Source organism: Antennarius striatus, chromosome 13 (assembly GCF_040054535.1).
Source record: "Antennarius striatus isolate MH-2024 chromosome 13, ASM4005453v1, whole genome shotgun sequence".
Taxonomy (NCBI): Eukaryota; Metazoa; Chordata; class Actinopteri; order Lophiiformes; family Antennariidae; genus Antennarius; species Antennarius striatus.
In genome coordinates, this window is record NC_090788.1 from 17,138,893 (window position 1) to 17,260,788 (window position 121,896).

At 40.3% G+C, this 121,896-nt stretch overlaps 2 protein-coding genes and 2 non-coding genes across 9 annotated transcripts in view; 2 read left to right on the plus strand and 2 right to left on the minus strand.

Annotated features, from left to right (window-relative positions):
• Window positions 1-14,790, minus strand: part of arfip2b (ADP-ribosylation factor interacting protein 2b) — a 15,424-nt gene extending 634 nt beyond the window's left edge. Inside the window, exons 1-10 of one of the 6 annotated variants that reach the window (XM_068331910.1) lie at window positions 14,538-14,790; window positions 12,025-12,135; window positions 9,062-9,118; window positions 6,312-6,420; window positions 5,895-5,951; window positions 4,268-4,383; window positions 3,938-4,159; window positions 3,677-3,834; window positions 2,574-2,748; window positions 1-2,483 (exon numbers count right to left, since the gene is read on the minus strand). The exon at window positions 1-2,483 is cut by the window's left edge and continues 634 nt beyond it. In XM_068331910.1, coding sequence (XP_068188011.1) covers window positions 2,328-2,483; window positions 2,574-2,748; window positions 3,677-3,834; window positions 3,938-4,159; window positions 4,268-4,383; window positions 5,895-5,951; window positions 6,312-6,420; window positions 9,062-9,118; window positions 12,025-12,123 — 1,149 coding nt within the window. In that variant the 5' untranslated portion in view covers window positions 12,124-12,135; window positions 14,538-14,790 and the 3' untranslated portion in view covers window positions 1-2,327. Of the gene's footprint in view, window positions 2,484-2,573; window positions 2,749-3,676; window positions 3,835-3,937; window positions 4,160-4,267; window positions 4,384-5,894; window positions 5,952-6,311; window positions 6,421-9,061; window positions 9,119-12,024; window positions 12,139-14,537 lie in introns of all 6 variants that reach the window. The other 5 variants (XM_068331909.1, XM_068331913.1, XM_068331912.1 and 2 more) reach the window with 5 other exon arrangements.
• A 27,605-nt stretch (window positions 14,791-42,395) lies between these two features.
• On the minus strand, window positions 42,396-121,586 carry dchs1b (dachsous cadherin-related 1b). Its single transcript, XM_068331267.1, has 29 exons — window positions 120,920-121,586; window positions 106,494-107,339; window positions 106,175-106,372; window positions 105,056-105,829; window positions 63,628-63,816; window positions 62,081-62,312; window positions 61,737-61,973; window positions 60,520-61,575; window positions 60,224-60,411; window positions 59,988-60,084; window positions 59,731-59,888; window positions 57,299-57,739; window positions 56,647-56,942; window positions 56,409-56,524; window positions 54,368-54,607; window positions 53,478-53,603; window positions 53,159-53,368; window positions 52,393-52,649; window positions 52,073-52,279; window positions 51,567-51,963; window positions 51,325-51,438; window positions 50,950-51,161; window positions 50,666-50,817; window positions 50,284-50,414; window positions 49,804-50,090; window positions 49,382-49,523; window positions 49,078-49,249; window positions 48,587-48,996; window positions 42,396-48,495 (listed from the first exon to the last, which is right to left on the minus strand). Exons 2-29 carry the CDS (start codon window positions 107,319-107,321, stop codon window positions 46,448-46,450), a joined length of 9,915 nt encoding a protein of 3,304 aa, XP_068187368.1. The 5' UTR covers window positions 107,322-107,339; window positions 120,920-121,586; the 3' UTR covers window positions 42,396-46,447.
• On the plus strand, window positions 69,357-69,438 carry trnas-gcu (transfer RNA serine (anticodon GCU)). Its single transcript has one exon. It is a non-coding gene; the product is annotated as a tRNA-Ser (tRNA).
• On the plus strand, window positions 71,782-71,863 carry trnas-gcu (transfer RNA serine (anticodon GCU)). The gene has a single exon. It is a non-coding gene; the product is annotated as a tRNA-Ser (tRNA).
• Window positions 121,587-121,896: the final 310 nt, after the last annotated feature.

Below are 121,896 nucleotides of genomic sequence, written 5' to 3' on the forward strand. Positions count from 1 at the left end.
GTGCTTGTCACACCTTTTCTCAATTTACTGATGGTTTCTTACTAAAATAAAACCCTTCTGTTGCTGATCTTTGTGTAACTTTAAGAGGGGCAGGGCTGGAAAAGAGAAGTCATATTTAGTTGGTATTGCTGTGTGGTGATCAAACAGGAGAGGTCCAGGGAAAACCAGAATTTTACCAATAAGTGAGGTCAAAGTCTTAGATTAATTTTCAACTAAAAAACCCCAAAAACGACCATAAAAATGTATTACAACCAAGTCCATAAAGTTATGTTCAAGTCCACCTTGTCATAAATGCCCTGAAGGGTGCAGCAGTAAAAGCAGAGCCAACATTTGGATTCGGCTTCATCCAGTTTGAAAACTGAAATAGAAAGCATGACATTATGGCAGTCCAACACTAGCTGGCATGCATAAGGCCATATCAGCACGAACACTTTGGATTGCTGCCTGCCATGCAAATAGAGGTGAGAGGCTAGAGGATCATCAGCTGAGTGCTCGCTCTTCTGTAGCTAGAGCCTTGGGATAAATTCAGCATGGTCAGACATTCATTGTTCTGAATTACCTTCATTTACCAGAGATGAATGATAAAGAGAAAGTAAAGCAACTTGTATTATTTTGAAGGAATATCATCTATACATATGATGATCCTGTGGCATGTTTTATGCAATTATTGTATAACGTCTGCAAAAGACTACAGAAATTCATCCAAACTTCTCACAAACCAGAGACATCAAATGAGTAAGAATTCAACAGAATAATACACACAATTAACATAAATACAGTGATGATGAACAGTTCATTGTTACATGTGTAGTTTGATGTGGATATCTGGTGGTAACACGTTCTCTTCATTGTCAAAAGAACGGTTGTTTGCCACCGTGATCCGAGTTATACAAATCTACATCTTTGTAATCATTCCAAGTTGTTCCACTCCTCTAAAAGTGTTTTACAAAATCTTAAAGAGTATATCAGAATGTCACTAGCTGCTATTCCTTAATATTAGACAGCTACAGTAATGTTCAGTGTGAAGACAGGTAGCCATAGTTCAATTTATTCTGTTTCAGGAAGGCAGGTAATATGACTAAATGTTCATTATCTGTTCTTTTCAACTTTAAAACACAACCATGTCAATACATCAGGTGTCATTCCTGTCTGATAAAATCCATCTAAACACTGACTAAAGAAATCAATCTTTCAAACAGGTTGGCTTTTAACTGACTGACAAATCAACTGCCCTTTGAAGCCTCTACAGTCCACAAAGAGACTGAATCAGCCGATGGTCCCCAAACCCCACATGGAAATCTTGCAAAGGTCAACGTTTACGTTTAATCATCCTTGGGTAAACATGATACTGTATATTCGATAAGACCCGAATCAGTCATCAGTATAACTTTGGAAGATGTGGCAGCTACCACAATATGACAGTTGCATACAAGTGTTGCAGTCAAACATTGACCAGTACACGACTGAAATCTGGTGCACTTCTAATAATTCCAGACTAACATAGCTGTCATCTAACATTATCTCACAAAACAGCAGCCTGTCCTTCACTCTGAAGCAAAGAACATCTGACTAGAACTAAAAATAATTTCAAATAACTGACAAGTCAACTGAGTAGAAATCTAACACAACGTTGTTGTTTTTAAAAAAAACCAAACGACAACTACAAAATCATATTCACTTATTTTAAATTTGCATTGACATGAAATCAGTGTACTTTAAAAATTACCATCATGTCTTGGTTTGTAACAGATTTTTGAACTCTTCTTCTTCTCATCCTGGCTGCACCTTCTTTTAGAATATTAACTTGTATGTGTGGAAGCACGCCGGGAGAGGGGTGACGTCTGGAAGTTTTCATGTAGTGTTTGGTCACTTCTGAGTTTTAATGACTTTTTTAAACTGGCTGTGTCAACAGGATGGCATGAGTTTGAATTGGAACTCAGCACTGAGATCAAAATTATTCCACTTGACTACAAGAATGGCTGTGATTAACACAGGCTCACACAGCGTAAGAGTGTCGACATAGAATAATAGTTTAAGACAACTAGAGGAGAGGGAAGGCGAGATGATGGGTTTCTCTAGGAACAAAGCACAAGGTGAAGGTAAGATTGAGAAAAAGAAAGCTGGCAAGAGGCACTGAAAAGCCCCCATACTGTTCAGGAAACTGGCCACTTGGTTTCCTGCATATAACCCATTCATCAACAACAACCACACGTTCATCTGGCGCCTTCATCCACCCAGGAATCTGTCATGGTCCTCTGTACACAGGGGGTTTCAACAGGTAGCAGATGGAGGTGTTCAAGGAGGCCGTGGTAGGTCCAGCAGACTCCTCACTGTTCCTCCAACCAGGAGGGCTTGTCGGCTCCTGGCGGCCTCAACTTGACGTTGAACTGCTTCAGCGTTTGCTCCAGCTGCTGCTGGTTGCCGGCAAAGTATGCTGAGATGGCATTATGGAAGAGGAGGAGCTGCTTATGCATCACCTTTACCTGAGAGACAAAAACAAGGGAGGTCATGTCTAAATGGATGACTTTTGATTTTGATGGCTGATAATGATGCAGGCCTGCCCTTATTCTCACCTTATTCTCCTCCAGGAACTTGAGCTTGATGGTAACATCTGAACGTAGGCGCTCATACTTGTCCTTCTGGATCTGGTATTGCTGTTGAGCAGCATCTATGCGAGCCATGGCGACAGCGTCCCTTGGACCCAAACTCAGTTCCTCCAGGTCTGACCGATAGGCGTCAAACTCCAGTCTGCTCAAAAGATGTAAACAGAACTGATTTTAATTCCCCGGGAACCTTGGAATTAAAATGGGACCCACTTGAACCTGTTTTCAGTCAAAATGTTACAACAAAATGAGACAGCATTTGTATTGTTTGTGTGTGTGATGTGTTTCTGTGCACTGATCATGATTCTTCTTCTTTTCCTTTCGACTTTTCCCTTCACACTTCCTTTTCCATTTACAGCGAATCAGTTGACTTCATTTAACCCTGATCATTTCGAATAAATAAAACTAAATGTGATGAAAATAGTGGGTTGATTAAATGAGATTTAAAATTTCTGTTATTGTTAGTGTATTTGTTATTATTATCATTATTATTATTACTATTATTATTATTATTATTATAGAAACTGTCTCATATTTGTTATTTCATTCATTCATTTTCTGAACCACTTTTTCGCTTTCATGGGTCACAGGGGTTGCTGGAGCCTATCCCAGAGGACTTTGGACATGGAGCGGGAAGCTGTCCTGGATATGGTGCCAACGCATATTGGAACCACACAAAAAACAACAACCACTCACACCTATGGGAAATATGGAGCCTAACAATCCACCTGAAGGAGAGGGGTTTTTTTTTAGGTTGGAGGAAACCGGAAAACCCAGAAAAACCCATGAAGACACGGCAAGCACATACAAACACCACACTGAAAGGATTCAAATTTATTAAAAATTCATTATTATCCGCACTGGTATCATTCTCAGAGTATACCCTGTGTCATGTCCCAAGTCTGCTGGGCTCTGATAGGCTCCAGCAACCCCACGACCCACGACAGTGGAAAAAGCAGGGATTGAAGATGAATGAATTTATTTTTTCCAGAACTATTTAACAAGTATAAAGTCAACTTATCAAGGTCATGTTAAGATTCAGTGTTGCCTGTTTTTTTTCTTCGTATCCTTACCTTGCATTTTCATACAGTTTGATCGTCATCAGGGTGTCCTCCATGGTCTTATTGACCAGTGTGTTGATGCTGGACACAAAGAAGTTAATGGCACCAAGTAGAGTCTCCCCATTCTTACACAGCAACTTCTGCGTCTCTGCATTGTAGCCAAACTCATCCTGTAAAAGGCAAAAGGATTCAAGTCTGTGATGGTTTCTATATGAGCCTTATCAACTGACTGAGCTACAGAAAAACTACATAAAATGATTTTTCAGATCTCACCCGAAGCTCTGGAGATTTCTGACTGAGGTCAGCAAAGGTGTCGCCCAGTGCATGCTGTGTCTGCACCATGTTGTAGAAGTGGTTGGTCAGCGCTCTGGCCAGTCGCAGCACATTCTCATATTTTCTTTTCGTGTCTCTCAGCACCTCAATCTGGGCCTCCAACTCCAGATCCACAGTCCGGGAACCTCGACCGAAACGCTCCGAGATCATTTGCTTTGTGCACTGAAACATTGGAGGAAGAAGCACAGAGACATTCACAATCAGCCTCCTTTCAGTGATCGTACCAGACTGTTGAAAAACACAGGAATTGATCATTTGATCATTGGATACCTTGTAAGTGTTGATACCCCACTTCTTCACTGTTTCTAGCTTTTCCACAGCCACGCCATGCGTAGTTTCCTCTGCTGTCACCGATGAGCTGCTGCTGCTGTGGTGCATGTTAGAACCTGAGAGATAGGACAAAAATGTTAAAAATTAGAAACATACAAACGAGCACCCCAGGTAGAATAACATTAAAACCAACAATGAGAGGACTAAATGAAACGGATTAACTATGAAAGGACAATGAATAGAGACTGTTTCCATGATCTATTTACTGTCTTTGAAAGAATTTCCATCACCATTTTCCTTGAGCCAGTATAAAACAGGAAAATAAGTGAGACAGAATTAATACGTGAGTAAACAGCAGGAAAATAGAGAATAAAAGAAGACATACTTTTTTTAAATGCAAACACCAGCAGAATTGTTCTATTGAGCAGCTTTATATGAAAATGCTGTAAACAGGAGGGGATAATTTGGGTTGTTGCTCTTATGTACATCAGACTGACCAACAGAGCCTGTTGGAGCATGACATAGCATAACCCCTCTCTCCTCATTACCTGTGTACTCATTTGATTGGCTGGCTAAGTGGCAGACGTAAGAACTGCTTGGGGGGACGCTACCTCGCCAGTGCTTCGAGCGCAGGTCTGGGACAGTTGATGGGTGGTTGTATATAGAGGGAGAAACGGTTCAGGGTGGGTGGGTTTGGTGAAGGAAAAGGGATTTGCAACATTTTTTTGGGTAGAATGATTTAAAATCATAATTTGATATTGCAGATTGATACGGGAATAATCAAGGTTGAACAAGCATGCCCACAAATTTTTAATGTAGGACGATTATTAGAAAGTGCAGGGAAATACAGAAAATGAGGCCAACAAAAGAGAAGAGGAGGATGAGGAGCATGTGGGAGGCAATGATGAAAAGGAGGAGGAGGACAAAAACAGACAAGATGAAAAGACAACTTTTAGTGTATGACACTTTTTGAACAATGCAGACAAATGAATGATGAAGATGAGGCAGTTTGAAATGCAGCAGTACAAAACAGTTTGATGATAAATTAGACCTTTTTTAATAATACTGAATAATCATTGTTAAAGTGAGGAATCAGGATTTCTAAAATCCAGATTTTACTCAGGATAGTCCAAAAATATCCTACTTAGTTCATATGGAGCAAATTGATTTGCCACAAAATTGAAGAAATCAGTTTAATGAGAAATTCTATTGTAAAAGCAAAAATGACGGACCTCTTCCCTATAAAAAGTCCAGAAAGTAGAGGAAAAATATGTAGCGTACTTTGATAGAAAGAGCCAAAATGAGCCCCAAAAGAAGAGCAGATGGCAGAAAGTAGTGCACTGCCCATCACACCACTAAACAGAAAAAATCTGAGACTAGAAAGAGAGCATCTTTCCAAAATGAGACACCCTTCATGTGAGAATTGTCCATTAAAAACAGAAAAAGAAAAAAACCTATATAATTTCCTCTACCGCAATTCAAACAATATTGTTTCTCTATTCTGTAGATACAACAGTATCTACAGACTGGAACTTCAAGTTTAAATAGAAATTTCCCTAGCCTAAAAACTGTCACATTTTGGAATTAGGTTCTCAGTTATGGAAAATAATTAGGTCTAAAAATCCACCTAATCCTGTAACTGGGATCCTTTTGTTAAACTCTGCATTGTAGCGAACAGCAGGGCCTGAGAGAGAGAGAGTGAGACAAAGATGCAGAAATATTATCAACCAATAAGTCAGAAAGAGTGTGTTATTTTCCTTTGACAATGTTAGCAAAGAATGAAGTTGACACCATCAACCAGAAAGTGTGCTCTTGGTGGATCCTCAGCATCAACACAAGGATTAAAAGACATGCTACAAAAAGAGATAATTGACTGACCCTAAGCCCCATTATACCATTTATCACCACTGCTGAGAAATTGATCTTAATGGAGGAATTGTCAAAGGTCACAGTAAGCAAACACTCCAGAGAGGACAGCAGCGGTGCAGCTGACAAGACTGACAAGATGTCACAGATGAAAGATAAGGTTGAAGTCAGACTATACCTTTGATTGAACTTGTGGAGATGATACCCTCTGCTGTTCCTCCATAACCTCCAGATACAATACTAGTCTCATTGAGATTGGGACCTGACACCATCACCTGCTGTAGGTCCTGCAAAGTGAGTAAAAAAAACCCACACAAAACAAAGGGAAAGATAGAGGGTTTTGGGTAGGGGTATGTACAACACACAAAAGGTTAGAATGTCAGTGTTAAATGAAGACACTGGACAGTGAAGGTTAGAGGACTATTCACTAGAGGGAGACAAACACCACTATGTTAGGAAGGTTAGTCCAGACCGGAGCTGATTCAATGAATCAAGCCTCAAATAAACAGGCTAAGGTCTGTTACTCTCAATCTCATAAGTTATACTGAGAGACAAACCTGGTGGAGGGCAGGCTGACTGAAAAGATTAAGCATTTGCTAATTGTTATTAATCATATAGTATGTGACAAACTTTAAAGCTTTTATACTTTAGAGGTATTATTTTAACAGAAATACTTTAATAACTGATATATTCTCTTTTCAGAATGCTGAATCCACTTGCCCAAGATTTTTATTAAATCAAATATACTTTATAATATGTTAAACAACTTAATTGGAGAGAAAAACAATGAGAGGAGAATTTCTTTTTTTCATCTTTGCAGGTGATTAGCATGCAAATTACTCTTTTTCTAGCACCCTTCGTGAAAAAGGCTCCTGGAAGCCCACAGGGAAAAAGAGTGCAGCAGACAGAAAACACACCACTGAAGTTCCTAGTCAATTATCAACTTGACTAATGACTTGAACTCAATATCCCCCACTTATGGGTGCAGGCCAGGGGACTGCACCAGCACAGCTGTGTTAGAACTTAAGTTCAACCCCAACTCAAGTGACTCAATGATCTACACTGCAGGAAATGCTCAAGTAAACTATTTTCTCCTTCCAAAATAATCAAATCCCTTCAGTAAAGTTACGTTACAAGGCCAACGACTCTTCTTATGTATGGTTCCCTTAATTAAGCTTGCCATTTTCTGTTTGTCTTTCTGCTCGAGTATCAGCTCGCAAGGAAATAAAAAATTTATTTGTAACGGATTTATGGAAAAGGGATATCTGGACTGAAACAGGTCTGGCAAACCATGTGAACCTTAGCTCCTGCAACAGACGGAAATTTTAATATGACTCTCATCTGCAGTGAGCAACCCTTTCATTCCATTCTCTTCAAACACAGCTTGTTGACTGAACCACAGGCAAAGATCCATATCATCCATCGTAAAATGCAAACTGGAGACATAAAGGAGACTCCCTGAAACCCCGTCCACACGATGCCGGAACTTTTTGAAAATGCAACTTTTTTGTTGTGTTTACGCCTTTCGTCCACAGGACAACGCAGATATCCGGAACGAAAATGCAACTTTTTGAAAACGCTAGCCTAGGTGGATTTTTTTTTAAACACTGGGTCTGCGTTGTCGTGTGGACCGTGTATCCGCAACTTTTTAAAAACGCTGACGTCTTGCCTGCGACGGAAACCGCTGTGACGTCATATTTATGGGCACGTGTGTACAAACATGATGGATGTACGAACCTTGTTGATGGCAGCATTCTTGAAGGCGTTTTGTGACAACAAAACACAGAGGATTCCCATTGGATAAAATTTGACTCAATACTGCCACCACATGGTTTGTCATGCTTACAGCCGTCTTCGAAAATGCAGTGATGCGTTTACATGTGGACGGAGATTTTTTTGAAAACGTTGTTGTGTGGACGCGAATCATTTTCGATGCGTTTTCAAAAAGTTGCGTTTTCAAAAAAATACGTCATCGTATGGACGGGGCCTTAGATGCTCTGGTAAATCTGTAACTCTTTCCTTTCAGTAAATAAACCCAAGGAGTGAGCTTGATGCCACTAAAATTCAATAAGGTAAGACTTGTCACTAGTTGATAATCGACATAATTGACATAATAGTGGAATCGACAGACTTGTACGGAACTATAATACTTTCATTTTTACTGTCATTGTACAATTTGAGCCGAAAAGAAAATGTGCTCCAAATCTTTTGAGGGACTGACAGGCCTGACTGTTGTGTTTGTTTGCCCATTTATAAACGTCTGTGATCATTATCTTAATGGAACTTATCAACTTCACAAGTAGTGTCCCATTTCCTAGATCTAGATTTCAACCACTTCCCCTCCTTACTCTGTGTTGAAAGTTGGGTGGATGGGGGTCTACTCAGAATTAGGGGTTAGGGTTAAAAGTTACAAGCGGTGCTCAGCTCTCAACACATTTGTCAAGACAGAAAACAGAACAGCAGCAAATTCAGGTCTGCAGCTTCAACAGTCTGTGTAGGACATGACAGTTACTGTGTGTGACACCATGTTTGTGTTGTCAGCTCACACCAGATAAACTAAGACATCACACCAGAACATCACCCAGGTGCACACACAAAAGCTATGCTACATGAGCTCCAAACAGGCAAGGTGAACAATCAAATAAAACCATAGTGTAATGTGGCATGTGTTAGCTGGTTACTAGTTTTGTTAACACTACACAACTTGACGAATCTTTTAAATCAGGACAGAGATTCTTTCTAGCTAGGGTTAGTCTGAGACGTAATGGTATGCACAACTGCACAATGGTTTGCGCTATAAATTAAATATCTGACATTTGAGATAAACAAATGCAGCGATGGATGGCAATTTCATGCCCCACAAACTCAAACCACTGAGCAGGATTACACACCAATACAAACACACAAACACACAAATGGCCTGCTCACCCTGGCGCCTCTGGAGCTCCCTAACTTGTCATCTAAGCTCCACTGCAGTTTTGCAGCCTGCACAGAGATGGAAGGAGGGAAAATCGACAAACAACAAATACGAAACAAATATCATGACAGAAATAATGAAACAAAACAGAATAAGGTAAAAGAAATAACTTTTCAGACAGCAGGACTGTAGGGTGGAGAGACTGATATGATTGATATCACGTCTGTGTAGGTTCTCATTTATTCAGGTCATACTTAACCAAAGTTGTTTAAAAAGTCACCAGGAAAGTCACCAGAACTATAGAAGCCTCTTGGATGAGAGGTCAAACATCTTCAAGAAACTTTCAGTGGATTGATTTAAACAACTTTGGATAGATATCATGGCAGATTGGGAATAGTCATTGAGCTTGTTTAATGGTGAAGTTGTTCATCTTGTAAATTCTGTAAAGATGTGTTGCTGATGTGTTGTAGTTTCTCTCTCCATCTGTTTACCCATCTGTTACCAGTAATTAATCTCCTAACGTCACGATGTTACATGCAATAAAAAAAAACCATCCCTAAGACCAGAGATCAACAAACTTGGACTCAATGTGTAAAACAAGTCATCACCAAACACATCTTGCTGTTGTGTACGTCATACCCCCTACTGTAAGACAAAAGTTTTGAGGCCTCTGGGTCACTGATTTTGCCTAAACGAACAGACAAAAAAGTCCTGCTACACATACAGTATAAAACACCACTAACACACAAATGAAATTGTGGTTATGACTGTTAAGAACTTAACTTTGTGCAGGACATCAAATGACAGTGGTTTTTGCATTATTGTGGTTATTGACAAAGACCTAGAACCAAAACCTACTCTCTAACCAAAAACCCATTGTCAGCCTTAACCTCTTGCAAACATGGATATCTTAACCACAAACAATAGAAACCCTGGCTGAATGATGGGCATTTTTTCCACTGCATTTTCTCCATTCACTGCTTGTTTCCTTTAGGAGTTCCACAACGTCATGGTGTCAGTCACTGATGTTTTCATGCAAGCAGCAGAAGTAACCCACATCAGAGAATTTATAAGTAACAAAATTATTTTGAAAATCTGCTGATTATCTAAGTTTGTTGCTGGCAGTCAGACCCTCTCTGCCACTCGCCATCCCTGTTCTGGCTCAATCACAATGTTTTAAGATCCAAAACAAGACTCCTACTTTTCCTTATTCCATTATTTTTGAATGTTTTTATGAGGAGAATAATTATATACAGTGTATCTATAATTGCAGTAAATAGCTGACACCATTCCCCGTTTGCAGAAACAGCAGTACCCCCCTATGAGGACAAGCAATGTTCTGCTGCGGAGTTAGTAAAACACAACGGAGCAAAGAAAAATCAAACTATTTAAGGAACACTATATTTAGAATATTTTCAGCCAATCACTGTTATTAGAACTCCCTTTTCGGTCAGAAACTAAACCCCTTTCATTGCTCTGCAAAGCATCCAGAATGCTTTGATGAAATCAAATCAAACAATTTAACATCCAAGAATAAAACTAGTTTCTGATCAACCGCTGAATTGATTGGGTAATTTGTGTCACTCAGGGTCATGCAATAACATATAGGAATCTATCAATTAAGCAGTTAAAAAAACAACTCAGTTTAGTTGTGAAATAAAAGTTATATATGTTGCCAAACTATTCTGGCAGCGTTAAAAGAGCATAGATGGATAAAACAGCTTTAGCTTCCACTCAGAGGGGGCTGACTGACAGCAATATAAAGCAGTGAACATATTTAAATCTATATGATTGATTGTTTTTGGATGACTAAAATATATTTTGGTGCTGATCCCATTTTCAGCGGTACAGTTCTTCCAGTGCCTTCCCAAACCCTAATCTTGTAGCTTTTCCACTCTGGCCACGTCGACTGTAGGCAATGCACAGACTAACTTAAAAATAAACTCTTTCTTTAACACATCAGTCTTTGTCCATCTGCAAGGTCAACACAGTTGGTTGCAGCTTGAATTTAAAGTGCTCTGCAGTAGGTATCAATCTGATTCCACTGAGCTTTCACCCAAGGACAGCGTACTGCGAGCTTTGGATTAACTGCCGGTCACAGTCAGGTAATAATAGACACTAAACATTGCAGGGAATCCCTTCTAGTAATACACTAAAATAAGGTGACCATACCAAACGGTTTAATACTTGTACGTTAGTGCAAGCATGGTGAAAAGTTAAAACTTTGTTTTACTACATAAGTGGAGGTACACCTAGTTTGGTTAGCAAATAAAACTCAGTGCTTCCTCCAGGATCTTCAGTCTGTTTGTCCAACAAGGTGTGCCGTTTGACACAGTCAACTGCACATTCCCTTACCCTGAAACCATCATCAAGACTTGCGATGTCAGGAAATCAAATATTCTGGCTCAACTTGCTGTGCAGAGGAATAAAGTGTTTCTTCAAGTAAGCAGTCCCAACAACTCTACTAGAGTTCTTAACTTATATTAGTTAAATGTTTAGTGCTGATGTTAAACAAATACAGCAGAGTCATGCATAACCCTGAATGAGGTAACAAACAGTAGGCAGCTGGTCTCCAATGCTGATTCACCTGTACAATTTCTCTTGTTGTACCTAATGAAGACCTCACACTAATGGTTTTTAGCGCTGATTTTACACTACTGAAAGTTTTATGCCAACAAAAGCTTCCAGACCCAAAACAAAGAAGCATTTGTTCAGCATTTCTAAGTCAGTGCTTAATAGCAGTTTGTGTGACGTGGTCAAAAACTCAAGAGTTCGGAGGCACCTGGAAGACATCAAACAGGGAACTATCTGGCCACAATGGGGAAGGTTTGTTAGCCATGAAACAACCGACAGCCAATGAGAGCAGGCAAAGGCACCGTCCGAAGTTACACGTCATACATAACAACAATGTCAGCTTAAACAGTTGGTGAAAAAACATTGCGGACAGTCAACTAGGACACTAGCCATGACTCACCTGCTCAAGGCTGTCATCCTCTGGTAGCGTCCCCGTGTCTCCATTACTGTTGATAGGAATCTCCATTGTCGCCGCTTTACTCAGAATGTTGTCTGTCATGTTGCACAGTGTCTGCTAAAAAAATACAGAAAGCATGGATTTAACAGAGAAATGCGTAAATAAAGTGAAAAAGGGGGGTCTGTAAACTCCTTTGATGGTGAGACCAGAGCTTAGTCAAAACAGTAGAATTATTAGGTAGATGGGAATATAATTGCCACAAACAACCATAGAACTGGTTTTCAAAGAGCAAGGCTACCACTCAGCATAAAAGCACCTAATAAATGCCCCATGTCCAAGAGCCGCCACAACAATGAGCTTCCTTGTTGAAGTGGCCACTCTATTGTACGTTTTAGCGCCCCCTCCTTGAAAATCCAGACAGAAAGAGAGACGGTAATATGTTTAAAACATTCTTCAGTTATTCTATTAGATCTCAGTGATTTAGAAACCTACAGTATATAAACAGCGGTGTGAAATAGTGTTTGCCCTCATCCTTCCCCAATCACTTTTTCACACAGGGCCACGTAAGTTTGGATTTCGTGTTCCCTTACTAAAAATCTTAATTTAAAAACTGTTGGGCTATCTCAGAACAATATTTAAATTTGATGATGTGAAATATTAAAGTATGAAAAACATGCAAAAAAAAATTAATCAGGGACACTTTTTTCACATCACGTTCATGTTTTTAAGAGCAAAAAAAATTAATTAATAATGCTGCAGAATAATGAGTCAGGACAGGGAAATTAAGGGACGATGAGTGATGTGTACTCCTTGAGGGTTCCGAACCACCTTTTCCACTAGTGACACACAATTCTCATTTTTACCTGTCATGTGTGTTGTGTACAAGGTGAAGATGACAGATGGTGAAACAAATGACGACTGAGGGGTTGTCAGTAAGACAGAAACACTCTGCATGTTTAAAATGTTTCCCTGCCCCAGAAAAACCCAGGGGCTCTTTCTTAAAGCAAGTCTAACAAATATGGCAAGCTTATTCTGGTTAGTCTGGCTTATTTTAAATTAAACTCCACATGGCAAACATGCTTGACAGTAATATGGTTCTTATATCTGACAATCACAGGAAACAAATTCACAGCTCAACTCTTTCACTTCCATCAACATGTATTGCAAAGACACAGCCATAGATGCTGCTCCCAAAATAAGGCTAATGTGAAGTCTAGAAATGAAGAGTTATCACAGCTTTTATTCTAGAGCAGAGTGTCATTCCAACAGGCAAACGTACACCTGATCTCATTGCAGCAAGTTGTGCAATGTGGAGGTAAATGAACATTAACAATACAATCAGTACGTCATTACACACTAGGCTTTTTGTTCTCTTAGTCAATGCAGACCGCAATTTACGTTGCTTTTATTCAAATAGAGAACCATTGCAGATTCTATAACTGGGGATGATGCTAAAGGCTTGTGAGTTTCTGCTGAAGACTTTAATGATTTAATCCCAATATAATTACAAACACTGAACATAACTAATACATGATAAGCTTAGAAACCTTTTTAAGGTTTCTAAACACAGTTTCTTTTTAAAAAAAATATTACTGATCTGATCCCCGCAGGGAAATTTGTCTTTTACATATTGCACAAAATCAACCGATGTGTGTTCACATTTGATCTGACTCAACTCAGTACTGTATTGGCCTACATCACAAACACACCACTGACCATCCCAGTCCGTTTCCCAAGGCTTTACACGAGTGTTGACTTAAGATACTCACACTGAGCTTCCTTCACCCAACACCACGACAGCTGACCAACTTTATCAGAGTTGGGGGGGAAAATATCTGGACGTGGTTTGACAAGAGAGGGGTTTTTTTTGTGTGCGTATTTTAAACTGACTAGGAACGTTCGGCATTTCGAACCACAATACACCTGGAGACACCTACATCTACATCTGAAATCCCACGTTCAGCTCCTTAACCCACCCCGTGTCTCTCCCAAGTCAAATAAATGACATGGCAAAAGAGTAAATACCAGGTACTCACATGGTTTTAAGCGTATACTGTATTCCACAATAACACAACTCCGCTTGGTTAGTGAAATTAGACAATCATGGTTTTCATTTTTATAATAAAGGGACCAAAACTTCAATTAAGAAGAGCTTAAAAAAAAGAAAACGTCATCGTTAACAGGTGCACCTGCACAAGTCCGCCGCAGGTTAACGCGAACTGTCCCCGACAGGACAGTCCATCCAGCAGTTTTCTCCCAAGGCAGAACAAATGACAGATCATGGTTTTTATTTCTTGAAAGTAGTAAACATATATAAGCCTCTCTTCTAGCTGGTGATCATTTGTTTCTACTAAAGGCCTGCCTCTAGTTCACACAAGCAGCTGTTAAGAGGAAACAGGTTGATAATAGAAAACAACACAATGAGGTTCATATACAAAGCTGGCTTTTTATCGATGGTAGAAAAGCAAACTTTGGAACCAAGATAAAGAGAAATATTTTCGAACGGTTTGACTTACGGTGAGCTCGGTCCGTCGTAAAAGCTAACGAGCAAGCTAATAACAAGCTAACGGCGGTGCATCTCAGTTCATGCGCGGCTATGAGACTGGCAAGTCTTTTGTCAGCCCAGGGGGGGGAAAAAAAACGTCCCTGCAGCTTTTTTTTGTTTGAGATTAATTTAATGACACAGTGAGGTAACGTCTTCCACCAACTGTGTTTGTCCTCTGACTCTACGTAAGTATTCCTCTATCTTCTTTTAATGAAGCCAGGAGAAACGCTTTACGGAACTGACGACACGGTTAGACAGACACGCTCCAATTTAAAGAAGGTGTATTTAAATGAGGATGGCTCACTCGTTATAAATTCATGTTGTGGTATTTGTACGTGGAATATCGAGTAGTTTATATACGAGTACTGCCTAATGATATAAGAATTTTTGGTCAAAACCATTCTGAGAAAAACAGAGGCAAAGGTTTCCTAGATATCCATTGGTTTGTCACCCTTCCGGATTGTATTTGAAAATCGGAACAGAGTGAGAATCTGTTTTTTACCTCCACCCGGATGCTGACTATCTTTGGTTGTCTGCTGCGGATGATGTGTTCAGGTTTTAGACAGGTGTGAAAAGTACCTGTACGTTATCTAGGAAAATATCTACAGTATATGTTCTTTTTAAGTTACTATTGTTAGCGATAATAAAGACAAAACAGGTGAACACAAAGGTTTATTACAAGTTCAAATATTCCTAGAAACTCTGGACCCAGTTACAGTAAGTATAAGTGGATTTTATTGGGATGAACTAACCTCCTCAGTGCTGCGAATCGAGCCTCTGAAGGACAATTCCTCAATTTTGCAATGTTTAAGGTCTGGCATTTGGTTTTGCTGGAAAAAGTTCCAAATAAAAGTTGAAACAAAGATCCCTCCTGACAGACAAAGGATGTTGGGTTGAATTCGGTGTTTGGGGACAAATGTGAAAACGCCCCTTCACGCCCAAAAGACATACAACCGAACAACCACAACAATGGAGGTTTAAAGGGTTAAACGTGTTTGCAGATTATCTCTGGTATTCTTCTTGGAAAATACACCACAGTGACGTTTTAAACCATTGCCAAGGCTGATTCTAAACTGACTGTACTTTATAAATTTTCAAGTGATTTTTCAAGATGCTCATCACTGGTATAGAGGTGTTCCTGAGGGACGAACAGCATCACCACATTACTGCCCTCTGTAGGTCCATAGTAGGATCTAACCCACACCCAGTGCATGAGGTCAATGAGAAACGACAACTAATCTGATCATAATTGTTAAAAGAAAACACAAATATTAATCTTGAATCACATGAAATTGTAGTAAAAATTTGCATAATCTGTGATTGAAGTGTGTGTGTACCATATACATCATCTATATAGTTTACTTCTCATGTCATCCATCTATTGAAACATCACTTTACACTCAGTCTTTATCGTCACCATTAGCAGATGCCTTTAAGTCTCAATCTGTATGAAGTGCCTGTGCACATTCACACGCACAACACATGTCTTCTTTAATAAACAGTAATGTTTTCATAATTCACTTTTCTCTCCTGATCCTCCTTAGTTACACAGATGACAAGGAAATTTTTAAAAAAATTAAAAACCAAAACAATATACAAATACACAATAAACAAATTATATGGCTTTACGCCAAGGAACAAAGTATTAAGTGCCAAAACTAAAAGATAAACCACTCATAATAAGTGTGAATAGTGCATACAATACAATTGATTATAAAGTCCATGGACAGGTAATTGTCACTTCGTAGTGTAGCCTTTAGGTGACATATTCATAAAAGAACCACACTGAACATATGAGTCACCAGTCTCAGAGGGCAAAAGACAGCACGACAGCCAGTTTAGAAATTGCTGCTTAATAAAAAGTATATATATAGACTACACTTGGCTGGCTTCCACCTCAACTAAAGAACACGCAGCTAATGTTCACACATTAACTTAAAATTTACAAGCACATAATAAAAGGAGCAGACCAATGTTACATTATTTTATGTACAACATCTCTGCACACCCTTAGAGAGAAAAAAGGAAACTGTGTGGCATTAAATAACACATGGGTGGAGGAAGCACATTCAAACGCTCCTCCCTGCAATCTGCACCCCAATCAAAGTTTTTAGCTCAGAAAAAAAACATGCGTTCCATGCATCACACACACACACACACACGCACACACACACACACACACACACACACACACACACACACACACACACACACACACACACATGCACACACTCGACCACTATAAAGGTGAGTTAGTGTGATGATAGAGGTCCACCCTGTAACAACCAACTGCTTGCATGTATGAATAAAGCTCTATGAACAATGTTAACTGTGCTGGATGAGTTCCTAGAAACACTGTCGGATTGAGGGGATTCAAATGGGTTCTGCAATCAATCAGAGTCTTAGTGGTGGGAAGTTAAAGTGAGGGGAAAAGGGAGCAATTTATTAATCAATGAATTTGATGCAGAAAGAGGTGTGGAGCCAAAAGAAACCCTCGTGGTATTTTTACACAGCGGGTTTGAAATGCCACATGGGATTGTTTTGTTAGCGGAAGTGTGCTTGGATACGGTATGAATTTTCCAGCTGTCTGTGTGTTTTTGGTACCAGTCTGACTCACTACCTGTCGTAGTGAACAGGGTATGGTGTTCCTTCTATACTAAATAACTGGAAAAGAAATTTATAGCTTGAAAGCTAGCAAAGACATTAAAAATATAAAAATCGGCAACCTAATTGTGTACAGCTGCTACTGCAGATGTGTGTGTGCACTACTATCCCTGCGGAATACATCATAGAAGGCACAGTTATCACTGTTTTTTATTATCTTTCTTCTTGGTTAAATGTTGTTTTCAGTGTGTTCTTTTTTTCATGTAATTTTCACGTATGTTTTTCAAGTTTTCCTGTCGTACATTTTATTGTAATTACGAGACTGTTTATCAGGGAAAAATTGAGAAGTCGTGAACAGGGTTTGCAAAGCAAACACAACTTTGTGTGGAAGCAATTGAATTACAGTCATATTGTCCCAATTTCAAGTAGCTCTTCACTAAAATGATAAATAGTGAAGACAAGTCCTGCATATTTTTGTTATTTTAGTTGGTTTTCAGGCCGTTGCATTGGTGAGCACTGTTGCCTCACATCAAGAAGGCTCTGGGGTCAATTCCTTTTGTGCAGAGTTTGTGTGTTCTCCCTTTGCCTGTGTGAGTTCTCTTTGGGTTCTCCAGCTTCCTGTCACCTCCATAAACAAGTATCTGTAGGTGTGAGTCTGTGTGTGTTTGGTTGTCTTTCGTGTTGCCCAACGATGACATTGCGTCATATCTGGGGTTTGCCCCATCATTCTCCTTTAGACAAGTCGGATCGGCTCCAGCAGACCCGTGAACCCAGCTGTAGATGAGAAAATTACAATAGTTTATTCTACAAGAATATGACTGATGACAGCCTCTCTTCAGTGTGAGGATTGGTTGACGTTGGTCAAAGATTGAGAAAGTATTGTTTTAAAATTGCATTCATGTATTTCATTCAATTGAATTATTTTTTTCTCACACTATTTCTTAATCTGTTTTTAGTTAACAGTAATATCTGTGAACCACACTAGTCACACTCATCCTCCAGATTAGCCAATTTCTTCTGGTTATGATTGTGATTAAATTTTATTGTGTGGCAAATCTGAAATAGTATTGATTAGATTTATTGGGGCTTCCTTTGGACATATTAGTCCCATGTGCGTTATACATGACAGGGCCAGGGAAGATCACAATTAATGGCGGGGTTATAAACAAGCAAGGCCGTCTCCTTTTGCTTTTGGGTCTAAAGGTGAAATTGAAATGAAGTGTTGTTTATTTTCATGAAATTGTTAAGAAGTTATCCAAAAAATTCAAATGCACACAGCTGCAGTGTGCTTAGTCAGTTTAAAAGCAACTTTAAAAAAGAGACATGCAGTGAAACAGCAAAGTAAGACCTGCAGAAGAGACTTGCTACGACAGACAACTTTGTTTGAAACACTTGAAAAGTTTTACTATCAAAACCAAATTATCGTAATTCTAATCCTAATTTGAACCTGTTTTGTTTTGTTTTTTACCTCTTGTGATCTTTTCAGGGTTTTGCTTTTGACAAGGAGGAATTTCATGCTGTAAATATATCTTTACATTCTCACTTCCTGTTGAACAACAGAAAATGGTAACAAACATGTAAATTATCACTTGAATAGACATATTCAAGAATGGCATGGATTTCTTTGTTAACCACACACATTCCTAATCGTGTCACGACCATTCATTTCATTATAAATCCGTAGATAGTCATGTGACGCAGCAAAGAGACTAGTAGTTATCTGTCTGGTAAATATCATGGTTTCAGTAAGTGGTGGTGAAAGTTTTGGTGTCTCAGTTAGTCAGTGACCACAGGAAGAGTGATTGAGACTGGAGAATAATGAGTTACTGGAATCAGGGTTTTTTTTATTCCTTACTCAGTCGATAGCGTGCAGACTGACCCGCTGAATCATATAGAGACTCACACAAAGGTAATCAAAGTCTCATAGGTGCACATTCATGACACAAACAGACACTTTCTTAGCTAATCCTTGGTGAAAATCAGAAATTAATGCATTTCACATGTTCAGCTCTGTCTTTGTAGGTTCTCAGTTATCCAGGTCATGGTTATTCAAAGTTGTTTAAATCAATCCACTGGACTTTAATGAAGTTTTTTGAAAACATTTCACCTCTCATCCAAGAGGCTTTTTCAGTTCTGATGGATGCTGGTGTTGTCCCAGCTTATTAACCCTGTGGGGTGTGGTCGTTGCTAATCACATTCCAACAACCATTGTGGAACCGGTCTGGCTCCTCAACAATGGTTGATGGAGGTGGCAGGGGGTGTCAAAGGGAAGGGTCGTTGGAATGCGAGTTTCACCTTTGTATACTAATGAGATTCATCAGCATGAGACACATCACCTGAGTTAATCTGCTGAGACCTTCTTTTTGGGATTTTCGTAAGGACATCATTGTAAATGGGCGAAAGGTGATGTCGCAGACCACCCCCCTGTTCAGTGATGGCCTCTCCATTTCGATGATGGATGGCTTCTTTCACTCCTCTCTCCAACCATCTGTCGCCCTCGTCCAAGATATGAACACTGGTATCTTGAAATGAATTCCATCTTCCTTGAGGTGAAGGAAGACTGCTGAGTCCTGTCCTGATGAGTTCCCTCAATGATCAGCAATTTCGGTCCATTTCATTCCTGATATCACCTCATGGTGGCACCAAATCCCTAAATAAACACAGCCGAATGAGCATTGGGTCTGCTGTACGAAGCATAAATACACTAAGATCCAGCTTCACATAAGCTCCTTCAGTCTAACTTGCTGTATATAATGCTGTAGCTGACTTCATCAAAGATACACCTCAGTTACAGTTGAAGTGTGGATGAAGGAAAGTAGCTTGGATAGCTCCCTGTGAGGAAAAATGATGTGGCTGTGCGACAGTGACTCCAGCAGCTTTTACAATCATCGACTGGATGAGTAAGGGCCTTTCAGAGCCATTTGGAACCCTTCTCTAAATCCACATATGAGTGTCTCGCTTCTTGTAAACAGAACACTTAATGAATTTGTCAGTCAGTCAGGTGCTTTATTGTCCCCATGGGGAAGCTCAATCAGAGAAATATACATGGTGTTACTTAATATGCTCAAAGGATAACAAGATAAAAGACATGTCGCAAATTCCAACAAATCATAATCTTACACAATTCTTAATGTAGAGTAATACATCTATTACAGTATAATTCCCTTGTTAAATACTAATTGAACCATATATTTGTCCATGAGTACTGCTCAGTCAGAGTAAATTGCAGAAAATTGTACATTTTACAGTGTTTTTAGTCGTGTATTTGTGTCTCAGCGTTTAGTCAAGTTACTGTGTTTTTTGCAATATAAATACCCGGTAGCCTGGACCTCTTGGTAAAATGTAGTAGTACGTCTGATCAGTAATCACAATTGAGAATTAAACATATTTACTTCAGGAAATAATCATTCTTTATGTATGTTTTGACATATTTCTTAAGAAGAACGTCGACAGGATCTGAAAGTTTGACCAAATGGCATCGATCTTTCAGGTCAGCGCTATTGATAACATATATCATCCAATCAGATGCTGGTTTTAAACTGCTGCTCATTTTTTGAAGTGTTTACCTTGTGAAAAATCACGTCACCCTCTTGTGTTTGACCTCACAGTTGTCATCTGATTCTGGAGCTGTTTGCACTACACTAACATATTGTGCTCATGTTGATAAATTCCTGTGACGCAGCCACACATAAACACAAACACACTCTTCTCTCTTGGATGCTAAGGTCGTATCGCTGTTTAAATATTTTGACTGACTGTGAAGCTACTGAAGGCTGTGTGTTCAATCTTCAATAGAAACCAAAAAATGTCCAAGAAGTCCTTCTCATCTGTTCTGCATCAAGAGCAACAAAAACATGGGTCTTTGCCCTGAGGTTTGCGGGGCCCTCTATGGCTATGAGTGAGCCATTCAGGAGTCACTCTGGGTAAATATTACAGGTCATTGCCGATGGAGGTTTTTCTTTTTCCTTGCTGGATGTCGTGCTGCTGTTTTTGTAAAGCGTGTGTGTAGTCAAGCTATAGTATTAGCAGAGGAGTTCTCTGGGCTCAGTAGCATAAATCCTTTCCTTCCGTTTCCATAAATAAGCGACTTACTATTCAAACAGTAAATGAAACACATTTTCAGAAGATTTTTTAAACATAATTTGTAATTTTCTGTATATTAAATTCTAGGTAATTAGAAGTACATTTGATTTATATTTTTCAAGGCCTTGAGTGGTATTTACTCTGCAGTGCACAACCTTTGACCTATGTAGCCAAGAACCCTTGAGGAACAAATGTTGCAGTAGCTCAGTTATCATCACATGACCTCACCAAGTCATCACCATGACGACTGGAGCTTGCTCCATCAATTGAGGGATTTTCATGCGATGTAGCTGAAAACTCTCATAAAGGTTGTATGCAGCCCTCGTGTTGAGAAATTTATTGTTAAAATAAATTATTGCTAAATGAGCTGAGATTTAAATAATACCTTGATGTTCCTACTGTTAATGGACATTAATAATCGCTGGTGCTCAACTTTAACAGGCAGCTTCACCAGTGTTCAAAGCTAATGCTAATGTTATTATTCAATGCTACTAATCAAAATTTATTATTTACTTTTAACCCTTAAAGTAATTGTGCAGAAATGTTTTTTAGCATTAATTTTGAAGCATGTTGAACATGATAAACCTGTAGTTCATCTCTCTTACACACACACACACACACACACACACACACACACACACACACACACACACACACACACACACACACACACACACACACACACACACACACACACACACACACACACCTAATAAGCCAGCTGTGATCAGCGGTGTTTGTGTTAGTTGCCAACACTGGTGTTTTACAGCTGTGTGCGTTCCTGATTCTGCAGGTTTATGGAAGACTGTAGGTCACGCACTGCGTCTAAACACTGCCAGACTAAAAAGGGGGCTGGCATGTCCCCCTTCGCCTCAATAACCACCACACACACACAGGAGTACGAGTCCTTCCCACACACATTACACAGGGCACAAACCCACATCAAAGGAAACACACTAATCCCACCAGGAAACGGGATCCACGGTCCCAATCATGAAAGGAGAGAAAATCCATATAGAATAAAAATAAATAAGAACTATCTTCTAAAGGTTTGCACCAGCTGCACGTAATCAGAAGTTATTGAGAGGAAAGATTCTTCGCCGAGAGTTTGTTTTTCCCGAGGTGACGTTTTAAGAGATTGTTGAAATGATCAGTCTTAAAACAAAATTGTCCTCTATTCATACTTATAGGATTAGTGAGGTCATGCTGGCTTCATCTCCAAAGAGAGTAAACAGAAAAATAATTTTATTTACGAGGAAAATATATTTTAGAGTCAAAGAAACCACATGATGAGCAATAACAAACTAGATCATATCCATTTGTAATCAAGTTTATATTAAGGAAAGGAAACATATGGAAATAAACTTTTGTAAATGCTTGCATGAATTTCAATTCAAGGACAATCACATATGTGTTCTGTATTTTGAGGGCTCTTTTTCTCAAATAGAGGAGCTTGTATGCATCACTTTGAACTTATCGTATGCCTCAGAATTTGTTGTAACCCCTCTGGCAAACCCATAATTTCTGTCGTGAGCCCAGAAGCCCCTTCACTAACCTCATTGCCTTCAGGAGGTTTGAGCGCTGCTGGATCTCTGTGGCCTTTAGTCACTGTGGGCAACCACCTGGTGGGGCTGTGGGAGAGGAGAAATGTACTGTAATAAAACATCAAGCATTTAGTTTTTAGCTGGTGAGGCACTCACAACCAGTCAAACCTTTTACACTGACCATCTGTGCAGTTCTATGTTTTATATGTGGAAAATTAAGATGCTATATGATAAATTCACTGTTCATACCAGAGTAGTAGTAAGCTGAATTGTTTTTTTTTGTGAGGAGAAGGCATTAAATATTATATAGCTGATCATGACACTGGTTCATCGCTCATACTCCAGTATTTCTATGACATACACATGAGAACAGCCCACTAATCAGCCCTGCTGTAATGTAATCCTTTCACACACTCAGACATTGACACAGTCTTGGTTCTTGTCTGCGCTCCTTGGTGACATTTATGTTATTTAGTCTTATGAGAACCATCCGGCTTCCCGTCCAGTCGGATTTGGTGTGAAGCGTCCTGTTACACCGATTAGAACAAGCTGGGAAACACTTATTAAAAAAGAAATGAGATCAGATGAACAAAACTAATGCTTGTGACTGTGACATGCGAGGTACAGGAGTTTGATGGATGTGTCTGAATGTTTTTGAGTGTTGGACTCATCCCAATAAAGTGAATGCATGATGTCAACAACAGGAGGAGTAGATCTGATGCTTATATCACCAAGATGATTAATGAAACGCATACAGGGAATTATTTGGCAAGGGCTTGGGGTGGCAACCTTAACTCCACATTTACCCTTGTGCAACCAGTCAAAAGACATATACTCCTTTGTGTTTTGTAGCCATATTGCATGATGTTGCATTAAGTAATGCACCCAGATGCCAAGAATCTGTCTTTTTACCAGGCAATGATATGATATAAGCCTCACAGGAACATTTATCTTTAAGAATAATGTACAAAAGTGTGTCAAAGAGACCACTGGTAGGCCCAATGTGATTACAGGCACTACAGATATCAGATATTATAAATATAAAATAATGATTTACAAAGGTTTAAGAAAATCTGCAGAGAAAATAAGCAGGAAACCACTGACCAGCTGCGGGGCTCGAATGGTTTAAGGCCTCATCTCTTGCCCCGAGAACACACCACCTTTGCCCTCCTCTTACCTCTGCTACCCTCTGTGTACCTCTAGCCGTAACAGTGGTACAGCCGGCCAGATGTGCAGACACAGAGGTGCAGAAGGATCCTTTCCAGTCCCCCTAGAGAGCCCCAGGTGCTCTTCATCCACACGTTTCAGACCAGTCTGTTGACCCCAGGCTGGTCACTGGTCACTGGTCAGCCTCAGCTGCAGCCTGTCTAAAAGATTTAGAGGCATATTTATGTGCGTCTGCACATCTGTGTGGATGCACATGCTATAACTTTACTTTTAATTTGTATTTCTAGCTCCAGAATTTTTTCCCTATTTTTTCTTTCGCCAGACAGCATTTCTTTCATTCTTTCCTGCACACACTCTCACAATACATGCACATTGACATGGAATACATGTTGCTCCAGAGACATATTGTTCTTTTTCGACAACTACGTTATCCCTTAAATATGTATTTTAGGCACACATTCACATATACACAAAATCACAAGAGATGAATGGGGAGCATCAAGCTATACAGTTTATACCCTCTAACACACTCAGTCCGCTTTCTTGCAGCATCATTCACTTACAAGTATTTCCAGAGACTTCATGCACAATACTGTTTTGTTAGGTTGCCATTAAAAACTCACAGAATCCTGTCCTGAACCTCGTGGGTTTCCTGGGATTTTGATAATATGAAATATGTCTTCCTTTGATGGAAATTCCTCTTAGATATTTATTTTAACAGTTTTTTCATGCTTGCCGGGGCATATCTGTTGGAGCTTTTGCAATCAGTCACAGGGCAGATTAAGCCCATTCCTCTTTGCGTCCTTGCCCTCAGAATGCACAGTGAGAAAGATAGATGTTTCCAGTCCATTTAAGCCATTAAGAGGGTGAGCAAACAGCCCCTTGAACCCCCTTTAAGTGACAGCACTGTCTCCCTCCTCTAGAAAACAAAAAAGAACCAAATGAAGGAAGGACTTTTGTAACTCCAGTGTGGCAACAATAGGGAAAGTTGGGAATGTTCACTCAGGTTTTTAAATGCAGCAACAGGTTTAAATTATTGAGGGCTTTAAGGATCTAGGTACACTGAAGTCCACGACCACCCAAACATTCACATGCAGTGGATGAGACTCATCAACAATTACTTATCTGTCAAATCTATTAAAAAAGGAGTCATCCTGATTGCAGAGATCCTCCACATCGAAAATATTGACCTTTCTGTTTACCGCACTGCCATTCCTGGATGAATTTCAAAGTGAGCACATTTGTGACCCTCCTCATCGTCAACATCAAGTTGAATGAAGTCAGATTTGGCACAACAGGCTGCTGTTAACCTGAAGTGAGTCTAACAGGTCAGATGTGAGTGCTCAGCCCACCTGCTTTGTTTCCCTCTTGCAGATTTTACATGTTCTCAATTTTCCCCTCCTCTTATTCTTGTATTCAATCCAAACCCATTCCATATGTTAAATTTTGGAAACATTGTGCAGAAAACCTCCTGAAGAGGTTTTTGTGGTTGGATATTGTTGTATTTTTGGATCATTACTGCAGTATTCTGCCATGTCTGAGGTTGAAAGGACTTCACGTGTCATGGTAAAAGAGGGAACTTATATCACAATGAGTTTACATTGATTCCTTTTTGAGCACTCAGGCAGCGATGGAGGATTTCCTCAGATGTTCTTAGGAATGCATGGCAGTTTTTCAAGTAGTGTGTAAATGGCATATGTCAAATAAGCTATATGAATTTCATTGTACATTATGAGGTATATTGTATGGTTGATGCAAATGTGAAAAAAATAGCAGGTCCTTAAATGCGTTGTATTATTTACTGTTCACACACAAGTGTGGTTACTCTCTTTGTTAATCACACTCAGAAATCTGTGACTTGGACAGCAGTGTCAGAATATTAACCAACTTTTGTCATCCAAAATGAACACACCAATCACATCACAAAACATCTCTTCATAAATGTTTTAATGCTACTTGCTGTGGACCAACACACACAGTGGTTTTAATGCAGGCCTGGTGAGCCATTATTATGTTCAACACTCTGTTTGATCGTAATGAAGGTGTGATGTCTGTTCCATTTTTGTGACGGCAGCAGAGAGCAAACAGCATTGAAATGCTGGAAAGGCCTGATGGGGCAGAAAGGTTTTCCTGATAAATTTTACGCGCACCTCCAGCAGCCTGTAGCCACTTAGCAGCTAACTCAAAGAAGAGGGAAATCAGTCGAAGATGTCTTCGTATTGTGGAGACAGCATGAAAAACGTATGTCTGTACTTGGTTTTTTATAACTTTAATCCTTCATAACAATGTTTTAACTCAACTGATGAGGTGTGACCATAACCATTGTACTGTAGGACTACTGTGAAATGGTGTAGCGTCATTGTGACCTCAAAGGAATTTAAGCTTTTGTACGACCCTCCAGTCAAGTGAGAGCTGAGGCGTCTTCAAAATTAGAAACAGTAGTGCAGTTGGTCCAGATTCAAGGGTTACCATGACCTGATGCATGAAAATCTGCATCAACTCACAACTTTAAAAAATAATTTTCTGAGACTGAAGCATTTTTCTATTTCTCCCATTCACCCTCAAGCCTTGTCTAAATCCTTAAACTGCCCTTTAAAGAAGTGAATAAGTACAAAAAAAAGTGTCCTCTCTCTCCAAAAATGTCCTATCTTCATGGTATAAGACTCCAACTGGTTCTCATTTCTCACCTCTCTCTCTCCCTGTTTCACACACATGCACGCACGCACACACACACACACACACACACACACACTCACACACACACACACACACACACACACACACAGATACGCAGATTGGGAGACATTATGTCCTTATATGGTCGTTGTGTTATTCCTGCCTCAGAGGTCCCAGCTGGACAAAAACTCAGTGAGTTAAGTTCATGAAAACCTGTGAACTAAGACTCGGAGAGGAAAAGCAAAACAGAGAGCGGAGCAGCTCTCCCAGGTGAACTGCTGCAGCCACTGTTGCAGGAGTGGTGTGAGTCCTTTTGGGCATACAGAGTCAAAGCTGATGTAAACCTCCACTGAATTCTAGCTTAACTTCAGATTGCGTTGGAGAACACGAGTCTGAACCATCCACTTCCACCTGCCACAAAGGTTTCAGTGTTCTCTGACTGACGGTCGTTTGAGTTGAACTTTTCTGGCAGAGTCTTGCGACAAGTGAGTGGCTTTACTTTCTTCTTGGCAATTTCCTATGAGCGCAGTTTGTCTCCCATCGTCTGAGACGCGCTCACCGGATCATCTGTGAAGAACAAATCAATCAAAACTAGCTGTGAAACCAGAGTGACTCTCACATTCTCTTACAAATCCCCATCCCTTGAAAAAAAGTCAAAGAAAACAACCTCAGCCTCATTCTGGTGAGTGCAGCTTATGACGCTGCTTATCGGAGCCTTTCATTTTGGCTTAGGGGGAAAGCTGCTTGTCTTAGCCATGGGACTGCTGCTCACATTTTTGAGACAGGTGTCCTTCATAGTGCCCCCCCCACACACACACACACTCCGCAGCACAAACCGAGTCACAACCACCTCATTTCTAAGCACACTACGGTGATCTTATTTATTTCAGAAGCTAATCTCTACCATTCTGTATTCATCAGTGGAAGCTTAAGAGCTAATATAAAATCTTTGACTGGCGGCATTAACAGACAGTCAAGAGTAGGATTTTTTTTAGCTTAAGTTATAACCAGGATATAAGTTTATGAGGATTTTAAGTTTTCCTCAAAGAACTTTGTCTCTCTTCTTACTTTCACTCTCAAAAATTGGCCAAAAGTGAAACGACTGAACCTACGTGATCATCAGGCGTCAGAAAGGTTTAACAGCTGAGGAACTTGTTGACTGCTGCGTCTGAAAGGATGCACGTTTCTTGGTGCTCACTTTTTGTTCTTGCACATCATTATCCATCAACAGGAACTTTGGACTGACCCTTCAAACAGTTTTCTGTGTCCTTTTTTTTTTTTAGTCCGACAAGCTTCACAAGCACACACTCAAAGTGATGTATTTGTTATTGACAGCCTCGGCATTTGTGATGTACGAGTAACAGCCAATGTAAGAATCCCTTTTCCAACTGAATGACATAAATATGACAAACAGCTTGTGTTGCGTTGAGCCTTTTGAGTCACACTTGGCAAAAACATTTGCACCAAAAAAAGGTTCCACATGTTGCCCGATGCGTCGTATTTTTGCTTTGAATGCATCTCAAGACGGATTTATGACCAGCACAGGGTTTGTGTTTACACATTAATGTAAATGCATCCACACCAGGGACCAGAAGTACATTATGAGTTATATTCTATGCCTTATTATTGTTGTCTTGTCTTTCTGACAAGCTTTTTGTTTTTGCCTGTTACATTTAATTTTGAATGAAATCGCACCTTGTTGCTTGTCAATTTTCACCAATGTTGACAGAATGCTGGCACACATTTAGAAAATAAGATCACATAGCAAGTGACTGTAATATAGCATAAAGGGATGACAAAATTGAAAACAATTTTCTCCTTATTTTCTATTCTGGACTGAGTTTTAACTTTGTCTCAGTTAATACATTTATGTTGTGTTCAACCAAAGAGGATGCAGATGTTGGTAAACTTACAAGTTCGTTGTTGGTCTATGGCCAAAAACCTTTGCTTGATACAGGATGTGTGTTCAGATATTAATGTGAATGTGTGTATGTTTTGTGTTTGTCAAAATGACACATGACTTCACAAATAAAACCAAAAACAATTCTAATTTAACAACTTCTTCCAAGTCACCATTGATGTGCTGGGATTTTGAGTGAAGGTCTACCTACTAACTAATCTTCTTTTCCAGCCACTCTGAACTCTGACCTCTCCGGTATTTAATATTTCTTTTGACTCTGTGAATTTTATCCGCGTTAGCTCCAAGAGGTGTCAGGTTACCATTTGAGTTTGTTTTCTTTTCTCTCATAGTCAATCATCCTTGAAGTCTCTCTCACCCCTCTTGAGCACTTTGTATTTTGACCTTTGACCTCAGTACCCTAATCATGCAGACCCCACTCTCTGGGGGAATAACCACGATCTGGATTTAGATAGTAAAGAGAGAACAAACAGGATTAAATTCTTTCACATAAACAAGTAGAACAAAAAGGGACAAACAAGACATGAATCTTGCGGTTCTCCTATAATTATTTATTTGCATTTGCAGTCATTCTGAGGGTCTCTTTGTTTTTTCAGCCGCATTCTGGATCTGGGTTAACTGTAACCCCATAATCCCCATAGAGAAATCCTCCTTGGTCGTGAGGCTGACACATAAACAAGTAAATCAATAGATGCATAAAGTAGCTCCATCTACCACAAGAGGACCCAAAGGAGAAATGGAGGAGAGGGAAGGAGGAGGAGAAGTGTGGCGCTCCTGACAGAACACTGGACCAAAACCAAAGATGCTAGTTTTGCTCTAATGAATAGAGGGTCCCTTTCTGCATTTAAATTAGCCCGAAAGAAACAAAAGGTCAGCAATCACAAAATGGAGCGTCACTTCCCTTCATGACTTATTCATGCACCTTGTGTGGCTGGTTAGGGTCCCATGGGGAGAATTAGAACGGAGGCAGTGGACCGTCGATGTCTGCAGCACCATGAGGTCATGTGTGGCTCAGCTGGAATGAGAGGCTCTCTGACAGCAGGTCTGAGCTCCCGGTCCTGTAACACACAGCACATTAGTAAACTGATTACTCTGCAGTAAATATGGAGACGTCTCCCTGGGGTATGGGGTCGGCCAAATTCATCATCATCTCACTTTCACGTCCAAGTCGATTTAAGGAGGGCTTCATTCATTTTATGAGTTATTTGCATGGATGAAAAATTCATTGCTTAATGCCCAACAGCTTTAGGAACCCTTTTGCATTTTACTTAAGATAAAAATAAAAACAACATTAAAAAAATGGACAGTGTGTATTTGTGCTTTCAAAAAATTCATCAAATTATGATCTTCAAGGCCCTTAAATTAAAAGACGGTAATTAATCTCTCTGTTGAAGGGACAAAGTCATTCCTTGTGACTGAAGCATCCCAACAACATCTTTTTAAAGACATCCCTTTATCACCCCCTCTCTCCTCACATACCACGGTTTAATGTACTTCTAGAGCACAAGTGGCCACCAGTGAGCTGATATAAACACCTGCACAAATACTACCAACTGCATGAGCACATAGATGTAAGCAATAAATAGTATTAATTTATTGAGCATAGAGTACCAGAAAACATGTCAGAAGAATAAAATGATGTTTTAAAAAATGTGATAAAAAGTGAATCTTTTTTACAGCCATTGTGGCACATATTAATCTTCAAGAATTAAGGCTGTTTCGCTGACCTGGTCCATGTCCAACTCAAAAAGGTTTGTGGGATTGGTTTGGTAGTTCTTGCGTCATTATGGAAACATCAAATTTAATTCTGATTCCAACTCTTTCCTGGCTTGCACAAAATATTTCTGTGTCTCATCTGTATTTTTGATAATACTGTATCATTTTGTCAAAACATATCTTTTACAATCCCGTCTTTGAATTGAATTCATTTTGGAATCAACCTATGTTTCATGGAAAACAGGAAACTACTGCAACAGGAAACACAGATACCAGACATCACATGTACAATAACATGGAAATCAGATACAGTATAGAAAGGCAAAAAATTTATAATTCTCAAAAAAAAAAAAATCAATCCACATGTTGCATATGATGCATCAGGAACCTTTAATGGTGATGACTTAAGCCCTACCATGATGGGTTAATGCGCTGTAATCTGCTCACATTCAAGTCGATTCTACGAGGCTACCACAAAGTAATAATAAAGGGAACCTAAGCGAGGGATACGACAGGCAAAGGGAGGACTCGGAGGAGAAAAAGGGATGGAGAGAGAGAGAGCAGGAGAGAGAGAGAGAGAGAGAGACAGAGAGAGAGAGAGAGAAAATACCAATAAAAGTGTTCAGGAGAGATCTTTATTTAGTTTAGGACTCAGACTCAAAGTGAAAGCAGATGGCACTCTAGTCTGGAATATTTTCCACTTGAAGTCTTGGACTCATGTTCACTCTACTCGTTGTTTCTGAGCTCATTTGTTTTCTCCAACCTGTGTGTCTAGGCCTTCTACTCAGGTTTTTGAACCACAGATATGAAGGTACACACAAATCCACGCCTGTGCATAAATATGCATACTTGTGCTGACATTTACACAATGCATAATGCGTCACAACAAAGCCTGGGTTCACTGTGCTATAGCCAGCTGAGCGGTATTAGAATGACCCGTTGCTGTGACAGAATGAGAGATTCCCTGGGAACAAAAAAAAAAGTTGTGTGACTCAACAGCGAAGCTAAACAATGCCGAGAGGTTCACATGAGGTCAGGTCATAACTTACAGTAACAGCTTACAATGATGAGGTAGATATTTGTTTCCCCATGAAGATGACATGAATGATGTTTGCAACATGCACATCTGCAAAGTGACCTACAGAGGAAAAGCAGAACTGGTATTTATCTTCATATGATTTGGGCTGCGCGCTTTGGCTTCAGTGGTGTGTGATCTCAGCGAGGCTACGTCCTCCGTCTGACAGTAAAGCTGCACTCCCAGCCCGAGCGCCGAAAGTGAAGAGTGTGCCGAGGTCTCAAAGCTCACCTTTGGTCCTGAATTGACTTCAAATGTCCAAATCCACATACTTATTTATAGCTGCTGTAAATAAGATACAGCCAACACCTTGTGGGTTCACAAGTGACCTGCAGGATGAGCCACAGTCCACATGCATGCACAGGAACAGCCATACACACATGCATTCATTGTAGAGATTGATTTGCTTGCTGTACTCTCTTGAGACTCACGGTTTCAGTGACCTACTGCATCACTGAGATTTGTAGAGTACGACTGAATGATGGCACAAGCTATTCTTTCGTGAGAAGCCTCCCACATACCCATTATTCAGAGAAAAATAAGAACGCAAGCAAAGTAATTTTACTCCTGTGTGCCCATATTCAGATGCAATGATGCACTTATGTGTGTTTTTCACAAATCCTGGAGTTTGCTGACCTGATTTTAACATTATTCTCCATCCTCAGTTTTTGTATACATTTCAAGGGCCATAAATCCCATGTGGGATGCCATCTTTGGCGTTTTTTGCTTCTGTACCATTTGAAATAACACAGTTAAATAATTACATCATTGAGCAGAGGTGATGACTTGTTGGCGGGTATTAGCATTTAACCCAAATAAAGAATACTAATGTTTCAAGTTGTATTTAGGATTTAAAAAAAACAACACATTAGAATATTAGTTTTTTTAAGTCCCTGGAACAAAAATCACATTTGGTCTTTTTAAAACGTGTACTCAAATAAACTCACATCTAATTGGTACTTACTCCCAATTCCAAGAGGGTTGAGACACTGTGTAAAATGCAAATAAAACAGAATCATTATCAATTAAGCTGTTTACTTGCGGAATGCTCCAAACAGATGTTTTTGAGTAGACTTTTCCAGCCTTTATTATTCAAACTCAAAATGAACAAATCCAGAGTAAACGCATTTTTACAAAAATAAATGAGGTATAGTTAATAAATGAGGTGAAACATTAAATATATTGTCCGTGCATGTTTTCATTTGTAAAGCATTAGAAAAACTTTCACATTTCATTTGCGTTTTACGGCGTCCACAACACTTCAGTATATTTGCTACTTGTATATACTTGTATATGATAGTATGCCTGATGACTGAATCAACTTGTAATTATAAGTAGATAGATAGATAGATAGATAGATAGATAGATAGATAGCACTTTCCTCTTATTCTTATGCATTGGTAAAAATATACACTCTATGCTTTGTAAACTTATTTAATACTGACAGTATGAAAACAGGATATTTCAATAGTCACGTTTATGTGATAAAACCTGCTCAAAATACATCCAACTAAAGTAAAACAAATTCCTCGTACCTCAAAAACATTTAGATGGATTGGTCACTCCAAACTGTCTTCAGGACAGGAAATGGATGAAGTTTTCCAGTCCTCACAGATTCATGACCTTCATCATTTCATCAGATTCATCATTTTCAGCAAACACATCAGCCACCACCACCAGCAGCAGCAGCAGGGTCTGGACCTCATGTGGGATTTTTCATCCTGCTAATTAGCTAAAATGTCTTTCCACCACAATCTAAAAGATCTGAAAGCTAAATACTTTCTGCCAAACTAACAATCCCATAATATCAGTTTAACTGAACAGAGGTCTTTATTTAATTTACAAGGCTCACCTACTTGAGGTGCAGTGATCACAAATATCAGCAGTGGACCCTATGAGGAACACAAAACACACGCACAGACACACACACACACACACACACACACACACACACACACACACACACACACACACACACACACACACACACACACACACACACACACACACACACACACACACACATACACACACACACACACACACTACTATCATATGCAGGAAAAAGTACATAGTAAAGCACAAGAGAGGGTAAGTGTTTTCCTCTGAACAGCCTCTGTAAAGAAATGAAATTTTTACCTCATTAATCTCATTTCATTAATCTTATTTCACTACACGATCTCTTGAGCAAATGTGTTTCCTTCTCTCTTCCACATCTTTCAAGGCTCACTGGCCATGACATCTTACTCTTCCTTAGAGTGACATGCCATGCTGCCAGGAATTTAGTTCATCTGAGCTATGTACAACCACAAACCATATCCTTTACAACCTGGACTTCTGACACAGTGGGGAGCAGGAGAGCACAAGAAAGGCAAGAATTGAGTTTTAGTGCCAAGAAGGGAGTGAAAGAGCAAAAGCAAAACCTGCCCTCTGTCAAAAATCCCCCCTGCAGTTTCTCTTAAATGTGTGGGGAGATATTATTTTGTATTTACTCGTATTTCTACAAATAACAGCTGTCAGAAACAGCTGGAGAGAATGTCATGAAACAGATAGAGAAAAAGATGTTCTAAAGCTGAGAACAGAGAGCTGTACAAAAGACAAATGGTGCCCTGACTCAGCCATGACAATGGATTTTCAAGTTCACGCTGTTTTTTCGGTGGGAGGGTCACCGTGAAGGATGGTAAATGTTACGCTCCCGTTCACAGGGGTCTTAACATATCAACATTCTACCTGTCAGAACATTTGTGGTCGGTTGTCACCGTTTGACCATCACATCTTCAGACTTGTCATCTTTTAAATCTTTCAAATAAACATAAATCTATTCAGTTTTATTCAATGTGATTTTATGTATTTATCATTCTACAACTGCAACTAGCAAGTTGATGAAAATGTCATTAGAGCAGTGGGATTAGAGCAGTGTGGTGATGGTCTGCCATGTTGAGGACAAGAAAACAAATATATAATTTAATTGGAGAAAGTTCCTAATTATTATTATCCTCCTTATTTGTCGTCAACTAAATGTTGATACAAGCCTGCTCGATCGCATCAAAGCCACATGAAATCTGATCTGACTGTTCACACCGCTCTCACCACAGCAGGAATCAGATACAAATCTGATTTATGGGTCACTCTCATAGGTTTTCTGAATCAGAATAAAACACATCACATTTTGTGGTACATGAAATCTGACTTGCCCTTAGGCAAAAAAGAAACCTCATTTGGACCAATTTTTGTCTGAAGTGTGAACATAAATTGTACATGAAACCTGCATCCAAGTGTGTAATTCTGTAAACCTTAATTATGGATGAGAAGAAACCAACCAGTGGTTTGGGGCTACGATGAAATAAGAATGGATCGAAATATTGCCAGCAGCACATTTACCTACAGCACGCCTCAATATTTCTTGCTACCTTTTCCTTCCTCTCCTGTTCTCAAACACTTTTTTTCATCAGTAAGTCTTTCAGCCTATGATTTTCCACACGATAAATGTATATATGTACTGTATACATATATCAAATTGACAGCACACTGTAAATATGATAGAAAGGGTCTTTGGGAAGGTGCAATACCCTGATGCATCTATCAAAATCTCTGTAACTATCAGTGTTTAGGGAGATGGGAGGTAAAGGGAGTTAGCATTAGAGGACACAATAGGGGAGGTTGTAGGATGAAAGTGAACTCTCCAGCTGAGGTTACAGAGGGAGTCCACATTCTGGACATGTCAGGAAATGTGGGAGACGTGGGGAACACCTCGAAGATCTCCACAGCGCCATTGTAAATCACTCACAGCTCAATATGGCTGATATCCCTACTTAGGGATTGTGTGTATGCGGTCTGTGGCTGTCACTGGTTAAGAAGCCAAACCGATTCTCCCAGACAAAAACCATTCGTTATAAAGCAAAAACAAAGAGCAGCCTTGTTTAAATGTGACTCTTTGTGTCTGCAGCTATGCCACCCACCGTGACCTGGACAATCCATTAACATCTTGTGACCTCTTTAATCTGTGGTGTAAGCCACTGATGTAAATCTGTGAAAGCAATCCAGGTTTTTATCAGGCAGAAAACAACACTGTTCAGAGTAAGAGACCCCAAACTTTGTGAAAATGTTTTGATTTCTTCCCCCTCTCTCATTTCATTCTGCACGAGAAATGTGGTTTCTTGACTCATTCGAGCCAAAACACATCACTGTTTTATTTGAGATATTATTCAGGCTATGAGAGACACCTCAGGAGACACGAGGAGCCCTGAGACATCAGATTCGAATGAACACAGAAGCCACTGTAAGCTGACTCAGCTACTACTACTGCTGACAGCTGCTCTGACTCAGTTATTTCTAAGAAACATCTCATTTCTATTTACCGTAAGAATTTGTTATATAATGCATGCCACAGACTTCTTACATCCCCTGCTGATTTTCTTACAGGTGGTGCATCATTTCAGCCTTACTTTCATCACAACAATAATGTCGTAGAAGCATCTTGTTCTAAATGCTGTGTGCTTTGATCTAACGCTCACCAGATCTTGCCTGGGGTCAGTTTCTATGACTCATAGACTTACTGGATGTGCACTAGCCTTTAAGTTGGCGCTCAAATTGACTTGTCAACATTTCCACAAGTGAACTGGAACGCTTCTGGAGAAAGCAAAAGCAGCATTTGCAAATATTACCTAGCTCTAAAAACAAATAATTCACAAATAATTATGGGCAATATTTTGTAATTAGCCGGCCATTGAATGGGGACAAACAATGATTTTGGTACATGTTGCAAATAACAATAAAGGAAAAGTTTTTCCTTTCCTTTACATTTGTTTAAATGAAATAACACCATGTATTCTCAACATGGCTCTATATGTATGGCACCGGTCTTCAGCCCTCGTTTCTTAGTTCAGAAGCCGGATGATGCCACTTGTAAGTGTGTCCGTCCAAAAAATAGAGACATATATAAGTGTGAAAAATGTAGACGTGAGCCATGCTGCTCAGCAATACTTTTTCCTCTCCAACTTAATCTAAACAAAGTGTTGAGCAAATGTTTCATGCCTTGAGTACTTAAGCTGTCCAATGCTTTAAGTTGAAATGACAAGCAGTTGGCCTGTCTCGATGATAAGCTTGATCCACGTCTTCTCTGGGCCAAAAATCTCCACATAACTGAGCTCATTCTTACCGTTAATACTTCCTAATACCCTGTTTTCTTTCTCCACATTGGGCAGACTCATCCGAAGTTATAAAACCCATCCGTGTTGAACATGGAAAAATGGAGAAGTTCTTCTCTAATCAGCTACAAGAAGTTTGCTGAGTTTTTTAGTTTAGCACTGACAAAAAGCAGAATAAGCAAAACACATTCTTGGGCGACGATTAAATTAAAATAAATGTGTTATCAAAAGTATAAAAACTTACATTACGTGTTTTTGTCAGTTTTCATTTTAATACAAGACTTTAGTCGAGATTAAATGAAGTTGGAGAGCAACAGGTTTTTATAGGTCAGAGACAAAATAATTCACCAAGAATCATGAAACTTCTTTGGCAAAGAATGTCACCATCCACTGTAAATCTGAATAGCTGTATGCAAATCCATTTCACCATTGACATTTATTTGAGGAAGCTCAGGTGAAAAAAGGAGGAATTTTGAACAAACAGCAAAAAATGACGTAAGAGGAAAAAAGAAATTGCACACTGATGCAAATTTATGCTTCAACATAATTCAAAATGAAATTATTGAGACAAAAAAGAGGTAAATTTCAACAGTACTTTGATATAAACCAGAACCTTTGCATGAGTGAACAGTCGCAGTGAGACATTTTAAGGTGGTTCACTACTGAGACTTGATATGACTGTTTTTACTTGTACATTATTTTCAAAAGGCAGTCATGGGAGATTAGAGTAAAATCTGATATGGACAGCAGAGAATGACACGAATGTACAGCGACTGCTTTAGGCTGCTGTTTCCACTCTATGTGGCCAAAATGCAAAGGACCAAGCAAACATTCTGAGTTGGGACAACTCCACTGGTTTGCTCCGCTCTCACTGAATCCATTACGAAATTGTATTTACTTGAGATTTTCCTCAGCACAGGGCACCAGACAAATAATCTGAATGGAATGCTGGTTGTAACCCCACAAGTTAAGCTTGCACTTATTGTTTTTATTTGAAAAATCTGCAACGGATACTGCCTGATGTTTCTGTGACAGTGAGGAGTCGGTGAGCTACGCTCCTTACAGAGCTTTGGATTATGCTCCAGACATAGTGGAAAAAACATCAGGTGTACACATGACGTGCAGAGCCACGAGGAAAACTGATGAAAATGCTCCGAACAAAATACAGATTTTTTTTGATCCAAGAAAAAGTCTGACCTGCAGTCTATCAGCTTATCGATCATAAATCAGTATAATGACTTGTAATGTGAAACTTATTTTGCCACCATCAATCTTTTGTCTCTGAAGTCTTGGAGTAGCCCTATTTTTATTTGCTGCAGTGAGAAGAAATCATTTTGTCATCCTATTGGTTTCCACTGACTACATTTTTGTTGGCTTAACCTTCTTGATTGAGGAACAAAAGTGTTTTCTCAAGTTCAGAATCTCAGTAAGATCTTTGGCTCACAACTCGGACGCCAATAAAGAGGGAAGAGAAGACCAGAGCCGGGGAAAAAGTAAAAGAAAGGCATGGCATTGTGAAGAGATTCATAGAAACATGAAATCCAAGCTCGATAAATGAAATGAAATAAGACTGTACACTTTATTATAAACCCAGAGTAACCTGCTGCTTGCATTCTGACAATCTTCACTGAGTAACAGGCAGAGAGGCTGTCAGAGAAGAACCAGCTCTAACGCCGGCCGTAGAAAGAGAGAGAGGAAGCAGAGAGAGGTATGGAATCCATTAGGACTGGCTCCCTTTCCTCTGGGATTTCCAATTGGTGCCATCCACATTCACTTTAAACTTTGTTTAAGTAACCAGCGCTTGTATGTCATGCTAATAAAGAGTTGCCTTGAATAAAAACCACCCCACCCTGTAATGTGTTAGCTGGCAGTGCTACAAACAGTGCAGGCCTGAATGGACTATTCAAGCTCAAGAATGAGATCATAAATTAATAGTTTGCTGCTCTTCCTCCTTCACAATAAGTGATGACAGTCAGACTCTGCAACACAGGATTATGGTTACGACATTTTCTCTTTTCGGGCTTCTCCTGACAATTTTTGCTGAGCGGATTTCAGTTACTTTACAGAAGACGTAAATGTGAAGCCTGTGGGAAGTCCACTGAAGAATTGAACTTTCTTCAAGAAACAACAGAATTTGTCAACGCTGAGTTGTTCTAAAGGCTAGAAGTCATAAAGCAGGAGCTCAAACCATCAGCAGACCAGGGAACCAGGAAAAGGATTTAGGTTCATTACTTATTGATAACTAATTATCCAATAATCCAGTAATAACAAACTCTTTTCTAAATAATTTTAATTGAATGACAGCCTTGGCTAGAATGAGAGGTGGACAGAGCTACCATTGTCTCTAATGTATGTGCAACAGCTTATTTGACTATATCTGGATGGGGGTGGATGACCCGAGGGTGAAGGGGGTCTAGGCATCAAGCAGTTGTCCACTTATTGGAAGGTTGTTGATTCAGTCCCTGCACTACAATTTGACCCTCTGCCTGTTTTACGCATTGTTTCTGGGGGAAATACCTATTAGTGCTTATCTGGTTCAATTTTGCAGCATATGTGTGTTTATGAAGGAAATGCCTGAGCCCCACCCTGACTTACAAAGGAGAGCGAGGACACAAGAAGTGCTATCAGACAGTTAAAGCTGCTCCATCATAGTTACTTTCTGTTCATGGAATCTTATGTAGCTTTTCGATAAATGGGTGACTTATGAACCCCACCTTTGTCCATTGTCAGCTGGGATGAGTCCCAGCAATGAACGACTCTACAAGCGCTCGCCATTGTATTTGACAACTGCATACTCATATGGGATCATTTGAAGGATGGGGAAATCAAAAGTGCATTGTATTTTTGATCCATTGCGTCAGCAGTGAAATCCAGACAATGTCATTTTTTAAATGCTTAAAATCATGATTAATGATGGTATTTTCAAACTGCACTCAAATAACATGCATTAAACACTAAACTGGTGATTAGAGATGCTTAAACAGCATCAAAATCTCAGCGGTATTATTCCTTAAATTCTTGTAATTTACCCATAATTAACATTTCATTATAGATTAGTCTTAGAGGTCAAACATTTACAAACCAAAACAAGCAACAAAGCAAAATGGGGTGTATGAAAAATACACCACATTTTGCTTTACCCTGTTGCCTATTAGTATGTTTCTCCCCTTGATCTCATTCTCCTCTCTGCTGCAGTGTGGAACGTGAGTGACACTAGCAAGGGAGTCCTGTAACGCAAGGTCAGCACAAATGAGAACCAGGCACACACTGACTCAGCTGGCTCCTTTCACCTGTCATTTTTTTCCCCTGCTTGAAGCCACAGAAAAGGGAGAAAAATTACTAAAAATAGCAGTTGAGAGGCCGTGAGCCAAATAGCCTTGGTGACTATTTTTTTCCTCCATGAATCCTGTTGGTCACGCAAGTACAGCACACAAGAAATTAAGTCCATATTGGTTTAAGTTGCTTCAGTTGTGGTAAGTGGACTGTTTATCTTTGAATTGTGGTTCTGGGAAATTCTACAACCCTTTGGGTTGACAAATGTTTTTGAAAAATGCAGTGATCAATGCTGTTTGTCCAAAGCAGGCATTATAATCTGACAGAATAAATGTGCAAACTGACCACATACAGCAAAGTACTTCATTTATTTCTCACATCAATCACATCTTCTCCATGTTCACAGAACTCATCTCTGTCCAACTCTGCTGCAGCTCCATTCACACAGCATTTTCAGCGTGGATCTGGTGGGCTTTTATTCCAACACAATTTTTCGGTGTGAATGCAGTGAACACTTAAATGAGAACCTTGTTGTTCCACCTCTGTGACAACAGTGAAGATAGAAACAGTACCAAAAACCTCTTCTGTGTGAGGTCAAGATGGAATAGCATAACAAGGCTATGACAACAAGGTACACATTCAATCCATATGCTATAAGTGGCATTGTCCCACCCATGTCTTGTTCCCATATCTGAATGGGAAATTATGAATGATTTTATTTGTATAAGGATATTCTCACCTAACAGACAGAAATGTACTATATTATATGGGAAACAAATGTATTCGTGTTGACTTTGGGTTTCACAGGGGACACAAACACAGATTGTGAAAATTCCAACCTATTTGGACTCAAGACATCACCTGACATCAGAGTTTTTTGTCTCCATCCAGCCAAAAATGTCTTTTTCTTCTTGTTCTTACCATCAAAGGTTTGACCTTCACTGTGCATAGTGCTAAATACAGTACGAGCCAGGTTTGACATTGGAAAGCTGCTCTCACATATACTGCTGAAAGTGTCAATTTTTTCTGTGCTCATTAAAAATCAGATTTTTAAAGGCAGACCTACAAGCACGATTTGTGACATCACCAACAGTTCACACATGCCCATTATTTATTACAAAAACGTGACACCTCCAGTGAATGTGCAAATACACCAGACCTGTGCCCAGACATTAAAAGTGTGAAGTAGAAATATTTTTGTTTATACACCCCGGTATTTTAATTGGAGTTGAGATATATAAGCCATTTATAAGGATATACTGTATACCGAAGTTATCTATCATTTGTTCTAGCCTTATTCTTTTTGGTTAGTTTCAACAAAAGAACCTGTTCTGGATCTAAATCAATATTATAATGGTATTATTTACAAGAAGCAAGTTCAAAATATTCTATTAACAGAATAATGTTACGAAGGGACTTGTGCCTTAACGTTACCTTTCAGTAATGGGTCAAGTAGCTGAGTAGTCCAGTACTTTACAAATGCAGTTCGATCCTTATTGCCTCTGAAATGCCCACAATATTGTTTTTCACCCCAAAGCTGATGATATCATGAAGGTTACTTTGTCACATGTACCATTCAGATTCAAAGAGGACAAAGGAAATTGTAATTTTTTATCAGTGTATCTTTAAAATTAATAATCTCATGACATTTGTCCGGTACTTTCAACCTTTACAGTACTGTAAAAAAATACACAATATTGCTGCATGTATGCTGCACCATATCTTTAAATTATTATTATAATCAATGCAGAAAAAAAATCACAAAAACTTCACATCAAACTTGGTAAAATGCTACAATGAAGATGACTGCTGTCACAGCTGTTCCTATTCTTCTGTTTTTTAATCTGTTTTTCTTTGACTCTTTGTGTCTTTCCATGTGAATTCTCTGACCTACATTCTTGAATGTTTTGCTTTGTCTACTAATACTTATACCTAATCTGCAGTGCACAATACTTCATCGTTAACATCGGTCTGCACATGTTGTGTCTTAGTAGCTGTGTATTATTGTGATTGCACTAATTTATTATTTAATAAAGACAAACTGATCAAAGTCAGAATGTGACACTAACTACAGGCCAAGTCTAATACAGTGTTTACACGATTGATTCCCAGCGAGTACAGCTGCAGGTTGGCCTGACCCACTGGAAAGAAAACATGTTCTCTTCAGCTGAGCGTACTTTTTTGGAATGCTTTCTTAAGACTGACATTTGTGGAGAATAATATTTATTGCAGTACATAATTGTGTTACACCAAAGCTTTTACTTCTGCTCCAAACTTGCTGCAATTAAACAAATACCAGCAGTGAAAGTTTTCCTGGTTCTGGATAAAAGTCGTATTTTGAAAGTGCAAACAGAGATTAAACTGATCCACTGTCTTGTCATCTGACTTTTTATTGACTATTTAAAACATTTGTGATACTATCAGTTCAGGTGTTTCTGATCCTAGATTTATACCAAATTTGATCATTTGTCGTGCTATTCTCAGGACACTCTGAAAAGTCCCATAATATGAAAAACATGTTTTTTCCTCCCTAACCCTACTATCATCTAGAATGAGGAAAAGAAATGGGTCCTGCATCGACCCTACAGCCCACAAACTCATGAAACAGTGCTCAAACATACTGATCAGAGTGACTCTTGTTGTGATGTAATGAAAGGAGTGATTTGCATAGCCCAGCCACGTCTGCGCCCGAGCACTGCCTTTACCACAGACTGGGGGAGGAGGGTTCATCACCGAGGTGAAGTTGTGTGTGTTTAGCAGTACGATAGCAGTTTGTCGCAATGTCGTTGAGTTAGTGAGTAGACACACAACTTACTCAGTTGATGATTGTATAAATCAACTGTCCCAGCCAAGGAAGAACAGAAGAGACCGTGATTGGATTTCATTTTTAATAACAACTATGTTGCCTACAAGTGTGTTTGTGTGTAAGAACCACTTCACATTCAGATAAACTAACCATTCTGAAACGTCCTGCTGCAGCCGCAGAGTCTCTTTAAGAGCCTCTCCTTCTGGGACTGATTCAGGGTTGAACAACAGCATCCATGACTGAAAGCTATAGTGATACATCCTCCGTAAACATTAGCCCTGTTACCAATAGCCACATTCTCTCTGTGAGACTTGCGTGTAACAGTCAAGGTAGGAGTTGACAGACGGAGCTCATTGAGTGACTTTTAGACAGCTTAAATTCAGGACCATGGATCAGTTTGAGGTAAAACATTATGAATACAATTTTCTTTATTATCATTTATCAACAATATAATACTCACAAACTCAGCATATTTACCTCATCAGAAATGTGTGGGATGGCCTGACCTAATTTACTTGACAGTGGTCTTTACAAAAGCAAAGAAGAATTAACCAAACCAAAAAACTATTTTCAGGTTCTTATTCTAATGTTGTTAAAATCTGATGCATGAAAATATGCATCGTCACTTTTCCCCAGGCACGCCCACCTCACGTAGGTGGAAGAAGAGTAGACAAAAACATAAATACAAACAGCCTTATATGAACATTGCAAGTTCCTTTAAGGTCTAGAGAAAAAGAAAATGATGGAGAAAATAGTTTCAAACACCAACTTACTTGTTCTTCAAGTAAAACAAGAAAACGGGGGCTCGAGTGAGTAAACTGGGTCCTGTTTTTGTCCTCATCCAACACATTACCCTCCCAGGAAGTCACAAGATGACCTTTTGTCACACCCTTGTGCACATTGTCTCATTTGCTGTCAAGCAACTCCAATTTTCCGGACGAATGTTTTGTGTGTATGTGTGTGTGTGTGTGTGTGTGTGTGTGTGTGTGTGTGTGTGTGTGTGTGTGTGTGTGTGTGTGTGTGTGTGTGTGTGTGTGGGCCTTCACTCAGAGGAGAAACAATTCATGGATTAATCCTTTTATCTGAATTGAATGGGCTCTTTCTTATTCCAAGTCCTCTTCTACCAATTTTCTTTGAAATCTTTCTTACATGTTTTGCGTACCAGCCAACCAGCCAACCAACCAACCAACCAACCAACCAAACCACCAGTATTTGGGTGAATAATGTCAGTAGTGGACATATTGTAATTACACAATTAGTATTCAAAATTATTACATTTCAAATCTGTTATACGTCACCGTGTCTCAATTCATAAGACATCTTGCATGTTGCAAGAATAGTACTTTTTGCCTGTTTCTCTTACATTTGATCAAAATCCATGCTTAGAAAACACTAACTGAAAAGCCTTGCATATGATGACCATGTGAGGCACAAGTGTTTAAAAGCTATGCAAACTTGTCTGTGCCTCACTTGATATTAAAAACATTTTCAATTAATCAGCCATATGTTTTCATATGAGCCAGAAGTTCAGAAACCGGCATTGTTAGGATCTTGGATCCATCTCACGCTATTTTGGTTTCTCAGATTGAGTGATAGAAAAATATGCTTATCATGACTTTTATCAAAGGCATTTACTAGGGACAAATAAGGGTGAGTCGTGCCTTTTTCATGATGGAAAATCAATGAAAGTGAGAGCAATATTACAATCAAATAGTTTGGTATGAAGGTATGGATCAGCAGTGTAAGGAAAAGAGATGTCAATCATCACTAAATTTTACAGTCTATATTTTATTTCATGAATGAACACATTTTAATATTTTTTGTCATGTTTGTTTTTTCTTTTCTTTCACTTTTCTTTACCTGCAACATTGTTTTCTTACTTTAAAATGTTAAAATGTTTTCAAATTTTAATTCACAAATCTAATTTAATAATGGTAACTGATGTCATTTACCTATACCACTCATTAGATTGACCTTCAAGTGACTATTTGCTTTTTGAAGAACTCTGATGGTGACAGCAAACAGGATGTAGACCAAAGCTCAAACAGAAGTTAAAAAGTTTCAACATTTCCATCAAATCTTGCATTGAATTCTAAAAAAAGATATGGACTTATTTTGTCAAAAGACATCAGCAGAAGTTTATTATTTGCTTCAAATACATAACGGTTTTAAAGTTCTTTTTGCCTGTCACTGCTCTAATAATCAGTCACTGGCAATCATCTCAAAATTAACTCCAAATACAAGTTCACCAACACAAAAATGGTTCCGAAACAACATTATTATGTGTCAAAAGTGTATTGTAGTGAAATATTAAAACAGCCTATACTATAGCTTTAGCTGCAGTCCCAGTTTTGCATTCAGCAATTTGTAGGATTTTATTGAAAGTAGAGGTGCCATAGAAACCAACCTTTTCAATGTAGAGGATATGGCAATCGCTAATCTATGAGGTTGAAATTAAGTGATACGGATAGTTATATTTGGAAGAATGGAATCAGTCTGAAAAGTCTTTTGCTACATATGCAGATTGCTAAAATTATATCTGAACAGGTTACCTGAAAACAGCCCCACATGTTGAAGTTAACATGGGAAATGATTACTGTATTGGTTGCTAAATTCTCCTGGCTCATGCGTTCATGCTTTGGTGTCTGACTCATGCCGCATCGCCTTTTATACCACTGAGAATCCTAGCGTATCCATTGCCTGCTATTGTCATTGTGCTGAGATAAAGAACTTCACAATAAAATGGATTTAAGTTAAAGACTGATGCAATTGGTATTAGGAAACACTTTCAAAGACACTGAGGTGATCACTAAGTTAAGTTGTCCCTGAATAACAAAGGGAATGTACTGTTGAGAGTAACTGCAAACCCCACAGAGTAAAGAGCTGCTGGACAAGCAGGCATTTCTATTGCTCACAGATTTCATCTTATTTGTGTTCCGGATTGGTTATGAACTAAAATTTGCAAAAGCAAGATAATCTGTAGGTATAAACATAGCAAAGATTAAGCATGTGTTTGGTATTTGACTGTTGAAATATGGCAACAAGTTTATTTCATATAAATAATGCTAAAAACACAAAGTATTCATCTCACTCACATCAGACCTCTCACAAGGGTTTCTAACAAAACAACAACCTCAGAGGCACAGTACATAGTTTAGCCTGCATACATACAAATATACATATATGCAAATTCACAAAAAATAATAACCTCTCCATGTGAAATAATGACACTTCTGGATTTCAAATCATATTTTCATATAAAAATATATAAAAATAAAGTAAAAATCATGTGATCTGGATTGGAGAGAAAAAAAACTCAGTTCAATTCAATGACTCAGTGTCTGTGAATACATCATTTTCTGTCCTGTGAGATTCAGACACACATTTCCAGAGGCCATTTTAAAAGCAGCCACTAAACAAGTTTAATACTGTAGTGTAAAAAATGTCCACAGACACAAAGAGAACAAGGTCCTTATCTCTCTGGCCAGCCAGTGAGGTAACATGAAAACTACAATCTATCTATGTACATTACATACTAAGGGATCTCTGACTGCAGGGCATGGCAAGTGCATTTTCCCATGAAAAGTCAGTTTACCTCTTCAGTTCATGGAGACGTCACTGTTGACAAAGGAGGATGGGCAGGTCCCATCAACTCAGGCACATGTTCTACATTAATGAATTCCTATAACACTGTCATCTTGAAAATACTACCAGGAGAAAGTTACGCATGTTTTTGTGGTTGTGCGTATTGTCCAAATATCATATGGCTGGAGAACGAAATGTCACTGTGAATTACAGTACAACAGATGCTCCATAATGTCTCTAGTTGTCTGTTTTTCCATTCTTTCTTGATTTGTTTGTGATTTTATACATTATATTCTCATCTCATGATCAGGACTTTGGTCCAGAGAAGGTTCCCTGGTGCTGATCATGGATGCTGATGGTCCTTGATTGACACCAAACGGAGAGACAGCTGGAGAACGAGCTGCCAGAGGGGACAGCGAAGGGGAGAAGCTGGGGGACATTGCTGCTGATGAAATGGACCCCTCGTGACTGATAGGGGACCTTCGCAGTGAGGATAAATGGGGGAATGTCCGTCCAATTACAGGAACTTTTGGGGGAACTGACATGGCTCCTGGATGGGCCACTGATGTGATGAGTGGTGGAGGGTCAATTCTAGGTTTGGGATCCATTTTGTGCTTGGGCTGAAATGGTTGGCGGGGGTTCTGACTCTGCTGGGCAGTTTCATCTTTCAGTCTAGCAATCTCTGTGAAAACATTGGCCAGAGGCTGGAACTGAGGGCACCAATTGAGCAGGTAATCCCAGTTATAGCTTCCGCGGAGCTCCTCATCACTTGCAACAATAGCTGTCAGGGATCCATCCACTGAAGGTTTACCATCCTCAGGGAAGGCATAATCCTTGGGAAGGGAAATGTTGAGGCCACGGCCTCCTCCAAGGTAACCACCTCCATCGTCCCTATAAACTGGGAGCTGACCAGACAGCAAGGTTCCACTGAGACTGCCTCCAAGTTTCTTTCCTTTGAACCAAGTGCTGCCCTCCAAAGCTGCAGGCTCACAGGAAATATCAGACAGCTGGTCAGCATCCTGCTGAATTCCAGAGTCTGGTCCCCTGGCTGAGATGTGCTCCTGCATGGACGAGGTGATGGAGGCAACTCGAGGGTATTCATTTATCATCCTGATCTCATCATCCTCTGCTGCCTCTGCTGACCCTCTCCCACTTGAGTGAGAAGGATCCAGAGAACCCCCTCTAGTGTAGGGACCACTGCTGGGCCCACCTTGATCTCCAGCATAGCCTGGCAAGGCCTGGTGATAGATTCTGTCTCCTCCCTGTCCAGAGCTGCAATCATCCATTTTCTGCAGGGCAGTCCCTGAGGCAACTGCTCTGTTTCCAGCTTCCTGACTTTTTTTCCTCCTTCGTGACTTGACAAGGAATACCACCACAGCCATGACCACAAGTAATATGATGAAGCCGAGACACACAGCAATGATGCTTATCAGCAGAATGTTGACATCAGCGGCCAAGCCAAAGTTGGTGTTGGTGACATCAATAGTAACCTGGGCCGAAGTGGTGCGAGAGGTATCTAAAGGACTGTGAGCCTTCACATCAAGGGTCATCACCCTCGTCTCTCGTTTGGTCCGTCCAGAGCCACTGCTACTACTGCTGCCTGAACCATCCATTTTCAAAAAAACCACCCCAGTGGTTTTATTTATATCAAAGAATGGTGAGCTTGTAGGAAAAGAGTAGAGAACAATGCCATCCACTCCTCCATCCTCATCATTTGCTTGGACCTGCCCAATGCTCTGGCCTTTTTTAGCTTCCTCTGGAACTTCAAAGGAGAAATCGGAGGATGTGAAGAGTGGGTCATATTCATCCTCACCTGTGACAAACACCTGTACCGTCACAGTGGCTGAGTGGTTCCCTGAATCTACTGCCACTGCTACAAAATCAAAGGAGTTAACCTTCTCAAAGTCAAAGGGGACTTTGCTTCTGATTTCTCCAGAGGTATGTTCCACAGTGAAACTGTCCTTTCCCATACCAGAACGTTCTGTCATGTAGTATTTCAGTTGTCCAAAAACCCCTGTGTCATGATCAATGGCATGTAGAACAGTCACAGCTGAGTTTGGTGGCTGGTTTTCTCTGATACTGGCTGTCAAGACTTCCACGGGGAAGAATGGATGGTTATCATTTACGTCTTTGACTTCAACAATGACTGGAGCCAGTGCAAAGTGGCCATGTCCATCTGTGGCCTGAATGATGACTGTATGTGTGGACTGGTGTTCACGATCAAGGGTTCGCTGGAGCCGTAAGGCTCCGGTCCACTGGTCCACTGTAAATAAGTTAACCTCATCACCAGAGCTGATGGTATACTGGACTTCAGCATTGGGAGTGGAGTCTGGATCTGGTGAAAAGACAAAAACAGAGTGTAATGAACTATCTGAAGACAAAGTAAGGAACGATAAAAGGGACATTAAATGAGAGACTTTGTCCACCTGTAGCAGTCAGCCTGATTATCTCAGTTCCAGCAGCAGCTCCTTCACTCAGTGATACTGTATATTCTCCTCTGCTGAATACTGGAGGGTTATCATTCACATCTCCAATGGTTATCACTGCAGCAACATTAGAGCTCCTCTGGGGAACACCACGGTCTGACACCACCACAGTGAGGTTGTAAAGTGGCTTGGTTTCAAAGTCAAGGCCCTCGGCCAGAAGCAGAGTCCCAACTGTCTGAAAGCCCCGTCCTTCTAGGAAGCGCACACTGCTTTCAATCTGGAATGCGTTTCCTTCGTTCCCATTGGCAATAGCAAAGTCAAAACCACAGTTTTCTCGAGACAGGTCGCTGTCAAAGGCCTCAAAAGTCAGAACCGTTGAGCCTGGGATGGTATCCTCAGAAACGGTAGCCCTGGGGACAGGAGAACATTATGTATGTAAGGGAGCTGCTGATATGACTTCGCACACACAAACCCAATGAATGTAGACCAACCTGTACTCTGATTGGTGAAACACAGGAGCATTATCATTAACGTCAGAGATTTGGACCTGGACAGTGGTGAGGGAGGAGAGGGAAGGCAAGCCTCCATCAGAAGCTTCGATAACAATACTGACTGATGGACGCTCAGGGTCAAACTCAGTTCTGTGGTCAATGAACAGGGTTCCTGGTAAGAAACATCAAAGGAGTCAGACATTTTTTGGGGAAATACTTTTGAAAGGCAGTAGTACTATACTATACTATAATAGTACTTTCTTTTGAAATTGAAACTAGCAGGAAAGAAGTCAAGAGTGTTTACCATTGTTAGGGTCAATGTAGAAACCCTCCTGGGTTGATGACATCACTCTGTAGGTGATCTTTCCATTCTCTCCAGAATCCCTGTCAGTTGCTGTTACGGTGATAACTGCACTTCCTGCTGGTGTGTGCTCAGGAAGAGTTACCTGGAGTGCAAATATATTGTGGAATTTGAATATAAGGACTGATTAAAAAATATTAGCTAATAACAGTTTGAGGTATTTAAACAAAAACATCTATTGCATACAGGCCCACAACCCCTTCTATTGGTGTAATTACATTCCACCAGTAGAAAACTGATGGAATGTAATTACCATTAAAATATTCTGCAAAAACAAAAGAAAGTAGCACATGAAAGGACTTGATAAATTATAATAATGAAAATTGTAAAAACAGAAGGCCATCTTCAGATGTAGGCCATGCTACCTGATAGAGATCATGGTTGAATGCCGGTGCATTGTCATTGATGTCCTCCACCAGTACAGTAATGTTAGCCTCGGTTTGGTGTTGACTGTCAGTGGCTCTGACTGTCAGGGTGTACCATGTCTTTTCCTCAAAATCCAGAGAGGCTGTAAGTGATATTCCTCCACTGTATCGATGAATCCCAAACTTGCCAATAGCTGTTGGGTCCAACTGCAAGGAGTAGGAAAGGGCAGGACTCGAATCGACATCATTACCCGTCACAAGAGTGATCTCCGTGCCAATTAACATATCTGATGGAAAGAGAAAGAGAATTTACAATTTTTATGTTGTTGCACAGACATGGTGTGCAGTTAACCATTTTTAAACCCACATTGCATTGTCTGGTGATAGAATTTGTCCGTTAATGTGTGCATTTATTTTAAATTGACCTTCAAAAGATATATACCCAAATGGTAAAGAAAACCTGAAGATCAAAGTACTCACTCTCTGGGATGCGGATTTCCTGGGGTAAGGGAATAGTGGGACTGTTGTCATTCTGGTCAACAATGATCACTGTCAGTGTAGCTGAACCAGCCAATCGTGGACTTCCTCTATCAGTTGCTGTGACAATAAGCCTGTGGGTGGGCACAAAAAAGCATTCTTACTATGTCTTCCTGTTTAGAGTTATTACTTTTTTTTTACGATGGTGATGAAAAGTGAACAGGATAAGAGCTTGAAATTTTATCTTTAACCTACAATCAACACAGAATTTAACATTTTGCAATTACAGTGTCATTTTATGATTTGACTTATATTTTTAGCAGAAAATGTACAGATACAAAAGGAGTTCCCAGTGAAATTTATTTAACTCCAGAATTGTTCTCACTTGGTCTGAGTAAAGATCTCACGGTCCATGATGGCTGCTGTGGTGATGCTTCCTGTCACCGGGTCAATCTTGAACAGGCCGCTCATAACTGATGACTGGATGGAGTAAGTCACCTGACCATTTTGCCCCTGATCCACATCCTCAGCCACCACCTTGGAGAAAAAAGACAACAATAAGGAAAAGGGAGAATGAATATAATTTCTCTTTGCCCTAATCAAAACTCCAGTTAACCCAATTTCTTTTCATTATTTATTGTGCTGTTCTTATATACTGTCCTCCCGCACCTGTATAATTGGCATTTCATATCCTTGTGTTTCCTTCATGTAGGCTACATAATTTTGCAACTGGAAGCGTGGCAGGTTGTCATTGACATCTTGCAGAATCAAGTTGATAGCCATGAATGATGTGGAGGACACAGTTTCAGCTTTCACAACAAGACGGAGTCTGGGAGTGTCTTCAAAGTCCAGCCCCTTGGAGCTCTGCACCCTGATTTCACCTACAGAACACAGATTGTAGTGGGAAAGAGGACCAGAAGATTATGAGATAGGAGATTAAACTTACTAGTATGTGCTCATGCGAAATTCTTTAATGGACAACTGAATTGTCATTTTATTAGACATTACATTTAAAAATGATTTGTGCTTTAGTGCGACTCTCACCTGTTGAGGAGACAATGGAGAATGCCTGCTTCCTGTTGCCACTGAAGAGGCTGTAACTAATGCCCTTACGAGTGCCATCTGGGTGCTGAGCTTGAGTTTGAGCCACAGCTGTGCCTGGAATTTTCAACGAGAGCAGGAAAAAAGGTTTCTACCAACAGACTGTTTCAGTATCTTCAAACTTATGAAGGGATAAATATACTGAAATGAATACTGTAGTCTGATTCCTAAAATGACTGCCAGACCTTTTGAAGCGTTCTCCTGTATGCTGACATCTCTGGCATTTCGAGAGAAGCGAATGCCGTTGTACTCCACCTCCTTCACAAAAATCACCACCACTCCCTGTGCAGACTGAGCCGGACTGCCCTGGTCCATGGCCTCCACTATCAGTGTCCTCTGAGCCTGAGTTAGGCCCCCCAGTGGCTCAGTGGCCTGGATCTCCCCAGTCAGGGAGTTGATGCTGAAGCCTTTTACCGGCATGGCGAAACGGTAGAACACAGAACCATTTGCACCAAAGTCCTTGTCCTCAGCCTTCATGGTGGCTAGAACACGCTGGGAACGCCTGCTGGACACTTCAATAACCAGTGGATCCTGGATGAAGAAAGGTGTGTTGTCGTTGACATCTAGGACAGTGACTGTCACCTAGAGGAAAGGATCATATGTGGATTAAGTCTTGCTGTAACAATAAAAATTGTCTTCTTTACAGCTTTTCTTTTCAACAAAAGACTTTTAAATTCTAGATTTCATGTACCTGCGCAGTGGAGTTCTTGGGCGAAGCAGGTGAAAGATCAACCGCGAACACCTGAAAGCTGTAGGATGCCAACTTTTCCCTGTCCAGAGGTGCTGATGTGGTGACGACACCAGTGTTCTCGTCGACGGCAAACGCTCCATGTGCCTCTTGGCTAAGGAAATACAGGACCTTTCCATTCAGGTTATCATCAGCATCTTTTGCTGATACCTTGAAATAGATAACAAGTTTATGATTAAGTTTATTAGAAAAGAAAGACATAGAATTAAGTCAAGAGACAAACTGTGATTCTCTGCTTCTCTAAATGCACATTTCTATAGGACCTGCAGAACTTGGGACCCCTCCGCTGCATCCTCTGACACTTCAACAGAGTAACTGCTTTTGCTGAAAATGGGACTGTTGTCATTGACATCCAGAACTGTAACTTCCACTGTGACAGTGCTGCTGAGAGCTGGGCTGCCTCGATCCGTGGCCACCACCTCCAAAGTATGTTTGTCCCTTGTCTCCCTGTCGAGGCCCCGTGAAGTAGAGAGGGCTCCCGTGCTGGTGTGGAGGTGGAAATCTCCATCAGGGTCACCAGCTGCAGGTCATGTGACACAGAATTAAAAAAATTTCATGTTACAAAAAGAAAATCTTGTAAAAAATCTACATATCTCTACACTTGAGTCATTCATATGATGTGCTTTGTGCAGATATATGTGCCAGAACGAGGTGTGTGAGGTGAAAGCCCGCTGTAGCTGTAGGCAGAGCGTGTTTCAAACGCTGAAATAAAACATTAATTTAAAAACCTTTGTGTCTTCTCCTTACTTGGTAAAACTGACTCCACTCCAACACAACGTCAAAACAACTTCATATATCACTAATAATGGTCAAATCGTAGATACAATTTGGGTACAATTGCATTAATCTGTCAAGAACGTGTATATTGATATTTTAACTGTAAAAACAATATAATTTACTGTTTTACCATGACATTGTTATTTTCACATTCAACACACCCTGAGACACCAATTACATCTGTTTTGGCAAACTAAATCACTGTAAATCCATTCCATAACACACTTGCAGACAGGCGGCCCTGTTTCTCACCAGTGATCCTGTACACCAGCTCTCCACCAGGACCAGAGTCCGGGTCTGTGGCTTTGAGGAAACAAAGCTCTACTGGGCCTTGGTTCTCCGGTACCTCCAACCCATACCACAGCTTTGCAAATAGTGGAGCATTGTCGTTAACATCTTGCACCTCCACACGGACTACAGCCTTGGCAAAGTTAGGAGGCAACCCTCTATCCCTCGCGTATACTGATGGGAGAGAGAAATTATAAAGCATATCAGATGTTGGCTCCAAAAAATGGTTAGCACACCATGATAGCATGTAACAGCTCACAAGAGACTATGAATACAGAAATACCAGTGAGTGTGTAGTGGTCCTGTCGCTCTGTGTCCAGTTCCTTTGTGGTTGTGATGACCCCTGTCATGGGGTTGATGATGAAGCCTTCTTCTGTCACACCTCCATATGTCACTTGGCCATTTGAACCTCCATTAAGACACAGACAAGGCACAAAGAAAATGAATGGCTGGGAACAACACAGAACAAGCCTTTAGAAAAAAAACGCATCAAGTGCTATGTCGGCCGTGCCCAGAGTTTCCCCCGCCTCCTTCCCACATTCAGCTGGGATAGGCTCCAGCTCCCCGCGACCACAGCGGATGAAGCGGTAGACAATGAATGAATGAATGCTATAATGGATATTAATGAATATAGGATGGCAAAGAACAGCTGCTATATTATTCTGAAATCATTTTTAGACAATATCTGGAAACCACACATTATATTGAGTATGACCTTTTGGTTTGGGCTAATATGTTTTTTAAAACTACTCATGTGTTTATTCTCTTATTCTCTGGCCTTCCTGATGCAGGGATACTGTATTAGATCTATATCCATGGGTTTTGTCAGTTGGCAGAAACCTGAATACAACAAAAGCTGGACTTGGTTTAGAGATGTTACAGTATGTAATTCTATTTATTAACACACCCCAAATAATAACTGTAGCAGGAATCTAGTTGAAAAGTCATTCCGATTCTGTTCTGGTCCACATTTACCCCTGGCTTTTTTTTGTTTTGATGCTTTGTTTTGATGCTTTTCCTGATTTTATATTTAAATTATGTCCTTCATCAATCCCTCTTGACATAATTCACAACTCTTGTACTGTAAAAATATCTAAGATCTATACAGAAAATTGAGTTAGGTATCCTTTGTCTATTGTTTTCTAAACAAGGAATTGACGCAATTAAACTGACCTTGGTCCCGGTCAGTGGCAGTGACTGTCAGAACAGTTGTTCCTGGTCCTTGATTTTCCATCACATGGGCCTCAAACTCCGCTCTCTGGAATTGTGGAGCTTCATCATTCACATCAATCACCTGCACAGACAGCACCTGAAAGGTGGAAAGCTGAGGAATCCCATGATCCTCTGCTACAATGGTCAGATTGAAGACTTCCTGCTCCTCCCGGTCTAAAGCCTTTAGAATGGAGAGAGAGCCTACAACACAGAAATAGATTCAGTAAGCAGTGATTGAGAACTCTCTAAAACCTCTTGAGTAAATCATTCAAAACATGTATTGTTGGTCTTGAAATGTGTGTTTAGATTTTTTAATGAACATGTTGTTTTGCATACATGGGAGAGCAGTATTAATATTGCCACGAGGACTAGTAAAAACAAAACCCTAACAGACTGGCTTTATAAGAGTTTCCATAGTAGGTGAGAAAGCCTACGGCGACTTCACACCGGCTGCACCCATCTATTTTGGCACCAAAATGTGAATTAGTGCGTTGCTCAGTGATAGAAAAACCTCGTGTAAGAAAAGCCAGAGAATCCATAGTATGACAAACTACTTATTACCATGGCCTCTCTATAGCTTCTTATGCTATTTTTTGTACTTTATGAATATTTTTCTAGTTAGCATTAGCCAGTGTTTTCTGAAAATCACAGCAAATCACCTCTTTTCTGGTGTCAGTTTTGCTCCCACTGAAAGTGAGGTCAGCCAAAGGAAAGGAAATATGTATGTGTGTGTGTGCATGTCAGACAGATGGCAAATGGTCCCAATTGTACTTTATAAACGATGCAGCAGGCCAAATGCATACATTGTACACTGAATGTTGGCATTGTGAAGCTGAGGATCAGATGTTCTTGTGATATTTTGCACGCACACATACTTCAGTCAAACAGAAGCCAATCACATTCTGTACTGTTTTATCCTCTGCAGCCAGGACTGCATCACTAATATAGCTTCAATATCTCGGGATAGGCTTTAATGCAACTTTAATGCAATGCAACTTTACTTGAATGTTTCTGAACACGTCAAACATGTTTAAAAACATACAATCTGCTACACTGAAGGTCTTAATTTAACTGAATTTAATTTTAATTTAACCAGGTTGGTCCATTGAGACCCATTTACCATGACTGAGTGATTAATATTTTCATTTAATACACTGTTCATATCTATTTGGTTGTTTCTATATCAACAACATAGATTTAATGATAGAAGAAATTGTATGTCATTCATTTCCAGTGCTCTCGGACAGCATGAACAAAAATGTCAAAAAAAAAAAAAGCTAATCCTTTATTATAGATGTTATCAGCCATAGGCTTAACTCCAACAGTCTGTGAAACAAAGCAGAAATGAAATCACCCCTTTCTAAATACACCAGATACTTGACAGTAATGAAGTAAAGACTTTCTTCCATCTGGAAGATACATTAAGGTCCAACTTAAGGCTCTTAATCCCATCACAGGCAGACCTGAGCATGCCCACACCACCCAACTCTGATGACATTGAGATTGCACATACACATATAAGATATCAAAGGTTGTCCACATCCCAAATTGGTTCCCATGAACAAATATATCAAGAAAAGAATACCAAAACATTATTCATGTGAAACATTGCTTCTCTTGTTATTGAAAGACTGTTTATTAAAGGGGGCTATAAGGGTCATGAGTGTTTTAGCAGTTGGGACCCTGTAAATGTAATACTTCAGTCAGGATAATTATCATCTTCTGGAAAGTTTTATTCATTCAAGGGGCTTCTATGGGTGGGATGGCGATAATCTATCAATCATGAAATGCCAAAGAAAAAGTCATACTACTCCCACTGATTTAAATATTTCAAAGCAGGTCTGTAAATGGATGAAAAGATGTGGATTTTGCTCGATTGACTCTTGATGGAGTGTAAATCGGGTATTCATGGCGGATCTCCAGTTTGCACAGACCCTGTAACTTCATGGCAATACTACTATGTTTGAAGAAGCTGTGTCTCATATTGTAAATGCAAGCTTACCAGTGTTGGGATTCAGACTGAAGCGCTCTGCACTGTTGCCTGACTGGATTCTGTATGAAACTCTGCCGTTTTCTCCTTCATCTTCATCTCGAGCCATCACATACACAATCACATACCTTTAAGAAAGACACAAACAATTTTTATATTATATTATATATACTATTAAAACTTATCAAAGCAATGGCAGGATAATGCACAGAGAAAGCAAAAACAAGTTACAGGAAAACATTTAACTCACCCTACAGGCTGATCCTCCATGACGCTGACGGCCGACGGTGAGCTGAACACTGGAGGGTTGTCATTTTCATCTGTTACAAACACACGGGCAGTGACCGAACCCCAGCGCCTGTGGGACGGATCCACTGCCTGATCTGTGGCCCGAACCACGAGGTAGAGGGACGGCGTCGATTCACGGTCCAACTTCTGCCCAAGAGTAAGGACTCCAGTGGAGGGATCGAGGGTCAGGAGGTCAGGTAGCTCAGGCCAGTAATGTTCAATGGAGTAACGCAGCTCACTGTTGGGTCCACTGCCATCCTAAAAAAAAAATAATAATAATTAAAAAACAAAACAAACATATATATATATATATATATATATATATATATATATATATATATATATATATATATATATATATATATATATCAAAATTACTATATATATATCAAAATTACTATATATATATCAAAATTACTATATATATATCAAAATTACTATATATATATATATCAAAATTACTGATGGAAAAACAGTCAAAAACATTTTTATCATTTAAAATACATCTTGAGCTTATTGTAGAGTATTTCTTTTGTTCCTGTTTTATGATAACACATTGAATAATCATTATAAACACCTCAATCAACAATGAAATTAATAATTTAGTTTCCAACCTGATCCAAAGCCTGGAATGAATATATGGAAGCTCCTGGCTCTATATTCTCTGGGATCACAATGGTAACAGGATCTTCTGTGAACTGGGGGGTATGGTCATTGCTATCCTGAACGTTGATATCCAACTGCACCAGGTAGCTGCTGGGAAATGCCTGGGAGAAGTCAGAAACCTCGATGTGGAGTGTATAAGTCGACCCCTTCTCAAAGTCGAGGTCGCGCACCAGGTACACATCGCCCTTTAAACGGTCCACCATGAAAGTCCCATCTCGGTCCGTGCCCCCCACCACCAGGTATGTTACTAGGCCTTCCATTGTTGAAGATTCCTGTTGGTCATGTGTCCGGACAGAGCCAATGATGGAGCCTGGAGCAGCACCTTCAACTGTGTTCAGGATCATGGAGAGCATGTTGGATTTGTTGTTGGACCCAGAAGAGCTGAGAACCTGAAGGAAATGACACCAGGATAAAAAAAAGCTCATTCTAATGCAGTATTCATTGTGAATGTCTTCATACATTCAAGATAATCCAGATCATGTCATGCAAATTATCACTGTGAAAACTTTTCAATATCAAGTAAGAAAAAAAAGGGTCAAGGTGACTACCGTTCTTTGTATGTTATTGGATCTGATTTCACTTTGTATCCTGGAGGCAATAAAGGATCCAAGTCCATCCCTAAGCATAGCCTTGAGCTGTAGTCTGTTTCTGTTTGGTTGCTATTGCTATAATAACCCTCATAGGTTTTCTCATTGTGTGCGAAGACTTCCAGTAACTAGGGTTGATACTACAGCAGTCTGGCATTAAGATGAGAGTCAGAGTTTGTGATCTGTAACAAAATAATGAATGGTCTAATGGGAGGGAAAACAGTAAATTTCCCAGTTCAAATAATGCAGAACAATAAGTGCAGCCTCCATGTGCTGCAGTCTGGTCCGATGAGAAATAAATGCATGCTTAAGGGTTTTTGCCGCTCTGAGCATCAGCCTTTGGGTTCAGTGTTGCTCTGGGACAAATCAAAGAGCTCTGAAGCTAGAAAGCAAGAGGAAATTTTAACAAGCGAGTGTTCATCATCAAATAGATGCATGTCCCCTCTCACTTTCATTTCTACGATCTATTACGGTAAAATGGATCCCTCCTATGTTTTTACCAAAAATAAATAGCAAGGATTAAACTAGACAACAAGGAAGGTGAAGTTGACAATGTGCATAATTTAACCTCGTATGACTGCAATGAACGTGATGCTATGCACTAAAAACCACATGTTGCTGACTCGTACTTTTTAAACACAGAAACTACAACCACAGCCCATATTCTTGTCTGAATTTCTACTATAGGGATTTGGAAATCGAGAGATAATGAGCACTTTAATAAATTAAACTGACCATTGTGACATTTTTGCAAAGTATTTTTGCTCATAGAAGGTGACAGGGGGACTAAAGACTACAAAAGACATTTTCCAATTTATAAAATTTACTCTAGTACAAATTAGGATTTCAATTATTTTAAAACTCACTTTTAAACTACTGCAATTTCTCTTTCTTTTTCTTTCAACCAGTGCCCTTTTCCTGTACAAGTTAGACAATGTATGTACTGTAATATTTGAGGTGTATGGCACACTATCCTTGTGTCTGAATTCACTCATACCTAGGTGAAATGATATCTCATAATCATTATGTGGAAATTTGAGCTCACAAGAGTTCTTGTATGTGTCGCCGTAGCGAGTGCGTGCATGTGTCACTGCCTGCTCCTGTACAGTGGTGTATTCTCCTTCTCTCTGAGCGATTTGATGCAGCTGGCTTTCATCAGATCTCATCTGGGAGCATTTGATTCCAAGGTGCCTGTTTCCTCTCTGCCTAATCTCAGTATTGCACAAGCAGAGCACAGGCAAAATCTAAGGCAAACGTTCCTACTGTAATTAGCAGCCTTCTCCTTTTTTGAAATCACGTCACATAAAATCACAGAGCTCAAAGGTTGACAGTTAAAGCAAACCAGCATCATTTTCCATCGAAATACGTCTATGGCAGACCCCGCTTTTTGAATTCCTGATATTGTGTGTTGAAGTGCAAGGTTGACCCCCCAACAAAAAGTTCAGAACAATAACTCAGTAAAGACCACCTCCCTCCTGCAGCTCAGGGTTTCTCACCTTGAGTTTTGGTTACCCACTAACTTCTTGTGCAGGAAACACACACTAGTTTGGAGAGATGCTTTTGTTTGTACAGGCACAGCTTCAGTTTCTCTCCTTCTCATATTTACCTCCATTTCCAATTCCTTTGACATCATACCGTTCTTTTCACACACAGTTTGAAAGAATTATTCACAGCAAGGAATGCAAAAGAACTGACTTAATGCGTAGATGTGACAGTTTTAGGTTTGGTCACTTGAGACACACTAAAGTGCTTTGCAATGAGGATGGATGAGAGGAATTACAGCCTTTGTTTACCTGTATCTTTAGCGTGCATGTGGAGCTGAGGCCTGGCGTGCCACGGTCGGCAGCGGTTACTGTGAGGGTGTACTCAGTCCGTTCCGCCCATCTGAGGGGGGAAGCAGTTCTCAGCTCACCACTGGTCGGGTTAAGAGAGAAACGCTCTGCTCTGGGGCCTTCAGAAGATGGAACACAGATGAAGCTCAAAGTGAAGCTAAATGCTAACTTGAACGATTATAAGTGAACGTAAAGGGACATGCTAGAAACGTACTTACCCGATAAAGAGTAGTATATGGTCCCGTTTTCTCCTTCATCTGGGTCTTTTGCTGTCAAAGTCCTGAGGGCTGTCCCTGATGGAAGACCCTCCACCACCTACATTACAGAAAGATTGTTCATCTTGATGTCTTTCTAAAGTATGGATGATTCCTCATACAGCATGGGATTAGATTTTAAATTTTAAAATACAAATAAACTAACATGGCATGGGTTAGAACTGATTTGTCTTTCTCACCTGAAGGAGCAACTCCCTGTCCGGTCTGGTATGAGTGAAAATAGGCGCATGGTCATTTTCATCCAACACAGTGATGTGAGCAGTGCCAGTAGCACTACGTGGAGGCGTACCTCCATCTTGCACGACCACAACAAGCTGGTAACTGGACTGCTGCTCTCTGTCCAGAGCAAGGCGGGTACTGATCTCACCTTAAAAAGTAGGACAGACAGACTTAGACTGCATCACTTACAATATTTAAGGCGAAATGGAAATCTTCATTTATTTGACAAAGCAAATCCTGACAAAGGAAATCTCACCTGTTTGTGAGTTCATTTGAAAATGCCTGTTCACGTGCAGCAGCCTGTAGTTGAGACGAGCATTTAGCCCTGCATCTCTGTCGGTTGCAGTTACCCTGCCAAAGCCTGTCCCTGCCAGGAGGTTTTCTCTGACAGCCAGGAACACCCTCTCCTGGCTTAGTCTTGGGGAATTGTCGTTCTCGTCAGTTACAGTCACCCTGACTGTTGCACTGCCAGTTCGACCCACCCCTCCTGGGCTTGAAGTGGCCAGGATGGTCAACAGGTACATGTCTTTGACCTCTCGATCAAGAGAGCTACGAACAAAGAGCCAACCACTATCTGGTACAATGCCAAAACCAGCAGCATCGCCGTCAGGTCTGAGTCGGTAGGAAATGGAGGAGGAAGAAGATGAGGAGCTTCCATCACTTCCTGAAGCCTCTGTGTTGAGTGCTCGAACCTGGAGGAAACGGGTGTTGAGAGGTGTGTTTTCTCGAAGCTCCACACGGTAGGTCAGGGTGTCAAAGTTGGGACCTTGTGCATCTTGCGCTTGGATGTGGACCACAAGAGTGAAGGTGGAGCTAAGCTGAGGTGCCCCTCCATCCTTGACAACTACCTGAAGGTCATATCGTGGGACACTTTCGTATGACAGACTCCCAATCAGACGCACCTCTCCACTGCCCCGGTCAACACCAAATGTTCGCTGGCCAACACTACCAGCTGCCCCAGCAGAAACCAGATCGAAACTGAGCTGGCCGTTATGACCTGAGTCTTTGTCGGTGGCCTGAATGGTGTAGATAATAGTGCCCATTTTGGTGACCTCAGGTATAAGAAGGGATTCTGAAGAGGAAGGATGGAAGGTAGGGGTATTGTCATTGACGTCTGAAATTGTAATTCGTACTCGGCTGGTTCCATATGATGGAGGAGAGCCAGATCGTGCCTGGATCTCCAGCTCAAGACTGGAGCAGGTTTCATGGTCCAAAGGAAGGGCAGTGCGGATGGTACCAGAGGCACTATCAACTATGAAGTAACCTTCTGGATCTCCAGAAGAGATGGAGTATGAGACATCCTTGGAACCACCTGCGGGTAGAACAGGAAGACAACAAAAGACGTAAAATGAAATAGAGAAAGAAAAACACTGACAGGGATAAGGGATAAGTGTGGCAAAATTGCACGCATTGAGGCCTGAATCATTGACAGAAGAAACTCCAACAGAAGTAGTGAAAGCAATGATTCCTCACCTGTCTTGACCACAGCACGGACTACTCCTACTGCCGTCCCCCTGAGGACGCCCTCAGACACAGTGAAGAAATACTGGGCCTGTTCAAACACAGGGGACGTCACTGAGCCGCCAACCACACTCACATTTACCCTGGCATTGGTTGGTGCAGTCAGACCGCCTCCATCCTCTGCCGATATGACCATGGAGATTACTGTGTTGGCTTTGCCATGGAGTGAGCGAGACAGAGAAATAACACCTGTAGAGGAAGAAAGGTAAGTAAATGCAAATTTACTTTTTAACCTTCTATTTAATTTAGCAATAATCTATGTTTACTCAGCATGTGTGGATAAGTAATACAGATACCTGTGTCTTTGTTGAGAGTGAAGAAAGCAGAGCCTCCGCCCGGTACCGTGCGGTAAGTCACCCGGCCATTTTCCCCAGCGTCAGGGTCATTCGCCGTTACTTTTACCACGGATGTTCCTGGGGCACTATGGGTACTGAGACTGACTGTGTAAAGGACTGGATAGAAGGCTGGCCGATTGTCATTGATGTCCACGACGGAGACCCGGACTTGAACTACTGAGCTCAAGCCACCCTGAAAATAAAAACAATTGACATTAGATTAGATTTGATTCTAGATTTGTGCACTAAAATGACATTGCAGCTATCAAAGCAAATGAAAGGAAGCAAGCAAAGCAACCAGGGCAGCATGAGCAGATGTGGCACAAATGCCACAATGATCTGACCAGTCTACTGAGACAAAGGAAGACTAAATCATGACAATAATTCATTAGTTAAAACATTGCCTCCCAACCTTCCTACACTGTGTATCAAGAGTATAATATTTAATTTGCCTTCAATCCCTTGGTGAAAAGTGTCCAGCACTTGCATGCGAAGCTCTAACAATAGATTTATGTTGCACAGTGAAAATAGCAGATGTCTAGATGAAAGCATGAATTCTTTGTGGAAGATGCCTAATGTATGGATCCAATCAACTGCAATATGCATTGGTCAGCGAAGAGTAAAGTTTGCACTCATTAAACTGTACATGCCGACTCCTTTTATGGGTTCATAAAAAAAGGGACAGCCAATTGAAAAGGAACAAATACCAGATGAACTGGGAATGTGCTAGGGTGAGAGAGAAGACGAATCACAAAAGCTGGGTGGTAAATTATAGGCCTGAATTCAGTCCGGAGCTAAATTAGAATGACTGAAGTGTGAATACTGTTTGAACACTACTACACTAATTAATACAAATACTTCAATATTAATGGTTACGTTCAGTATATTCTATTTCTTTATATAATAAGTACACAAATCTTTTTTTTTCTATTGTGCCACGTGGAATTTTGAAGCATGTAGTGTGATTACTTAATGCTTTATACATGCTAAAGTCTACTGGGAGGATAAGAGAATGTGTGTAGTTGTGGTTTACGTAAGGCATCATGTAAATGGTACCTCACATTAAGAACTTCTCCAAAACCTTTTTGAATCTGTTTTCCTACTTCTTTACCTTTTTCCTTCCATACTCCCCATTATTTGCTCTGATCGCTTTGCCATGCCACCAGGTTCCCCTTGAGTTGTTTGAAGGCACTTAAAGAAACAGGATGTTTTCTTGGAACCTGCTTCTTTGATGAAATTTATTCTAACTTCATACACCTTTGGTTTGAATTCAGCTCGAATCTTTGATTAGGAAAATTATGTATGGAGCAAGAAATTTGTTTGGTCAAGTAGTAATACCGCTTCAAAATTATCCTTATTAGAAGATTTTGGTCATGTTCAGAAGCCTTTCTTAAAACATTTAACAGTTAAGGGCGTTTTATTTCCCTGCTTGTACTTTATGTTAATATTAAGACATAATAAACAAAATTATTTCCATTTCTTAGAGGTTAGGGTTTAAAGGAACCTACTCCATCCGTTGCAGTGACGGTCAAGTCAAACTTGTCCAATCCCTCATCCCGGTCCAGAGTTGTACGGGTGCAAATCTGTCCAGAGACCTTGTCTATGGTAAAGTGGGTTGGTGTTGTGCTTCCTGAACTGGAACCCAGGGTGTAGGATAGAGCGCCAAAGGAACCACGATCCTCATCTGTGGCTGACACCTGAGGGAGAAAAGGCATGATTTAAGACATGGATGGTCCACCGGTGCCAAACAGCCTGTGAAAGTTTCGGAATCCAAAAAGCATCCCATGAACACGCCCAGCAGGGAAGGAACTCTACATGAGAGACAACTTACATGTGTCATCGCTGTTATATACGAGCTGGGGGCCTTTCTGTTGTCACAATACTGTCCATTAATACAGTTATTTCACAGGCCCATACATCTGTCCAAATATTACACACCATAGCACTACTTGTTATGATTTCCAGGATGATATAAAAAAGTGACCATCTGAGATCACAGATAAGGTATGTTAACATACAAAAACATGTTTTGCCTCTAAAAACTGGTATAGAGACAGCGGGCGGGTGAGGGTTGCTATGGATAAAGAACTTTAGTCAAACAGGGGACAGGAGAGGTTTTTACAGAGATATTCAGACTGGTTCAGGGGTCAACAAAGACTACAGAATGATGGAGGGTGAAGTTATACAACCTGTATTCAACCAGCGTTTACGCAAGAGACAGACTGACTAATTTGAAAATCAAGTTTAGATGAACCTCAGACAAGAAACCTTTTTCTCCACATTTCTCCCACAAAGGGCTTAAAATTGTTTACATGAGGTCTCACAACAGGCAGAGGTCTTGAACAGACCCTTGACCTCATTTGTCTCATCTGACTAACATCTTTCTTTCAATTTCACAGACAGACACACATGGATACCCCCCCACACACACACACACACACATACACACATTGTATGCATATACTAAACGTATCGAAACAATCATAAATCCTTGCAAATGGGAAGTCTCCTCTGTATTCTTTGACAGCATTTTTTATACTGGTGCAAAACATTTTTTGGTGGCATTTATGGTCCTTGTTAAAAGCAGCACCCCCCTCTCAGATCTCAACATGCTGGAGGTGAGCCAAGATTAAGTAGGCTTCATGAAATTACTCTCTCTAACATTCATCATATTTGTCAACAGTGAGATATATGAGGAGTTTCATTTCCTAAAAAACATTTATAGAAGTTTCAGAAAAACAGAGGAAACTTTTTCCAGATTCTATTCTAGATTTTTGGCTAAATATATGTGTTATTTTGAAGGTTTGTTTTCCTTGTCATCTTTTGACCCTTATATTTCTTGTGCACATTCCCATATGTGTGATCATCTGATTGTTTTCACTTGTGATTTGTTCTTTCCTGCAGCTCATTATACTCCTTTCCTCATTCCCCTTTTTCTATCGTTTTCTTGGATGATGCCTTTAACCATAATCTAAGGTTCATTGATTATGGGCTTTATTCAATTTTTACGGACTTTTCTGATTCTTGACCACAGCTATATCTAACCTAGAAACTGAAACTTCACTTTTACTTCCTATTCCACTTCCAGTCTAAAACTAGGTTGTGACATTCAACTCACAAATCAATATCCTATAAATGGGATTGAAAAACAAAAAAACCATGAACTCAACAACAGCAAACAAGTTGCATTAGTTGCATTATAAAAATTTTGCATTGTAATAATTTTCTGTAGTTCATCTTGAAATGATCTGGATGTCATAAATTAATCCATAAATGATCCAAGATGAAAAGCGACTTGATTGAGAAAAGAGGTGATCACCTAGTTACACAGAAAAGTAGTTAAACGAGTAGCTCTCCTGGCCATCACTTGTTCCAGACTGCTGTAATACCCTCATATATCTGCTTCTTCAACTGCACATTCACTGCTTTCCCATTTGGTTTTCCCTTCTAATGAATTCCTCTTTGAAGTAAGAAATTGAAAAACAACAAAAGGCATCTGAAACTTCTCTGGTCACCATAGAAGATATCCAGACACAACCTTGTTCCCATCAGACTAACACATCACCATCACACAATCTACAGACAGGCAGAAATGCTGTCACCTTGACATACTACTCCTACAGGACATTAAAACAAGGGAATATTACAGCAGGGATCTTAATTGTAGCATTACCATGGCTAGACGTTTGTGGTTTCACAACAGGGGTCACTCTGTACCTCTTCCTGTGGCTAGTGTTTACAGCTGGGCTTTTGGATCATTGCTGGGATTTCCCAAAGAGTAACATTGTTGAGACTAACACTATATAAGGGATCTAGCCTCATGTGTGGCGGCTCCTCATATCACTTTGAGTTTTTGAAATGGATTAACCACCTGTGGGGATGGGCGCTGGATGGATGTGTACATGTTCACACATACACGGACACTCACATACATGATGACCCCGTCCTTTTCACTAAATCTAATTAACAAAGCTTAACGGCCCATGACCGTCCACCTGGATATAGGGTGACCTCATCCTCACCTTGGTCTTTGCTCCACAGAGTCTATAGATCAACAAGGAACAGCAAAGGCGTTCCCGTATCTAGGTATCACTGAGTTTTTTAGGTGTACTCTATATGAAATGCAGGGGTTGACCACAGTTTCTATAATATGTTCTGTACATATTTCAACTGGACAGAGGCTTATGTGCAGACTCACTAAAATTCAAAATCCCTTCACCGTATGGTATGGATTCTTCATGGTGTAAAAATATTCAACACAAACACGTTTGTAATAAGAAAAGGCTTATGCAAGCACATTTTCCTGGAAACCTTGGGAGCTGTAAAATAAAAGCTATGATGATTTGAGTTTTTCTGTTGCAACACACTACATAAAGAACAGTGGTTACATGGTTCCAGACATGAGAACCTCAGCGGAACATAAAAAAGATGCAGCGGAACAATACAGACACAAAGATAAACACCCAAGGTCAGAACACATGAAAGCATTGCCAAACCACAAGCGTTTTGAAATGCATAGCAGTAGAAAATCGCATCAAACCTTCTGTAAAAACAGAAGCTGGTAAGGATCAACTCTGTCATCAGTACATTTTCCTCCTGTCAATCCATCTGACAGCACAGCACCAGTGTTGAGTTCACACTGTACAGGCCAGAAGGTTGGGATCAAACCAACAAGTCAATCCAATACCACAAACACCCAGTTTGCTACACTCTCCTCCACTTACATTGTATATTTCAAATAAAGAAAGTAGCACAGTTCTTATCCAATAATGTAATCTCATGAAAACAGAGACTTTGACTTGTCTTCTTAAATTAAGAGATCCGTTGGCCAGATGAGGGTGTTTGTTGAGGAAGATTTCCTCCCACGTTGGAGTCTCGTCTCTCTTCCATGACCAGCCAGCCGAGCATAGCTCTAAACACCTTTTCCTCATCATCATCATCATCATCATCATCATCATCATCATCATCATGATAAACATTTCACTGCATATCCACTTACAGAGGCAGAAGCTTACATTTCTAAATAAATAAATCTCTCTTGTGCTCATTTATACCCATGCGTAGAGCTTCCAAGTTTGTGGATCTTTTACGATAAAATCAACTTTTGGATACGAGTGTATGGTCTATGGTGGAGTGTTCTAGGTGTTACAATGTGTTTTTTCATGTTTTAGTAACATCTTAGTTGAAGCGGACAACTGAAGAACTTCTAAACAACATAAATTATGGTAAGTAATGCAACATTTACAGATAAGAGTTTCACTTGTTTCATTGAGGTGGTTCGACAGTCATGAATCAAAAAGTAATAGCTGGCTAGGAAGAGCAGAATGCCGAGGTTAAGGCTCAAATTGGAAAATGGTTTGTGGCAACGCTAAGTAAACACAGGTTAAGGTAAATGGACGAACCGGCACAACAATGGTCGTTGTTGTAGCAGAGTTCTCGTATCCTACCGAATGGGATCGCACAATTTAAAAGACAGAAGAGAAAGAAAGAAAGAAAGAAACGCACTTTATTTTCCCTCTCGGGAAAAGCATGTGTAAAACAAATTTGCTCAACATGAAAGGCAGTGAAAGAATAAAAAACAAAGGGCTCAAAATTATATACACTCAAATATAATGAACTGTTACAGAGAAACCCCTAAATAAAAAAAATCTTGCAGGTGGTTGCTAAAATTAGTAATATCATTCAGCCAATCCGCCTGTTTTCAGTCTATATCACGTATTAGGAACACTGCTCAGTTTTCTTGCATGTAAATAATAGCACACATTAAACTCTGTCTGAGAACTGCATCATTTCATTTTTACTTTGAAGATACAAACTGGCATTTCAATGCATTTATTAGTGGAAAAAAATGGCCACACTTTTCAGTTCATCATCCATCAGTCAACTGAGCTTGAAATACATGAAGCATAATTTGTTCCAGCATGATTCCAGCAAGAGATTTTTGTAGAGTAATTTGGTTTTCCTGTTGTGTGTAGTAAATTTACCAACTACTATATATCTGCTAAAAGAAACGGGCTCACGCAGCACACATCAGCCAGGTAGGGAATATGTGAAAAACAGTCATGAAGAGCGTGCCGAGTATTGGATCCAGCCAGGACCCGAGCTCGGAGCTTTTTGTCCGTGGAGGGCCATTCATCCCTGGCTGGGACAGTAGAGGAGCAATTACTCAAAGGAGCATTAGCAGAGATCCAGACCTCATCAGTCATTTGCTTCCCTCGTCTTCACAGCCACTCTCTCTTTCTGTCCCTCTGCCTTTCAACTCTGTTGTAGACTGTCATTGTCCATCTTATTCTCCCTCTGTAGACACATGGGGTGGATGGGTCGCCAAGGATCCACTTAGATCACAGACACACACCAAACCTTTCTTATGGGCAACCTGATGCTCACACACATCACCCATGGTCATCTGTCAGTAGTGTTTAATTCTGCAGAGGAGTGGTCTCCTGTCTATAATGGGGTGCAGATTAACAGGTAGTGGAAAATTATACCAGTGGGCCAACATCTGCTCGAACATTTATAAAATCACAAGAGTGACTTGTTCCAGGTTTTCTTCATTCTATGCTGGATTACTTTTATTTTCTGTCTTGTCCTTGTTCACCCCTTCCTTTTCTGTTGCGCTCACGGCTCTTCTCCCCTTTGCTCTACTGTATCGCTGCTTCCCTTTCCTCACCTCTGCGCTTATCCTCTCCAGATGTAGGCGCTGGTCCAGGTGGATCCAGGGCCCTGCAGTTTGTCTCTGTAAAACATCATTTAGTGTCAGAGCGAGACGGCACACGGATTCCCGGGTGCAGCTGCACCGGCTCTGACTTTTTATAGTTTCCCATGAAAGAGAGGGTGAGAGATTCTGTCGACGCTCATAGCAAAAGCTGCTCAATGTAGATAATTGTTTGGGTTAAAAATGCTATTTCGATGTTCCCAAAACATCATCATCATCACCCTCATCACGTGCGTATAATGCTGTACCACTATGTGCAGAATCAAAAGGTTATTCAAATTTATTACAATTTGGATTTTATTTTAATAGATTCTGTCATCATTTGTACTTGTAGTATTATTATTGTGACTTATTTGACAGACTTATTTTTATGGAAGCCATTGTTCCAGACCTCAGAAATTAACATCATATTAAGCTATGAAAACTACATCCATGCTATCATAAACCTGAATCGTCCTTTTAACTGGTATCTTGTAAAATATGGAGACAAACACTTGCTATTGTTTGCTGCTCTCTGTAGTCGGCGAGGTGGCCGAGTGGTTAAGGCGATGGACTGCTAATCCATTGTGCTATGCATGCATGGGTTCGAATCCCATCCTCGTCGGTCTAGTCTTTAAGCAATTTCCCCCTAAGGCCCCCTATTTGCTGACGTCTCATTGAGTACGGCTGGACACGAGACTGAGACCAGACACAAACTGTCAGATTGAAAGAGGCCATTCTAATGTTGGTGGATCATATAGAGAGGGTTTGTACACCGTATGTGATGATGAACATGACAAGCATTGAGAGGTGAAGAGATTGAAGGATTATCTGAGGGGTATTTTAAGAGTTAACAAGGATCTAATTTGTCAACCTTTTGTGTGTTTTTGCTGTGGAGGCTTCATAAGGTCACATTAGCATGTAATTCAGCATGTTAATGGCAGACAGAGTACAGGTCACCTCTACAGGTACAAAGTCATGACACAGCTTTGGATAGTTCATTAACATCTCTGTAACACGTACATAGATATTATAAAAATTGCAAGATTCTGTGAATTCCTTCAGTTCTTTTGTTATTTTAAGACTAAATTCTGGCCTGGCTTAGAGAGTGCACACCTAAAGGAGGGACATTTATCCGAATGCATCATTATTTGATAATCGCACATAAGCTTTTGCAACAAGCTGAAGGAGGAGTCTGGATTTCGAGGCAGTAACTATGATGGACTGTCAGATAGAGCTAAAAGGTTCATTTAACTTTGCTGATCTTTTTCCACCAACACATTCCTTACGCTCTCCAGTGGGCTGCAATACTCACATGAAGCATTTTAGACTCTCAAAATCAATGTCTGCCTGCTTTTGCAGATGCGATGAGGCACTATGGGTACAATTAAGATATATTGCAGGGAATGGGAGAAGGGAGGGGGATGTAGGAGGGGAGGGAAATAGTTTGGCAAGGGACAAAAGGCTGTATTAATGATAACACAAGACCTTGAAATGGGAACGAGGAGGACTGAGACTTCACCTCGCTTCTCCTTCAATCTCCAGTCCTCCCTTGTCCACCCCTTTCTCTTTAAGAACCCCCCACCCCCACCCCCACCCCTTTCCTGTCCTCTCCGTTGCTTGTTCTTTCACCACCCTATTACAGCAAGTGCTTGCTGTCTTTCATGTGGAGTTCACGGCTGGAAGTGATTTGGAACATCAAACCACCAAAGGGAAGAGATGGGGAGGGAGGTAAAGGAGACAGAGTGAGAAGGCTTGACTTCTATATTTGGAAGAAATAATCTCAATATTAGTAGTGAACATAATGAGGGCAACTAAAAGTGCCTCTTTCTGTCCCTGACAAATGTATGTCCTTTGCAGGACATATTTTACATGATTCATATTTAATGAGAAAAAAATAACTACACCTAGAATTGGGATTTCAGCCCATGGAGTTTAACATGTGGTGCCTGTTAGGAAGTTTATCTTAAGGCCGGATTGAATGTTAAAAGACACAGGAGCCGTTGTTCAGGTGTTTTCACAAGCCTGTTCCAAAGTCACACGATTAATGTCTGAATCTTGTTTGAGTTTCACTATTTCAAGTCAAGTGAATTTGTTTCAGACATACTAAAAAATGTTTATGTTTTCCTTATGTGTCTTTTCATGTGTAAATGAAAAATCTGGTACCATTAACTCTGCGTATCAAGAAAAAAGCTCTCTCCTTCCCTGCAAAAGGACATTGAAGAGAATGAAAGGGATGTCAGATAAACAGCTAGTTACAGGGATGTACAGTCACAGAGGAACACAAAGAGGGATGACATCACCTGACTGGACTCTGAAGGGTGATAAGAGATGCAGGGGATTGGATGGTGGTGATCCTATCCTCCACAAAGCTGCAATGTGGCATCTCTTAACTCGGGTGTGTGTTCCCCTCCCTTCAAAGTAAAGCACTGACTGACAGCTGACATAATGAGCACAGAAATCATACATATTTTTGACTCTTAAATATTTATAGCCATTTGAACCCCGGCTCTTCATCTGTGTCCGAAGGCCTCAGTGACAGTCGCTCTGGCTGGCACAGCAGCTGCGAGCAACAGATCTGCATATCTGTGAAATACCTGGGGTTTTTGTCGCTATCTGCTAAGAGGGAGGCTAATGAGGTGCTCAAGGTCTCCTGTCAGAATAAAAAGGGTGAATATACATGTTCATCACCCACAATCGTGACAATGTCAGTGTATTCTAAGTTGTAGACACATATTTTAATGTCACAAATGTTAAAAGCAGTATGACCCACAGTTGAGACATCAGCTGGAGAACACATTTGTGTTTTAAAGTATGATTATGAAAATCAACAATGTGACCTTGAGACTTTATAGAATCACGGCATTTGAGGAGCAGCAGCTCTGATTTATATAGTTTTGAAATATATTGCTAAATGTGAAGGATAGGATGGTGAAATAAAGTGAAAAACACACATCAAATAGTTTATGACGAGGTGGCCGAGTGGTTAAGGCGATGGACTGCTAATCCATTGTGCTCTGCATGCATGGGTTCGAATCCCATCCTCGTCGGTCTAGCCTTTAAGCAATTTGCCCCTCGGGACTGCTAAAGGTCTATCATATAAATTGAACGATGCCTGTTCAGATTTTGCTCCAGAGATTAAGAGAAAATAGTGTTGAAGGACCACAGAGACGGACTGCAGTTGGACATTAGACAGTGCGACACTGTGTGAGGCTGAGCTGTTGGCTTTCTAGATGAATGAGGGTGGGAGTGATTGAGTATGAGTGGCCCAAGGTTACCTCAGAGACACCACTGGGTTATTTCAAATCCTTGTACTAGACAAAACATCAGAACATGAGTAAGAGGACGCATCTGTGTTTCTGCTGCACTGTTTCTCCTTTCTCCTAGGATGGGGAAAAGTGTTAGTGTGTGTGTGCGTGCGTGCGTGCGTGCATGTGTGTGGATAAGAGTGATATTGGTGAAACTATATGGTCTGTGGGAACTGGTTGAATTTTCACTCAGTCCCTGGAGGGACTGAATCCCAGTGTTTTATCCTATAGAAACATAACAAACTTGGAGGGAACTCTAAGAGCACATATCACACATATCTGTACAAAGGTAATTTTAAAGTCATACTATGACATCGCCATGACCCGCTGCACTCTGACTCTGATTGGCTTCGTTTGACAATGATGTTTCTCAGTCGCTGGAAAGGGTGAAGAATGAGAGAGTTTGACCTCAAATGTCATTTTCTCTTTTTTATATAAGTCTCTGAGTCTATAACCTGTTTTAAGAGTTATTGGGAGTTTGGACCTGGAATTTGACGGTTAGCATGCTGAGACTCGTGACGGTTTACTATAGTATTTTATCTTCAAAGCATATTTGGGGTTTTTTGGGGGGGGGGTTCATGCTGGAGAAAAAGAATATCTTCATTTATTCTGATAGGCATTATTTAGTCTGTCTAACGTTTTGACTCCCATTCTGTGTTTGTACGCTTTATGGAGAGACACAATCGTGATGCTAAGTACCGATAATTCTATTTGTGAGAGAAAAAGGAACGTAAATTATTGTAAATAATGATCAGTCATCAGCAGAACTGCACAGACTCATCAAAAAGTTTTGAACCTCAACCAAAATTTTTGGAAAATAAGTAATCAAATACTCTGATATTTACATTTTGAGTTGTTTCTGGAAAACAATGCTTTAAATAATATACTTAACATCAATACATTAGTCTGATGATAAAGTTATGATGAAACATTTTTATGGTTCGAATTGAAATAGAGATACACACAATGCCTTCTAAACATGCGACACAAAGGTTCAGGCTGATCCCTTTTGATTGCATGGCTTTGCTCCACTAAACCAAAATAGTTTCTGTAAGCCTTGGTAGGCCTCCGCCCATTCAGTCATGCTTCCTGGATGGAATCCCATGGGACCTCCACAGACACTGTGATACAGTCAGCACCAACACTGAGGACAATAAAACTGAATTATCTCAACAGAATAATGCAGAATCATGATTATCTGTATTCTGGATTAAGTTTAAACATATTTATTTCACATTTTGATGACAAATTCCTATCCATTACTGTCCAAAACAATGCACATCACAAGAAAGAAAATATTTGTTTTATGACATTTAAAGAGTCCAGCAACCCCTGTGACCCACGAAAGCAGAATAAGCAGTTCAGAAAATGAATGAATGAATAAATATATAATATTTAAGATAACATTCGATTCAATCAATCATCTTTAATTTATAAATCTCTTAATCACATTGACAGATATTTCAAATCGATTTTAAGAACAGAGAAACCTAAATGAACATTCCAGATCATGTACAAGCGACAGCGGCGGGAAAACTCCCTCACTGAAGAACAAATTTCTTGAGGACCCAAACTCTGGATCCACCTTGACAAATTGGGTGGAAAAGAAATACAATGGGGGATTATTTTTTTCATCACTGTCTTTTTTGAAAAAGTAACTGACTGATAAAATGCCAAAGCAACTTGAGCATTTTTGATGGATTAAAAAATCAATCAAGTCTTGTTCTTGGGAGTTGCACAACAAACACAAATCACTGAAAAGCCGCATCCAGCTTCCCAACACTCCCAGCTCTTCAAAACAAAGCAGATAAAAATGGCTCATCCAGCCAGACAAAGGGGTAAACTCCACATATAATTTGTCATTGCCACAACCATTCTTTGTGAAGATCATTCCTTGCCTACAGCAGTGCTGGTTGTGGCACTGTTGCAGGTTGCCAGATGGAAACCTTTAACTCATAGCCTTATTACATTATTTATCTGTTACTATCTCTGTCTAGGGGCTAACAATATCATAAATCTAGCTAAACTTGACTTAAAGGATTCCATACTGATATGTTTCCAATTCAAACTAAATCACAGGTTTTTAAAGCAAATCAGACTGACTGAAAATAACTCCACTTCTGTTGAACATCAGGCTTTTGTAGAGGTTTCCAGGCTAGTTGAAATCTAATTTTCTCGATGTAAACATTTATGTTTGAGCGTCGACCTGTGAACCAACACACAAGCTATGTGGGAGGTTCGCACTAATGAGACAACGTGTGTTTCTCATTGTAACTGAGCTCAGCTTTGTTGGACAGAAATTAAACCTGGGACATGTCCACATGAAAAGCAAATAGTAATTTGACAATATTAGTTTCAAGGATGACTGTTAACACAAGCTGTGTGTCTGTACGCGTGTCCACGTGGTGGTCAAATCAAGATGACTTTTAAAGGTCAAAGGTGAACTAAACTGCCAGCTGGGCCTCTTGTTTCTTGACCGCCGGAGATGGGTTTTTGTGTGTGTAAACGGTCACCCTTGACCCCACGGTTGAAGAGAGAAAACATGTGGCAGCTTTAATCACAGGGAGACACAAATGAGTCATGTGACACTGCAAAATTCAACAGAGTCCATCTATTTTGTTTGTTTTGTGTATACGTTAGTTAAGCACACAGAAGAAATTCAACCAGTAGCATCAGCATGCATGTGTGTGTGTGTGTGTGTGTGTGTGTGTGTGTGTGTGTGTGTGTGTGTGTGTGATGTTTGTGTTTCCTCAATCTATACTCTTTATACCTTCTCCCTCTCCTCATTGAGGTCTGCATCTCGTTTCGGGTCATGCATCCTCTTCCTCAGGAAAGTGATGGCAGTAAAAGCAAAAGCATCCAGATGTAAACCCAGACCCAGGGATTCTGGGTTTACATCTGTTGTATTTCTATGGTACTTGTTGACTGCAGATACAGAGCATTCAACTGTTTGTACACAGGGAATTTAAAAACAAGTTTGTAATCTCTGTGTTTTTGGGTGAAATTAGTCACATCTCTGGTAAGGCTACACTCTTTATACAGACTTAAAGCCAGTTCAGAATGAATGAGTTAAGTATTGAGACCTGCATATGACTGCAGCTGTAGTATCACCCTCTTTTACTGGAAAATCAAATTTAAGTGAAAACTAATTTAGACACAAGAATTACTCTAGGGGATTTTCACTTACAAAAATATCTTGAAATAATTGAATTACAAGTTTTAAAATAAGATTTAAAAGACTAATTTGAAGGAATTCTTATTTAGGGGAGAATTAGGCTTCTGGCAATTTTTAACTGACTAACTTAAAAGAGCTGCTGCTGTGGACTTGAACCAGAATATGGCCAAATCTTATTCACTAGATACCATACATGACCTGGATCATGTGCATTTTACACACTTGTGCATGACGATGGAAACGCCACAGCTAGCAAAGCTGCTTATGTTGGACCTGTGATGGACAATGGAGCTAAGTTGATTTTGCTGTTAGGAGTAATAGACAGATATGATGACTGGATTAGCCTCTCGCTGACCCGAGTCTGAACCACAGAGTCAGAGATGGGTCACTCCACTGTTGAGAAAAACATATAGAGGCTCATTTGTCTGCATTAATGCTCATTAGCATCAGGGCTGATGGCAAGAAACTAAACACAGTTAACAAATGTAATGTTGAGAAGGTCAAACTGTCACATGCCTTAAAAAACCTTAAAGCCACATATGTTTGTTTCTGATTTAATTATTAGTAAATAATGTTAAAACGCACACACGCGCACACGCATGCACGCACGCACACACACACACACACACACACACAAATTGCACACTATGCACTGATGGTGACACACAAACTGCTGAATGTTCAACTTGCAGTCAAGGCAATCACATCTTAATGAATTCTATTGATTAACTTTTTTCTGCAGGATGTTCAAGAGCCATATACATTTACAACACACACACACACACATGCACACACACCATGTCTACATTATTACATAGTTCTGCGTAATTGAGCCACAGAGACCCTAAAATCCTTCACATGTTTTGTGTGGAGACAGGATATTAGACACTGTGATTACATATTCACAGGCATCCTGGGGGGTAAGAACAAGCCTATCCTAGTCAAATTCATTTCATGATGAGGTGAATATGGTGAATATGAGGATGTGCTGAACAATACATTCCTGATTCCTAAAAACCTGTTAAATCACTGCGTGTTTGGACCCAAGCCTCGTCCCAAATGTTTTGCAGAAGTGGCTGTCAGGACTTTAACTTAAGCTGCTAAAATCATCTTCATCTCACTCTCTGTTGTTTTTTTTAACTCCTCATGCTTTTTCATCACTTTCTTGAGAGAGAATTAAATTTAACTGTTCCTTCGGGTCTGCAAATTTCTCCCTCATTTGTTTCTGCGTTGCTCTGATTTCAACACAAACAAAGCTGGTTGGTGTGGACAGCGATGGCTCAGCCAGACAGCGGGGAACCGACCAGATTAAAGAGAGCACCGGATGCCTAATAAAACCCAAAACACACTTGTTAAACCAGGTTGTCAGTGATGTAGACCATCCATTAAAACACACATTCATGTGCACGAGGTTAGAGCCCATGTGCGTAGCTTTCCTCCCTCCTTATCAACCCATCCTCCATGGCTAGCTCAGCCAGTTGGAATTTCCAAGAAAAACAGGTTGGCTAGGCAAGATGCAGCCTTGGGGTCAGAGATGCTGCCAACTCCTGCAGGGAGCGAATCAGGCAGGGATGAAGGAACGTGTAAATAAAGAGAATGCAAGAGAAAAAAGATGGAGAAAAGGGTTAGTGTTGCACACCAACAGGCGTGTGGAAATAAGTCTTAAATCAGCTGCATGTCCGCACTTCATCAGTCAACTCACTGGGAAATGGCTTCTCAAAATAAAGACCCACTACATACACTGTACAGAACAGTAGTAGCTTCAAGCACAAACACTGCTGACATGAACCGGCCAGACGGGGCCTGGACTACAGACCATTCCATAGTCTCCAATAAAAAAGCTGAAAAAGCACACCGCTGGTATTTGAAGAAATGCTGAATGCTTAGACAGTCGCTCTATTTGACTGAATGTTGGGAACCAGAAAGTCATAATTACTGGATCAGAGGAAAAAAAGCAAATATAGAACAGGAAAAAGAATAATTTAAAGCTCAATAATCTTCACACACAGAAACTTTGCTTCAAAGAAAGAAATAATGAGCCTCGAGCGACTGCGATTAATTGAGTGGCCTTTTCTATCTTCATCACTCCATTTTTCATGCTATCTGTATATCTGCCGCTTTCATCATTCACTCAGTCTCTCTTAAGTCATTACAAAAGAGAAGAACTGCACTGATGAACTCATATAAAGTTTAGCTCATTTACATTTCCATGTCATACAATGCCTTTGGCTCAATCAAAGAAAACAAGAGACTCGCAGCAACAACATTCCCAATGAAGTCCATATCTTGGCGGATACGCTAGGATGCACGCACGGTCATGTGAATCATGACGCACCTCTATTTCATTTCCAGAAAGAAAGGGAGAAAGAAGGAAGTGTTAACAAAAGTCAGGACTGAAGGAGATGATTAGGATGATACAGAAAGATGAGGTGATGATGTGTCTGCAAAAGTCCTGGAAACAACATGTGTCAGGAGGGATGGAAATTGTTAGGATAAGAAGTGTGTGAAGAAAGGTGGATAGCAGGGGAGGAGAGTGGGAGCTGAACTAATGTGGTGTTTTGGAGATGTGAAGCAGAGGGGATAGATGGAAAGCCAAATAGACTTAACACTACACCAATAAAGACTGTGACAGACTATCATATAGTATTTATGGTCTTGCTTGAAGTGCTTGTGATAGAAAATAGGAATTATATTCCGGTGGCTCTTCTTCAGATGTCAGTTGTCTCTTCTGGGATTAGTTTCACCCATGAGGGAGGGAAGGCCAGGCGATGAAAGTTGAGAGGTTTAGCTGGGAGTTAGACAGCAGATTAGCCTAAAGTCACGGGGTAAACAGACCTCCAACGCAGTAAGCCAAGGGGTTCAAGTTGGAGGCACTGGCTAAGATGCATTAAGCCACGCAGTAATGGGAAATGATGGGGTTTGAGGTATCACATGGCTGGTCACACTGAGGCTGCCTGGGAGAGGGGTTGAAAGGAGGTGGTGCACTGGGGGTGGAGCAGATTTTTGATCAGATCAAAGCTGTGTTTGAGTGGATTTAGGATTCACAAAAGGATGAAGGGGCTCAACCAAGGATGAGGGGAGGGCAGATACCTGAAGATACAGTAAAAAAAAAAAACATTTCAAAGAGGTAACACCAGCCCAAATTTTGTTTTTCTGTTTCCACCAGTTATTACTTCAAATTGGTACCATCAAGGAAAATCAAGCGTACATCTTCAACCTTTCCTCGAACGATATTTCTTCCAGTTTTCACCTGTTAAGACAAATTTGCATCTGCCCTCCCTTTAATGTCCCACTACCAAAAGCAGCTCCCGCTAATGCCTCCCCTCTGTTTGCTTACCCTTAAATGTATTTACTTGACCTCCAAGCGGCATCCTCATGATGATGTTTTTCCCACCCCATAAGTCCCCCCCCCCCCCTCAGCTCGGTTAGCAGCCTCGTCAGGAGAGTTCACCATCAGCAGGGTCACATTCAGCATGGCTCAGCACTTCCACGAGAGAATGATCCAGGGATAAGAAAATGATGCGGGATGGGAAAGAAAAGACGAAAGAAAAGGAAGGATGAAAACGGCAGAGGGGTAGAAGTAAACGAAGCTTCGAAAAGTTTTAAGAAAAGACGTTCCTTGCTGTAGTTAAAGTCTGTTGTTCTGCTTTCATTACAGAGTGTTGACTTGGCAAAGTTCCTGTCCCCTGTGGACTATCTACTACATTAACACCCCTCCCCCTCCAACCTACACACACACACACACACACACACACACACACACACACACACACACACACACACACACGCACACATACAGTATTAAAGAGAAAGTAACATCATTGTGGAACGGACGATAACTCAAACTCCCAGCATGCAAAGGTTTGCCTCCATGTAGCTAAAAGTTAAATGTCTCTCCTTTGTTTCTCATGAATGGAAAGAGAGTGATTGCCGCAATTTGAAGGACGGACAACCAAAAGATACCGTTTAATGCTGCCTCAAGTTCTCCTTACTACAAATCCCTAAAAGGGAATTGTAATCCTTCCATCCATCTTCTTGAAAATGAGATTGTAATCATCTTATCATCAGCTGATTATCCACTTTGTGCGTCACTGGTCTGCCAGAGTCTATCCCAGGTGGCTCAGGGCAAGAGGCGGGAAACACCCCAGATAAAGCGCCAACTCGTCACAGGCCCATTGTGGACATTTTTTCCCATTTATTTATATTATGGTTTTTCACGCAGGGTTCGTCAAATTAATGTAAAATACAAAACACATTTTCAAAACAACAGATAAACAGTTCTATTTTATTTCTATCTTCTCAAATATTCTGTTATTAACAACAGTTTTAGAGTTGCTATAGTGATTAAATATCGAAGGGGTACAGACTGAAAACCTTGAATCACCTTTAATTCACTCTAATGGCTAAATTTGCCTTTTATTATATGTGACTGGACTATGAAATCAAATGTCTTGGATTTATCTTTGTGAAACACACAACCCAGCAGTGCTGCAGCTGATGCCAATCCTAGTATGAAAATATTTGACATCATCTGGTCCTAATGGACAGAAGAACAGTAAACAACCTTTTTGAAGCAGGGAGAACTTTGATAAGCCTTCATTCCTTTCTCACTCCAGTTCCTGCCAGGTCTTTTTATCCCTTTATTTTTCTTTTGTCTTTTGCTTTCCCCTCTCCCCCGCCCTCATTTTCTCCATACTTCAGTCAGTGCCAGTCTCTGTTCCCTTTGTTCTCCACTAGGTGTGGCTGGTGACAGAATGCTAGGGGGTAGGAAATTCAGGCATTACTCCGACACTGCTTCACTGATTCGCCGCTTTGATAGTCTTGCTAATCTCCAGGACTCACTGTGGCATACACTGGCACAGATCTGCACAAGCTGTGATACGCACATGCATAAACAGGCCTGAGCACAGAACCACAGGGAACAAAGGATACAGATACAAAGTGATTCAGGCTGTCTGGATTATAGTGAAAGCAAGCTTGATGATTAAGACATAGAGAGAGTTCTAATGTGGACACAAATTACAAAGATTTCTGTACAAAACAATGAGGGAAAATTTGATCCTTCCTTCAGCCCTATGCATTAGGCCAACTCATATTAAGGCTTAAAGTCAATCACCAGCTGCAATGTGCCTTTCATTAAAGAACTGGCTACACCTAGATCCCTTGCTGCGTCTTTCGCCAGAACTGTGAACGAAGCAGTGTCAGGTTCAGAAAACCAGGAATGAACAGAGGCTGGATAGACACACACCCAGATGCAATTGATTATTTGCTGATGATAATTACACATCTTCATCGTCTCTGATTGTAGGGTCGGAAACCAAAACTAAATTCTAAATCAAAACCGAGTCCAAGATACCAACAACCAGGTACCGTTTGGTTCTGCTCATTGGTTCCTAAATGCTTCAACCCTTTATTGAGGCTACACACTAGCACGGATGTATGTAGGTATCGTTCAGGAACGCTCCATGTGTTGCTGCTTCAGATACAAGCAAGCATCCATTACTAATGCCCCAACAGTATGATGGCTGGACTATGGGGAACAGTAAAAAAACGTAGCTTCTCTTCAGAAAGTCGGGTCAGATTCATTATTTAAAGCAGTACAATGTCAATCTTAATGACGAATCATCAGCCAGCTCTGCTGGCACCTTGCTAACAAGTAAGAGCTAGCAGCTATATACTGGTATCATTGGTCATAAATGGGAAGCTGATCAAAGACACTATCTGAGGAGTGTAAGTCATTATCCATGAATGCGATGTTATCGTGTCGTGTGGATAATTAAACAACTTGTCATTTGAAGTCAAAAAGCTTCAGTGTTGCATTTATCACTAGTGCTCTATCCTAATTAAAAACACTGGGCATTCATCTGGCCTCAATTCAGTTTATTTGACAGTGGAGACTGTGTTGTCTTTGACGTCAGAACAAAGTATAGAACAAATACAGACGTGCGTTTGTCACCAGAATGCAAAAGTATCTCTCTCCAATATAACCGAAACTGATTTAATTAGCAGATCCGTTTTTATTCATTAAGTATTTTAGAGTTTTTCTTAATGTACTCAGATGTGGACCAGCCACTACTGCGGTTCCCCTTTCTGCCGCAAACCCCACCGAACCAGCATAAAATTAACACCTCCATAGATTAAGATTTCACATCATATCAAAATAACTCAGCAAATATTAAGATGCTAAAGTGACATCACGGTACTACAGTATTTTAATTTCATTATGTGTTGTTTTTATATCTTGAAATTGTTTTTGGTAAGTCTTAGGGAATAGTATTTTCGTATTTAGAGTAGTAATGGACTTTGGATTACCTCAAATGGCCATTAAAGATTAAAATTTTATAAAAAAGCGATTTACAAACATTTCAGTTTACGAACGATCTCTTTGAATCAACTGTATCTTAAATAACAACAACAAACATAATAGATGGTTTCTCTCCTCCTGTATGATGTACTTACAATTAAACACAATGACAAAGAATGACACGACGGACTGAAGTGACTCAATTCTAATCAAATTTAGAGCTATTATTGTGAAAAACAGACCAAAATCATGACTGAATTGGTTTTATATGACACAAAATGATAATAGCTTGAAGTAAAGTATATTTTTAATGTTACTATATCAGTGCCAATGGAGCCAAACCTTAATTAAGGACCAAATGCGCAACAGCTTTTGGCAGTATATAAGTATAGATATTGAATTCTCTGATTTCAACCCCAGAATGTAAATTCTGTTTGTGTGAATTTAAAATGTATTTACATAGTGCACCACCCTGCTCTATACTATTAAAGATTGCACAAAATATAACAGCTATATGTAATTTAATTCTTTATTTTGTCTTATTTTATGAGCTGTTTTGATATCAAGGCCTTCACTTGATCTCGATGAGCCTTTACATGATTGAGCCAAAAAATCTAAGTGGAATGAAGTAATTCTACATTTACATGGTGCCAAATGCTGTGATTACATACTATATGACTGAAAGTAAAACCAGCCAGGAAAATTGCACACAATCAACGTATCATTGCTGCATGGCACTACAAGAATATTTTCATTAGCAGGGTCCCCGGGCAAGATTTTAAAAAAACCAACCAAACAAAAAAAACTTCCAGGCAGAAAATTCATCTCTGCTAAAATTTAAGTCCTTTCCCATTACCTCTGGGTTCACTTTTCTTTGTGCATCTTTCTTTTACAGCTTGCAGCGCAGAGACCTTCTAGGCATTCACAGGTAGTCTGCAGCCCCTCCACTTCTGTAAACAAGGCCTCAGGCCAGATGTACGGTTGCTTTCAAAAGCATTCATACCCCTTGAAGTTTTCAACATTTGTCACGTTACGACCACAAACATAAATAAATTAAATTGGAATTTTATGTGAAAGGCAGACAAAGTGGAGCATAATTTTGTAGTACAAGGAAAATTTAATTTGAATTTTAAAAAAAACATACAAATAAACAACTGAAAAGTGGGGTGTGCAAAAGTATACAGTGAATATTTTGTGCTTAAATTTCAGCGGGAATTCTTTTGGGGTATGTCTACCACTTTGTGAAAAACAGCTCAAATTCAAGTTAGTTTACATGGAGAGCATTTGAGAATGGAAGTTTTCAGACCTTACCAAATATTCTTGATTGGATTTAGGTCTGGCCCATTTAATATATAATGAATATATTTTGTTGTAAACCAAGGTGAACCTCCATCCAAGTCTTTTGTAGACCCCAACCGGTTTTCTTTCTAGATTGCTCTGCATTTGGTTCCATCCATCTTCAAATCAATTCCGAACACCTTCTCTGTCTCTGCTGAAGAGAAGGACGTCCAGAGCACGATGCTGTGTTCAAAGTGATGTGCAGTGTTAGTTTTCCACCACACATTTCAGTGGAAAACTAAGTTCAATTTTGGTCTTGTCTGACCAGAGCACCTTCTTCCACATGTTTGCCATTTACCCCAAATGGCTTCTGCCAAATTTCAAATGGAATTTCTTATGATTTTCTTTTAATAATGACTTTCTTAGTACAGTGCAGGACCAATGTTTGTTCTATGGACAGACTCCCCAACCTGGGAGGTGGATCTGTGCAGTTCATCCAGACTCACTATGGGCCTCTTTGGCTGCATCTCTGATCAGTGCTCTCCTTGTTTGTGCTTGATGCCTGCAGGTGGTTTCCACTGTGACTATTGCATACACGTCCAGTTTGTCAGCATTGTATTCAAACTCAAGGGGTATGAATACTTTTGCAAGCCACTGTATTAGGTAATGTCCCATTCAAGAGCTACAGAGGTAGTCAGCTGTACTGGCATGAGTAAATTTGACACTAATGAAACACAGCCAAGTGGGGAACCATGCTTTTGTCATAGTTGAGCATTCTCAAATGCTCACCTTATATGGTCTTTAAATGAAACCATATAGAAATGAGAGGGCAGGAAGCCAAAGAAGATTCATGCTGTCCATCAGTTGCATTAGACCACCCGCCCTGCGGCCTTTGACTCACTTAAACATGAAGATGACTGATAGTACTTGTGAAAGCCCTTACCTGTCCATGAGATCTCAACTTCCAGAGGAGACAGGACACAGTAATTTCATCTGTTTTGCTTGTGTATTTAAGTCCGAACGCAGAGTTTCAGGTCTATTTTTTACAGGTTTTTTCTGACTAGGGGTGGCATAAATAAACCAGTTTCACATTGATTATATTTCTTTAATTGAGACAAATCAAATACTGAAACTTGATGAAGAAAAAAATTGTCATCCTTTTCTACATTTTTTTTCTTTTTTCTTTTTTTTCTACGTACAAGTCTACATTTGATTTTAACGGAGACCTAACACCAAAAACATTACCAGATATAACTTTAACAGCATATAATGTGTACAAGGACATGTGTACATATATTCATATAGTTTATACAGTTTACTGTGTAAGAAAAAATAATTATTTCTGTATGCATACAAATCACTAAATTTAACTTACTAAACTGAGTTAGCTTTGCCTGATCTTTCGACTTTGAACCTAACCTTGATTGCTTTCTGGGTTAGGAGTGGATTTCCAGTCTCTTGGACCGGATACTGAAGTGTGAGACAGTATTAGAAGCGAGACAGGAAATGATGCGATAAACCAGGAAGTTGCCTCTATTGTTAGGACCAAAAACGGAAGCTCTGCTTGGAATGATATGCTGAGGAACTAAACGTCTATGCAAGAATCAAAGTAGAAACCACATGGAGGCATCAAGCACACACTTCTTCATACATTTTATAATGAGTTGCTAATTTATAAGAGAAAAAATGTACTAAAGAAAAAAAAACTAAAGTTGATATAATGCATTGTTGAATATTTTAAGCCTGTATTTGTTTTAAAATATTTTGATTGATGACAAAAAAATGTTTCCCTAATAGCTTGAGTGCTATTAACATTCCTCCACGGCTTGTAATGAAGAAGGGTGGAAACCCTGAAGTCATAGCAACTTCAACAACAAACGTTTATCACTACCGTGTATAAAGCTCTATGTAGCTCAAACAAAATGTCAATCCTATGAAGAAATACAGAAAAAGTGATCACATATACAAAGAAAATCTAGGTGCAACACATTCAATAGAAAGCTAGATTTTTTAGGATATTATCATTGATCTATGTCAGAGTAATATGTTACATGCAGATATTTGGGGAGTTCACGTATGAGGGATAAAAACCAGGTCACTAACAGACATTCTCATTTTCTAACGCCATGCATGAATCTTAGAAAGATCCCACGCAGAATAACGGTTGTCCTGTTGTTTACTTAAACCTCCTGTTCTGGGTGACAACCCAGCAGTGACTCTGGTGTGACTCAACAATCGCTGTAGTTTTCTAAAACAGATTTCACACCTCTCCTCCACAGATTTAATTAATGTTTTTTGCAGTAACGCCCCAGGAGAAACACACATTCCTCGACTCTGCTTTCCAATGTGTCGCTCTTCCTCTCATCTTTTATGTCGCACACAGGAAACAAGTGCCGACAGAAACAGAAAGTGTTCATGTTGTAGAGCACTGATTTTTCTTAAACCTAAGCTGAGCTTAGACTCCCATCAATATCCCTAATTCTCTTACACAGACAGGAAAACAGACAGGTAGAAAATTAACTGGCATACGAGGCGTGAAGCGTTCAAGTGGCTTCAAGCAATCCATACTTTACTGCATTGAGCACGCTTATTTTCCCTAAAAGAGCTGCCAGACAAGCCTTATTATTAACAAAGCCCAAAAGTGCGGTTGTCAATCAGAACATGGCTAAATGAGATATTTGTATACCACCCACAGTGCCAGAAAAATTATGTGTGCACATGCTAGTGCAAAAATATTAACGTGTTTGTGTAAATGAGCACACCCCACAGTGACAACCAGGCTGCACAAGGCATCAGGGAATAGGTATGAAAACCAATCTCGAAGCAATCCAGCCATGACTAAAGCTCTGAAAATAATAAAGAAGAAAACCGTTGCAGACAGAGGCTGGACGTAATAGGCCTTTCAATGGATCATTATGGGAGCCGACTCACTGGGGTACACATCTGGATTACTCATACGGCTTTAATCAAACAGCTGGCCACGAGTACGACCGGTTCAGAAAGAGACAACAAGGTTAATGTACATCAGTTTGATGGTTTGCATATGCATTTTAATGTGCATCTTGTTCAGTTTATTTCACACAGTAACGTGAATGATGTGCAAATGTATGTTTCAATAATGGCAAAAGTCAACTCTGCAATTAGAGATGAGATCCCTGATGTGGTGGTCTCCTCACTAGTTACTATGGTAACACAATAGTCAAACAAAGAGCTGCCCTGCTCACAAGAGCTTTTTGGCAAGAACTGGGTCATATACAATTAACAAATATATTTTATTCCCTTTGGTTGGTTGTTTAATTTGGTACCACAAGGATTTAAACACTAACAGGAAATTTGGGATTTCTTTCTACAGGGCCCTGAAAAGACATCTGACACACATTAATAAGTGATTAACACTAAATTTCATATTAACAAGTAAATCAATATTAGAAGAACAACACTCCATTTAAGTTCTGTGTGTTTGAGTGAATTATTCCATCTTGATCAATCAGTTTTTGTATCGCTTGTTCCCTTTATTCTTATAATCCATGGAAGAGTGGAAACAGTGAATAATAACAACAAATTTGGTATCAGTTTGCATTTCAACCCTTGAAAAAGTGTTTTTACTGTTGTGTTGACAATAAATAGCCTATTATCTAACACCTTGTCACTGCATGCCATAAACTAGGGCTGAAACTTTCACATCCAAAAGTCTCTCTTGGAATGGGGCTCATAACTGGCGGGATGAGAATTGAAAAAAGCTTTACTGCATGCATTGGACTTTCTTGACAGGCAACGCTCTCCTCAGACCCCAAATGTCAACCTCTCATCTTTATAAGAGGCACAGAGCCACAAGGAGCTGTACGAGTCGATTTGTCATCAGACTCTGGGAGCAGGACAAGTCTCTTTGAAGCAAGGACAATTCCAGGTAATGCTTTCTGATACAGTTAAATTCAGAGTGATGGAGATAATCCTTGCCAAGGCTCGAGCTACATTCAGTGATGCAGGTGCACTGTGAATAACATAGACAGATGCTGCATTGAGTGGAGGCGCTGTATAAAGATTCAGCACTGGTGCTTTCATGCCTTGAGTTTGATTTCTGAAAGGTGGTCTTCTGAAGTGCACCTTCATACCAGCACATGATCAATAGGCCTGTAAATTTTTTAGCACTGCTGCTACAGAGGATATAAAATATTGCAGTGACAGACTGAAATCCAACCTCAAGGGAGTATGGAGGGATAGTGATTGCATGCGGAGCGGGGTGAAGTAACACTAGAGAGCCAGTCAGCATTATAAACTACTCTATCAGTCACACTACACCAGTGTTTGTATGGAGAGAGAGAGAGAGACAGAGACGGGCAAGAGAGCTTGTATTTATATGTGTAGCTCAGCCTAAATTGGTTTCCCAGCTGATTTTTATTGATCTCAAAGTTGGACTGTGAGTGATCATTCGATAAGAGGAGGAGATAAACCAAATGCCGACTTCACCATCTTATCAGTTGGATACCTTTGTCTGTCTATACCCACATTACACATCAATAAGACTGTGATTATACACACAGACAGAGGGGATTCAGGAAGATTACATACTATTTTTTTTATATAAACCATTACATAGTCCAGTTTCCTCTTCAACAAATGATGACTAGACGCTTTGATCACTCCTTTTCCTCCCTCCTACACACTTACAAACACTCGTCTCGGCTCAGGCTCCACATAACATATACATAAAACAAACTCAAACCCAAACATGCCTGTGAATGCACTTAATATATACTGTATGTACTTCAGGTGACTTCTAATGCAACCAACTGCGTGGAAGCAGACCAGACCTAATTTACGATGGGTGTTAAATGACAGCTGGGTATGAGTGACAGGAAGCTGGGGCTTGAAAGCGGGTCCAACTTTATGACAGCAGTAACATAATAGGTTGTATTTATGACGAAGAAAACAGATCTCCAGTCAGCAAGGAACTGGGAAGATTAGGAGATTAAATATGGACTGTTTTAAGGGAAATTCTAGCTCTGGTTAAACTTGGATTGTATTTTTATAGAGGTTATAGCCATCATTTCTATTGATTACTATCATAATATTTGACATCGCTACAGCAAACTCTGACAGGGCAAGAAACATAAGCAGTTAGACGCATCGTTATCCAAACTTTACCTCATAGGAAAGCCCGCAAAAAATTAGGAGCACAATATCCAAGTAAAAACTTGATCATGAAAAAGCAAGATGAGGGGGTGTGTGCAGCCCCCTTTCATGTCAAAGTATTTTCCAATATGTGGACAACGCTGCAACCCTCTTAACCCGCATGACTCTGCAGCCCCCCCTTACTAAGGACATTTTTTTCAAACAGGTGGAGATTTGTGTGTTGAAAGTGCAGTTCTGGAGGTGAATTTTCTTTGCCTCGTTGCTTAGTTTTAATGCTCATTGTTGTTATTCTTCAGCTAACAATTCGCAATCGCGCATTCAACAATGATGACAGATGAAGCTCAACAATAGCACTTAAAAATAGTTTGAAATTTAAATTTCAATCTACAAAGTCAGTTTACACAGGAATTATGACCATAAAATATAATCAGTAGATCAATTTAAGACAAAATGGCGTTTAAAGTGTTTTTAAATGGCAGAATTATGTAACAGGATTCTTCGTAAAGTCTGTGTTACCTCCGTTTACGTGAGAGAGGAAGACCTGACAGATGGCTTAGGGTCCTAACTCACCACCTCGCGTGAGGAGTGGGCCGCAAATCCATCGCTCACCTCAATCTCTGCTCCAGGTTCAAACCTAGACCCAATCAAAGGGATGGATAAACCAGACACACACGTGGATATTTGCATACATCTGCTAAATCTATCCCTTAGGGGAGAAAGGTTGGAGAGGATGAGACGGACGGAGAACTACGCTGACATAATGGGTAGACCCAAAAGCAGAAAAGATGAATTATTTTTTACTTATTTGATGGAGATCAACATGCTCTCCATTCCTTGTCCTGACTCTAGCCTCCATGTCCCCTGCAACTGTGAGCTGTTGCAGATTCAAGCTGCTAATTGCACTTATTTCCTCACAGTTGACTCGCCCTAGAGGTGGCCAGTATTAAACTGTGTGCCAGATGGAGAATACAGCGCAGGGCTGAGATCATTGTTGATAATTCCCCTTTTCCCACCGTCTTATATACGAACAGTAACACTGAGTGATGGAACACGTGGGACCATTCGTGTGCCTTTGTGTGATTGCTTCCAAGTGTGTGAGAGGAAAACCCAGAGAAAATAGGCTTAAGATGAGCAGCCTATCATAAATTAGATGTTTTCATTCAAAAGGACATTTGTCTCTTTTAAAGAAATAAAACTGCCAATAGAGAGAAAAGTTGTACTGAGGAGAAAAATTGACATCTTGTAAGGAAATAATTAGAAGAATAGTGATTTACTATCATTACTCAACTACTGCAGATGTGCAGCCACACCATCCACAGTCTGCAGTCAGAGGGGAAGGTGTGGGTGTTTAAGGAGGAGGGGAGGTGTCTAGTGTGAATATCATAGCTATAATTGATGCAGACACTGCAGTGAGGCTGAGGGGGGGGGGCACTGAACGTGAAAACAGGGTGGGGTGGGTTGCGTGAGATTCTTACCTTAACCCCAAAGACCCAACAGGGAAACACAACACAGAACCATGTGTATACAATGAGACCCTGAGGTTTACTGCGTGTATAAACACACAGCGCACATCACTGTATAAGGTTCCTTCATTACTGAAGTCAGGCATGTCCAAGTCTGGCTGAGCACAAGTACAAGAAGAGACAAAGTGAGGAAGAGAAGCAAAAATGAGGAAAAAGGACAGACCCAGAGATCCAGACAGAGGTATAGACTATTTAAAGTCCTATCCATAGTAAATCATAGTAATAGTTCTCTTTGAAAACTCCTATAAGAAGGGACCAATGGTGGGACACCGCTGGCCAGTTTAATAGCGCAGATTAAATCTCTCTAGCTGAACTAGAAGTGGATAGCTCTGTTTCTATAGGTCTGCTGGAACCTGCATCTCAAATTTCCTCTATCCATACAACTCTACGTATGTCTGGGAAAAGTGAGTCTGTAAACATCCATGTGCATCTACATACTTTTCTACATCCTTTTTGTCAAGATCCATGCATCCACAGGGGGGCAGTGAAGTATTAAACGCTTCAATAATAACAAATAAGATAATTTTCCAACATGGTTGTGTTGCAGCTAGTAGGCACAAAGCGGCAAAAGCAAAGTAACTGTTATCGGCAGTGTTCCATCAAGTCTCGTTTCACTTTCTCTTTTTGTTCTTAATTGTTTCTGTAACCATTTGTCTTGCGTAATTGTCAATGCTTCACTCAAACATTTCCAGTGGGTTTGGTCCATTCCATCTGTCTTAACCTGTATCCATAAGCTGTCTTTACATCTTCATATCCGTCTTAAATGTAGAGCATCAATGGGCCTTAACTCCCAAGTCACTCCTAGGTGAGGGGATCCCAAAACTAGTGGGCTGTGTTTTGTTTTTCTTGTAAAGAGATGCAGAATTAAACCAGGAATTCAATCCCAACCCTTCGAATAATTACACAACCTCTACCTCTTGAGTCTACTTATTTCCTACAACCCACAACCAATAGAATATTTTATATTGTGTGCTAATTTGGACAGACAGTAGCCATGGCAACTGAATGTCAATGAAATCTTTGCTCTGCATTCTTTAACATACAGCCCTCTCTGTCCCAAATGCACATACATTTGGGTGGAAGTGCAGCTAAGCTTTGAGGACGGAGCTGTCAGTTGTAATTCTGTCACAGGTGTTGGGACCTAAAGGTACCTTTGTCTCTCACACCTGAGAAAAGCCACGACTTCTGACACAGTCATCCTGTTTTGCCCGATTGAGCTCCACCCTCAGGCAGAGGGTGAACCCCACCCCTCTTACTCTAGCTTTCCAAAAGTTGGAGAGCCTGATGGATATACCAGACAGTAGCCTGTGTTTACGCCCCTGATGAAGGTCTCCTCCACCGCTCCACCCAGCAGTGGAATCCAAAGAGTCTGAATAAGCCTGGGGACAACCACATGAGAGGAAAGCAGTCTTGCGGCCTTTTTGGTACCGTGGTTAAAAAACCAGCTGTGTGCACGTGTGTGTGTGTGTGTGTGTGTGTGTGTGTATGTGTGTGTGTGTGTGCGTGTGTGTGTGTGTGTGTGTGTGTGTGTGTGTGTGTGTGTGTGTGTGTGTGTGTGTGTGTGTGTGTGTGTGTGTGTGTGTGTGTGTGTGTGTGTGTGTGTGTGTGAATATATGCTCTCCAATGAAGGTGACCTCTCGATGAACATGATTACACGAGCCTCTGCCTTTATGTTCATAAGCAAACGTGCATGTGTGTCTATATATGCATGAATGTGTGTGTAAAGGTCGGCTGTGCAGGAGGGGGGGGGGGGTAGTGAGCACTTATATGCAGAAATGAGTAAAGGACTGATTTACTATGTGTATAATTGCCACAAAATCCTACTATCTGGGCTGTAGAGCTCTGTTGCGTCAGTGGGTGTCTTTGTGCATATAGGCAGATTAATGGAACACCCAGCACACAAATTTGATGCAGACCACCAGTATTGCATGAACCGTGCACACCAAGATGTCAGGACAAAGAGAGCACAAAATTAATCAAATGGCTGGATAGGAGCCTCTTTGCCAACACACCTGCATGCCTGTCCATCTCATTTTCATCTCTCAATCCACTCTTCTTTTGTTTTTGTCATCAAGTGCATGCTTTCTATCCAGGCTGAATATTTTAAAACCTCAAGGTTAGACTTTCTGCTAGTGCTCATCCTGGGTTCCAGCCTTTGGCATTAATTTTGTTCCCCTAGCAACTCAGCGTAACTCATTTGATATGGTGTCCAAATACTTTGTGGTTTGTATCACGCCACGCTGACATGAGTTGAAAGAAGGAGAGACTAAGCTCACACAAGTACATCTAAGTTCTCAAATGTCCAGATAGCTTTGCCAGATGATCATCAAACTTAAAACCGTGATAATGTTTACCTGACTACCGTCCTCCAAATTAGCAGAACGAAATAGCAGGAGGAGGAAGAAGAAGAAGAAGAAGCCAAATCACTTCATTACACAGGGAATGGGCTGAGTGGTACTAAACCCATAACTGAAACCAAAATGAGATGGCATTAAAAAAAAAAAAAAGGCTGTTGGGGAAAGAAAACGCTTCCAAAAATAGGAGAACCTGTTTTGTTTTTAGAAATAAATTCAATCTGACTGCAGGATATGAGTTACACTTAGTAACAAATTGTCAATGCCAGATTTGAAAGGTTAAAGTCGGAACTGTCCACCTATAATAATTGGATTATTTTGAATGTTGCCGTTGCTATACGGACAGAACTCATGTCAGCTCTGCTATGGAGACAACAGCGTGGTTGGAGCAGCAGACGATTCTTGTAGCAATTATGCTCACTCAATAAATCTTCCCAGCCTGCTCGGGTAATGCTCCTCCATTCAACTTGCAGAGTTAAGACAGATCCAGCTGAAACACCACCTCCACACTCTTTGTATATTTTTCCATTCATCTCTGTGAACATTTATGTGAGCCAATGAACTCATATTGGCAAAATTGAAACTAGCCGCTACAGAAATGAAGTGAGGGTGCACGCGGAGTCATCTTTGCTAATGTGGTAGTTTTACATGCATCTTTTTAGAAATAAAGCACAACAAATATCAGGGGAAAAAAAGTTTTTTAATGTAAAATATTAATAACTACAGTAGCTGAAAATTGCTAGTACCAGCAGAAGCAGATAAATAGACATCAGGTCCAACTTTCCATGCAAGGGGATGAAATGTGTTTGTGCGACTTCCCTCAGTGAGTCACATCTGTAGATTGATACCAAAGAAGATCCAGAAAATTCTGTGACCTTGTAGCTGAAACTATAGCACGTAGTAAAATCACTCTGTGAGGGAGTATTCCCTAAAATCACATTTTAATTCACAACACACAACCTCAAATCCACAAGGTGTGTTCCTGATGTACAGTTCTTTAGTTGGAACAGTGGCAGGCAGGATATTTTGTGAAAAAAATGGGTGCTAAACAGAAAGTCCCAGGAGTCTTAGAATACCTGTGAGTGTTACAAATATGAATGAGCAAAGGGCATTTCATTTTTTAATTTTACCTGTAGAGGATGACGGATTATGTCATCTTAGAACCGTACAGTCACCTAACTTTACTGTCACCAGCCTAATTCAACATGTTCTCTCTGCAATGTCTTTTCCACAGAAAACCACCTGCTTTAGAAAGAAAACATGAGCCAAAAACCGGACTCGAAGCATCGGAACAAGTCCTGACTCTTTAGAACCCTACAAGAAGCATCTGGAGGCGAGGCTAATGTGTAAAAATGGAGGATGTGTGACTGAACTAAAAACAGGAAGTCTGCAGGGCAAATAAATATAAAAGAATAATCACCCACGGAAAAAAAGAGAAAGAAAGAAAGAAAGAAAGGACCCACTCTATTCTGTGTTGTAGCCCCCCCCCCCATTTGCAAGTGGGACCCTCCCTCCTCCCTCATATTTCACAGACAGGACTGGGATGGATGGGGCTTTCTGGTGGCACTCGGGATTTAGAAACACCCAAATTAACACACAGACACACGCACACACGGCTGTCCTAACATCAACATGGACCTGCACATTGAACATGCTGAAACACACACACACACACACACACAACAAAGAGACTGAAGCAGCCTGTGAGCTGATTGTTACCAGATGAGGGGGGTCGTTCATCCACCCTCACTGACAGACAAAAGATTGCACTTACTTTTCCCCATCCTCTATTTATGTAAGAGCGTGTGTGTGTGTGTGTGTGTGTGTGTGTGTATGTGTGTGTGTGTGTGTGTGTGTGTGTGTGTGTGTATGTGTGTGTGTGCGTGTGCAAAAATGAGATATTTCAAGCATGTTCAAGTAGTTTTGGGGGAAGGGTCTTGTCACTCAGATGAACACCCCCCCCCCCCATTTCTACATTGGGAGAGCTGGCAGCTGGCATGTGTGAGTCCCATTCAAATCGAGTGACATGTTTAATGAGACAATTAAGAAAACAAAGGATGCGTTTAGAGTCGTAGTTGGAGGCTTTTCATACTTTTTGGGTGAGCGTGTGCACACGTCAGGATTATCTACTGCATTAAAAGAGACAGACGGAGGGAGCTTGTGGAAGCAGCAGCCCGGAAAGTTTAGAGCAAATCTCGTTAGTTTAGATAATCAATTAAAGAAATTTTCAAATTCAAACCACCAGGCTTAAATGAGTGCCGCGCCAGTCCACTTGGCTCATGCATGGAGCATTTACAGTTGTGGGAAGCAGGGTGTGCATTACCTCAGTTTACCTCCAAGCAGAAGCAGATAACAACGACTTAACACTGATCCAAATGCAACAGAAACATGTGGTTTCTTTTCACCCGGCAGAGGGTCGTTAACCTCACATTAAGTCACACGTTTGGTGTTGGAAAATTATGTTGAGCTGTTACGCACCGACACCACTGTCTTACAACTACGCAAACAAATTGCACACACATGCACATAAAACAGGAGAGCTACATATTATTCTGGCCTGTTTTCAAAAAGGTAGAACATTTTTTCCCCTGCATATTATTCCTATTTATAGTTCAAATTAAGCATTATGAGTAATTACATTTATGACCTGGCCAGAAAAAACAAATAGGATTAAATGATCATATATTTGCTGTGTGAGAGGCAGATTTGCATCATTGCTTATCACACGTTACAGATGGCAACCCCGCTCCCCACAATTCCCTCTGTCTCCCCATCACTGTCCCCTCCTCCTCTATCTTCCCTCCCTGTGGTCCTGAGTGTCCTGTTACCATGGTTACTGCTGAGCGATGGTTCCAACCCTTTGAAAGCGTCATGCCTTCACTACCACACACACACACACACACACACACACACACACACACACACACACACACACACACACACACACACACACACACACACACACACAAACACACAAACAGACATGCTATCTGAGAAGTAATGGCAGTCATCCCTCACATATGTGAGTATTCAGAAGACGAGTCTTCCTGCTCTTCTCCGTGACCAGTTACAACAACATGACCCCAATCCCACCTTGACAGCAATGAAGCATACCTTTGGAAGGACGATTCCCCTGTGTATACACACACACACACACACACACACACACACACACACACACACACACACACACACACACACACGCATACAAGTACACATACAGATGCAGTCTGCACATACAGCATTATGATTTGATTGTTTTAATTTGGAAAATCAGATCAAGTCTCCCCATGGCAGCCATTGTTATCTCATCAGAAGCATTTCTAGTAAAGCCTCATGGTAATTTGTGATACCATTCTCTGTCTGCTTGTCGTAAAAGATAACGTCTTTGTGCACAATGGAGAGAATGACAGCGTAAGAATACTGAAAAAAGTCATTTGTCTTCCTTCCCTCTCAATCTCAATGGAAAATGTGTGTTAGAAGTGCTGCATTGCTTGTCTGACCACTCCCTGTCTGCTCCGTATCCAACTCTCCACTGCGTTGCTCTACTTCTTTTGTAAAAATGTGTGTAAATGTGTGCGGAGGCGAAATAGAAGAGGGAAAGAGCCTGTTTCAAGGGCGTATTCAGACAGATAGAGGTGAAGCCACACATTCACTCACCCTACAGTAAGCATTGATGAATTGGCTTAGCCCCACCTCCACTGACCTGCATCAATGTCTCTCGTTGCCTTGGTAACCATCAGCACCTCCACCGCATCCAGCATTCACTCTCACACCACATGCAGGCATCCTTTTCATCATTCCCTCTATTCCACACCATTGCAGGCCATCTAAATTGTGTTGCGTTCTCTTCTTTGAGCTATTAGGTGTTTATTTTCAATTCATCCGTGTTGTCGCCACAAACTCCATTATCATGAAATATGCACGTTTTATTGCAGAGCATCAAATTCATTTCAAGAAGATGCTGTACATCATAAAAATATGTTTTTAACTGCCATTTACGGCAAAAGTATAATTGTGTGATTCCGTGCTATTAAATTTAATTTCATTATCCAGTATGGTACCAAAGGGCAATGATTTTTATCAGTCAATTGCAAAGAATTATCATCATTGCATGCTTCATTATGACGTGTGTTGTAGAGTACACATTGTACTACATATTATTCACAAAGTAAGCAGTATCATCTGTTCTACACTTCCTGTGATCTCAGCCCCTCCATCTGCATGATTTGAAATTACCGTTCTATAGATAAGAAACAAAGGCTTGTGAGAAGAAAATGCCCTTCGATGGATTCACATGAGGCCTCGTATCCGGTTCAGATCCGGCTCTTGCAATCAAGCAGCTCCTCTATAATCATCCCCTGAAGCAATGTACAAAATGCTCTCAACGAACCACCAGTGTTGTGGGTGTTTGCCATTGTGCATGTGTCCGCGTGTTCATCAGTGACCCATGGGCATGCACACATGTGTTTATATCTGCCTTTATTTGACGTCACTGAGCAAGCCAGCAGGGTTACCACCTGTGATGACCATGGACAAGCCAACAAACCCCAGTATGCCAACCTGAGAAAAAACAGGTTCTCCAATCATTAGTAGACAAATAGAACAGATCACTTTTTTAAATTCAGTCGCCCATACTCATCATTTCTGAGAAGAACTGCCTTGACACAGAAAGAAAAAGGTCTTCTCTTTCATCCCCCAACCAACCACTCCTACCCAGTTGCCACAACATTCTCTGTCTGCTGAGCCATGATGTGAAAACATTAAGAACTGGTGAGTAAAGACGGCAGTAAGACAGCAGATGCCAACATTTACAGATGCTGTCACAAAAGCCCTACTGTCAGTTCATTTCAAGTCCTTAACAGGAGCAGTGAGACATCTTCAAAAGGAGCTGAGTACCAAATTGCTCCAGGCTGAAGGTTGTCAAAGACATATGTTGCTGTTAACGGGAATGCAAACATCTTCTATCTATGTTCTCTTCACTGTACACATATCCCATCATAACACTTTTTAAGCAAGATGGATGTGTTATTTATAAAGAAATCTGTTTCAAGCCATGCAAAGAGCTTCCTAAAGTGCACACTACAGATTGGGCGTGTTTAGCCACAGTAAAACTGATCCAAAACCACAAAGCTCAGTTTTGGCCACGTGCACTAGAAATGTTGGTTTGCATAAATTTCAGTGAAGTTTGACACATCCTTACTCCAAATGTTATAAGTCGCTTACAACAACATCAACCTATACGCATTGCTCAGGCTAGACCTGTGGATGTACTTGTGATGGAAAAAAAACACACATGGGTTCATTCTGGAGTCCTTGAGCAACTCCAATACAAACTCCTTGCACACGATCTGACTTCAAGGCATAGTAATATAAAAATAAATTTGATGTTATAGTCCTTACACGCTGTCATGGTCTTACAAGTGCTCTGTACATATGGCAGGGTGTGAGTAAGACAGAGTGACAGGCAAAATGAACAATAACTTTCCTCTAATATTGAGTTACAGTGGGTTGTTCAGAAAAAGATGGACCACCTTTGAGCAGAGGCATCAAGCCGAATTTTAATTGATGAGAGTTTGCAACCTAAACGCCTTGTTAATAATAGTAAAAACCAAAGAACCTAGAGACATAATCAAAGCCATAAGTGATTAAATACAGAAATGTGTAATTAGAGGGATATTACAGGGATTAATGTCAGATGAATATTACAAATATTACAGCACATGTTCATTGAAAATGTCACCACTACTATTTATGCTGAAATTATTAATAAATTAGAGCTTGAGGGATAGACGAGACTAAAATACGCAGTGAGGTAGCTTCAAAATGTCAATTTGAAATAAAAGATCACTGAGGTTTATTCCTCCACTAAAGACTACTTATTAGACCAGTATTCAGCTGTCCAGCATGAATGGGTTCACTGAGTCCAAATGGCTTCTGCTGAAGGATAAAATTCTTTAGTTTGAGATGGAGAAAAAGTAAAATAATCAAGGTCTAAAAATACATTTCCCCTGCTTTGATTGATCTTCTGTTCCGACATTTTTATTACCTTCCTAATAACCTCTCAATTCATTGTCATCACTCCTTCATTCATCCCCGTGCCATTGCCCTCACGGCTCAAGATTTGCACAGTTCATCAAAACAAATCACAGTGGAGTTGCCCATGCAAACAGAAGTTATTTCCACTTGTGTAGTCCTTCCAACAGTGTCTGACAGACCACAGCCAGCAACCGCGAACGCACATGTATGCTCGCATTGCTCACATGCAGTGAGGCCCTCAGTGGAAATAAGTCTCTGACTATTCTGTGGTTTTAATCCCCAAAGCTAAAGAGCTAAACCAACACAGAGCAGACATTTAATCAAAAGATAGAGATTTAAAAAAAGGAGTACAAGGAGTTAGAGTGGGCAGGTGAAAAATAGAAAGAGCGCCCATCTTCAAAGAGTTGACTCTGGGGGAATGGAAACTTTCTTTCCACCCCTGGTCTAATGTTAAGAGACATAGCACATTGACAGCAATCTTTATAAAAGTTGAGGTTTAAAGAAAAGACTATATGAGTGGCATGCGTGACAGAAATGCAGCTGTGAGACGTAAAGACACCTGATGTGAGCCATATTGGATATAAAATGCTTTTTGTTAGTCGGTGCCATTCCTGTGATCTCACAGACCTGACAGGATCAGCAGATTTGTTTAATACTGTGTCTTTTGGCACTGTGAATCCAACGCTAGATCCCAAATACGAACCGTCTCCCTCTTTGCCTCTGTCAGCATCTATCCATGTTTGAGTTCTTGAGGGGGGAAGGACGAGCAAAAGGACAACTTAGAGGATTAAAATATATTTAAAAAGAGAAAGTACATATCTGCAACTCCTCAGTCTTTGACGTCTGAGTGGAAAATAGTAGACACAAAGACACAACACCAGATGATAACACAGAGGCTGCTGTGACAACAGTCAAACACCTACAAGTACAGACACAGGCAACATCTGAAAGTCAAATGCTGCTGAAACAGTGCAAAAAAGGTGAAAATGGAATAAAGAGACTTCGGTTATTGATATATTTTAGCATACTATGACAAACACCCAGCACTTATTTCTCCGTGCAGCCGCAATGACAGAATCTGATACACTGGGAAACAAGAGCTTTTGCCACCCTTCACCCCTAACTTATCCACCACCTGCCATCTCAAACGGCAGGAGCCTCCCAAAGCAAAAACAATCTAAAGAAACACAGGAAGTATTGTATACTAATTTACAGCAACTTAACTCAGCACGTCATAAAATTACATTAGAATGACACCAAGAGCACTAAGAAACACCTGTGTGTCACATGTGTGCAATAAAGCTAAATTAAGGACAAGTTTGTTCTTCAGAATCTCAAAGTCAAGTGTAAGGTGGGAGAATGAGTCATTAGGGCAGGAGATGAGATAAAACACAATGTTAAAGCAGCCAAGAGAGAAAGGCTGAAGGGAAAAGGCAAACAGCAAAGGGATGTAGATGTTATCACAGTTTGGTCTGCATTCTGTAAGAAAGATCACGTGTCTGCAGCTGTTTGATATTTGTTCCACAGTCTAGACGAGAAGATGTGTCCACCCATTACTCCTCAGACACTTGATGGATTGAAGATGAGCAACGGCATCTATGAAGGTTTATATCCAACACTGTGCTGTTTAATCTGTTGGAACAGAGCTACTACTTTATTTACTTCATTGTCTTTTGTAACTTGCATTCTGTAGCCAAAAAAAATGTGATGATTCGTTACTTTTGATAAACTGAACATTTTTGGTGTTTATAACTGTTAATTGGGCAAAACCAGCAATTTGAAAAAAAAATGCACGGTGGATGGATGGATGGATGGATGGATGGATGGATGAAATCCATACTTTGTCAGAAACTAGGGACTGACCATGAGGAAAAAAGTCAAAACCATGAGAAATAAGAAGTGAAAAACTAACTGCTGGTGAAAAAATGAAAGAAAAAATATAAAGGTGGTCAGACTGGAGAGAGACAAGAAAGGGGAGAAGATGGTGCACTGTGATACGGAGTACTGGGCTTACTGAGACAAGAGGCCACTGACTGACTCTAGCTGGTAAGATCACACATGAAGGAACTCTGATAAGTTTAAAACACAGCTTTGGCCAAAAAGTAGTTCCACTGAAGTAAACCGCTGCGTCTGAAGGAAGGAAAAAGACTAAATAAAAATGTACCGTACCCAATTACGGAGAGAATCCATGGAAAATATGAAAAAAACTCATGAATGCAGAGTATTACAACAATCAAAGCAAAAGTTGTTGAGAATTTCACTCACATAAAAAACTGTCAACTTCATCTTGACACTAAAATAGGCTCTTCCAAGTTGGTAAAATTTAATCTCCAGAAACAAGAAATGCATGCAGAAAACTTTGTGATAATTTGCTACTCTACAGCAATGAATGAATGAATGAATGAATGAATACTGTAACTTCAGTTTTCTTAAGATCATTTCCAACAGTTTTTTTTTTAACAAACACAAAGATCCACATTAAGCCAAAAGGTTTAAGGCATGTATCAAGATGAATCACTGCATTTGAGTCTCCAGTAGCAAACAGGTGATTAAATCATAGTGAGTGTTGATGGATGTTATGAGAATAGTTCAGATAGCAGAGACGAGGTCCTGATCCCTCGTCACACACATCCTGTCAGCATGGTTGGCAGCTGAGGGAGAGAGTGGGAGACAGAGACGCATAAGGAGAGAGTAAGTGTGTCGGAACAGAGGCCAGCTGTTAACAACGTGAAACAATGCACCAAATTTTCAATCACGCTGGTGTCTGTTTGTGTGCGAACCAAACCATTTGCCAGTGGCAATCACCTGTTAGAAGCAACTGAGGCATGTGGTGACAGCAATGGCTCCAACCTTGCAGCCTTTCCTTGCTCAGTTATTGATATCAGGAAATTAAACACACTGACAGATTAATTAAAATACTCAACGCCTACTTTCAACAGAGTAGATCCATATTAAAGCACAGCTGCCACTATACAAGAACACAAGGGAGGGAAGACGTCAAGCGGACAATAAATTTCATCTTCCCCCCACATGTTGAAGCTTAATGAAAACTAAAGTGTGTTTTAGTCTGGGCTCAAGGATAGCGTGCAAGCTCAAAGTGGGAGCTGTGGTCTGGCTTTGGTGTCCACAGGAGCCAGATTCAATGTGGCACCAGCAGGAGAATGATCTGGGGATACAGGAAGCTTAAACCGAGCACCTTCCTGTGTTGCGTTTCACCTTATGTCTCTGACCCGACTAGTTTATCAAATGTGATCAATCTCCGTCTGCATCCACGTCGGTATGTTATTAAGTATAACTGCTCTTTCCGCATAGAGACAGATAGAATTTAGTCATAGAGTCCCAGGCTTTGGCCTTTAAAACAAAAAGGCTGATTACTCTGACAGGCAGACTTGCTGTGTTTATTCAAGAGTTTTAGAGGGAAGTTGAGGAGAGCGAAATTCACCTGTCCAAAGAAACCAATCTCCTCTCTTATATGTTATTGTTATTGTTGTATATCACCTGCCTTCCACATGTTCTTATTGACTTTCTCTTTTTCATTAAATCAGTCTGTCATGTAGGTCTGAGTGGAAAATGTCGGCCAAAAATTTTTACCACGATTGGTTTCTGAGGAACATCATCATATCAAAAGAAGCAGTTAAAATTTTGCTATTGAGCATTACTTTAATCCTCAGAGGTTGAACCAACTGGATGCTTCTCATTTGTTCTTGCACAAGTCTCAGGGTACAATGTCAACTTTCACATTCCTCTGGAGTTAACCCTCCAAGGTTTTATGGCTCCTTTCTGTTAACACAACCTTCACAGCAAATTAATCTATCTTCAGTCCCAGCCAGAATATACTGACAGCAAAATTATCAGTATGTTCCTGGTGCTGTCTGCATTTTGTGCTGTGGGCTGTAAATAAAGTTGCACTATCTGTGAGCCAAGTTCCATCTCTCTGTTGATTTTTAAAGCAATTCTCATTAAAATATATTTATTATTTTTAAACCCTCCTGTCAAACTGTACTTTCCCAGCAGATAGTGTGCTACCATAAAACCGCTAGGATGCTAGCAAGCTTTCTTACTGTCTTTGTACATCTCCCAGCAGCTGAGCACATCTGTGTGACTGTCGAGTTGACAGAGTGTCGTTTAACAGCCTTGACCAGGAAACCACATGCTGAACATCACAGAGGAGATGCATCACCTGCTGAAAGTGAGCTATTCAATGGTGCGCACAATACACACCATACACATACACAGACGCATGACAAGGAGGCACGTACATACAACACACACACAAATGTTCTGCTGTCTGTTTTGCTATTTTATCAGTCATTTTTGTTGGAATGCATTGTTTAATTTGAATTTCATTTAAAATGTTTGTTATTTTTAATTCTTGAATCAATGCTTCATCCAGCTTTCAGCTCATCTGTTGAGTCTTGGCAAGAGTATTGCATGTTACTGCAAGTGAGATCAGCAGTGGCTTCCCAGCACTCAGGTCAAGTTGGAAGTGACCGTGTCATTGGATTTGACAGACACTGGGCAAAGCACAACCCACACAAGGAAGAAAACAAGCTAAGGCTCTGGAAAAGGAAGAATGTAACCAAGAAAAGAGAAAAACCTGACAGAAACCTTCTAAGCTGAGCTATATTAACATCACTTGATAAAGGTACCACACAGGGTGATTTCACTACGAAAATCCTGCATTGTTAAATTCATTAGTTCACCATTAACCATAGTTCATGCTGTTCTCATGAACTCTACCTTCTCAGGATATGAACCTGAATGAAATGGATGTGCACACACACACACACACACACACACACACACACACACACACACACACACACACACACACACACACACACACACACACACACACACACACACACACACACACAGAGGCACTGTAACCTCTCCTGTCTGAGAAATACTTAGAGGAAGTGGGGGAAAAGGAAAGCAGGGAAACCAAGAAATAAATAACTCCTTTGTGTTGCGACTACATAAACAGTGGAGCACATTAAAGATTACTATGGTAGCTAAACTGATAAGAAACTTCCGATGTGTAATGTGTGTGTGTGTGTGTGTGTGTGTGAAGTGAATGAAGACTGAGACAAAGCAAAGGAGACAATCTGACGAGGACAACAAGAAAGGCAAACAGAAAATGAAGCAGGATGGCGTCATACACCAATGAACAATGAGAGAATGAGAGAAAGAGAACCTGGAGATGTGGAATAAAGTGAAACTTTGAACCTGGAAGTTCTGAATGGAAAGAGAGAGAAACTGCACCATACTTGGCGATTTGTCCCAGTCTTTCAAACACATTTTCCGATAACGCATTTCCTTTTTTAGACATTAACATTTGCTGATTTCTACTCAATTCAATACAATGCTTCCAAAATTCAATCTCAGCTAGTATAATATTTCCTAAAGCCAATAGCTATGGCAATCTATTGTGAATATTGGTACAATTCTGAGAACATTTTGCCTCAACTCTGTTAGGAAGTTGACAAAACCTTACAACCTGTTTATAGCGCCAAAAAACATCAGACAAAAATTTGAAATGAGTCTGCTGGACCACCTGACCCAATTTTTCACTTTGTCGCTTTCTTGACAGAGTAAAATACCAAATGCTTCATGATCTTGACAGTTGGCTGGCAAGGAAAAAGGAACTGCTCTTGAACAGCTTCCATTAGGCCGTATGACAGGTTTTCAGTCATTTATACGTATGTGTCATATCAGAGTAGCCACTTATTCCACTAACCCAGAAAAGGAAAAGTTTATCCCAACTACCATTATCCTTCAAATAGTAGCCCCTGTGAGGAAACTCTGGCCTGGAGAATCTTGGCTTGGTCGGAAAGCGCCTCAAGGAACTTGTTTGAATGAGCAAATCAAACCTTATTCACTCTCTCTGGCATACCGTAAAATCACCCGTGATGTCTGGCATGGGATGCTGCCTGCACCTAGAGCCTGAATAACAGCTGGATAGGATTAGAGAACAACTAACAATTGATTACAACTGTTGCTGCCACTGGAAGCAAGGACAAGGGTGATCATCTGGCCAGTTGGGGCATGCGATACCTACACGGAACTGTATAATTTATTTAGTAAGAGACATGACTGTATCTGTGGTTGTTCGGACATCCCAAAAACAAATCAGTCAATAAGTCAGTCCACCTCTCTTCCTCCTTTGTATTTCATTTCATCTGATGTCCGATGTCACTCTTTCTTTAATTTCCCTTCTTTTGCAGGTTTCCTTTACTTAGGAGGAGCCCTATAAGCCAACCAAACACCCCTTATGAAAAGATATGAAACATACCCATAAGCATGTAAAATTTCAAAGTTTTTGAGAGGAGTAAAACCAAAGATAGTAGATCTAAAAGGTTCACGATGCAAAGTTAAGAACTTGATGGAACACAAACAGCCATTCATCTTTTTTTCATTTCTCAGGAGAGGTCCTCCTTGTGTATTAGAGCTGCTGGAACTGAGATAAAAGCGAGACAGTCAAGCTGCTACGAGATAGTGTGCAGATACCAAAGGCTCAACCAGCGCTTTCTACATTACCATGACAACCCTATGAGGTGAGGTAGAGGACATATCAGTAAAGAGTAAATCTCATTGCAGGAGCTCCAGGAATGCAGGTGAAGTCTCCCCCTCCTTACCGTTCTGTCTCTGTTTCGCTTTTCAAACACTTTTATAAATCGTCTCCCTCTCAATGAGTGAGATGAATGGTTCTAGTCTTCCTCTCATAGACCAGTTTTATGAATCACATCACCATCCATCAGTACTTCCACATGCACCATACTTTTCTAAAATCAGACTTGGGCAACTTTTCACTTAAGACATGGTTTTGGTTTCCAGACTCATTTATATCGATGTATAAATCAGGTGTTTGTCAGAGGAGTAATCAGAGGGGGCTTACAGGGAGAGTGTCGGTGAAAATACAAAGAAGAAAGAGATGAGAGAACATGGAAGACAGAGAATACTTGATCTTGGCCATATCACTTTAACAATATTGGTGTTGTCATCATGCTGAATGACTGCGACAATAAGAATTAATACACTGCTGTTATCCACAGAAGAGTAGGGTGAAAGAAACAAGGACAGGAGAAGGCAGAGAGGGAAAAGCTGGACTTGTTCAGAGTCTCTTACCTCTAAGAAGCAGGTTCCAGCTGGGGTGTTCTCCTTGATGGAGGCATTGTAGAAGTTGCTAGAGAACACAGGTGTGTTATCGTTAACATCCTGCAGCACAATGTCCACTTTTGCTGTGGACGACAGAGGCGGACGGCCACTATCTGTGGCAACAACAGTCACACTAGGTGCAGGCTCTGACTCAAAATCCAGAGCTGTTGCTGTGGTAATGATTCCCGTGACTGGGTCAATGGAAAACCAATCAAAGTGAGAGTTTTTTCCTTTGAGAAGGCTATATCGGACATCCCCATTGGGGCCCTGGTCCTTGTCTCTGGCAGTAACCTGGAGAACAAAAGAACCAGGATAGACAACCTCTGGAATGGTCTGTCTGTAGGCCTGCTGGTCAAACAGAGGGGGATTGTCATTCACATCAGTCACCTGAATAGTGAATGATGACTCTGCTCTGAGAGGAGGTGTGCCAGAGTCTGTTGCCATAACCCTGAGTTCATAGGAATCCCGTTCCTCTCTGTCCAAGACCTGGTCAACATATATCAGATAAATGATGCTGTCCTTTGTTGTAAGAGCAAATTTTCCATCGCCCCCTTCAAGGGACACGTTCACATTGGCGTACTCTCCATAGTCTGGATCAGTAACAGAAATGCGGGCCACATACTGGCCAGGTTGAGCCCCTTCGGAGATCCTTGGAGAGCCATCTTCACTGAGGAAGATGATAGTCATAGTAGGCTGGTTGTCATTGTAGTCACGAACATGAATGGTCACAAAGGCATTGGTTACCTGGAAAAAACAGTCCAATGATTCATGTTACTTAATATTCACGCCATTTTACTTGAAGACTCTATAAACTCATCACCGTATGTTCTTATTTGGTTCTTTGGTTCCTGTTATTTGGTTCTTTGGTTCCTCTTTTTTCTAAAGTATTTAATAGTTTAAGTGTTTTCAGAGCAGCAGAAAGACAATGTATTCTGTGAACCACAACACGAAACATATTTTGGTTTGTGGTGACATAAACTGAAATATACCCAATCTGGCAAAATCAGTGCAAACTAAAAACCAACTAAAATCATTCAAAACCAGGCACTCTATGTTTACTGCACTGAGATAAAGTCATGTTTCAATTACCTCAGGGTGGCTGGCATTATCTCTCGCTTGGACTACTAATTCATGAACCCTCTTCAATTCATAATCCAGGGGCCTATTCAGAGTGATGACTCCAGACTTGATATCCATGACAAAGTAGCGGTCAGGGTCACTCTGGCGCCGGTTGATTTCATAAAGGACCAGGCCATTATCGCCCTCATCCTCATCCGAAGCAAACACCTGCAAAGATGAAAAAGCCAAACACTGAACCTAAAATAGCCCAGAAACCATTTTTGACAGAAGTAAAACATTTTACTAAAGAAATTAGTCACTCTTTGCACCTATTAATACATGCATTTACCTGTATGATGCTACTGCCTTGTGGGAGACTTTCAGAGATAATAGCATGATATCTGCTCTGATTGAAGAGTGGTGCATGATCATTGATGTCGGTCACAGTCACTTCCAGAGACATGGATCCCATCCTTCTAGGGGAACCGCCATCCACGGCCTCAATGACCAGGTTGTAAGATGAGCGTTTTTCCCTGTCCAGCAGTCCACTTACCACCAGGTCTAGATATAGTACTTTGTTAGCTGCTCTCTTGGTCTCCAGTTTAAAAACCTCTCCAACATTACCCTCTCGAATAGTGTAGCCTTGGGTGGTCAGCTGATCTTTATCCGCATCTGTTGCTGGCTCTAGGGAAAATCTTGTTCCCATTGCTGTGTGCTCTGGAATCTTTAGAACAACTTTCTTTTTGGGGAAAACAGGTGCATGATCATTGATGTCATTGACAATGATTGACACCTCAATCGTAACTCCTGTCATTGTCACGGCAATGAAGCTATAATGGTCCCTTTGCTCACGGTCCAGACGGCGAGCAGTGGTAATGATGCCCGTGGTCTCATCAATATTGAGATCGTTGCCAACGCCTGTACCCTCATGGTCAGAGATGAAGTAAAGACTTGTGGTTTCACCGGGTGGCAACCCAGCACTGATGTCACCAACAATCGTCCCTGCCGGTTGTCCTTCATCTAGCTGGAGTTCCAGTGCTCCAAGGACAGATGAAGCCTGAGCGAGAATAAGGATGGTGCAGAAATAAAAGAGTGGCTTCTGTTGCCATAGACCTGAACACACACAAGGGCCGCTGACCCAAGCCCTCTGTCTTGAACCTTTACTTGTTAACAGCATGGCTGGATACTGCTAAACCTGCAAAAAGAGAAAGAGAAAAGAAAAGAAAGATGTGTTTCAGCAAGTAAAGATATATTTTATGAGGTGTTAACCAAGTTATTGGAACATTTTTTGTACAATATTTGAAAGCTCTTGAAAATTCATTCACCGTCTATGTTCAAAATATTATTTTTTCTTTTTTCAAAGTGGAGTACATATCTTAAATCCTTGTATGGCAATGTGCTAACACTTTTACAATCCAGATCCAGAACCATTAAAGACACTGCCTGATGAATTTCATTTTCCCCATAAAACTAATATATATGCACATTTGGGAAAGACCTCTTCAGCTGGATCAGGAAGCTTTGAAAGAAAGTCTGTCCAGGATCCACGTTGGCTTAAAACACATCATGGATAGAATCATAAACTATATTTATTTGAAAAATAGCAAATGTTTTTTACTAAGTGAGAACATTTTAAAGTGCCCAAAGTGGTCTCATACTAGGAGAAAACACACAACTTGGAAATAGGCATCCTTTATAAGAGTTTAGTTTCTTTGTAGTAGATGCTCACACACACAATCAGGTGGAAAACATGGGAAAAAGTTCTAAAGCTGACACAGCAGGGCCTTTATGGAAAAAATAAAAACAAAAATTAGGACCGTAAACTTAGATTCCATGTTCCCCAAACCCCAAATCATGCACAAATCCATAAAAATAAAAAAAAAAGCTCCACCTGCTGCTAATGCTAAATCAGTCATAAGCATGATCTAATCAAAAACAGATAGAGATACTATAAATAAAACAATGTCATGTAACATTCCAGATTTAAACCCTTGCCGGATGTGTCAGGATATGGCTCACCACATGGTACAATGACTGCAAGACAAGTAGGAAGAGTTTGTAATGGTCTCAAAAATTCACCTGATACATCTGGCAGAAAATCATCCGGTACTTCTTACAAGTTAATTTTACAAATGCCATTTGTAAGTTATTTACAAATGGCACTTGACCCAAGTTTGACATACATACTTTAATACGCTACCAAAAACTCTGACTACAGTAGTCTACACCGTAAACTGAAAAAAATATACCTTTTAACCCTTGATGAGGTCTGCAAATATTTAGCTTACATTAAACACGACACCAATTGTTTCAACGCATGTTCTTCTCATATTTATAGATGAAGATTTACGGAGCTTATGATTCTCTAAACATCCTGCAATGGGTAGGACCATCAACATAACTCCTTCATCACACTTGCACACCAGAGGGTGGTGCTTGAATACACTTCTACACCAATCACAATAACACCACCTTCATAAAATCACATGAACAAGCACTGATCTTCTGTGTGGTGTGAATCACTAAAACCTTACACTGGTAACAGGCCGGTAGCAGACAGAAAGAGTTGTAAAGAGACAGACTTTGCATGGACCATATTTGGCCAATCACTCCCCCTGTGCGTGTATAATTTGGACAGTTAACTTTAGGAATGTTTTACCTCTAGAGAGACAGTCAGCCTGCTGTCGGGTGCACATAAATTGAATTGAAGCATTCACCCTCACACATGTAAAGGAATCATGGACTGACCGTCTTGCAGACCAGTGGAAAAGCTGGCTGCTGTTCTGTATACAATGACAGGGTGAAAAGCAGCTTCCTTCTAACAGATGATAGTTTATTGGAGAGAGATTTCAGCTCTGGGTTTTATTCTCAAAAGTACTATGAGGGAGAAAAGTGCTTCTTTCTCCTTGAATTTCTGGAGACATATTGATTAAGCTGAATGAATAAAGTGATCCCTCATTACTCGCGGTTAATGCGTTCCAGGACCACCAGCAAATAACGAAATTGCACAATATTGCGACTAACTATTTATTTTACTATTTACGATATTTAAACATTTATGAACCCTCCCCATACAGATATTAAAACATCTTATATCTGTATTACTCTTATAGACTGTTTAAAGCACTTTTAAGTGTTTTTTTAATACACGGAAGTGCGCTCCGTTCCGTGAGTTTTGGAACACAGTGCACGTCTGAATGCTGTCAGCCAATAGAATGCATGTACGGTATCACTTGACTAAAAATCCGCGATGAGAGGAAGCCGGGCATCTTGAAGTGCAAATGTGAAAGGGATTACTGTACTCATTTTCTATTAATTTACAAAATTGCTGAAATAGTTTAATTATGCATATAAAAAAGGTAAATACAAAGCATGTCTTCTTATTGAATCCTACATGAACCCCTGACCTCAGGCAGGAGTTTAAAAGACCACTGTAGAGGAGAGATTAATAAAGTTTATAGCTCCACCGGGATGGAGAGTGACACTGATACTGGCCCCCTCTGGTATAATCGCTGACCTCTACATGTGGTCCAAACGGCTGCTCTGGACAGTTGCTGCACAGGCGCACGCTCTGTTTGCTTTTGCTTTGTTTGCTAGTCAAAGAACTTGAGTATTTAGTGCTTCCAGGACAGTCGGCATTGGCTTAGAGAGGAAGGGAAAATATAACTAAATAAGAGAAAAGTTTAATAGAATAGAAACAACTTGACGTACACTGAAAAACTTGTGCTGCTCAGTAGAACATGGAAGAAAAGAAAAAAGAACAAAGAAGAGATGGAAAAGGGAATTTGGAACACTATTTAAAAGAAAAGGTCAGAGGAGCGCTTACAGTCTGCTTTGGCTTGACAACCTAACTGTCTTTGGAGACCTATGAAACGTGTACTCGAATGATTGAAAAATGAAGTCAGAGAGTGTTCTCCAAAGTGTATGTGTGTCTGTTTGTGTCCTCTCTCCCTTGTTGCCTCAGTTGAGCGTCAGTCAAAGGTTACATTGATGAGCAGATTGCAAGGCTGCAATCTGTCACTGTCTGCGAACAGCGGGTCTATGACTTCATCTCCCTTTTGACGTGTGCTGTAATACACTTGTGTTTACCCTGGAAAACGTACGCTGATGAAGAGAGAACGAAGGCTGAAGTGTAGCTTATGCTGAAAGGATATTGGCTTTAAAAGACAGTCAATGAAGCGAAAGACACAAAGTCTGACATGCTCCCCCTAGTGGCACTCATTATGACATTCTGCTAGTTCTAATAAATTATTGTTACATGAATTGAAAATTTTTATTCTTGGCTATAAAGAAAGGTAAGTAAAATGCGCATAAAATGACTCTAATGTAAGAAAGATATTTTCCACCTGTGTCTTGGTTACATAAGTTGTCACATGTCTGTGTTTTCATACTCCTGCACAACACATGTGCACACAAGGAGCGACACCAACTCTGCACGACCACACCGACACACAGGGCAGACCCGGAGGGCTCCACGCAGTCTCGGCCACATTATTATCTGGCATTGCACCCCCATAATCTGCTTCTGCTGTGCGCAAGCCTCAAAGCCTCAAAGACATGGGCCTCCACTCTTAAGTGCAACTGTTAACCATATAATAGAAGACCATAGGGTTTTACAGGACGGGACGAGTTTGTGGATGAGGATGTGTGTGAGTGTGTTTACACTGTTGAATCTCAGTTGTGAGCGATAGTTAATTTTCCTTATGCACTGCCAATTCTAGACAGGCCTCTCTATCTCCCTATCCCTCCTATGTCTGTTCCCCTCCTTCCCTCCATCTCTCCCCTCTAATGGATTTAGCAGATCTCACTGGGCACGCCATCGCTACCAGTGGCCAAGCTAAACAGGACCCAGAGTCACGAAGTTCCCAGTTTTTAAAAAAAAAAAAGGGAAGGTCCGTACTGGCTCTATTCTAATGATATTTCTTGGGCTGTTCATCCAGCTCTTCAGCAGCTGAGAGGTCTGGCATTGGCTGCAGGTAGTTGGCAGTCCCTCATTCAATCCCACAACTGCTTCTTACCCTAAATCAGAACACACAATGACCAGATCCTGTGACTGACAGGAAAGCCAGAGCTGAGAAAAAAAACGAAAAGAAATCCTGGCAAAATTAAATATGTCCACCATAAGGATGGACCGTAAATACAACCTTCTTTGCAAGATTGCCTTGAATCTGATAATATACAGCATTAAGACACTAATCTTAATACTGGTAGTCTGACAGTTTGTGTCATTGTGAATTTGCCTCACAGTTCCCAGCAACTGGGGTCAGAGCGATGCTACGCAAATGACAATGAAGCAAAATGTTGGCAAGGTTGTGGTGAAACAGGCTGCGGGGGGCTGAGGACACAAAAATGGCGAAAAGACAGATGAAAAAAAGGTTCCGGCTCCAGTAGGGGGTGGAGAATGGAGGAATGTTTTGCATCTCAGTTTTCATGTTGGGTTGTGTGTGTTTAGGGGGACGACAACTATGACCCCTGTATCCCCTTGAGTTGCCTTTCCCCGGATATCTGGATATAGACATCCCATTTCTAACTCCAGCTGTCACCTGAATTGTTAGCATGATGTGTGTGTGTGTGTGTGTGTGTGTGTGTGTGTGTGTGTGTGTGTGTGTGTGTGTGTGTGTGTGTGTGTGTGTGTGTGTACGTGTGTGTGTGTGTGTATATATATATATATACCGGTATATATGGTATATGTATAATTTTTTATGTGTGTATACTGTATATACTGCATGTGTTTATTTGGCTCAACTTTGACTTTTCCGTAGGTTTATGAGTCTAAATGTTGATATCAGTCTCAAAGCTATTTAACTGACTCCATCAAAAAGCCATTTTATCATAACACCACCTACTCAGACAGCTCGATGACCGCTGTCTGGACAGCTCTAAACACACATTAAAAAATGCATGCACGCACGGCACAGAAGCACAATCAATATTAATACTACTACACGCTGACAGAGTTCATGACTGTGGTTACCTCACCCAGGGGAAGTAACCATAAAAGCACTCACAGCTTGTGAAACCCAAACCTATCTGGTTTGTGGAGACTGGTAGTGTCTAACTTTGAATTAATTATGATGACATGAGGACCGGTTTCTTGGCAACTCTGGGCTGCTGCTATATTGGCTGAGCTGATGCAGGTTGACAACTACTCCAGCCATGAATGCATACTGTGAAAAGGTTCAGATCCTGTTGCATGTATCATACAGTTTTCAAATGAGATCATTACCTAAATCTTTTAATTTGATTCTACATTTTTCTTCCCATATTAACACAAAAAAACCTATAGTGAGCAAACAAAATCTGCCATTTTTCCCAGTCTGAGTCCTTTGTCTATACTTCTGGCTGTAGCATGCTACTCTGGAGTTTTATTTTATTACCTATTTCCTACATAAATGTCCAAGTCAGTAACATAAATGATGCTACAGTGAGTCTGGGCAAAGGGGAGGGAGTCCAAGTTATACTCAGTTCACAGTACGAGTGAGCATCAGTGCCAGGAGCCTACCAGGAGATTCAGGGCCAGATCAACCTTCTGCTTCCATACTGCAGTTTAATTTAGACACAAAAGACTAAAAAGATATATTAAATGGCACAAGCTTTGTTCTGTAAAGAATAAATTCCCCACAACACGTTTGAACGTATTTAGATAAAAGTTTGTTACACTGAATAGGCATTTGGAAAGAAACATACAGTATATTTGGTGATTTAGCTCCATTGTCTCATTTAGATGTAAAACAATGTAATGAAAATTGAAATACTGAAGGCTTTTGGAGCTTTTTTTTTTCTATTCGGAGCAGGTCTCATAGTACACTATCTCTTATTTAAGCATCTCTGCTTAAATAAGAGATAATGTATAAGATAATTTTAGGTAAGTTGCATCCCATTTGTTACAAACAGAAAAAAAGAAAACCAAATATCATCTAGTTTTAAATGTTTTTCATAGTAGTTACGCTGCTTGATTCATTTGAGTGTTTAGCAACTATATTTAATACAACCAAGTCATGGCTGGTTGAAGTTATCCAATCAGTCTCAATTCACTACGTTTCTGCAATAGAACTTTAAAAGCGTGACAGTCACACTTTTTGGATTCCTAAGTGTGACTCTCCATGGATCTCAAAGTCAAAGAAAAGTAACTCCCATGGATTTAAAAATAATTCTGGAGCAACGGCATAACAATTTAAAATTGTGATGACTAACACTGATGTTTCACTCACACAGAGGCTGCCAAGCTGGAATAATGCAACACACACTTCAAACTACATCACCAGGTCCCTCCTGACAAACGTCCTACATTTCACTGCCTGACAGGCCAGAAGGGGGAACAGAGACGGTTACCGTAAGACGTAAATGGAGCAGAAGAGGAAAACTTTCATTCTGGATGAGGTTTGCTTAAATAAGACGTGGCTGTAACAGAAATGTGAAGAACAAACGGTTCCCTCTGGTTCAAATGAATTCTCAGCTCAGGGTGATTCATAAACCTTCAGGCCAAAACCAATGGATACACAACGGTGGTTGTTCCTCTCATGAATGTGGGTGCTTTGTGTTCGTGTGTATCTGTATTTTTTTGCTGTTTTTAAGAAAAACAATTGGAAATATGGGAAGCATTTAGATACTAAAAGACATGGTGAGATGTCCCTGGAGGTAAAACAGCAGTTGTCATTACCATCACCATCATCATCATCATCATCATCATCACCATCACCACTCCTCATCAGATCACACACACTATCCAACATGTTGTCAAGCAAAACAAGTCCACAACTCCATAAATAGCTCTCATTCTTCATTCTTCTTGAGTTGTGATCTTAAAGTTGAGTGTGGAAGGCATTACAAAGCACAAGGAAGTAACTAAAGGCTACAAGTTGTTTAAAAAATAATTAGTATTCTTCACAGAAAACACAAAGCTTAGGGTACTTAAATACAGTATTTATGGAATTTGTTACTTACATGTTGTACTGCAATGTTCATTAGCCAAATTAGCCATTGGGTTTCTGTTCATGAGCTATTTCCCACACACACTTGCCTAATGGGAGATCATATTGCCTTACGTTGATTCCCTGTGGAGTTATCCTAACCTCAAATACCTAACCCTAACCTCTTGTCTAGTGGTAAACCTTAAACTCACGAATAAAACTTAATCTCTAAAATGAATGTTTAAGTTTGAGGGGACAAGAGTTTTGTTCCCATTTGGAAATGTGAGCACACTTTTGTCCCTGCAATGTGACGACATATTAGCTCACACTGTATTATATTAGCTAGAATAACATCCGTTCATGAATGAGCAGAGGAAAGCTTCAAAGACAAAACACAACAAAAAATTGTGTCAGGAGAAGAGAAACCAAAGATCCATCTTGTAACTTAAACACTCACATATACTCTCAGACAAGCACGCGCTTTAATCCCTCGCTGCATTCCACGCCATGAAATAATTACCAGCATAACCCAATGGCGAACCAGACACAAGCGAGTTCTAATAGGTCATGTTGACATTTCAGACAACAAGTATACATTAATCAAAATGATCAAATGATCTTTAGAAACATTTGTAACAAAAAGAGGTCAGTATCTCTCTTTTAGAAATGCTACAATCTTTTTACTGGGAGAGACTGGGAGCAATTCTTTTTTGGCTGGCAGATCTAGGAAACTATTGAAATGTGTAATTACTCATCTCTAGCCCAGAATATGGGACGGTGGCTTGGCTTATTAGTTATTAAACACTCCATCAACTCACGGGTTAGTGGCGCGCCAACAGCTGTTCTCCGAGAGAATGGCTTTGTATCGAGTTACTCCATTACATTTCTTGTGGTAAGCCCGGGAATTAAGCCTGTCTGTCTTTGTTTTCATTATTCTTTAAAGACTTAAATAGACATCAATACTCAGTCAAGAAAATTAAATCGTGATGAAAAGATGCGAGTAACTGATAAATGTGAAGTCTCAACTGAAGACTACATGTGGACTGATCAATAGAGTTGTAATCTATGACAAAATTATCCAGGCCGTCAACACAAAACAACATTTATGTTCCTATAGGTCCCTGCTTTCAGGTGATATCAAGTAGTGATGCAAATTATACGTTAAATTGATGCTTCCTGGTCAACTAATAGCAAAACTTAGTGTTTTATGTCCAAATTACTGTTGGTCATAAAATGAAACACCATCTTATAATATTTAGCAGTAGGGAGTACAGTAGGGAGTATTATGGCTGTATAGAGTTGATTTGCAATCAGCAAATAAAAACAACAGTGAAAGAGGAGTGTTACAAACATGCTACTGTTTGTTTCCAAACAGCAGCATGTTTGTTGGATGTTTGCTTTTCGACCCCCAGGTTTGCCTAAACTATTGTGTTTTTTTTAAACTATACAAATGCTAAATTGTCGGTTTTCTGATCAGAGTCACCCATGAGTGTAGAGCATTGACGTTGTGAAACTCATCAAAATGATCAGTTACTAGTTTCCACTGAAATATTCCATATTGTGAATCGCTGTTATCAAAAATAAAAACATTTTCCAACAACTTTTTAGTGTTCCTCCAGTTATCACAACCACTCACGCACATCCAGTTTCTGAATCCCTTAACTTACATAATACGTTGCATTACCTGAGCTGCTGTGGCCTACATGTGTCTCTCAGCTCTGCGCAAGTGTTTGAAGTTACCAGAAGCTCCAGATCATCTCACTTACTTCATTAAAAACACATGAGATGCTACACAGACCGCCTCAATCTCTTTCTCTCTCTGTTCGCCTTGGAGCTCAAATGTTTCTCATTCATCAAGCCACCAGATGGGCAGAAGTCACCACGTTTCATTCATCTGCGCTCAGACCCATTCACACATTTAGCTTGTATACACTCAATGAGGAAGAATCAATATCAAAGCACAGATGTCTCTGCAGGGATCTAAAAGAACAGACTGAGTTGAGAATAATTAAATGGATGGAAAGAAATTTAACCCTTAACATTTAGCCAACAAAAGCATCAAACACAACCATTGTCTTGAAGAATTATTCTATGATTTTGGGAATTAAGGTTTGATCAATTTCAGCCCTAATTGGGTATTTCCAAGAACCACAGCGGTATATCCTTTGCAAAACATTTGCATGCATCCATTACATGCAAGACGGCAACAAGCTCGCTTATCCCAGCCACCAACTACAACTACAAGAAATACCATAGACAGACTTTTGGAAACCAGTGTCACCCACAGTTCTCTGTGGGTTGGATGGTGAAACTCGAGATTGCACCAAGCTTAACAGGACTTCCATCTGCAGCTTCCTATAGGGAGTGTACCAACCCATTTCCAGGAGTCATTATCCCACATCCTAATCATGAACTAAAGAAGGGCATGGTGTGGCCACACCAGCACATCTGTCAGCAAATATGACGATCTCACCATAGCAATGTTTATCCACTGGTCTGCTAAACCAGCCTCACAAAAGTGAAGATTTTCTTATTTGGCCGGTGTCTACAGTCATTCATATTCAAGTGACTGGAGCAAGATTCCTGCTGCCTAAACAAAGACTTTGATTAACAGTGCAGGTAACTACTAAGAATAAGAATGATCTCAAACCTGATGTAAGATCAGTCATTTCATTTAGGCGATGCAGTCAGATCTTCTTCAGAGTGGTGGATAGATGAGTCCTCACAATGTAAAAATGAAAGCTATCAGAAAAAATGTCATTACAAGCTGAAAGATAAGGTAGGACTGAAGATAAATATGTGTCCAGGTTTGATTTGTTCTGCCACACTTTATTTTATACACTGTATTTGAAGAAAAAAAACTAGGACCACAAATAACAAAGTATGAACCTCATAATTCAAAAATTATCTCCCTGGCTTGTGGAGGTACGAATGAAAAATGAAACAAGCAGAGATGATAACTGCTCAGAAAATGTCAAAGGGAATGGGTGGTCAGCCAAAAATCAAAATTGGGTTATTACAAGCTGATGCCTTTATCTTCAGAAAATGTTTACTTTTGAAATTCCGCCAATGCATTCATATATTTAAGACTCTGATATTTTTGGTACCAGTTTCTCTGAACTTAACATACACACATAACTCAAATTTTACAACGCTGTAATTAAATTTCACGATTATAATCTCAGAAAGCTGGCAGACTTGGTGATTGTAGCTGCAAAGGCAACCTAGAGGCCCTGAGGGGAAGACTTAATGAAATATGGAGGATACAGCAAACGGGGTTCCTTATCAATGGAATCACATTTTCTAACTCTACAAGTAAAGTTATTAATAACCAACTGCCTGGCCCTCCTGACGGGTGACGCAAACAGAAGTGGCTTTTCAGGAAAGTCCCTCACATAGCTCCTCATAAACCAAAAATTACATGAAATACCCAAAATATTGAGTCTTCGGTTGTTGTTATGTCTCAGATGGTGGTCTGAGAGGTAAATAAAAACACCAACAGTAACCCCAGGCCACAGTAGCATGAAAGATGGAAGGTAAATATTTCCAGCAGTTACCTTCTGGTGCCAACACAGAGGAGAACAATGTTATTTTAGTCACTTTAGATTTGGTTGTTCACCAACATGTGCTACCATGAATGAGTGAAGAGTGTGCGTGTGCGTGTGTGTGTGTGTGTGTGTGTGTGTGTATGTGTGTGTGTGTGTGTGTGTGTGTGTGTGTGTGTGTGTGTGTGTGTGTGTGTGTGTGTGTGTGTGTGTGTGTGTGTGTGTCTACATATGAGAAACAGGGACTGAGAGAGAAAGAGAGGGAGAGTCTCTGAGTCACTTTCCGATATTTGTACTCAGAGACCAATTTCCCAAGCACAAAAAAACAAAACCTAGGAAAAAAAACAATTCTGGACTACATTTAAACAGATTTTTGTTTGAGATTGAGATGCAGCATCAGGCAGAAGATGCTTTGTATAAACACACACACACACACACACATGCACACACACACACGCACACACACACACGCACACACACACCACATCACCCTTTCAGGCTGCCCTCCATAACATGAGTTGATGAGCTTATACTACAAAAAAGTGTTCATCAGTCCCTACAGTATTCTATGCAATATCAAGCATGTACTGTATATTTATGTATTTCTATTGATTATCAGCTTACATTTTTATTGAATTTAAAGGAATTTAGAAGACTAATGCACATGAAATCTGACTGCAGGGGACAAGTGTATCCTCTTTAACTACTTTTGTAGGAGCCACAAAGAGGACAACATAATTTATAATATGAACAGGATTTTCGTTTTGCTGTGGTTGGCAGATGAGTACCGCCAGAACCTCGTATATCTTCAGTTTAAAATCCACCCTGAAAATCAATTCACACTTGCAGGACCTGGTTAATCCTCATTGTAACACAGTTAGAACAAATACAAAGTTAAATAAAGACTACAGATGGTTATAGTTTATTTCTTCTTTTAAAATCCAGTAGAAGCTCACAGCAGGTTTTAACAACATCAGCTGGTGTGACAATGTTATTCAGGATAAAAATGAAAGGTTTCAAGAAGTATGATAATGTGCAGACACCAATTCACACTGTCAAACACTGGGCTCATAGACTCTGACATCAAGAACAGGCAGGTGGAGGGGTAGCAAAGTCATCAGTTTGGAAACTTCTGGATGTATACAGAGGTGTAACTATTAACAACTAGACTGTCAAGAGGAAGTGTGAGAAATAGCTCCTTAAAAGAAGGCAATCTGATTGATTACTTACAGAACCAGCACTACATTGAGTTCAAGAAGTTTGATAAGGCTAGCAATGGGAATAGATTTTGTCATCTTTAAAGCACAAATTCTAGATTCCCAGCACTCACTACATCACAGATCTACAAAAGAAGCACCACTCCAATGACAAAGTTCATCAGCTCCCATTCACACACAGCAATTTGGGTTTGGTTTCATCACAGATTCACAGGCAGTGTTGGCCCAGTGTCTTAATGAGAGGGCTAATAAAGCAGCACCAGGTTCCTTTGATGATTTGCTTCAGGCGTTGTGTTCATGGTCAAACATGAACAAGGTCATGAGTTATGTTGGACTCCATGACTTGTCTTGAGTCAGAATCTCCAGACTGGTTGTTCAGAAGGAAGTTTTTGGCTCACTTAAGTGTCGCTGAGGTGGTAACGGGGCAGAATCAATTTGTTACAACTAGAAAGTAACATCTGGATAAAATAAAACCTGTTTCCAAAGTCAACAGTAATGTAAGTACTCATGTTGGTACTTGGTACTGGAGAATATTCAAAATGTATGAGTACTCTATCTTGTACTTGGTCTAACAAAAATGGCAAAAAGCCCCCAGTTTACTTTTCTACTAAAAGAGATGACATTCAAGTGAATGGATGGCCGTCTTTGCTGTGACACACTACAGCCCCTCTAAAAAAATGGCCAAACATTAACATTAAGTATAACAGTCATTCTTGGTAATTTCATGAGGATGTATTAGATGTATTCTCCACAAGACAGTCAGGTTAAAGTGAACACTTTCCTGGCATGCTCTCAAATTCCTAACTCCCAAATCACACTAAACTATGGTCCAGGCTTGAAATCAAGTCTTTTCATAACAGCATCCCTTATAAATCCACATTATGATGCCTAGCATCAAACCAAGACGCTGTAAAACATTCTAGACAATTCTCGCCACCATTGTTAAAAGTGCTGTCACAGACCTGCTCCTGTAAAGCCACTGGTGTTAGTAATCACATGTCATTTGCACAAACATGGGCTATACTTGGTTGCAGCCGCACCAACAAATATCCATATGGTTCCTGTTAGAGAGTGTCCTGCTGCACGCCTCGTCACTCTGGAAGAAACCAAACTCTCACTGCAGACGTGAGGTTGAGACCAGTGGACTGCCAAGCTAGAGTACAGAGGATCATGTAAGCGGATAGTGTAATGATGCAAAGATGCATATCCCTCCATAGACCAGAAAACAAGGAGCCGTGGATGCCAGCAGACACCAGATATGACCGGAATAACTGTTGTGGTTGGGTGCTTAAACATGCCCTTGGGTTCTCATTTTTAGCTTTTGGCTATGTAAACAAAACTGGCTGCAAATAAATACACTTCATGTTTCAAAAAAAAAAAATCAACTGTGTCAAAGTCTATTTGAAGGAAAACTACCTAAATTCCTGCAAGACTTCTTGTTGCTTTTTTTTACATGATCTTTATTTTCCGCTGAGACGGCCATGCAATAATCTTTTAATTCTGTTTTCATAATCATACAGAGAAGAGGAAACCTGCTATAGCCAGCGGTCTACAGTAAGTGCCTTGCTAAAAGGTTCCCAACAAAACTTCAAATCCTGCCCACTGATTATGCCTCCGTCTCTGCCTTGCCACATCAGTTGGTCTCCCCAGGAGATAGTATGCTGGCCCACTTTTACGCACTTCATGGTGTTTCCCATTAAGTGGTTAGGAACCCTGGAAGGGAAACCACTGACTCACTGTCATTAAATAGTTCCATAAGATGTAATAAGCCTGGTCTGCTGGACTAACATCTCTTTTATGTTTAGCACATATTTTAAAAGAGGCTCTGCTCTTTCCTTTTTCCATTCTGGCAGTTTAGCTGGCTCGATCGTGAACAGTGATGAATAATCAATATGAAGCAATGCTGCATCAACATGATCCATTGATCTTTTAACGCTATTGTAGTCCCCAGAACACACTATGGTCTCCTCTGATCTCAGGATCCAGAGCAGCTAGGAGCTCATTCATGCAAGGTGCAGATGCATCTCTGGAACCAGATGCATCCTTGATGCTACACGTATCTGATGTATCAATGAGAATGAAAATGAAAAAGCTGCCACTTACATTCATCTGACCCACTCCGCAGCTCTGGGTGTGCGCTCTGGATATCCCTTCCAAAAAAAAAAAAAAAAAACGGATTAGTATGCAAACGGGTTTCCAATTCTCTTGAGGCCAGACAATCCACCGGGACAAAATACTGGATGGAGCCGAACCGGCCTGGGCTGTTGTTTGTTTTTTTTACATAATATCGAAACCAATGACAGCTGAGCTCCAGAGATCTGCTGATCAGGGACACCGTTACTCCTCCCGTGAAGGGACGCGCGTTTTGCGGTTCCCTGTCAGGTGAGCGCGCACGGATCAACTGAGAAGGTGTTCGGTTCCGTTGCTGTCTGGAGAGCAAATGAGCTCTCCGTGGACCTGAAGCGTTCTGCTCGCTCTCTATCCGACCTGAAATGATTCAGTCCTTCGTTTTATCCCCCTCAGCATCCAGTCGCTCCGACACTCTGTGAGTGTGTGACTGAGACAGAGCCGCTTCAAGGCACCGCGCACCTCACCGACTGAAAGCCGACTCCTCTCCCACCCTCCCTCCGTTCACCGACTTGGGTTGTTAATTTATTCGGGTATTGCTGCACAAGAAAGGGGAGCAAGGGAGAGGGAGGCTGTGGAGGCAGGAGATTGGAGCGCAGACTTTGGTGCCCCCCAGCTCCGTTTAGTGGAAGTAGGCGCTGAAACAAAGGAGCGCGCCATGCGCCATCAAAGGAGCAGCATGGTCCATTATGTATGGAAATGAGTCATTAACACTGTTGTTTCCATTAATTAAAGCCCTTCATTTACACTGAGCTTTGTGGTTGAGATGGAAACCACTAAATCTGAAAAGTCTATTAACACCTAATTTTATAATACATGTCCTTTTAAAATTTGATGGAAACATAAGAATGGTGATCAGGAGTGCGTTTTTTTTATATAGGCTTCGAAAAAGTGAGTTTAAAATGTGTGCGATTTGATTCTCATGTCCAGGACTTTGCACAATACAAAAATAA

What these genes read in the sequence shown, in the direction of transcription:
- dchs1b (XM_068331267.1), bottom strand. Translation starts at nt 107,321, where the DNA reads ATGCTGTTAACAAGTAAAGGTTCAAGACAGAGGGCTTGGGTCAGCGGC. An exon ending in CTGGAACCTGCTTCTTAGAG is followed by an intron (nt 63,817 to 105,055) that starts GTAAGAGACTCT and finishes TTTCTCCCTCAG; the next exon opens with GTGTCAGCCACAGATGAGGA. An exon ending in TCAAATGAACTCACAAACAG is followed by an intron (nt 60,412 to 60,519) that starts GTGAGATTTCCT and finishes CTACTTTTTAAG; the next exon opens with GTGAGATCAGTACCCGCCTT.